The sequence below is a fragment of the Mauremys mutica genome, chromosome 12 (genome assembly GCF_020497125.1).
Source record: "Mauremys mutica isolate MM-2020 ecotype Southern chromosome 12, ASM2049712v1, whole genome shotgun sequence".
Lineage (NCBI taxonomy): Eukaryota > Metazoa > Chordata > Testudines > Geoemydidae > Mauremys > Mauremys mutica.
The window spans coordinates 3,561,392-3,694,935 of record NC_059083.1 but is presented as its reverse complement, the minus strand read 5'-3'; the positions used below and the strand labels follow the sequence as shown (position 1 = coordinate 3,694,935).

At 62.1% G+C, this 133,544-nt stretch overlaps 7 protein-coding genes, 2 non-coding genes and 1 pseudogene across 11 annotated transcripts in view; 3 read left to right on the top strand and 7 right to left on the bottom strand.

Annotated features, from left to right (window-relative positions):
• Window positions 1–313, bottom strand: part of LOC123345811 (collagen alpha-2(I) chain-like) — a 2,152-nt gene extending 1,839 nt beyond the window's left edge. The window contains exon 1 of the mRNA XM_044982867.1: window positions 101–313. Within this exon, the coding sequence (XP_044838802.1) occupies window positions 101–173 (73 nt within the window). The 5' untranslated portion in view covers window positions 174–313. The remainder of the gene's footprint in view (window positions 1–100) is intronic.
• A 15,692-nt stretch (window positions 314–16,005) lies between these two features.
• LOC123345439 lies at window positions 16,006–30,749 on the bottom strand. Of its 2 annotated transcripts, none has more exons than XM_044982317.1 (11): window positions 30,000–30,749; window positions 29,478–29,756; window positions 27,289–27,573; window positions 26,591–26,887; window positions 25,874–25,973; window positions 22,541–22,725; window positions 20,099–20,377; window positions 18,762–19,046; window positions 18,126–18,422; window positions 17,559–17,658; window positions 16,006–17,482 (listed from the first exon to the last, which is right to left on the bottom strand). In XM_044982317.1, exons 1-11 carry the CDS (start codon window positions 30,046–30,048, stop codon window positions 17,443–17,445), a joined length of 2,196 nt encoding a protein of 731 aa, XP_044838252.1. In that variant the 5' UTR covers window positions 30,049–30,749; the 3' UTR covers window positions 16,006–17,442. The 2 variants fall into 2 exon arrangements, with proteins under 2 accessions (XP_044838252.1, XP_044838253.1); XM_044982318.1 differs by having other exon boundaries at window positions 29,478–29,735; window positions 30,000–30,748.
• An 11,084-nt stretch (window positions 30,750–41,833) lies between these two features.
• Window positions 41,834–62,349, bottom strand: LOC123345441 (antigen-presenting glycoprotein CD1d-like). The gene is made up of 7 exons (XM_044982320.1): window positions 62,178–62,349; window positions 45,259–45,554; window positions 44,738–45,016; window positions 43,833–44,114; window positions 43,195–43,491; window positions 42,431–42,530; window positions 41,834–42,357 (listed from the first exon to the last, which is right to left on the bottom strand). The coding sequence occupies exons 2-7, from the start codon at window positions 45,305–45,307 to the stop codon at window positions 42,318–42,320; spliced, it is 1,047 nt and encodes a 348-aa protein (XP_044838255.1). The 5' UTR covers window positions 45,308–45,554; window positions 62,178–62,349; the 3' UTR covers window positions 41,834–42,317.
• A 9,647-nt stretch (window positions 62,350–71,996) lies between these two features.
• LOC123345810 lies at window positions 71,997–74,748 on the bottom strand (annotated as a pseudogene).
• Window positions 74,749–81,875: 7,127 nt separating this feature from the next.
• LOC123345440 (antigen-presenting glycoprotein CD1d-like) lies at window positions 81,876–84,885 on the bottom strand. The gene is made up of 6 exons (XM_044982319.1): window positions 84,746–84,885; window positions 84,237–84,515; window positions 83,338–83,619; window positions 82,702–82,998; window positions 82,314–82,413; window positions 81,876–82,233 (listed from the first exon to the last, which is right to left on the bottom strand). Exons 1-6 carry the CDS (start codon window positions 84,792–84,794, stop codon window positions 81,888–81,890), a joined length of 1,353 nt encoding a protein of 450 aa, XP_044838254.1. The 5' UTR covers window positions 84,795–84,885; the 3' UTR covers window positions 81,876–81,887.
• An 8,501-nt stretch (window positions 84,886–93,386) lies between these two features.
• On the bottom strand, window positions 93,387–97,162 carry LOC123346447 (antigen-presenting glycoprotein CD1d2-like). The gene is made up of 6 exons (XM_044983844.1): window positions 97,038–97,162; window positions 96,588–96,866; window positions 94,990–95,271; window positions 94,353–94,649; window positions 93,542–93,641; window positions 93,387–93,459 (listed from the first exon to the last, which is right to left on the bottom strand). Exons 1-6 carry the CDS (start codon window positions 97,159–97,161, stop codon window positions 93,420–93,422), a joined length of 1,122 nt encoding a protein of 373 aa, XP_044839779.1. The 5' UTR covers window position 97,162; the 3' UTR covers window positions 93,387–93,419.
• An 8,593-nt stretch (window positions 97,163–105,755) lies between these two features.
• Window positions 105,756–105,919, top strand: LOC123347110. Its single transcript, XR_006573063.1, has one exon. It is a non-coding gene; the product is annotated as a U1 spliceosomal RNA (small nuclear RNA).
• A 2,213-nt stretch (window positions 105,920–108,132) lies between these two features.
• LOC123347078 lies at window positions 108,133–108,296 on the top strand. The gene has a single exon (XR_006573034.1). It is a non-coding gene; the product is annotated as a U1 spliceosomal RNA (small nuclear RNA).
• Window positions 108,297–121,324: 13,028 nt separating this feature from the next.
• Window positions 121,325–126,659, bottom strand: LOC123346423 (DLA class II histocompatibility antigen, DR-1 beta chain-like). Its single transcript, XM_044983813.1, has 6 exons — window positions 126,501–126,659; window positions 125,667–125,936; window positions 124,580–124,861; window positions 122,564–122,674; window positions 122,077–122,100; window positions 121,325–121,709 (listed from the first exon to the last, which is right to left on the bottom strand). The coding sequence occupies exons 1-6, from the start codon at window positions 126,604–126,606 to the stop codon at window positions 121,696–121,698; spliced, it is 807 nt and encodes a 268-aa protein (XP_044839748.1). The 5' UTR covers window positions 126,607–126,659; the 3' UTR covers window positions 121,325–121,695.
• A 6,017-nt stretch (window positions 126,660–132,676) lies between these two features.
• The window catches only part of LOC123346431 (HLA class II histocompatibility antigen, DR alpha chain), a 4,659-nt gene continuing 3,791 nt past the window's right edge, over window positions 132,677–133,544 (top strand). For both annotated transcript variants that reach the window (XM_044983824.1, XM_044983825.1), the window contains exon 1: window positions 132,677–132,816. In XM_044983824.1, the coding sequence (XP_044839759.1) occupies window positions 132,735–132,816 (82 nt within the window). In that variant the 5' untranslated portion in view covers window positions 132,677–132,734. The remainder of the gene's footprint in view (window positions 132,817–133,544) is intronic.

The window sequence follows — 133,544 nt, the reverse complement described above, 5'->3', positions numbered from 1 at the left end:
CCCCTGACGGGCCCGTAAAGCCCCTTCTGTTACGGCCCAGGATTTAAAGGCCCCAGGAAGCCGGGGGGGAATTTCTGAGCCGGTTTAAGCGACTCCTCACCTGTGCGGGCGTCTCTCGGGGTCTCCTCAGCGCCCCGGGGCCCCGGGACCCCCGGCTCTGCCCCTCGCTCCATCCGGGAGAGCGTCCGGCCCAGGGATCAGAAATCCTGCTCGGGGGCCGGGACAGGCGAGATCAGGGCGTGCGACGCGGCAGGAGAATATCGGCTACAGGGAACGGCCCATGACTTGAACCCAGCCCCGGCCTGCTCCGGGGGGCAGGATACCGGGCGGGATGGGCCCCTGGGGCTGACTGGGGGGCAGGGAGGGGGCAGGATACCGGGCAGGATGGGCCCGTGGGGCTGACTGGGGGGCGGGGAGGGGGCAGGATGGGCCCGTGGGGCTGACTGGGGGGCAGGGAGGGGGCAGGATGGGCCCGTGGGGCTGACTGGGGGGCGGGGAGGGGGATACCACCCCAGGAGGTACCACAGTCCCTGGGGTCTCACTGTCCTACAGACACCCGGGGCGGGGGGGGGCTCTGGGAGGACCGGGGGGGCTGCGGGATGTTCGGATCTTAGTCACCCCCCTGCCCGGGGCTGCTCCTGCCCCATGGCTGGATGGGGGTCAGCGCCCCCCCCCCACTTCCTCCCGCTCCCCCCCCGCGGTCCTGCAGCGCCTGGCTCGGCCCCTCCCGCACTGCCCCCATCCCCCTCCTGCCCCGCACCGCCCCCCCCGCGGTCCCGCAGCGCCCCGCGGTCCCCTCCCGCACCTGCCGGCCCGGCGCAGCAGCTCCCTCCCCCGGCGGAGCTCGGCGCTGCCCGGCCCAGGGGCGGCTCCAGCCCAGCGCGGCCCCCGGGCTCCCCCCGCCCGGGCCGGGAGCAGCAGCGGGGCCGGGCGCGGACGCGGCAGCGGCGCTGACCCAGGAAGCCCAACCCCCGGGGGGGCGGGGCGGGGAGAGGCCCCGGGATGGGGGGGGACATGGACCCGCCCCCCGACCCGCCTCTGCCGGGCGGGGGGGGGCGCAGCCGCTCCGGGCAGGGCAGAAAATGCTGCTGCTGGGTTCAGAGCCGCCCCCCACGGGGGGAAATCATCTCCCCCCCCCACAATGGGCTCAGCTCCCCACAACCCCCCCAGGGACGGGCTCAGCCCCCTCCTCCCCCAGGGACGGGCTCAGGCTCTCGGCACACTCAGGCAGGGTCCCTGTCGGTCACACTCAGGGCAGCCCCCCCCCAGTGATGGGCTCAGGCTCTCGGCACACTCAGGCAGGGTCCCTGTCGGTCACACTCAGGGCAGCCCCCCCCCCCAGTGATGGGCTCAGGCTCTCGGCACACTCAGGCAGGGTCCCTGTCGGTCACACTCAGGGCAGGCCCCCCCCCCCCAGTGACGGGCTCAGGCTCTCGGCACACTCAGGCAGGGTCCCTGTCGGTCACACTCAGGGCAGCCCCCCCCCAGGGACGGGCTCAGGCTCTCGGCACACTCAGGCAGGGTCCCTGTCGGTCACACTCAGGGCAGCCCCCCCCAGTGACGGGCTCAGGCTCTCGGCACACTCAGGCAGGGTCCCTGTCGGTCACACTCAGGGCAGCCCCCCCCAGTGACGGGCTCAGGCTCTCGGCACACTCAGGCAGCTGAAGACAAGGCCACTGGGCACAGAGCGGGAGGTGCATGTGCGCACGCACACACCTATGCATGCGCACACATCCATGCACACACACATATCCATGCACACACACCTGTGCACACACGCCCATGCACACTCACACCTGTGCACGTACACACACACATCCATGCACACACCCACACCCGTGCACACGTACACACGTCCATGCACACGCACACACACTCACACGCACACACGTGCCGACCAGTGGGTCGCACAAGCAAAATGTGCAACCAGTGACCGATGTGGGACGTGGCTTTTGGCCAAGATGCCCCAGCCCTGGCCAGGCCCAGTCCTGCGAACCCCACCCCGGTGTTTTCTGTCCCCCAAGCCCCGTGGGCTGCGCGTCGCCGGCCCCTGGCCAGTCTGGGTCTCCGGGCCTGTCCTGGTGCACCAGGCGCCGCAGAGCACCGTCCCCTCCCGCTCGCGCCGCGCGGCAGGCCGAGTTCTGGCTGCCCCAGGGGAGTTGACGCCCACCTCTCCCTAGGGACCCCCGGGAAACCCACCGCTCTTTAAAATGTCCCATGGGTTCAAAGGGTCCCTTGAGCTCCCACCACTGCCCGGGGTTTCCATCCGCCAGGTCTAGTCCTCGGCAGCCTCGCAGACCAGCCCTCGGCGCGACAGAGACACCAGCCGGTAACCACAATGGACGCCGAGGGTTCACGACTGTTCGTCCAGGACTGGTCACCTGTGCCACCGGCCTGCGGCCCCTTCCCTCTGTCCAGGGGCTGCAGCCACCACTGTCACCGGGCCGGCCCCCTGCCCTCCCTCCCTCCCGCGGGCCGGCCCTGTGGGGCTGTCACTGCCCGGCCCCCTGCCCTCCCTCCCGCGGGCCGGCCCCCTGCCCTCCCTCCCCCGGGCCGGCCCAGTGGGGCTGTCACTGCCCGCCCCCCTGCCCTCCCTCCCGCGGGCCGGCCCAGTGGGGCTGTCACTGCCCGGCCCCCTGCCCTCCCTCCCGCGGGCCGGCCCAGTGGGGCTGTCATTGCCCAGCCCCCTTCCCTCCCTCCCTCCCGCGGGCCGGCCCAGTGGGGCTGTCACTGCCCGGCCCCCTGCCCTCCCTCCCGCGGGCCGGCCCCCTGCCCTCCCTCCCGCAGGCCGGCCCAGTGGGGCTGTCACTGCCCGGCCCCCTGCCCTCCCTCCCGCGGGCCGGCCCCCTGCCCTCCCTCCCTCCCGCGGGCCGGCCCAGTGGGGCTGTCACTGCCCAGCCCCCTGCCCTCCCTCCCGCGGGCCGGCCCCCTGCCCTCCCTCCCTCCTGAGGGCCGGCCGAGTGGGGCTGTCTCTGCCCAGCCCCCTGCCCTCCCTCCCCCGGCCCGGCCCCCGGCCCTCCCTCCCGCGGGCCGGCCCAGTGGGGCTGTCACTGCCCGGCCCCCTGCCCGCCCACCAGCGGGCCGGCCCCCTGCCCTCCCTCCCGCGGGCCGGCCCCGAGGGGCTGTCACTGCCCGGCCCCCTGCCCTCCCTCCCGCGGGCCGGCCCAGTGGGGCTGTCACTGCCCGGCCCCCTGCCCTCCCTCCCGCGGGCCGGCCCCCTGCCCTCCCTCCCGCGGGCCAGCCCCCTGCCCTCCCTCCCGCGGGCCGGCCCAGTGGGGCTGTCGTGACGGGGGGTCCCCCAGGGGGACTGCGCCCCCTGCTGCGGGGGCCCCCGCCTGCTCACTCGCTCGGGGCTGGAGGAAATAGGGGACCCTGAGGCGGGCAGGGCCCCTCGCCCAGCCCTGCCCTGCCCCCAGCAACGGGCTTTGGAAGAGCCCGACCCCTGCGGGATGAATTGGGGCGAAAAGCAGCTTCCGCTTTGGGGCAGAAGTGGGGAAAGGACGCTGAGCAATCGGGGACGTCCCCGCCCCATAGAACAGCCGCCCCCTACATGGGGGCTAAACTGTGACCGATAACACTCCTGTGTGACTGCCGCCCCGGCACCTGTGAGCAACCCTACAATAACAAACCCATGTGACCCCAGCCCTGGTGCACAGGAGGACTGAAGCGCATAGGAACGGCCACACCGGGTCAGAGCAAAGGTCCGTCCGGCCCAGCGTCCTGCCTGCCGACGGTGCCTGGTGCCAGGGGCCCCCGAGGGAATGAACAGAGCAGGGACTCATGCAGTGACCCATCCAGGGCCGTCCCTGGCTAGCCTGGGCCCTATGCGGCTCCCCACGGGGGAGGGGGGGAGGCCTCCGTGGGGGTGGGGGCTGGCTTGGGGGGGAGGGGGGAACCCACCCCCAGCGCTCATCGGCGGCGCGGCTCGGGCCAGGTCGCTGCACTTCCCGCCGCTGGTGAGCGCAGGCCCGGCCCTGCTGCAGTCCTTGGGCTGGGGCAGAGCAGGGGGGGTGCCTTGGGGAAGGGGTGGGGCAGGGGTGCCCCACGTTTCCTGGTGCCCTACGCAGCTGCATACTTTGTATACAGGTAAGGACGGCCCTGGATCCATCCCCTGTTGCCCAGTCCCAGCTTCTGACAGTCGGAGGCCAGGGACACCCGGAGCAGGGGGTTGCATCCCTGCCCCTCCCGGCTAATCGCCATTGATGGGCCCGGCCTCCAGGAACTCACCGGGTTCTTTTGAAAACCCTGCTATAGCCTTGGCGTCACGACATCCCCTGGCGAGGAGTCCCACAGCCCGACTGCGCTGTGTGGGGAAATACGGCCTTGTGTTCCTGTCCATTTCGTTGGGTGACCCCTTGTTCTTGTGTTAGGAGAACGAGTAAACAACAAACACGTCCTTATCTGCTTTCTCCACACCCGCCATGATTGTACAGACCTCGGTCAGATCCCCCCTTAGCCGTCTCCTTTCCAAGCTGAAAGGTCCCAGTCCTATGAATCTCTCCTCATACGGCAGCCGTTCCACACCCCTCATCATTCCTGTTCCCCTTTTCTGAACCTTTTCCAATCCCAACAGATCCTGTTTGAGATGGGGGCGACCACATCCGCACGCAGTTTCCAAGGTGTGGGCGTCCCATGGATTTATATAGAGGCCACATGTCTTATTATCTGTCCCTTTTGTCACAGTTCCCAACATCCTGGTCGCTTGTTTGGCTGGCGCTGCACATTGAGTGGATGTTCTCAGAGAACGGATACAACTTAGATAATGTTTTCACCCCTCATCTACAATGACCCCAAGATCTTTCTGGAATGGGAACAGCCAATTCAGACCCCATCGTTTTGTATGCATGGTACTGGGAGGATGTTTTCCCACGTGCATCGCTTTGCATTTATCAACACTGAATTTCATCTGCCAGTTTGCTGCCCAGTCACCCAGTTCTGTGAGATCCCTCTGTAGCTCTTCGCAGTCTGCTTTGGATTTAACTATCTTGAGTAGTTTTGTATCATCTGCAAATTTTGCCCCCCTCACTGTTTACCCCTTTTTTCAGATCATTTAGGAATATGTGGAACAGGACTGGGCCCAGTACAGACCCCTGGGGACACCACTATTTACCTCTCTCTGTTCTGAAAACTGACCATTTATTCCTACCCTGTGTTTCCTCTTGTAACCAGTTACCGATCCATGAGAGACCTTCCCTCTTATCCCATGACAGTTTACTTTGCTGAAGAGCCTTTGCTGAGGGACCTTGTCAAGGGCTTTCTGAAAGTCTAAGTCCACTATATCCACCACATCCCCCTTGTCCACATGCTTGTTGACCTCCACAAAGAATTCTAGTAGATTGGTGAGGCAGGATTTCCCTTTACAAACACAACAACTCGCGTTCATCTGGGTGTCTGATAATTCTGCTCTTCACTAGAGTTTCAGCCAGTTTGCCCGGCACTGAAGTTGTGTTTCCTGGCCTGCAACTGCCAGGATCATCTCTGGAGCCCTTTAAAAATTGGTGTCACAGTAGCTCTCCTCCAGTCACCTGGTACAGAAGCGGGTTTAAATGATAGGCTACATACCACACTTAGTAGTTCTGCAATTTCACATTTGAGTTCCTTCCGACCTCTTGGGTGATACCATCTGGTCCTGGTGAGTCACTTATTACTGTTTAGTTGATCAGTTTGTTCCAAACCCTCCTCTAAGGGGACCTCAATCTGGGACAGCTCCTCCGATCTGCCACCTAACAAGAACGGCTCAGGTGTGGGGATCTCCCTCACCTCTTCTGCAGTGAAGACCAGTGCAGAGACTTCAATCAGCTTTTCTGCAATGGCCTCGTCGTCCTTGAGTGCTCCTTTCACACCTCGACTGGCCATTGGCCCCATTGATCCTTTGCCTCGCCTCCTGCCTGTGATGTGCTTAACAAAACGTTTGAGTCTTTCGCCAGCTGTTCTGCACATTCTTTTTTGGCCTCCCTAATTGTATTTTCACACCTCACGTGCCAGAGTTTTTGCTCCTTTCTATTTTCCTCACCAGGATTTAACTTCCACAGTTTAAAGGGGCCTTTTTGCCTCTCGCTGCTTCCTTTACTTTGTCAGCCAGCCACGGTGGCTCTTTTTGGGCCTCTTCCCGTGGGTTTTGCTTTGGGACACACATTGAATTGGAGCCGCGAGGTTTCCATGCAGCTTGCAGGCACCTCGGTTTTGGGACTGCGCCTTTCGATTTCCGTGTAACGAGCTTCCTGGTTTCTGGGTAGTTCCCCTTTCTGCAATGACCCGCTCCGGGGGTGGCTGCTCCCCCCCCCCGCCCCGTGCAGAGCATGTATGTAGCAGGCCATATCCATAGACCTCAAAAGCAGGAACGTTTCATTATACTCGTATTACAGGTGGGGAAACTGAGGCACGGAGCCACCCCGACTTGCCCGAGATGACACAGTAAGTCAGCGGCAGAGCTGGGCCCAGAACCCAGGTTCTGCGCAGTCCCAGGTCTGTCCCCTGTCCACTGCATCCTGCTGCCGGCTTCCCCCTGGGTACAGCGTTGGGAGGAGGGAGGTGGGCTGCTGCTTTCCCCTCGGACTCTCCCCTGCAGCAATGGGGCTGTGGCCGGGTTATTGGGGGAGCAGGCCCTGGCTCTCTCCTCTGCCCCAAAGCGTTTGTAACCAGTTAATCTGGGGACGGGCGCTCCGTCCTCCAGCCTGACCCAAAGGCCAATGGGAGATTGGAGCCGTGTCTTGGTCACTCGGTAAAGCCGCAGGTGTCCTAACCTAACCACCGCGACTCCAGCAGGGAACCCAGGGCTGCACTTCCCGTCCCCCCGGCTGGGGCGATAGGGTCGCCCAGAGCCCTGCGCTCAGCTGGCTGCTGCGCTTTGGGCACCCCCAAATCTTGGTGCCCCAGGCGGCCGCCTAGTGCGTCTGGTGGTCACAGCGGCCCTGGGTGGGCCCTGCCCCCGATGTCGTGTAACTCGATGGCGGTCGCTATTCCTGAGCGGATCAGCGGGCGTCAGCTCCTGGACCAGATCCTGTTTGTGCTCCATCTGGCCCCCCACCTTGCTGCTCTCACGCCACTGAGGTGTGCCTGGGACTGAAACCTGGCGCAAGGGGGGGATCCCCCCTCTGCTCCTGCCCCGATTGGCCCGGGGCTGCGGGGAGCAGAGCCAGACAAACGCAGAAGTTTGATGAGACGTGTGGTCCAGAGCAGAACCGAGACCACGTGGGTGACCCCAGCCCCTCGTCCTGCGGCCCCAACCCCGGCCCAGCTCAGATCCCCGGCCAGGATGCAGCTGCCTCTGCTCCGCTCCTGGGCTTGGGGGGCCCTGGCTGGTAAGTGGGGACCCCCCACCTGGGCCTTTTCACTACTGGGGGCAGGGGTGTCATCGTAGGGTCAGAGTGGGGTGCAGGGGGAGATGGGTTCGGCAGGGAGAGACCTGATGCCAGGGATGAGGGGTGCTCAGGAGACTGGGACTGATTCATCGTGTTCCCCACCCTGCTCCATCCTCCCCCCCCCGCCCCCCAGCCTCCCCATCTCTCCCCACAGCGTCTCTCACCCTCCGGCTGCTCCGAACCACCATCTTCCACAACGCTGGCTCCGTGGACATGGCGGGGATGGCCCTGCTGGGCGACCTGGAGACCCACTCCCTGGCCTGCAGCACCTGCGAGATCCGCTTCCTGCAGCCCTGGGCCCGGCAGGGCCTGAGCCCGAAGCAGTGGCAGGACCTGGAGCTGCTGATCCATGGCTCCCTGGCCGACTCCATCCGTGTGATGAGCAGAGCGGGTAAGGATGCAGGCGAGGGCTGAGTATGGCGCGGGCTGAGGGGGTCGGCCCCCAAACCCAGCGGGGAGCTGAGAACTGACACGCTCACAGCAGCGTCTGAGTGGGTCCTGACGGGGTGACAGATATGATGCATGGATTGGCCATTCCCTGACCCCCAGCCAGCCGGTCTCCTGCCCTGGGGCGGGTGCCCCCTAAAGGGAAAGGCCTTTTCTCGCCCCACTCAGCTGGCCAGTCCCCCCCCCCCCTGGGGCCAGTGGCAGATTAGCCAATGGGCAAATGGGGCCCATGCCCAGGGGCTCCAGCCAACTGGGGGGCCCAGAAAAATGTGTCCCCCCCCCCACCCGGACCTGCTCCGCCTGCCTGCCCAGAGCTCCTGCCAGGAGCGGGGGCTTTCCTCGCTCTGCTCGCCTGGCGGTCCTGCCGGGAGCAGCTGGAGCGCCGGGGTGGGGGTGGAGCAGGGCCACCGCCCACGCCCTGACCCCGCTCCCTGGCAGGAGCATGGGGGGGCTGCAGGCAAAGGGGAGCCCCACAAAACCCTAATCCGCCCCTGTCGGGGGCCATGCAGACGAGGGGACTCACCCCTGCGGCGCCTCCTGCTGGTCGATCTCGGGAATTAGCTCAGTTGAGCTCTGGAGCGCCCTCTGCAGGCCGGTGATCCGCCTGTCCTCTGGGCCCCCCGTGTCCCTCCCTGGACCCGGTACCCCTTTAACTGGGGGTGCTGGCCCCTGGCAGTAACCCCTCAGTCTCAGGGTCTCCCCTCCCAGGGAACCCCCCCCCCGACTATCCCCACCTCACCTCAGTGTATGGCTACTGCCAGCCATCGTCTCGCCCCCGCGCCCTGGGGCAGGCTGCAGTGTCAGCACTGGCAAGGGGGGGTCGGACCTGCTGCCCTCTGCAGCCCCCAGGACCTGTTAGCCCAATGCCAGGCCGCAGCCTGGGGCTTTCCAGGCTGGAGCTCCCCAGCTCCCCAGGCCTGGCCTGGCCCGGCACCCTGCCCCAGCTCCCTGCAGCCAGGCCCGTCTCCCTCTACAGGCAGAGGGAGACCACAGAGCTCCTGGCTCCCAGCCTCTTTCTCCAGGCCGGCTGGGGCCTGATTGGGGCCTGGCCCAGCTGCAGCCACTTCCCGCTCCCAGCCACAACCTTCCCCCCGGGCTGGGTTAAGCCCTTCAGGGCAGGAGCAGGGTAACCCCCAGCTCTGGGGCCAGCCTGTAGCCGGCGCGCCCTGGAGGGGAAAGTCCCCGTGTCCCAGCCCCTCACCCGGGCCCTTGGCCCCGTGTCCCAGCCCCTCACCCGGGCCCTTGGCCCCGTGTCCCAGCAGAGGAGCGTGTAGGCTGCTCCCGGGGCCACCTGTCCTGAACGTTGAAAACCGACACTCTGCAAACCGCGAAACACCCCACACCAGCGCAGGAAACGCAGCGCTAAGATAGCGCCTCCCCCCCCGCCCAGCGCTGCCCCAGGGCATGGGCCAGACCCAGCTCCCCGCAGCTCAGCAGCTCAGCCCAGGGTCTGCGCTGGGTGTCTGGTGAGGGAGCACTAAGGTCCTTGGGGGAGACTCTCTCAGGAACCCCTTAACCACCTGTGACGAACTGGGCCTGTTCTTACTGGGGGCTGTGGGGGCTGAGTGGGGGGGGGGGTTAGCCTGGGAGGACGATCTGCGCTGGGGGATGGGAGACTGGCCAGAGGGAGGAGACCTGAGCAGGTAACGTGAGACCCCAGGAAGGGGTGAGAGGCCAGGTGACACCTCTGCCCGGGAAGCTGGACAAAGACTGGGGAGTGAGAGGCTGGGGCGAGTTTTTCAGCTTGGAAACTGCCTGGGAAATGGAGGGGAGCCCCGATGGGGCTCGGGCCTCTCAATGGGGCTATGGCCTCCCTGGGGCCCCAGATGGACCTAACTAAAGGGGGTCCCGTTCGCGGTACCTACAAGCTCTGTTTTAGACCCTGTTCCTGTCATCGAATAAACCTCTGTGTTACTGGCTGGCTGAGAGTCACGTCTGACTGCGCAGTGGGGGGGCAGGACCCTGTGGCTTCCCCAGGACCCCGCCTGGGCGACTTGCTGGGGGAAGCGCACGGAGGGGCAGAGGAGGCTGAATGCGCCAAGGAGAGACCCAGGAGGTGAAGCCGTGGCTGCTCCGAGGGAGAGGAGGCTCCCCAGAGTCCTGCCTGGCTTGGTGGGGAGCAGTTCCAGAGCATCGCCCGGGGACTCCATGACAACTGGTGGCAGCGGTGGGATCTACTGCACCCTGTGAATGGCGCTTCTTGCAGTAAGTGACTGGGGAGTAGTAAAACAAAGGGGGACTGACGGGGACCAGGTGGGCCGAAGATTCAGAGAGAGATGGTCTCAGGAGGCGATTAACCCCTGGGCGTGTGCCCAGTGAGAAGGACTTTGCAGTAACAGGGTCCCCCGGGGGGATCGCAGGAGCAGTCCCAGGGGCAGAGGAGTCTGCAGCTCGACCCTGGCAGAGAGGGGGTGACCTGAGCACGAGGGGTCTCCCTGGAACCGGTGGGAAGCTGAGAGCACAGGCCGGCGAGGGGCCAGCAGGAAGATGTTTGCTAAGCACCTTAAGAGAGACCTGGTGGAGCTGTGCAGGCAGAGGGGGCTGCGCATTGGGAGGCCCACCAAAGACCAGCTAATTGCCCAGCTGGAGGAGACGGATCGCTTGGGTGAATTGGGCCCTGTCCCAGAGGGAAGCCGCCCAGCGGATGCAGCGTGGGCCCCGGGGCCTGACATGGCTGGGAGGGGCCAGACTGCTGCCGAGGCCACCCTGAGACCCTGCCCACCTATACCTAGGGGAGGGGTTGGGGGAAGCCCAGCGACTACCGAGGGCTCAGCGGCCAGCAGGGGATCGTCCCGGCGGAGCTCCCTGTCCCTGGAGCGGATGCGGATGGAACATGACAGGGAGCTGAAACGGGAAGAGCTCGAGTTAAGGAGGCAAGAGCTGAAGGAGCGGGAGAACCAGCGTAAACACGAGGAGAACCAGCGCCAGCGTGAGCGGGAGGAGAAGGAGAAGCAGCGCAGACATGAGCTGGAACTGGCCCAGCTGAAAAGCAGGGAGGCCCCGGCTGCGGTGAGTGAGGGGGGACCCAAGCCTACAAAGAGCTTTGATAAGAGCTTCCTGGCCCGGCGTAAGGAGGGGGAGGACATAGACACCTTCCTGACGGCCTTTGAGAATGCCTGCGAGCTGCACCGTGTTGACCCTGCAGACAGGATCCCGTTTCTCACCCCCTTACTGGACTCCACCGCCGTGGAGGTGTACAGCCGAATGAGAGGGGCGGAGGCAGGGGACTACGAACTGTTCAAACAGGCCCTGCTCCGCGAGTTTGGGTGACTCCTCAGATGTACCGGAAAAGGTTCCGGAGTCAGCGTAAAACCCGTGAGGTCACATACCTACAACTGGTCAACCGGGCGCAGGGATATGCCCGCAAGTGGACAGCCGGGGCCCAAACTAAAGAGGACCTGCTTGACCTAGTCATACTGGAGCACCTGTATGAGCAGTGCCCGTCGGACCTGCGGCTGTGGTTGATGGACCAGAAGCCGGAGAACCCGCAGCATGCAGGCCAGCTGGCCGACCAATTTGTGGACAGTCGGGCAGGGGATAGCAGGGAGGAGTCTCGAAGGAGCAGGGCTGCCATGACGCGGAAAGAGAGTGACCTGGGGACCTCCCAAAGGGGAAGCATGGAGAACCCTGCTCGAGGGGACCCACGGGACATGGGCTGCTATCACTGTGGCCAACGAGGCCACATACGGGCCCAGTGCCCCAAGCTCAGGGACAGACTGAGCAGACCCAACCCACAGAGAGTTAACTGGGTCAAGACCCAGCCGGATGAGGGGCAACATTCCCAGGAAAGGGGGGCTGGCCGCGTACCACCTGTGAAGGAGGGAGGAGGGCCCCAGGCCAGCACCTCTGGGGGGCTGGATGCTCCAGGCTCTGGGTTTTGGGTTTACAGGGTGGGCACGGGGCTGCCCCTCCGGAGTGAGTGCCTTGTTCCCATGGAGGTAGACGGGAGGAAGGTCAATGGATATTGGGACACAGGTGCAGAGGTGATGCTGGCCCGGCCCGAGGTGGTGACCTCAGATCGGATGGTGCCCAACACCTACCTGACCCTGACGGGGGTGGGCGGGACCCCATTCAAGGTGCCTGTGGCGAGGGTACAGCTGAAGTGGGGGGCCAAGGAGGGCCCCAAGGACGTGGGGGTGCACCCCCATTTGCCCATGGAGGTGTTAATGGGGGGGACCTGGAGGACTGGCCAAGCAACTCCCAGGGTGCCCTGGTCATGACCTGTAGCCAGAGCCAGTGAGGGGCACGACGCCCTGACAACGGGGAAGGTACTCTGCCCGAGGCGCAGGACCCTGACCCGGTGGGGAGGGAACGCCCAGGGACAGGGCTCAGGGAGGCTGCGGCCTCAGACCCAGCCGGGGAGAGAGAGCAGGTCCCCATTCCTGCCCCAGCTGCTGAGTTCCAGGCCGAGTTGCAGAAAGATCCCTCCTTGCGGAGGCCAAGGGACCTGGCCAGCCTCAGTGCAGTACAGACCATGGGGGTAGGTGGCCGGAAAAGGTTCCAGTGGGAGAAGGGGTTCCTGTACCGAGAATGGGCTCCCCCAGGGAAGATGGAGTCAGGGGGGATCAGGAGGCAGCTGGTGGTACCCCAGGAGTATCGCCACCAGCTGCTGTGCCGGGCCCATGACATCCCCCCCTCAGGGCACCAGGGAGCCTGGCGTACCCAGCAGCGGCTGCTGCAGAACTATTACTGGCCGGGGGTCTTTGCCCATGTCCGGCAGCACTGCCGCTCCTGTGACCCCTGCCAGAGGGGGAGGAAGGCCCGGGACAAGGGGAAAATGGCTGTAGGACCCTTGCCCAGCACAGAGGAGCCTGTCCAGACGGTGGCCAAGGTCAAAGGGGGGCTCTGAACCAAGAGAGCCCGAATCCCAGCCCCCCAGACTGGAACGTGGGGAGAAGCCCCCAGCCCAGCTTGAACCCCAGGGGTACTGGGGTGGGGAAAGGGCCCGGGCCACATACGCCTTCCCACATGCAAATTGTGAGTGCGACCAAGCACCCCCGACCTAAAGGGGGGCGGGAAACTGGAAGGGCCTGGGGTAATTCTCACCAAGGAATGGGAGGGCTGTTGGGGCGTCCCTGGGAACGTGGGTGGGTTCGAACTTCCCCAGGTCACTGGCTGGAGTGACCCCGCTCAGTTCGGTCTCGAAGGGGGGAGAGGTGTGACGAACTGGGCCTGTTCTTACTGGGGGCTGTGAGTGCTGAGTGGGGGGGGTGGTGGCCTGGGAGGACGGGCTGCATTGGGGGAGGGGAGACTGGCCGGAAGGAGGAGACCTGAGCAGGTAACGTGAGACCCCAGGAAGGGGGGAGAGGCCAGGGGACCCCTCTGCCCGGGAAGCTGAACAAAGGCTGGCGGGAGGAGACGCTGGGGAGAGAGAGTTTCAGGAGCTGGCTGGTGTAATGGAGGGGAACCCAGATGGGGCTCTGACCCCCCAATGGGGCTGTGGTGCTCCTGGGACCCCAAGATGAACCTAACTGGGGAGGATCCTGTTGTCTGTGCCTGCAAAACCTGTCTGGGACTGTGTCCTGTCGGCTAATAAACCTTCTGCTTTCCTGGCTGGCTGAGAGTCCCGGTGAGTCGCAGGCAGCCGGGGGTGCAGGGCCCTGACCCCCCCACACTCCGTGACAAAAAGGAAGGTCTCTCTTGCCTCTTGTCCTGAAGGATCAAAGCCCCAGTTCTCTTGCTGAGCAGACTCCAGGGGCTGAGTGGCCGTGCTCTCTGTGCTAACGGCTACTGGCAAGTCTTGGCCGGGCCACGTTCACCAACACACCCACTAGCCTCCTCACTGGTTTTCAGATCCTCAACTGGGACCACTTCCAAGGCTGGACTCGGTCTTAAAGAGATACCGTCCATTTTCACTAGCAAGTTAGACTAAGTTCTGGGGTCCTTCCCACCCCAGCCTCTGCTTCCCCATGGGATCAGCCGTTACATTCCCTGAGAGACTAGGACAGAGCTGAGAGCTGACCTGCCCTCCCCTGCGTTCTCCAGAGATGAACGGCCCAGCTGTGCTGCTCCCCAGACTCAGCTGCCCCGTCTTTCCTCTGCACCTGAGACACCCCTGGTCACTCCCAGACTCAGCACGGAGACATTCCTGGTCCAACACCATTGTCTTCCTTCCCAACAAGCCGGCCGAGCACAGGGCCACCCAGAGCGGGGGGGGGGGGGGGGAGTGGGGCAATGTGCCCCGGGCCCCACAGGGGTCCCTGCGAGAATACAGGATTCTATAGTATTGCAACTTTTTTATGGAGGGAGCCCCAAAAATTGCTTTGCCCCAGGCCCCCTGGATCCTCTGGGCAGCCCTGGCCAAGCACAGCCCCTTGGTCATAGCGCTGCTCAACTTCCTTCACCGTTTTCATTCCATCGGAGACCTTCTCAGAGCTGCCCACACGGGATCTTTCACAAGGAAAGTCAGTGGATCCATTCACCACAGACAATTTCTGGCTGTTAGGAACTGAAACTTCCTTGATTAACTCACCTGCACACCCTTCAGTTGCAGCAGAGCCGCTTGCAGACTACCCTGAGGATTCTTCGAGCAACGGTTCACCCCCACAGAACTTCTGCCCTCACCCTCTTCACCCGGGGCTTGCTCTACAGGAATAGTTTTCTGAGCAACAACAGACTCTTTCAGGGTTTCACTTACATCCAGAATCACCTCTGGCCCAGCCACATGATTTTTACACTGTCTCCTTTCAGGCAAGGTCGTAGACTCACTAGATACAAGGTTAGAGGGACTCTTCTCTTTCCCTCTGCAACTTTCCTCCTTGTTGCAAGTTTGCACACTGTTAGTGGGTAATGCAACTGTTGGTGTCATTAGGCATAACTCTAGGTAACTAGGCCTGAATGAACCAAAGTTCCCCCATGCCCTTCCATGTTTAAACTTTAATCAACCTAACAGGCCTGCTTAGTTATCAGTTGCAACACTGCTTAAACCGGTACCAAAGGGTGATAATGAGGCCTGCATGGGGCAAGATAGCAAATCGAAGAAAATAAGACAAGATAACGGTTCAAAGAAGAGTTACTAACGAGCTAGACTGGTAGTCACGGAAAATGACTTAACTGCTTAATGTAATTACCGGCTTAGTGTAGCTGCTACAGGGAGGGGGGGGGGAAGGGCAGTGGGGGGGGGATAGAAGAGGCTTAGCTAAAGTTATGTATAAAAAGGGAAAAGCTGCTTGTAGCTGGGTGCTTGATTTGAGACGTGTCTGTCTCCTGGCATCGCTTTGAGATCTCAGATAAACTGTGTCTGCTTCTCCACCCTGGTGTGTTCATTGGCGCGACGCACACCGGGCAACGAACCGCTGTTGCTGTCCTCGGGCACTCTGTGCCGGCAACACAACCCAATCACCTTCCTGCTCTCCTTGTGCCCTGGCTAGGGTGTCACCCTGAGCAGACCGAGCTGCTACACCCTCTCCCAGCAACACAGAAGCAACAGGCAAAATACAAGCAGCAGAATTGTCTGGTCTCTGGGATTCTGCTAGGACACTAACTGGATGCAACCTAGTGTTATGCTGATAAAAATACACAGGATCTTTTCAGGGGACAAGGCAATATCCTACGTTCATTATGAGAGCATGAGCTGATCTATAACCAGTAGCTAATACACACACACACACACACACACACACACACACACACGGCCGGTGCAACCACTAGGCGAGCTGGGCAGTCCTAGGTGGTAAGTGGTCGGGGGCGCCTGGGGCCCCCCTCAGGCATAGGCAGCTGGGTAGGGCACCTGAAAATCTGGGGCACCACTGGGTCTTAGTGTCCACCCGCCTGCTTCTCCTATCCCTGTTCTGACCCTTCCTGCAGGCTCCTGGGAAGGGGATCTAGTCATTAAAAGAGAAAAAGCCTCCAGCCTGCCAGAGCTATTAGCACAACACTGGAACTGTTCCAGAGCCAGCCAAGGGGTAATGACGCCATGTCACAGGCATTTGCCAGCCCCCGGGGGGTATCTCCTGTCAGGGTCTGAATGTCCCGACACACCAGTCCTGCATGGCTGTAATACGGACTCAGAACGTGTCAGTCTGCAGGACCTTAGTTTAAAATCTGCTGTAAAATATTTCATTCATGAGTGGGTGAAGATTATAAAATCACCTCTCTAAAAAATCCTTGCATCGATTTTTAGATGCACAATCATCTGTAGCCTTAAATGCTGGGATCTTCAGACATACAGTTTTTAAAATAAATCCTTCAAAAGCCCTTCTCTAAAATACCCATTTTAATGACTATAGTAAAAACACTTCCTTCCAAAGTCTTCCTGTCCTTTCTGTCCATCCGGTTCTCCCTTCACCCCTCTCCCCCTCCCCACACTGAAGGAGGCCACAGCCCTTTGCTTCCAGATAGCTGGACAAAGTTTCCCTTTCTTTGCTTCTGACTATCCGATGAACTAGCAAAGTCCGCACCTTAGTAAGATATAAAACCCTTTGTGATGCCTACAATCTTTGCAAACATATTTTTTAAAGTTGGTGAAATTTCCTCACCCACAGTAAATTAGTGTCCCTTGCTCTGAAAGCAATGACCATTGCTATGAACACACTAAACCTCTGTGACTCATTAATTTCAAACCCTGTCGGTTTCAGTGAGTTACATATGTAGCAATCTGGACGGATTACTTTATGAAGGCGTAAGAGTACATTTCAAATATAAAATCAGCTTAGAAATACTGGTGAAGCAAATGTAACCTAGAGAAGAGCTGCATCCTGTATTGCAGAATACTGAATGCTGGGTTCAGCAGGACGCCTGCCTCGCCCTGACTACCAAGTGTTTGCAAACAGATGTCTGACAAACTTCAGGGCAGATCAAAAATCCTGTGACTGACATTTTTTATTCCCAAGTTTAGTGCTTTCAATTAGGTACCTTCTGCACGTCCATTCTGCGGGAGGGGAGGGGACAGGGGTCTCTGCGGGGAACGGTGACTCTCCCCCACCATGAGGTGAGCCGGGCGCCTTGTTCTTTCTGCCCTGTCCCTCCGCCCCCGCCAGGCTGCCGTGGGGCACAGGGGCACCAGTTTAATAATCCTGCCGAGGGCCCCGTAAATCCTAAGGACGGCCCTGGGGGCCCCAGCAAGCGGTCACCCTCTCCCTGGCCATAGCAAACTGGTTCAAGACAGACACTGCTCAGAGGAACAAACACACCAACACTGTTACAACCTGGACTCTCAAGAGGAGACCGTTTCTGCTGTTCTTCCCTTGCTCTTTTCACGTGGAGCTGGAGTCTGGCACTTTCTGTCGCATCCGGCGAACCCTCCTCAGCAGCCAGCAGCTCCATGCGCCCCTTACGAGCAGTCCCTCTCTTTCAGCAGCTTCTGTTTCCAGCTGGGCCAGGGCCTGCTTCTCTCTCAGTCCAGTTTCTGCCCCTTTTTGTTGCTGTTCTAGGCTGTCTCTCAGTTCCACTGCTTCTGCTGGTGCTTTCTGGCTCCTGGTCACTGATCTTCAACCAACAATTCCCATGTGGCTGCGTGGGGTTCTGAGCCAGAGCTTCACTGACCTGGCTCTGCGGATACTACGCCGCAGTGACGATGCAGCTCTGCTGGGACCCAACAGAGGGTTCCAGTCCAGGATAAATCGCTTACAGCAGGGCACAGGTCCATGTCCCCAGGAGAGGGGCCGATCCCCACGCCTGGGCCGGTGCCGCCCCCTCAGGGCCTGGATTCCTCTGGTCTAACGTCCTGGTAGCCCCTGGAAGGAGAGAGCAGAGGGGATGGGTTAGGGGGTGCAACGGCCCCACCCCCACCCCCGAGAGGGGAGGACTCACCTGCGTCTGCTCCGCCACAGCACCACGGCCACGGCGGCTACGGCCACAACCCCCAGGGTGATGCCCACGGCCAGGCCGGGGCCCCAGGGCCTGCTCTGCTCTGTAAAACAGGGGGGGCCGGGCTGGGACCGGGGACAGGAGTGTGGGCCCTGTTCCCTCTGCCTCCCCCCGACCCCCCTGCTCCCCACACTGCAACGCCCTGTCCTCAGCCCCCACCCTGATCCTGTTCCCCCAGCCTCCCCTGCAGTCCCTCGTGCCTCCCACCCCCGACCCACTGCCCTCAGCCCCCACCCTGATCCCTCTGCCTCCCCTGCAGGCCCACCCGTCTCCCCCCACCTTCCCACCCCCTCAGCTTCCCCCCACTCTAGTCCTGCCCCCCCATCCCAGTCCTGTCCCGTTCCCCTCAGCTCCTCCATCCTCCTGATCCATCGCCACCCCCCACCCACATCCTCTGCCTCCCTGCGCCCCAGTCCCGCTGCCTGGGCCCACCCCCGTCCCACTCAGGACGTGCAGGAAAAGCCCCCAGAGACCACGCCCGCCCCCCCACCCCCGGGGACGTGCACCTACCCCAGGGGATCAGCAGGCTCTGGCCCCCCAGGCTGCTGTGCTGCACCCGGCAGGCGTAGCTGTGCCCGGCGCCCGGCTCCACGCCCAGGGAGCTGCGCAGCTGGTAGGTCAGGTCCGCGTTGGGCAGGATCCCGCTGGAGTTCAGCCACCAGCCCGGCACCACCTCCTCCCCGTCCTGCAGCCAGGCCACGCGGACGGGCCGGGGGTAGAAACCGGTGACCCGGCAAACCAGCAGTACCGGTGTGGGGGTCCCGGCTGGGGGAGGCGCTCGGGCAAACACCACGGCGACCGGCCGCTCTGAGACAGGAGGAGAGAGACGGGGCCGGGGAGAGGGGACGATTCAGCCTGAGCCTCAGGGACTCACTAGCCAGGCCCAGCTCCGCTCCCCGGGGTCAGGCGTTGGCCCCGCTGTCCTGGCCAGACCCCAATTCTGCCCCCTGCATTACCAGTGGTGACTGAACCCCCTTCACTTCCTGTCCTAAATGGCGCTGCGGTGCGGCTGTGAAATCGCTACTGTGCTCCACCCCAGCTATAGCTGCATTTGTACACCAGGCAAGGGTCACTATACAAACAGTTCCCCTGCCCACCCCAGAGGTGGCTGCATCTCAGCGAGCGGGGAGTGGTGACCAGCCTCACCTTGCCTCTCCAGAGACTCTCTCCCGTGCTGGACAAAGCTCTTGATCTCATTGACACACGTTGTTCTCAGGAGAAACTGAAGAGCGCTGGCTGTGCCCTTATCCTGGTTGAGAAGATCCCGGGTGTAGCGCGCAGCCACGTTATCCCCCTGCCGAGCGACCCATTTCCCTGCATCTGCGTCAAAGCTGATGAAGTCGTCGCCGTTCACTCCGGCGTCATAGAATCCCCTGGAGGTGCCGTTGGGGTGCAGCTCGCAGCCGAGGGAGCCCTGGGTAACAAAGGGGTCTGGAACGGGAAGGGCAGGGGGACGAGGACGGGCGTCCGGAGGTCCCAGGAGGGGGCAGAAATAGAGAGACAGGGGAGTAAAGACATAACATCAGGTGCCATGAGGATGTTGGGCCACACGACGGCAGCGGGATCCTGGGGCGACCCTGGCTGGAGTTAAGGGTAAGTTGCAGTTTCTGTTTAAAGCTGATTTTTCATGTGCATAGTCAGATTGGTTTGAAAATCGCTGTGTTACATTGGTGCCTGAGGCAGAGTTTGTGCTGCAAATTTGGGGCCCCTTGGTCACGGGGTGTCATGGAGTGTGGGGGAGTCAGGGCCCTGCACCCCTCTTCCTGGGACTCACAGTGACTCTCAGCCAGCCAGTAAAACGGAAGGTTTATTGGACAATAGGGACGCAGGCTACAGCAGAGCGTGTAGGCACAACCAGGACCCCTCAATCGAGTCCTGCTGGGGGTTCAGGGAGCTTAGACCCCAGCTTGGGGCTCCCTGCGTTGCACCCCCCAGCCCAAACTGAAACTAAAAAAGTTCCTCCAGCTGCTTTCTCCCCCCTCCCCCAGCTCCTCATCCCTTTGTTCAGTCTCCAGGCAGAAGGTGTCACTTCTCCCCACCCCCGCCGGGCTCAGGTTACAGCTCAGGGAGCTTCCTTCCCATCCCCAGTGTAACCCCCCTGCAACATTCCCCGGTCAAATCCGCCCGCTCCCTGCTCCGGCACACGGGCTTGCTGAGATACAGACCCCCCACCCCCAAAGGAGCTGCTTTCCAAGGCTCAGGGTACATGTCAGGAAAGACCAGGAGCCTCAGCTCAGGGAGTGGGACACGGGGCCTTTCCCCCTAGGAAGTGCAGCTACAATCTGCCCCAGACCTGGCTGGAGACTGGGACACGGGTGTTTCCCCTCTGGGGGACGCTGACTCAGATTAGCCCAAGGGCCAGGGACTGGGTGTGTCGCCCCCAGTGACACACTCAGTGGCTGTGGTGAGTGTGTCAGTTCTCAGCACTCTGGGTTTGGGGGGATGGGGGGGAGAGGGATCCCCTCAGACCGCTCCATACTCACAGCCCATTCCCTGCTGCTGGGCTATTCTGGTCACAGTCCGGTTGAAGTTGAATAGGTAGCGATGGATCAGCAGCTCCAGGTCCTGCCACTGCTTCGGGGTCAGGCCCTGCCGGGCCCAGGGCTGCAGGAAGCGGATCTCGCAGGTGCTGCAGGCCATGGAGTGGGTCTCCAGGTCACCCAGCAGGGCCATCCCCCACATGTCCATGGAGCTGGCGTTGTGGAAGACGTCGATTTGGAGCAGCCAGAGGGTGACAGATGCTGTGGGGACAGGAGGGGAGGCTGGGACAGGGGGCAGGAAACAAGTGGAGGACAAAGTGGGTGGGGAGAGAGATTAATAAGTCTCTGTCCCGTAAACAATCCTGCACTACGGGGTCTCCCTGCTGATCCCTAACCTGCTGTGATGAAGTGGGGGATTTTCTTGTTTTCTGTGGGTTTCCAGTGGGTTACATGCACAGGGACTCAGTGTCCCCAGGTGTTACTGGTTTAACGAGGCGAGGGGAGAGGGAGTTTGTTGGGACACAGAACCAGAGAGGGAACTCGGGACCCCGGCCGATGGCCTGGAGGATGGAGACCCCAGTGACTGGTGACCTGGTGACCCGGAGACACATGTCAGGAGTCACAGCCGGTTCTGGACAGTGGGAGGACAATGGGCTGCGAAGGGAGGACCCTGGTGACCTGACCAGCCGGTTCCAGCCAGAGGACAGAAGAGGGGAGAGGAAGCCCCTGTTTACCTGGAGAGAAGACAATGGTGTGACGTTATGAGTGTGATATAATATTTCATTGGAAGATGACAGGGCCAGAAAGAGTTAATTAACTCACAGACTGACCTGACCCATGGGTGAACCTTGAGGACTGGTTAGGAAGATCTGTAAATGAACAGAGCTTTGAAATGTAAGTCTGCATTGTTAGAGGTAGAAGGGGAGATGTTTGCTCAGGTCTTGTGATGTAAGCAAACAAGTCTCCTCTATTGCTATAGTTTTAATTCAAAGATCAAAAAAGGAATATTAACATTTATAATGATACTTGAGGGAAATAGTGTTATTGTCTCTGTGTCTCTTTGAAGGTTGTGGTAACCTGTATCTGAACTGTTTAATGGATAAATTCCCCTGTGCTAATTGCCAGGATGTTTGGGAGAAGGAGTTATTCCTATTGTTTTCTCAGGCCGAAAGGCTGCTGGAAATGTATAAAAACCCTGGGACAGGATCCTACTTCATCTCAGATCTGCTCTGGGTTTCAAGAGGGGGAAACCTTAAGCCATAAGGATTGAGATCCCCAGTCACTGACCGGAGCTACCCTGAATATGGACACTGGACTATAACCTCTGGACTATTTCTAAAAGGACTTTTGGCAACTACAAGCTCATCTCTGCTGTGTCTGAACCTCAAGAATTGAATTCACGTCTCTCTGTATATGGATCTTTTAACCAACTCTCTCTCTCTTTCTTTTTTAATAAATTTTAGCTTAGTTACTAAGAATTGGCTGTAGCGTGTATTTTGGGTAAGATCTAAGTTATAATTGGACCTGGGTATGTAGCTGATCCTTTGGGATTGGAAGAACCTTTTCTTTTATATGATGAAGTAAGATCCTCAGGAATCATCAGCATATCTGACAGGTGTGTCTGGACGGAGGCCTGAGGCTGGGCACTTTAAGGGAACTGCGGGGTTTGGATTCTGAGTAACCAGTGAGGTGCTACAGAAGCTCTTTTATGCTGGTTGGTAAATCTAAGTATTGGAATCACCACCAGCGTTTGGGGTTTGTCTGCCCCGTTTGGTTTGCAGTTCACCCTGACTGAGTGACCTCAGCTGGCTCCCACGGGCAGCACTATCACAAATGGGCAGAGGGGGCTTGGGGCTGGGGATATCGGAGGCCCAGCTGGGAGCAGGGGGGCTCGGGGCTGGAGGGGGGGAGCAGGCAGAGCCCCCCTGGCTGCAGGGGGACTGGGATGTGCTGGGCTGAGGGAGGCCAGGCCAGGCCTGAGGCCCGGAGAGTTTCCTGTGCTGGGTTCAACTCTCAACAAAACCCTCCTGTGTTACGCTGGGGGAGAGTCGCTCCGGGCTAGAGAACAGGGTGAGGGGGGGATCGTCCCCTTCGGGGGTTAGGAGGCCCTGGGGGGCCCAGAGCGAGGGGACTCCCTGAGGGGCCCATGGTGAGAGACAGACGTGCTGAGGCTCAGGGAGAAGCGGCTCCAGGAGGTGGAGGGGCCTGACCCCAGGAGAGAGGGGCCCCCCGAGAAGGGCTGTCGCACTGAAAGGGGCCCCCCCCCACGGACCGCACGGGGCCACGAGTGGGCACCATCTGTGAGTCCGTGACACCTGCCTCCCCCGTCCTACTCCCCCAGCCAGGGTCACTAGCCCAGCCTGGTACTTCCCCACCCTGGCCCTAGGATTGCACCATCCCCACGCATCCCTGGGAGCAAAAAGTGCAGGGGGGGTCCCCACTTACCGGCCAGGGCCCCCCATGCCCAGGGGAGGAGCAGCAGAGCGAGCAGCATCCTGGCAGGGGAAGGGGGATCCGGGCTCTGGCGGGCGTCAGGGAAGTTCCTCTGCAGCCCACGCCCCTCACTGCCAACTTCGCTCTCTCTCTGTCTCTGCTCAGCTCTGTTCCCGCAGCTGCCAGTCGCGGGAACCCTGCGGGGGCCCCACAGGCTGGAATGCTGGTTCCCACCCCCACATCCCCCCCCAGCCCTGCCTCCCCCCTGCGTGGGACTGGGGCCTGCGCTCTCTGCTCGCCCCCTTCGCCCCGCAAATGGGACAAAGGCTCCTTTGGGAGGCCCAGGACAGGGCTTTACAAAAGGGACGGTCACAACGAACACGGGACATATGGTCCCCTAGTGCCCGGGCAGAGCCCCCTGCTGCCCCCTGCCCTGCTCCCTGCAGCCCAGCCCCCAGCGCCGCCCTGGGGCCATGGGGAGCCCTGACTGCCCGGGCAGAGCCCCCTGCTGCCCCCCGCCCCCCACAGCCCGGCCCCTAGCGCCGCCCTGGGGCCATGGGGAGCCCTGAGTGCCCGGGGGAGCCCCCTGCTGCCCCCCCCTGCAGCCCATCCCCTAGCGCCGCCCTGGGGCAATGGGGAGCCCTGACTGCCCGGGCAGAGCCCCCTGCGGCCCCCTCCCCGCAGCCCAGCCCCTAGCGCCGTCCTGGGGCCATGGGGAGCCCTGACTGCCCGGGCAGAGCCCCCTGCTGCCCCCCCCCGCAGCCCAGCCCCCAGCGCCGCCCTGGGGCCATGGGGAGCCCTGACTGCCCGGGCAGAGCCCCCTGCTGCCCCCCCCGCCCCCTGCAGCCCAGCCCCCAGCGCCGCCCTGGGGCCATGGGGAGTCCTGAGTGCCCGGGGGAGCCCCCTGCTGCCCCCGTGCAGCCCAGCCCCCAGCACCGCCCTGGGGCCATGGGGGCCCTGACTGCCTGGGCAGAGCCCCCTGCTGCCCCCCCACCCCCTGCAGCCCAGCCCCCAGTGCTGCCCTGGGGAGCCCTGACTGCCCGGGCAGAGCCTCCTGCTGCCCCCCCACCCCCTGCAGCCCAGCCCCTAGCGCCGCCCTGGGGCCATGGGGAGCCCTGACTGCCTGGGGGGAGCCCCCTGCTGCCCCCCCACAGCCCAGCCCCTAGCGCCCCCCTGGGGCAATGGGGAGCCCTGAGTGCCCGGGCAGAGCCCCCTGCTGCCCCCCCCCTGCAGCCCAGCCCCTAGCGCCGCCCGGGGGCCATGGGGAGCCCTGGCTGCCCGGGCAGAGCCCCCTGCTGCCCCCTGTGAAGAAGTGGGGATTTTCCCTTGTTATGTTGTATGTGAGTCTTACTGTTTTACATGAGAGCTGTGTGTGCCTCAGTTTCCCTGTGTGCTGCACCAATGTCTAGGTGGTGGGAATTAGGGTGTGTGACTTGGGGGGGCTGCTCCAGCTGCCTGCAGGGATGCTATGGCCGCCCCTTCGTAACCTGAGACCCAGGAGGGGGATGCGACCAGGGGACTGTTGGCCCCGAAACAAAGGCCGGAGGAGGAGTAACCTCCTTCCTGGGTCCCAAGGCCATAGACGCTGTCAGCCAGGGTGTGGGGTGGTGGACAGGCTCCCACTCCTGGCCCCAGCCTATATGTCTGCATGGAGCCTCCTGGGCTCAGGGTCCTCGGACCCCCAGTGGGAGTGGAAGGTGGGGGTCAGTGGGGAGACCTGCCTGGGGTGCTGAGACCCTGGGACAGAGAGAACTGTTGTCAGGCCCTGGGTGGTGCAGCTGCAGATGCTGAGGGGCTGGGTGACCTGGGTGAAGGTCCCCGGGGTGAAGCCCCTCGCCCTGCCCATGGCCCGGATCCCTGTGCAGCCCCAGGAGGGGTCGGGCTGGCTGGTCGTTGGGGTTCTCCAGGATATCGGCTGTGAAGTTATCAGGGAGTCCCCGGGCGCTGCTCTGGAGCTGCTCCCCACCGAGCCAGGCAGGACCCTGGGGAGCCTCCTCTCCCTCGGAGCAGCCTGTCTGCAGGGCAAGAAGCTCCCACAGCTTCACCTCCTGGGTCTCTCCTGGGAGCATTCAGCATCCTCAGCCCCTCCGTGCGCTTCCCACAGCGAGTCCCCCCGGCAGGGTCCTGGGGGGCCACAGGGTCCTGCCCCCCCACTGCGCAGTCAGACGTGACTCTCAGCCAGCCGGGACACAGAAGGTTTATTAGGCGACAGGAACACGGCGTAGGGCAGAACTCGTTAGCACAGAAATCAGAGATTTTCAGCCAAGTCCACCTTGCGGGGAGGGGAGCCCAGAGCCAGGGCTCTGCCCTGCCCCTGCGCCCCAAGCCAGCAGGACTGACTCGCTTCCCGCTGCCTGGCCCCTGCCCGGCCGCTGCTCCTCCTCCGGCCTTTGTTTCGGGGCCAACAGTCATCTGGTCGCATCCCCCTCCTGGGTCTCAGGTTACGAAGGGGCGGCCACAGCATCCCTGCAGGCAGCTGGAGCAGCCCCCCCAAGTCACACGCCCTTATTCCCACCACCTAGACATTGGTGCAATACACAGGGAAACTGAGGCACACACAGCTCTCATGTAAAACAGTAAGACTCACATACAACAGAACAAGGGGAAATCGCAACTACATCACACCCTCCCCAGCCAGGACTGTTGTTATCGCTGTTACCGCAGGGCCAAGGAGCCCGGTCGTGCCCAGGCCCCCTTGCGCTCGGTGCTGCACAGACGCGGAACAAAGAGACAGAACCTACCCCTGGAGCCCGGGTCCCTCACACCCAGCTCTGGGGGGGCCCTGCCCCCAGGAGCTCTCAGCCCAGCCCAGCCAGTGACTTGGAGCGGCCTCCCCAGCGCCCCGCGGGCCGTAGTGTGGTCAGGGCTCCCTGGGGGTAGCTGGGCCAATGTCCCACGGGAAACCCACTCGCTACCCGGGCACCCAGCTCAGCCTGGACACCCTGCCAGGGCCCCCCTGGCTCCCACACCCCCCCCCTTTGTGTACGTAGCTGGGCCTGACCCCTGCACCCAGGCCTGGCTCCTACAGCGCCTCCCTGAAGGGTTTATTGACCAGCACAGGCCAGCGATCCCACGGCGCCCCCAAGTGTCCAACGTGCCCCGAACGTCCCAGAGGGAGGAGAATCCCACCCCCCACCGCGGCCCCAATCTCCCAGGGCCCCGATCCAGTCCTGCCCTTGGGGCCCTCAGCACCGATCCAGCCCCAAGGTCCCATGTCCCCAGGGGAGGGGCCGATCCCCACGCCCGGGCCAGTGCTGCCCTCTGAGGCCTTGGACTCCCCTGATAGGAGCAGAGGGGATGGGTTAGGGGGTGTAACGGCCCCACCCCAGGGAGGGGAGGACTCACCTGCGTCTCCTCCACCACAGCACTACGGCCACGGCGGCTACGGCCACAACCCCCAGGGTGATGCCCACGGCCAGGCCGGGGCCCCAGGGCCTGCTCTGCTCTGTAAAACAGGGGGGGCCGGGCTGGGACCGGGGACAGGAGTGTGGGCCCTGCTCCCTCTGCCTCCCCCGCAGTCCCACCCCCGATCATCTCACCCGACCCACGGCCCTCAGCCCCCCACCCTGGTCCCTCTGCCTCCCCCGCAGTCCCACCCCCGATCATCTCACCCGACCCACGGCCCTCAGCCCCCCACCCTGGTCCCTCTGCCTCCCCCGCAGTCCCACCCCCATCATCTCACCCGACCCACTGCCCTCAGCCCCCCCATCCCAACCGTGTTCCCTCTGCCTCCCCCGCAGTCCCACCTGTGCTCCCCACCACAAACCCACTGCCCTCAGCCCCCCACCCTGGTCCCTCTGCCTCCCCTGCAGTCCCACCCGTCTCCCCCACCTTCCCACCCCTCAGCTTCCCCCCACTCTAGTCCGGCCCCCCCATCCCACTCTTGTCCCGTTCCCCTCAGCTCCTCCATCCTCCTGATCCATCGCCACCCCCCCCCCACCCCCTCTGCCTCCCTGCGCCCCAGTCCCGCTGCCTGGGCCCACCCCCGTCCCACTCAGGACGTGCAGGAAAAGCCCCCAGAGACCACGACTGCCCCCCCCACCCCCGGGGACGTGCACCTACCCCAGGGGATCAGCAGGCTCTGGCCCCCCAGGCTGCTGTGCTGCACCCGGCAGGCGTAGCTGTGCCCGGCGCCCGGCTCCACGCCCAGGGAGCTGCGCAGCTGGTAGGTCAGGTCCGCGTTGGGCAGGATCCCGCTGGAGTTCAGCCACCAGCCCGGCACCACCTCCTCCCCGTCCTGCAGCCAGGCCACGCGGACGGGCCGGGGGTAGAAACCGGTGACCCGGCAAACCAGCAGTACCGGCGCGGGGGGCCCGGCTGGGGGAGGCGCTCGGGCAAACACCACGGCGACCGGCCGCTCTGAGACAGGAGGAGAGAGACAGGGCGGGGGAGAGGGGACGATTCAGCCTGAGCCTCAGGGACTCACTAGCCAAGCCCAGCTCCGCTCCCCGGGGTCAGGCGTTGGCCCCGCTGTCCTGGCCAGACCCCAATTCTGCCCCCTGCATTACCAGTGGTGACGGATCCCCCTTCACTTCCTGTCCTAAACGGCGCTGCGGCTGTGAAATAGCTACTGTGCTGCACCCCAGCTATAGCTGCATTTGTACACCAGGCAAGGGGGCCCTGTTCAAACAGTCCCCCTGCCCCACCCCAGAGGTGGCTGCATATGAACACTGGGTGTGGGATTCCTGTATAAACAGCAAACACACCCTACCCCAGAGGTGGCTGCATCTCAGCGAGCGGGGAGTGGTGACCAGCCTCACCTTGCCTCTCCAGAGACTCTCTCCCGTACTGGACAAACGTATTGAGCTGATTGACACACGTTGTTCTCAGGAGAAACTGAAGTGTGATGGTTGCGCCCTTATTCTGGATGAGAAGGTCCCGGGTGTAGAGTGCACCCAGCTTGTCCCCCTGCCGAGCGACCCAGGTGCCTCCGTCCACGTCGAAGCTGATGAAGTTCTCCCCATTCACCGCGGCGTCATAGAATCCCCTGGAGGTGCCGTTGGGGTGCAGCTCGCAGCCGAGGGAGCCCTGGGTAACAAAGGGGTCTGGAACGGGAAGGGCAGGGGGACGAGGACGGGGTCCGGAGGCCCCAGGAGGGGGCAGAAATAGAGAGACGGGGGAGTAAAGACATGATGTCAGGTGCCAGGAGGATGTTGGGCCACACGACGGCAGCAGGATCCTGGGGCGGCCCTGGCTGGAGTTAAGGGTAAGCTGCGTAGGGCAGAGCTTGTTAGCACAGAAATCAGGGACTTTCAGCCAAGTCCAGCTTGAGGGGAGGGGAGCCCAGAGCCAGGGCTCTGCCCTCCCCTGCGCCCCAAGCCAGCCCAGACTGACTCGCTTCCAGCTGCCTGGGCCCTGCCCGGCCCGTTGCTCCTCCTCCGGCCTTTGTCCCACTTCCCAGGCCAAGAGTCCCCTGGTCGCATCCCCCTCCTGGGTCTCAGGTTACGAAGGGGCGGCCAGAGCATCCCTGCAGGCAGCTGGAGCAGCCCCCCCAAGTCACACGCCCTTATTCCCACCACCTAGACCAGGGGTCGGCAGCCTTCCAGCAGCAGGGAGCCGAGTCTCCATGTAGTCGCTCTAATTTTAAGGCTTCGCGTGCCAGTGATACATTTTAAGGTTCTTTAGAAGGTCTCTCTGTAAGTCTCTATGTTATATAACCAAACTGCTGATATATGTAAAGTAAACAAGGGTTTCCAAGTGTTTCAGAAGCGACAGAAGGCACAAGGTCAAACGCAGTGTGGTCTGAGATAAGCAATTTTAAGATGGGGGTGCTGAGCTGCACCCCCTCTTGCCTCGTGTGCAACCCTCACTGTCCCAGGCTGGGGGCAGCAGGCCACAGCAGGGAGGCTGCAGAGCACTGATCCAGGCCAGGAGCAGAGCCCAGGGTGGCCTGCAGGGACTCCAGGTCGGGGAGAAGGCTGAGCAAGGCTGGAGAGCCAGACCCCGGCTGCAGGAGGTCAGCGGCTGGAACCCCAGAGCAGCAGCTGGGGTGAGTGGAGCTGGCGGCGGGTAGGGCTGAGCAGGGACGGAGGCCTGGACCCTGTCTGGCAGGGGGCCTGCGCTGGAACTCCAACCGGAAGCAAGGGGAGTGGGGCTGTGGCAGGGACCCCGGCTGGCAAGGGGCCAGCAGCCTGAACCCCAGAGCAGGGACTGAGCGGTTCAGCCCGTCCCCGCTCTGGGGTTTCAGCCGCTGGCTCCTGCCAGCCGCAGTCTCAGCCCGCTGCCAGCCTGGGGTTCCTTCGCCCAGGCCAGCAGCGGGCGCTGAGTGGGACCGGCGGCAGAAACCCCAGAGCAGCCGCGGGCTGAGTGGCTCAGCCCGCCACCGCGTGCCATCAAAAATTGGCTCACGTGCCACCTTTGGCACGCGTGCTGTAGGTTGCCGACCCCTGACCTAGACATTGGTGCAATACACAGGGAAACTGAGGCACCCAGCATTCATGTGAGTCAAAACAGTAAGACTCACATAGAGACACACAACATAAGGGAAAATCCCCACTTCCTCACACTCTTTACAGCCGATTCTTCACAGGCATAGTCAGATTGGCTCGAAAATTGCTACATTATATCAGTGCCTGAGGCAGAATTTGTGGTGCAAATTTGGAGTCCTTTGGTCACAGACTTGCTGAGATACAGACCCTGCCCAAAGGAGCTGCTTTCCAAGGCTCAGGGTACATGTCAGGAAAGACCAGGAGCCTCGGCTCAGGGAGTGGGACACGGGGCCTTTCCCCCTAGGAAGTGCAGCTACAATCTGCCCCAGACCTGGCTGGAGAATGGGACACGGGTGTTTCCCCTCTGGGGGACGCCGGCTCCGATTAGCCCAAGGGGCAGGGACTGGGTGTCTTGCCCCCAGTGACACACTCAGTGGCTGTGGTGAGTGTGTCAGTTCTCAGCACTCTGGGTTTAGGGGGGTGGGGGGGAGAGGGATCCCCTCAGACCGCTCCATACTCACAGCCCTGTCCCTGCTGCTGGGCTATTCTGATCACAGTCCGGTTGAAGTTGAATAGGTAGCGATGGATCAGCAGCTCCAGGTCCTGCCACTGCTTCGGGGTCAGGCCCTGCCGGGCCCAGGGCTGCAGGAAGCGGATCTCGCAGGTGCTGCAGGCCAGGGAGTGGGTCTCCAGGTCGCCCAGCAGGGCCATCCCCGCCATGTCCGTGGAGCTGGCGTTGTGGAAGACGTCGATGTGGAGCACCCGGAGGGTGACAGACACTGGAGTGACAGGAGGGGAGGTTGGGGCAGGGGGCAGGAAACAGGTGGAGGAGAAAGCGGGTGGGGAGAGAGATTAATGAGTCTCTGTCCCGTAAACAATCCTGCACTACGGGGTCTCCCTGCTGATCCCTAAGCTGCCTCCCCCGTCTTACTCCCCCAGCCAGGGTCACTAGCCCAGCCTGATACATCCCCACCCTGGCCCTAGGATTGCACCATCCCCACGCATCCCTGGGAGCAAAAAGGGCAGAGGGGGTCCCCACTTACAGGCCAGGGCCCCCCATGCCCAGGGGAGGAGCAGCAGACGGAGCGGCATCCTGACAGGGGAAGGGGGATCCGAGTTCAAACAGGCTTCAGGGCTGCAAGACGAGGGGCCCAGGATCCCCACATGCTTTCAGTTCCTCCGCAGCTTTCAGTTCCTCTGGTGTCAAAGTGGGGATTGTCCCTTGTTATGTTGTATGTGAGTCTTACTGTTTTGCATGAATGCTGTGTGTGCCTCAGTTTCCCTGTGTGCTGCACCAATACCTCGGTGGTGGGAATAAGGGCGTGTGACTTGGGGGGGCTGCTCCAGCTGCCTGCAGGGATGCTCTGGCCGTAACCTGAGACCCAGGAGTGGGATGCAAACAGGGGACTCTTGGCCTGGGAAGTGGGACAAAGGCCGGAGGAGGAGTAACCTTCAGGGCAGGGGCCAGGCAGCAGTCTGGGCTGGCTTGGGGCGCAGGGGGAGGGCAGAGCCCTGGCTCTGGGCTCCCCTCTCCCCAAGCTGGACTTGGCTGAAAATCTGTGATTTCTGTGCTAACGAATTCTGCCCTACGCCGTGTTCCTGTCGCCTAATAAACCTTCTGTGACACTCGGCACCTTTCAGTTCCTCCGCAGCCCACATGCCTCTCCGCAGCCCTCTGCCTGCCCGTCTGCTCAGCTCTGTGCCCCGGCTGCCAGTCGCGGGAACCCGGCAGGGACTGCGCATGCTGCAACACCGAGGCAATGGCGGCCCTGACTGCCCGGGCAGAGCCCCCCGCTGCCCCCCCTGACCCCTGCAGCCCACCCCCAGCGCCGCCCTGGGGCAATGGCGGCCCTGACTGCCCGGGCAGAGCCCCCTGCTGCCCCCCCCTGCCCCCTGTAGCCCAGCCCCTAGCGCCGCCCTGGGGCCATGGGGAGCCCTGACTGCCCGGGCAGAGCCCCCTGCTGCCCAGCCCCCAGCGCCGCCCTGGGGCCATGGGGAGCCCTGACTGCCTGGGGGGAGCCCCCTGCTGCCCCCCCTGAAGCCCAGCCCCTAGCGCCGCCCTGGGGCCATGGGGAGCCCTGAGTGCCCGGGCAGAGCCCCCTGCTGCCCCTCCCCCTGCAGCCCAGCCCCCAGCGCCGCCCTGGGGCCACGGGGAGCCCTGACTGCCCGGGCAGAGCCCCCTGCTGCCCAGCCCCTAGCGCTGCCCTGGGGCCACGGGGAGCCCTGACTGCCCGGGCAGAGCCCCCTGCTGCCCCTCCCCCTGCAGCCCAGCCCCTAGCGCCGCCCTGGGGCCATGGGGCGCCCTGACTGCCCGGGCAGAGCCCCCTGCTGCCCCCCCCCCTGCAGCCCAGCCCCTAGCGCCGCCCTGGGGCCATGGGGAGCCCTGACTGCCCGGGCAGAGCCCCCTGCTGCCCCCCCCCTGCAGCCCAGCCCCTAGCGCCGCCCGGGGGCCATGGGGGCCCTGACTGCCCGGGCAGAGCCCCCTGCTGCCCAGCCCCCAGCGCCGCCCTGGGGCCATGGGGAGCCCTGACTGCCTGGGGGGAGCCCCCTGCTGCCCCCCCTGAAGCCCAGCCCCTAGCGCCGCCCTGGGGCCATGGGGAGCCCTGAGTGCCCGGGCAGAGCCCCCTGCTGCCCCTCCCCCTGCAGCCCAGCCCCCAGCGCCGCCCTGGGGCCACGGGGAGCCCTGACTGCCCGGGCAGAGCCCCCTGCTGCCCAGCCCCTAGCGCTGCCCTGGGGCCACGGGGAGCCCTGACTGCCCGGGCAGAGCCCCCTGCTGCCCCTCCCCCTGCAGCCCAGCCCCTAGCGCCGCCCTGGGGCCATGGGGAGCCCTGACTGCCCGGGCAGAGCCCCCTGCTGCCCCCCCCCCCTGCAGCCCAGCCCCTAGCGCCGCCCTGGGGCCATGGGGAGCCCTGACTGCCCGGGCCGCGCCCCCCGCTGCCCCCCCCCTGCAGCCCAGCCCCTAGCGCCGCCCTGGGGCCATGGGGGCCCTGACTGCCCGGGCAGAGCCCCCTGCTGCCCCCCCCCCTGCAGCCCAGCCCCTAGCGCCGCCCTGGGGCCATGGGGGCCCTGACTGCCCGGGCAGAGCCCCCCGCTGCCCCCCCCGCAGCCCAGCCCCCAGCGCCGCCCTGGGGCCATGGGGAGCCCTGACTGCCCGGGCAGAGCCCCCTGCTGCCCCCCCCCCGCAGCCCAGCCCCTAGCGCCGCCCTGGGGCCATGGGGAGCCCTGACTGCCCGGGCAGAGCCCCCCGCTGCCCCCCCCCGCAGCCCAGCCCCCAGCGCCGCCCTGGGGCCATGGGGAGCCCTGACTGCCCGGGCAGAGCCCCCTGCTGCCCCCCTGCAGCCCAGCCCCTAGCGCCGCCCTGGGGCCATGGGGGGCCCTGAGGGGCCCAGGGCTCGAACTCGAGGCCAGTGTCCTGTATCCTCCTTGTTTCCCGCCCAGGTCTGCTCCCTGGGCCACGCCCCCTCCATCAGGACAGCCAATGGGAGGCGAAACCATGTCTCAGCGTCACTAGTTGCCGGGCAGAGTCACCCGGGGCTACATGAGGGAACGAGGAAAAGAGGCGGGAAACAGGTGGGGCGGTGCCGCGAGGCGTCAACGGCCACTGGGAGCCCGACGGGGAGGAGCCAACTGTCACCTGAGGGGCTTGGGGAGGAGCCAACTGTCACCTGAGGGGGTTGGGGGAGGGGCTAATTGTCACCTGAGGGAGGGAGATGACCAAATGTCACCCTGCTTGGGCTGTGTTGACACACTTCCTTGTTATTGCAGGGTTGCTGGGGAGCGCTGGGCTGTGTACAGGCTGGGTTGTTATTGTAGGGTTGCTGGGGAGCGCTGGGCTGCGGACAGGCTGGGTTGTTATTGTAGGGTTGCTGGGGAGCGCTGGGCTGTGGACAGGCTGGGTTGTTATTGTAGGGTTGCTGGGGAGCGCTGGGCTGCGGACAGGCTGGGTTGTTATTGTAGGGTTGCTGGGGAGCGCTGGGCTGTGGACAGGCTGGGTTGTTATTGTAGGGTTGCTGGGGAGCGCTGGGCTGCGGACAGGCTGGGTTGTTATTGTAGGGTTGCTGGGGAGCGCTGGGCTGTGGACAGGCTGGGTTGTTATTGTAGGGTTGCTGGGGAGCGCTGGGCTGCGGACAGGCTGGGTTGTTATTGTAGGGTTGCTGGGGAGCGCTGGGGGTGTGGACAGGCTGGGTTGTTATTGTAGGGTTGCTGGGGAGCGCTGGGCTGTGGACAGGCTGGGTTGTTATTGTAGGGTTGCTGGGGAGCGCTGGGCTGGGTTGTTATTGTAGGGTTGCTGGGCAGGCTGGGCTGTGGACAGGCTGGGTTGTTATTGTAGGGTTGCTGGGAAGCGCTGGGCTGCGGACAGGCTGGGTTGTTATTGTAGGGTTGCTGGGGAGCACTGGGCTGTGGACAGGCTGGGTTGTTATTGTAGGGTTGCTGGGGAGCGCTGGGGGTGTGGACAGGCTGGGTTGTTATTGTAGGGTTGCTGGGGAGCGCTGGGCTGTGGACAGGCTGGGTTGTTATTGTAGGGTTGCTGGGGAGCGCTGGGCTGGGTTGTTATTGTAGGGTTGCTGGGCAGGCTGGGCTGTGGACAGGCTGGGTTGTTATTGTAGGGTTGCTGGGGAGTGCTGGGGGTGTGGACAGGCTGGGTTGTTATTGTAGGGTTGCTGGGGAGCGCTGGGCTGTGGACAGGCTGCGTTGTTATTGTAGGGTTGCTGGGGAGCGCTGGGCTGCGGACAGGCTGGGTTGTTATTGTAGGGTTGCTGGGGAGTGCTGGGGGTGTGGACAGGCTGGGTTGTTATTGTAGGGTTGCTGGGGAGCGCTGGGCTGTGGACAGGCTGCGTTGTTATTGTAGGGTTGCTGGGGAGCGCTGGGCTGCGGACAGGGTGGGTTGTTATTGTAGGGTTGCTGGGGAGCGCTGGGGTGTGGCCAGGCTGGGGTTTTATTGTTTGGTTGCTGGGGTGGGGTGGGGGTGTGGACAGGCTGGGTTGTTATTGTAGGGTTGCTGGGGAGCGCTGGGCTGTGGACAGGCTGGGTTGTTATTGTAGGGTTGCTGGGGAGCGCTGGGCTGGGTTGTTATTGTAGGGTTGCTGGGCAGGCTGGGCTGTGGACAGGCTGGGTTGTTATTGTAGGGTTGCTGGGGAGTGCTGGGGGTGTGGACAGGCTGGGTTGTTATTGTAGGGTTGCTGGGGAGCGCTGGGCTGTGGACAGGCTGCGTTGTTATTGTAGGGTTGCTGGGGAGCGCTGGGCTGCGGACAGGCTGGGTTGTTATTGTAGGGTTGCTGGGGAGCGCTGGGGGTGTGGACAGGCTGCGTTGTTATTGTAGGGTTGCTGGGGAGCGCTGGGCTGCGGACAGGCTGGGTTGTTATTGTAGGGTTGCTGGGGAGTGCTGGGGGTGTGGACAGGCTGGGTTGTTATTGTAGGGTTGCTGGGGAGCGCTGGGCTGTGGACAGTCTGGGTTGTTATTGTACGGTTGCTGGGGAGCGCTGGGCTGCGGACAGGCTGGGTTGTTATTGTAGGGTTGCTGGGGAGCGCTGGGCTGTGGACAGGCTGGGTTGTTATTGAAGGGTTGCTGGCCAGCGCTGGGCTGTGGACAGGCTGGGTTGTTATTGTAGGGTTGCTGGGGAGCGCTGGGCTGCGGACAGGCTGGGTTGTTATTGTAGGGTTGCTGGGGAGCGCTGGGGGTGTGGACAGGCTGGGTTGTTATTGTAGGGTTGCTGGGGAGCGCTGGGCTGCGGACAGGCTGGGTTGTTATTGTAGGGTTGCTGGGGAGCGCTGGACTGTGGACAGGCTGGGTTGTTATTGTAGGGTTGCTGGGGAGCGTTGGGCTGCGGACAGGCTGGGTTGTTATTGTAGGGTTGCTGGCCAGCGCTGGGCTGTGGACAGGCTGGGTTGTTATTGTAGGGTTGCTGGGGAGCGCTGGGCTGCGGACAGGCTGGGTTGTTATTGTAGGGTTGCTGGGGAGCGCTGGGGGTGTGGACAGGCTGGGTTGTTATTGTAGGGTTGCTGGGGAGCACTGGGCTGCGGACAGGCTGGGTTGTTATTGTAGGGTTGCTGGGGAGCGCTGGGCTGTGGACAGGCTGGGTTGTTATTGTAGGGTTGCTGGGGAGCGCTGGGCTGTGGACAGGCTGGGTTGTTATTGTAGGGTTGCTGGGGAGCGCTGGGGGTGTGGACAGGCTGGGTTGTTATTGTAGGGTTGCTGGGGAGCGCTGGGCTGTGTACAGGCTGGGTTGTTATTGTAGGGTTGCTGGGCAGGCTGGGCTGTGTACAGGCTGGGTTGTTATTGTAGGGTTGCTGGGGAGCGCTGGGCTGCGGACAGGCTGGGTTGTTATTGTAGGGTTGCTGGGGAGCGCTGGGCCGTGGACAGGCTGGGTTGTTATTGTAGGGTTGCTGGGCAGTGCTGGGCTGTGGACAGGCTGGGTTGTTATTGCAGGGTTGCTGGGGAGCGCTAGGCTGTGGACAGGCTGGGTGTTATTGCAGGGTTGCTGGGGAGCGCTGGGCCGTGGACAGGCTGGGTTGTTATTGTAGGGTTGCTTGGGAGCGCTGGGCTGTGGACAGGCTGGGTTGTTATTGTAGGGTTGCTGGCCAGCGCTGGGCTGTGGACAGGCTGGGTTGTTATTGTAGGGTTGCTGGGGAGCGCTGGGCTGCGGACAGGCTGGGTTGTTATTGTAGGGTTGCTGGGGAGCGCTGGGGGTGTGGACAGGCTGGGTTGTTATTGTAGGGTTGCTGGGGAGCGCTGGGCTGCGGACAGGCTGGGTTGTTATTGTAGGGTTGCTGGGGAGCGCTGGACTGTGGACAGGCTGGGTTGTTATTGTAGGGTTGCTGGGGAGCGCTGGGCTGCGGACAGGCTGGGTTGTTATTGTAGGGTTGCTGGCCAGCGCTGGGCTGTGGAGAGGCTGGGTTGTTATTGTAGGGTTGCTGGGGAGCGCTGGGCTGGTGACAGGCTGGGTTGTTATTGTAGGGTTGCTGGGGAGCGCTGGGGCTGCGGACAGGCTGGGTTGTTATTGTAGGGTTGCTGGGGAGCACTGGGCTGCGGACAGGCTGGGTTGTTATTGTAGGGTTGCTGGGCAGCGCTGGGCTGTGGACAGGCTGGGTTGTTATTGTAGGGTTGCTGGGGAGCGCTGGGCTGTGGACAGGCTGGGTTGTTATTGTAGGGTTGCTGGGGAGCGCTGGGGGTGTGGACAGGCTGGGTTGTTATTGTAGGGTTGCTGGGGAGCGCTGGGCTGTGTACAGGCTGGGTTGTTATTGTAGGGTTGCTGGGCAGGCTGGGCTGTGTACAGGCTGGGTTGTTATTGTAGGGTTGCTGGGGAGCGCTGGGCTGCGGACAGGCTGGGTTGTTATTGTAGGGTTGCTGGGGAGCACTGGGCTGTGGACAGGCTGGGTTGTTATTGCAGGGTTGCTGGGGAGCGCTGGGCTGTGGACAGGCTGGGTGTTATTGCAGGGTTGCTGGGGAGCGCTGGGCCGTGGACAGGCTGGGTTGTTATTGTAGGGCTGCTGGGGAGCGCTGGGGGTGTGGACAGGCTGGGTTGTTATTGTAGGGTTGCTGGGGAGCGCTGGGCTGTGGACAGGCTGGGTTGTTATTGTAGGGTTGCTAGCCAGCACTGGGGCTGTTAACAGGCTGGGTTGTTATTGTAGGGTTGCTGGCCAGCGCTGGGGCTGTTAACAGGCTGGGTTGTTATTGTAGGGTTGCTGGGCAGCGCTGGGGGTGTGGACAGGCTGGGTTGTTATTGTAGGGTTGCTGGCCAGCGCTGGGGCTGTGAACAGGCTGGGTTGTTATTGTAGGGTTGCTGGGGAGCGCTGGGCTGTGGACAGGCTGGGTTGTTATTGTAGGGTTGCTGGGGAGCGCTGGGCTGTGGACAGGCTGGGTTGTTATTGTTGGGTTGCTGGGGAGTGCTGGGCTGTGGACAGGCTGGGTGGTTATTGTAGGGTTGCTGGGGAGCGCTGGGCTGTGGACAGGCTGGGTTGTTATTGTAGGGTTGCTGGCCAGCACTGGGGCTGTTAACAGGCTGGGTTGTTATTGTAGGGTTGCTGGCCAGCGCTGGGGCTGTTAACAGGCTGGGTTGTTATTGCAGGGTTGCTGGGCAGCGCTGGGGCTGTGAACAGGCTGGGTTGTTATTGTAGGGTTGCTGGGGAGCGCTGGGCTGTGGACAGGCTGGGTTGTTATTGTAGGGTTGCTAGCCAGCACTGGGGCTGTTAACAGGCTGGGTTGTTATTGTAGGGTTGCTGGCCAGCGCTGGGGCTGTTAACAGGCTGGGTTGTTATTGTAGGGTTGCTGGGCAGCGCTGGGGGTGTGGACAGGCTGGGTTGTTATTGTAGGGTTGCTGGCCAGCGCTGGGGCTGTGAACAGGCTGGGTTGTTATTGTAGGGTTGCTGGGGAGCGCTGGGCTGTGGACAGGCTGGGTTGTTATTGTAGGGTTGCTGGGGAGCGCTGGGCTGTGGACAGGCTGGGTTGTTATTGTTGGGTTGCTGGGGAGTGCTGGGCTGTGGACAGGCTGGGTGGTTATTGTAGGGTTGCTGGGGAGCGCTGGGCTGTGGACAGGCTGGGTTGTTATTGTAGGGTTGCTGGCCAGCACTGGGGCTGTTAACAGGCTGGGTTGTTATTGTAGGGTTGCTGGCCAGCGCTGGGGCTGTTAACAGGCTGGGTTGTTATTGCAGGGTTGCTGGGCAGCGCTGGGGCTGTGAACAGGCTGGGTTGTTATTGTAGGGTTGCTGGGGAGCGCTGGGCCGTGGACAGGCTGGGTTGTTATTGTAGGGTTGCTGGCCAGCGCTGGGGCTGTGAACAGGCTGGGTTGTTATTGTAGGGTTGCTGGGGAGCGCTGGGCCGTGGACAGGCTGGGTTGTTATTGTAGGGTTGCTGGCCAGCGCTGGGGCTGTGAACAGTGTTGTGCTGACACAGGAAATGCTCCGGGGAGGGAGAGGTGTTCGGCTGAAGGACCGACCTGCCCTGGGGCTGATAGCTCAGCAGGCAGGTGGGGAACAGTCGGGGTCCCCTGGAGGCACAAGGAAAGCTGAGCCCTCCGGCCACGCTCCCAGGATGTGGGGCAGCCCGAGCAGAGAGCAGGGAGGTGTGGGGTGGGAGGTGGGGCAGGAGAATGACAGTAACGCTGTGCACCCACGGCTGGAGGGGACACCGGGGAGAGAGTGGGGGACAGGTGGGACCCCGAGTAAGGGGCACACAGGGTAACGCAGAGAGGAGGGTGTCCAGAACTTGTGGGGTCCCATCCCCCGATATACTCAGTGTCCGCCCAGCACAGAGCCCCCAGCGGCGTGTGGGTCCAACCCCCTTGTCACGGAGTGTGGGGGGGTCACGGCCCTGCACCCCCCACTTCCTGCGACTCACCGCGACTCTCAGGCAGCCGGGGACACAGAAGGTTTATTAGCCGACAGGACGCAGCCCCCAGCAGAGCTTTCAGGTACAGACAACAGGACCCCTCAGCCGGGTCCATCTTGGGGGGTGGGGAGCCCAGACCCCGGTGCTGGGCCTCCCCCCATCTCCCCAGCCAGCTCCAAACTGACTCACCCTCCAGCCCCTCCTCCGGCCTTTGTCCCTTTCCCGGCCCAGGAGGCACCTGGTCTCTTTGTCCCCAACCCCTTCCGTTGGCCCCTGGCCGGGGAGGGGCCCAGGCCAGCAGTGGCCAGGAGACAGAGTGTCGGTCAGTCCCTGTGCAGGCACCATCACACCTGCCCTCCAGGGCTCCACAACAATCCCACCCCCTGATCCCACCCCCTAGAGACGTACGAACTGCACAGGGGACACTGAGGCACCCACACCGTATTCAGAGCAAACCTTAAGAACATTCCCAGTCCATCACAGAGCCCCCTGGAGAGTAACAGCCCCACGTCCCGGTCCCCCATGGATGGTCCCCCTGAGCCCTGCCTGTGGCCTGATCTACACATAATGCTTATCCCAGCAGCGCTCTGTAGCTTAGGGGTCAGAGCTCTGGGGTCAGGCTGTGACCCCACACCCCAGCACAAAGCTGGGTCGCCAAGCCCCCCAGGTGCACACAGTCCTGCAGAACAGGGCATGTGTGAGCCGGGCGAGTGCCGTGCGGGGAGGTGCCGGCCCCACACTGGGGATAAACCCCTCCCGGCTGCCCTGGGCTGCCGGGGAGCCGCACCGCTCGGGCCCTGCCGTGCAGACACAGCCCGCGGCAGCAGGCGTCTGGATGGGAATTTGCCCTTCTCTTGACTCTGGGCTGCTGTGCACTCACCTCTGCACTAACTGGCCAGCCCCCACTCCCCTCCTACACTGGGGACAGAACCCAGGAGTCCTGGCTCCCAGCCCCCCTGCTCTAACCCACTGGACCCGAGCGCCCTCCCAGAGCTCAGGATAGAACCCAGGAGTCCTGAATAACACCCTGTCACGGACTCACAGATGGTGCCCACTCGTGGCCCCGTGCGGTCCGTGGGGGGGGCCCCTTTCAGTGCAACAGCCCTTCTCGGGGGGCCACTCTCTCCCGGGGTCAGGCCCCTCCACCTCCTGGAGCCGCTTCTCCCTGAGCCTCAGCATGTCTGTCTCTGCCGTGGGCCCCTCAGGGAGTCCCCTCGCTCTGGGCCCCCCGGGCCTCCTAACCCCCGAAGGGGACAATCCTCCCCTCACCTTGCTCTCTAGCCCGGAGCGACTCTCCCCCAGCGTAACACAGGAGGTTTATTGAGGGTTGAACCCAGCACAGGAAACTCTCAGGACCTCAGGCCTGGCCTCCCTCAGCCCAGCACATCCCAGTCCCCCTGCAGCCAGGGGGGCTCTGCCTGCTCCCCCCTCCAGCCCCGAGCCCCCCTGCTTCCCAGCTGGGCCTCCGATACCCCCGGCCCCAAGCCCCCTCTGTCCATTGGCTTCTCTCCAGGGAAACAGGGTCGTAAGCAGGAAGGCCTGGGTCTCCTCTCCTCTCAGCCCCCCCTCTGGCCCCTCTGGCTGGAGCCGGCTGGTCAGGTCACCGGGGTCCTCTCCCCGCAGCCCATTGACCTCCCACTGGCCAGAACCGGCTGCGACTCCTGAGCCGGGTCTCCGGGTCACCAGGTCACCAGTCGCTAAGGTCTCCATCCTCCAGGCCATCGCCGGGGTCCCGAGTCCCTCTCCGGTCCTGTGTCCCAACAAACTCCTGCTCCCCTCCCCTCGTTAAACCAGTAACACCCGGGACACTGAGTCCCACCCCCCTGCATGCAACCCCCTGGGAAACACAGAAAAACCAAGAAACCCCCCCACTTCGTCAGACACCGCCCCACCACTCGAACCCATTTCCCCTCCCCAGCCAGGACTGTTGTTATCGCTGTTACCGCAGGGCCGAGGAGCCCGGTCGTGCCCAGGACCCCCTTGCGCTCGGTGCTGCACAGACGCGGAACAAAGAGACAGAACCTACCCCTGGAGCCCGGGTCCCTCACACCCAGCTCTGGGGGGGGCCTGCCCCCAGGAGCTCTCAGCCCAGCCCAGCCAGTGACTTGGAGCAGCCTCCCCGGCGCCCCACGGGCCGTAGTGTGGTCAGGGCTCCCTGGGGGTAGCTGGGCCAATGTCCCACGGGAAACCCACTCGCTACCTGGGGACCCAGCTCAGCCTGGACACCCTGCCAGGGCCCCCCTGGCTCCCACGCCCCCTCCCACACCCACCCCTTTGTTGCCGGCACAGAGGGCCGAGGAGAGCAACAGGGGTTCGTTGCCCGGTGTGCGCCGCACTAATTAACACACCAGGGTGGAGGAGCAAACCAAGTTTATTTGAGCCCAAATAAGGTGCCAGGGAGACATCGCAATCTCTAATCCTGCACCCCGATCCAAGCCGTTTTCCTCTCTTTATACATAACTTCAGCTAAGCATTCCCATCACCCCCACACTCCTCCTCTCCCCCCACCTTTCATTCCTATGCAGCAAATACACTTTGCAATAGCAATTACATTAAGCAGTTAAGTCATACTTGGCAAAAACCACTTTAGCTCGTTAGTAACTCTTCTGTGAACAGTTCCCTTGTTTTACTTTCCTGGATCCGTTATTCTGCCCCCCTCCCCCCCCCCCAGCCAGGTGTAAGCAGCCTCATCAGTATCTCCTGGCAGTACCACGGCTGAGCTAGCTGTTGTACAATCCATTCTCGGTTACTGGCCTGCCAGGTTGATTAAAGTTCAAACATAACCATGGAAGCGCTTTGGTCAGACATGGAGTGACTTTAGTTCATTCAGGCCTAGTACAGAAGGCTTTATTGACACTTATGGCTTTCCACCCTCCTGAGTTACCTAGGGTTATGCCTAGTGTCATAAACAGTTAGTTAAGGGTTAAGGTTTTTGTCTACCTGTAAAGGGTTAACAAGCAGTACCTGTGGACACCTGACCAGAGGACCAATCAGAGACAAGATTTTTTCAAATCTCTGTGGAGGGAAGCCTTTGTCTGTGTTCTTTGTTAGTTCTCTTTTTGGATCTAAGAGAGACCAGTCATGTCTCCAAGTTCTCCTGGAGTAGTTTCTACTATGTAATAGTGAGTATTAATTAGAAAGGCGGGTTAGTCTTATAATTTGATTTCTATATTTGCAATTGTGGGTTTGCTAAAGGAAATTCTTTATTCCTGTTTGCTGTTACTTTGCTTTCACTGAGAAAGAAAGGGGGAGGGGGATGCTCTCCAGGTTTACAGGTTAGACTCTGTGTATTGTTCTATTTCGGTTACAGAGACAGTGACTTTCTTTTTATTCTTTAATAAATTCTTTTCTTTTCTATTAAGGACTTGGTGACTCTTTCCTTGGGTGGATTCTCAGGGAAAGGGGAGGGGGAGGCATCCCTCTGTAGTTGGATCCCGGTGTCTCTCCTAGGAAAAGGGAGGGGGGAGGAAGCAGGGGGAATGGTTTGTTTCTCCTGGGTGTAAGAACTCCATGGATTTGGGGCTCTTGGGATCCCCTAGGATTTTGGGGAAGGACTGTGTCTCAATCCACATTTCCTGATTGAGTGGTGGCAGCTTTACCAGATCTAAACTAGGATTTTAGTTTAGAGGGAAACCAGTGCAGGTCCCCACATTGGAACCCAACAGCTCCAAGTGGGGGCTGAGACCTGTGACACCAACACCTTTGTGTAGGTAGCTGGGCCTGATCCCTGCACGCAGGCCTGGCTCCTACAGCCCCGGGGGGGGGGGGCCCGCTGGGCAGCCCCTCCCTGAAGGGTGTATTGAACAGGACAGGACAGCGCCGGGGGCTCCTGGATCCCAGCGGTCCCACAGCGCCCCCAAGTGTCCAACGTGCCCCGAACGTCCCAGAGGGAGGAGAATCCCACCCCACACCCCGGCCCCAATCTCCCAGGGCCCCGATCCAGTCCTGCCCTCGGGGCCCTCGGCACCGATCCAGCCCTGAGTTCCATGTCCCCAGGGGAGGGGCTGGTCCCCACGCCTGGGCCGGTGCCGCCCCCTCAGGGCCTGGACTCCCCTGGTCTAACGTCCTGGTAGCCCCTGGAAGGAGAGAGCAGAGGGGATGGGTTAGGGGGTGCAGCAGCCCCCCCACCCCCGAGAGGGGAGGACTCACCTGCGTCTCCTCCGCCACAGCACCACGGCCACGGCGGCTACGGCCAGAACCCCCAGGGTGATGCCCACGGCCAGGCCGGGGCCCCAGGGCCTGCTCTGCTCTGTAACACAGGGGGTGCCGGGCTGGGACCGGGGACAGGAGTGTGGGCCCTGTTCCCTCTGCCTCCCCCCGTCCCCCCTGCTCCCCACACTGCAACGCCCTGTCCTCAGCCCCCACCCTGATCCTGTTCCCTCTGCCTCCCCCGTGTCCCCCCTGTGCCTCCCACCCCCGACCCACGGCCCTCAGCCCCCCCAGCCCTGCTCCCTCTGCCTCCCCTGGAGTCCCCACTGCTCCTCCCACGCTGACCCATGGCCCTCGGCCTCCCCAGCTCAGTTCCCTCAGCCCCCCCTTCTCCCCCCACCTTCCCACCCCCTCAGCTTCCCCCACTCTAGTTCTGACTCCCCATCCCAGTCTTGTCCTGTTCCCCTCAGCTCCTCCATCCTGCTCCCAATGTGCTTTCAGTTCCTCCGCAGCCCACACCCCCCTGCCAACTTCTCCCTTTGTCTGTCTCTGCTCAGCTCTGCGCCCGCAGCTGCCAGCCGGAGCCAATCCGGGCAGAGTGAGTTGGGGAGCTCCCCCTGATCCATCTCCACGGCCCTCACCCACCCCCTCTGCCTCCCTGCGCCCCAATCCCGCTGCCTGGGCCCACCCCCGTCCCACTCAGGACGTGCAGGAAAAGCCCCCAGAGACCACGACCGCCCCCACCCCCGGGGACGTGCACCTACCCCAGGGGATCAGCAGGCTCTGGCCCCCCAGGCTGCTGTGCTGCACCCGGCAGGCGTAGCTGTGCCCGGCGCCCGGCTCCACGCCCAGGGAGCTGCGCAGCTGGTAGGTCAGGTCCGCGTTGGGCAGGATCCCGCTGGAGTTCAGCCACCAGCCCGGCACCACCTCCTCCCCGTCCTGCAGCCAGGCCACGCGGACGGGCCGGGGGTAGAAACCGGTGACCCGGCAAACCAGCAGTACCGGCGCGGGGGGCCCGGCTGGGGGAGGCGCTCGGGCAAACACCACGGCGACCGGCCGCTCTGAGACAGGAGGAGAGAGACGGGGCGGGGGGGAGGGGACGATTCAGCCTGAGCCTCAGGGACTCACTAGCCAAGCCCAGCTCCGCTCCCCGGGGTCAGGCGTTGGCCCCGCTGTCCTGGCCAGACGCCAATTCTGTCCCCTGCAGTTACCAGTGGTGACGGATCCCCCTTCACTTCCTGTCCTAAACGGCGCTGCGGTGCGGCTGTGAAATAGCTACTGTGCTCCACCCCAGCTATAGCTGCATTTGTACACCAGGCAAGGGTCACTATACAAACAGTCCCCCTGCCCCACCCCAGAGGTGGCTGCATCTCAGCGAGCGGGGAGTGGTGACCAGCCTCACCTTGCCTCTCCAGAGACTCTTTCCCGTACTGGACAAAGCTCTTGATCTCATTGACACACGTTGTTCTCAGGAGAAACTGAAGCGTGATGGTTGCGCCCTTATTCTGGATGAGAAGGTCTCGGACGTAGAGAGCCAGCTTGTCCTGCGACCGAGCGACCCAGGTGCCTCCATCCACGTCCAAGCTGATGAAGTCGTCGCCGTTCAGTCCGACATCATAGAATCCCCTCGAGGTGCCGTTGGGGTGCAGCTCGCAGCCGAGGGAGCCCTGGGTAAGAATGGGGTCTGGAACAGGAAGGGCAGGGGGATGAGGACGGGCGTCCGGAGGTCCCGGGAGGGGGCAGAAACAGAGAGACGGGGGGAGTAAAGACATAACGTCAGGTGCCATGAGGATATTTGGCCACACGACGGCACCGGGATTGTGGGGCGGCCCTGGCTGGAGTTAAGGGTAAGTTGCTGTTTCTGTTTAAAGCTGATTTTTCTCAGGCATAGTCAGATTGGCTCAAAAATCGGTGTGTTACATCGGTGCCTGAGGCAGAGTTTGTGGTGCAAATTGGGGGTCTCTTGGTCACGGACTTGCTGAGATACAGACCCTGCCCAAATGAGCTGCTTTCCAAGGCTCAGGGTACGTGTCAGGAAAGACCAGGAGCCTCGGCTCAGGGAGTGGGACACGGGGCCTTTCCCCTCTAGGAAGTGCAGCTACAATCTGGCCCCAGAGCTGGCTGGGGAATGGGACACGGGTGTTTCCCCTCTGGGGGACGCCGGCTCCGATTAGCCCAAGGGCCAGGGACTGGGTGTCTTGCCCCCAGTGACACACTCCGTGGCTGTGGTGAGTGTGTCAGTGCTCAGCACTCTGGGTTTGGGGGGGTGGGGGGGAGAGGGATCCCCTCAGACCGCTCCATACTCACAGCCTATTCCCTGCTGCTGGGCTATTCTGGTCACAGTCCGATTGAAGTCGAACAGGTAATAATGGATCAGCAGCTCCAGGTCCTGCCACTCCTTCGGAGTCAGGCCCTGCCGGGCCCAGGACTGCAGGAAGCGGATCTCGCAGGTGCTGCAGGCCAGGGAGTGGGTCTCCAGGTCGCCCAGCAGGGCCATCCCCGCCATGTCCGTGGAGCTGGCGTTGTGGAAGACATCGATGTGGAGCACCCGGAGGGTGACAGACACTGGAGTGACAGGAGGGGAGGCTGGGACGGGGGCAGGGAACAAGTGGAGGAGAAAGCGGGTGGGGAGAGAGATTAATGAGTCTCTGTCCCGTAAACAATCCTGCACTACGGGGTCTCCCTGCTGATCCCTAAGCTGCCTCCCCCGTCCTACTCCCCCAGCCAGGGTCACTAGCCCAGCCTGGTACTTCCCCACCCTGGCTCTAGGATTGCACCATCCCCACGCATCCCTGGGAGCAAAAAGGGCAGGGGGGGTCCCCACTTACAGGCCAGGGCCCCCCATGCCCAGGGGAGGAGCAGCAGAGGGAGCAGCATCCTGGCAGGGGAAGGAGGATCCGGGCTCTGGCGGGCGTCAGGGCTGCAAGACGAGGGGCCCAGGATCCCCAGGTGCTTTCAGTTCCTCCGCAGCCCACGCGCCTCTCAGACCATCAACTTCTCTATTTCTCTGGACTTGCTCAGCTCCGCGCCCGCAGCTGCCAGCCCCGAGCCAATCAGGCAGGGTGAGCCGGGAGCGGGGGCAGCGCGGGAGAGGGAGCCCGGCAGCAGGGTCAGAAGAACACTCCTGAAGGACAAAAGTTTTATCGATAAAAAATGTCACTGTCAACAGCCTCATGCCGACAAAGCCGCTGCCGCTGGGGGGGGGAGGATGTTTTCTGCCAGCAGGAGATGTCTCCCCTGCCCACAAACACCAGCTACACTGCGCGCCCTTTACCGGCCACAGCCTGAGTGTGTGGGACGCCCCCTCCATCTCCTCCAGCCTGGGGTACCACTGCTCCCCACAAAGCCCCCCGTGCCGCCCTGGGGCATCGGGCCAGCCCTGACTGCCCGGGCAGAGCCCCCCGCTGCCCCTGCCCCCTGCAGCCCAGCCCCTAGCGCCGCCCTGGGGCCATGGGGAGCCCTGACTGCCCGGGCAGAGCCCCCCGCTGCCCCTGCCCCCTGCAGCCCAGCCCCTAGCGCCGCCCTGGGGCCATGGGGAGCCCTGACTGCCCGGGCAGAGCCCCCTGCTGCCCCCCCCCTGCAGCCCAGCCCCTAGCGCCGCCCTGGGGCCATGGGGAGCCCTGACTGCCCGGGCAGAGCCCCCTGCTGCCCCCCCCTGCAGCCCAGCCCCTAGCGCCGCCCTGGGGCCATGGGGAGCCCTGACTGCCCGGGCAGAGCCCCCTGCTGCCCCCCCCTGCAGCACAACTCCTAGCGCCGCCCTGGGGCCATGGGGAGCCCTGACTGCCCGGGCAGAGCCCCCTGCTACCCCCCCCCCCCGGCAGCCCAGCCCCTAGCGCCGCCCTGGGGCCATGGGGAGCCCTGAGTGCCTGGGCAGAGCCCCCTGCTGCCCCCCCACAGCCCAGCTCCTAGCGCCGCCCTGGGGCCATGGGGAGCCCTGACTGCCCGGGCAGAGCCCCCTGCTACCCCCCACCCCCTGCAGCCCAGCCCCTAGCGCCGCCCTGGGGCCATGGGGAGCCCTGACTGCCTGGGCAGAGCCCCCTGCTACCCCCCACCCCCTGCAGCCCAGCCCCTAGCGCCGCCCTGGGACCACGGGGAGCCCTGACTGCCCGGGCAGAGCCCCCTGCTCCCCCCTGCTGCCCCCCCCCCCGCAGCCCATCCCCCAGCGCCGCCCTGGGGCCATGGGGAGCCCTGACTGCCCAGGCAGAGCCCCCTGCTGCCCACCCCTGCAGCCCAGCCCCTAGCGCCGCCCTGGGGCCATGGGGGCCCTGACTGCCCGGGCAGAGCCCCCTGCTGCCCCCCCCTGCAGCCCAGCCTCTAGCGCCGCCCTAGGGCAATGCTGCCAGCCCTGACTCCTGGGCAGCACTGGACTGTGGACAGGCTGGGTTGTTATTGTAGGGTTGCTGGGGAGCGCTGGGCTGTGGACAGGCTGGGTTGTTATTGTAGGGTTGCTGGGCAGCACTGGACTGTGGACAGGCTGGGTTGTTATTGTAGGGTTGCTGGGCAGGCTGGGCCGTGGACAGGCTGGGTTGTTATTGTAGGGTTGCTGGGCAGCGCTGAGCTGTGGACAGGCTGGGTTGTTATTGTAGGGTTGCTGGGGAGCGCTGGGCTGTGGACAGGCTGGGTTGTTATTGTAGGGTTGCTGGGCAGCACTGGGCTGTGGACAGGCTGGGTTGTTATTGTAGGGTTGCTGGGCAGCACTGGACTGTGGACAGGCTGGGTTGTTATTGTAGGGTTGCTGGGGAGCGCTGGGCTGTGGACAGGCTGGGTTGTTATTGTAGGGTTGCTGGGGGGCACTGGACTGTGGACAGGCTGGGTTGTTATTGTAGGGTTGCTGGGCAGTGCTGGGCTGTGGACAGGCTGGGTTGTTATTGTAGGGTTGCTGGGCAGTGCTGGGCTGTGGACAGGCTGGGTTGTTATTGTAGAGTTGCTGGGCAGCGCTGCGGCTGTGGAGCGGCTGGGTTGTTATTGTAGGGTTGCTGGGCAGTGCTGGGCTGTCGACAGGCTGGGTTGTTATTGTAGAGTTGCTGGGCAGCGCTGGGGCTCTGGAGCGGCTGGGTTGTTATTGTAGGGTTGCTGGGGAGCGGTGGGCTGTGGACAGGCTGGGTTGTTATTGTAGGGTTGCTGGGGAGTGCTGGGCTGTGGACAGGCTGGGTTCTTATTGTAGGGTTGCTGAGGAGCGCCGGTCTGTGGACAGGCTGGGTTGTTATTGTAGGGTTGCTGGGCAGTGCTGGGCTGTGGACAGGCTGGGTTGTTATTGTAGGGTTGCTGGGCAGGCTGGGCCGTGGACAGGCTGGGTTGTTATTGTAGGGTTGCTGGCCAGCGCTGGGGCTGTTAACAGGCTGGGTTGTTATTGTAGGGTTGCTGGGGAGCGCTGGGACTGTGGACAGGCTGAGTTGTTATTGTAGGGTTGCTGGGAGCACTGGGGCCGTGGACAGGCTGGGTTGTTATTGTAGGGTTGCTGGGCAGTGCTGGGCTGTGGACAGGTTGGGTTGTTGTTGTAGGGTTCCTGGGGAGCACTGGGCTGTGGACAGGCTGGGTTGTTATTGTAGGGTTGCTGGGCAGCGCTGGGGCTGTGGAGCGGCTGGGTTGTTATTGTAGGGTTGCTGGGCAGCGCTGGGCTGTGGACAGGCTGGGTTGTTATTGTAGGGTTGCTGGGGAGCGGTGGGCTGTGGAGAGGCTGGGTTGTTATTGTAGGGTTGCTGAGGAGCGCCGGTCTGTGGACAGGCTGGGTTGTTATTGTAGGGTTGCTGGGCAGCGCTGGGCTGTGGACAGGCTGGGTTGTTATTGTAGGGTTGCTGGGCAGTGCTGGGCTGTGGACAGGCTGGGTTGTTATTGTAGGGTTGCTGGGGAGCGCTTGCTGTGGACAGGCTGGGTTGTTATTGTAGGGTTGCTGGGCAGTGCTGGGCTGTGGACAGGCTGGGTTGTTATTGTAGGGTTGCTGGGGAGCGGTGGGCTGTGGAGAGGCTGGGTTGTTATTGTAGGGTTGCTGAGGAGCGCCGGTCTGTGGACAGGCTGGGTTGTTATTGTAGGGTTGCTGGGCAGCGCTGGGCTGTGGACAGGCTGGGTTGTTATTGTAGGGTTGCTGAGGAGCGCTGGGCTGTGGACAGGCTGGGTTGTTATTTTAGGGTTGCTGGGCAGCGCTGGGCTGTGGACAGGCTGGGTTGTTATTGTAGGGTTGCTGGGCAGCGCTGGGCTGTGGACAGGCTGGGTTGTTATTGTAGGGTTGCTGAGCAGCGCTGGGCCGTGGACAGGCTGGGTTGTTATTGTAGGGTTGCTGCTTAGCACTGGGCTGTGGAGAGGCTGGGTTGTTATTGTAGGGTTGCTGGGCAGAGCTGGGGCTGTGAACAGGCTGGGTTGTTATTGTAGGGTTGCTGGGGAGCGCTGGGCTGTGGACAGGCTGGGTTGTTATTGTAGGGTTGCTGGGGAGCGCTGGGCTGTGGACAGGCTGGGTTGTTATTGTAGGGTAGCTGGGGAGTGCTGGGCTGTGGAGAGGCTGGGTTGTTACTGTAGGGTTGCTGGGGAGCGCTGGGCTGTGGAGAGGCTGGGTTGTTATTGTAGGGTAGCTGGGGAGCACTGGGGCTGTGGACAGGCTGGGTTGTTATTGTAGGGTTGCTGGGCAGAGCTGGGGCTGTGAATAGGCTGGGTTGTTATTGTAGGGTTGCTGGGGAGCGCTGGGCTGTGGACAGGCTGGGTTGTTATTGTAGGGTTGCTGGGGAGCGCTGGGCTGTCGACAGGCTGGGTTGTTATTGTAGAGTTGCTGGGCAGCGCTGGGGCCGTGGACAGGCTGGGTTGTTATTGTAGGGTTGCTGGGGAGCGCTGGGCTGTGGACAGGCTGGGTTGTTACTGTAGGGTTGCTGGGGGGCACTGAGGCTGTGGACAGGCTGGGTTGTTATTGTAGGGTTGCTGGGCAGTGCTGGGCTGTGGACAGGTTGGGTTGTTATTGTAGGGTTGCTGGGGAGCAATGGGGCTGTGGAGAGGCTGGGTTGTTATTGTAGGGTTGCTGAGGAGCGCCGGTCTGTGGACAGGCTGGGTTGTTATTGTAGGGTTGCTGGGCAGCGCTGGGCTGTGGACAGGCTGGGTTGTTATTGTAGGGTTGCTGAGCAGCGCTGGGCCGTGGACAGGCTGGGTTGTTATTGTAGGGTTGCTGCTTAGCACTGGGCTGTGGAGAGGCTGGGTTGTTATTGTAGGGTTGCTGGGCAGAGCTGGGGCTGTGAACAGGCTGGATTGTTGTTGTAGGGTTGCTGGGGAGCGCTGGGCTGTGGACAGGCTGGGTTGTTATTGTAGGGTTGCTGGGGAGCGCTGGGCTGTGGACAGGCTGGGTTGTTATTGTAGGGTAGCTGGGGAGTGCTGGGCTGTGGAGAGGCTGGGTTGTTACTGTAGGGTTGCTGGGGAGCGCTGGGCTGTGGAGAGGCTGGGTTGTTATTGTAGGGTAGCTGGGGAGCACTGGGGCTGTGGACAGGCTGGGTTGTTATTGTAGGGTTGCTGGGCAGAGCTGGGGCTGTGAATAGGCTGGGTTGTTATTGTAGGGTTGCTGGGGAGCGCTGGGCTGTGGACAGGCTGGGTTGTTATTGTAGGGTTGCTGGGGAGCGCTGGGCTGTCGACAGGCTGGGTTGTTATTGTAGAGTTGCTGGGCAGCGCTGGGGCCGTGGACAGGCTGGGTTGTTATTGTAGGGTTGCTGGGGAGCGCTGGGTTGTGGACAGGCTGGGTTGTTATTGTAGGGTTGCTGGGGGGCACTGAGGCTGTGGACAGGCTGGGTTGTTATTGTAGGGTTGCTGGGCAGTGCTGGGCTGTGGACAGGTTGGGTTGTTATTGTAGGGTTGCTGGGGAGCACTGGGGCTGTGGAGAGGCTGGGTTGTTATTGTAGGGTTGCTGAGGAGCGCCGGTCTGTGGACAGGCTGGGTTGTTATTGTAGGGTTGCTGGGGAGTGCTCGGCTGTGGACAGGTTGGGTTGTTATTGTAGGGTTCCTGGGGAGCACTGGGCTGTGGAGAGGCTGGGTTGTTATTGTAGGGTTGCTGGGCAGCGCTGGGGCTGTGGAGCGGCTGGGTTGTTATTGTAGGGTTGCTGGGCAGCGCTGGGCTGTGGACAGGCTGGGTTGTTATTGTAGGGTTGCTGGGGAGCGCTGGGCTGTGGACATGCTGGGTTGTTATTGCAGGGTTGCTGGGGAGGGCTGGGGCTGTGGAGCGGCTGGGTTGTTATTGTAGGGTTGCTGGGCAGCGCTGGGCTGTGGACAGGCTGGGTTGTTATTGTAGGGTTGCTGGGGAGCGCTGGGCTGTGTACATGCTGGGTTGTTATTGCAGGGTTGCTGGGGAGGGCTGGGCTGTGGACAGGCTGGGTTGTTATTGTAGGGTAGCTGGGGAGCACTGGGCTGTGGAGAGGCTGGGTTGTTATTGTAGGGTAGCTGGGGAGCGCTGGGCTGTGGAGAGGCTGGGTTGTTATTGTAGGGTTGCTGGGGAGCGCTGGGCCGTGGAGAGGCTGGGTTGTTATTGTAGGGTTGCTGGGGAGCGCTGGGCCGTGGACAGGCTGGGTTGTTATTGTAGGGTTGCTGGGCAGCACTGGGCTGTGGAGAGGCTGGGTTGTTATTGTAGGGTTGCTGGGCAGCGCTGGGGCTGTGGAGTGGCTGGGTTGTTATTGTAGGGTTGCTGGGCAGCGCTGGGCTGTGGAAAGGCTGGGTTGTTATTGTAGGGTTGCTGGGGGGCACTGAGGGTGTGGACAGGCTGGGTTGTTATTGTAGGGTTGCTGGGGAGTGCTGGGCTGTGGACAGGCTGGGTTGTTATTGTAGGGTTGCTGGGCAGGCTGGGCCGTGGACAGGCTGGGTTGTTATTGTAGGGTTGCTGGGCAGTGCTGGGTTGTCGACAGGCTGGGTTGTTATTGTAGAGTTGCTGGGCAGCGCTGGGGCCGTGGACAGGCTGGGTTGTTATTGTAGGGTTGCTGGGGAGCGCTGGGCTGTGGACAGGCTGGGTTGTTATTGTAGGGTTGCTGGGGGGCACTGAGGCTGTGGACAGGCTGGGTTGTTATTTTAGGGTTGCTGGGGAGCACTGGGGCTGTGGAGAGGCTGGGTTGTTATTGTAGGGTTGCTGAGGAGCGCCGGTCTGTGGACAGGCTGGGTTGTTATTGTAGGGTTGCTGGGCAGCGCTGGGCTGTGGACAGGCTGGGTTGTTATTTTAGGGTTGCTGGGGAGCGCTGGGCTGTGGACAGGCTGGGTTGTTATTGTAGGGTTGCTGGGCAGCGCTGGGCTGTGGACAGGCTGGGTTGTTATTGTAGGGTTGCTGGGCAGCGCTGGGCCGTGGACAGGCTGGGTTGTTATTGTAGGGTTTCTGCTTAGCACTGGGCTGTGGAGAGGCTGGGTTGTTATTGTAGGGTTGCTGGGCAGAGCTGGGGCTGTGAACAGGCTGGGTTGTTATTGTAGGGTTGCTGGGGAGCGCTGGGCTGTGGACAGGCTGGGTTGTTATTGTAGGGTTGCTGGGGAGCGCTGGGCTGTGGACAGGCTGGGTTGTTATTGTAGGGTAGCTGGGGAGTGCTGGGCTGTGGAGAGGCTGGGTTGTTATTGTAGGGTTGCTGGGGAGCGCTGGGCTGTGGAGAGGCTGGGTTGTTATTGTAGGGTAGCTGGGGAGCACTGGGGCTGTGGACAGGCTGGGTTGTTATTGTAGGGTTGCTGGGCAGAGCTGGGGCTGTGAATAGGCTGGGTTGTTGTTGTAGGGTTGCTGGGGAGCGCTGGGATGTGGACAGGCTGGGTTGTTATTGTAGGGTTGCTGGGGAGCGCTGGGCTGTCGACAGGCTGGGTTGTTATTGTAGAGTTGCTGGGCAGCGCTGGGGCCGTGGACAGGCTCGGTTGTTATTGTAGGGTTGCTGGGGAGCGCTGGGCTGTGGACAGGCTGGGTTGTTATTGTAGGGTTGCTGGGGGGCACTGAGGCTGTGGACAGGCTGGGTTGTTATTGTAGGGTTGCTGGGCAGTGCTGGGCTGTGGACAGGTTGGGTTGTTATTGTAGGGTTGCTGGGGAGCACTGGGGCTGTGGAGAGGCTGGGTTGTTATTGTAGGGTTGCTGAGGAGCGCCGGTCTGTGGACAGGCTGGGTTGTTATTGTAGGGTTGCTGGGGAGTGCTGGGCTGTGGACAGGTTGGGTTGTTATTGTAGGGTTCCTGGGGAGCACTGGGCTGTGGAGAGGCTGGGTTGTTATTGTAGGGTTGCTGGGCAGCGCTGGGGCTGTGGAGCGGCTGGGTTGTTATTGCAGGGTTGCTGGGGAGGGCTGGGCTGTGGACAGGCTGGGTTATTATTGTAGGGTAGCTGGGGAGCGCTGGGCTGTGGAGAGGCTGGGTTGTTATTGTAGGGTTGCTGGGGAGCGCTGGGCCGTGGACAGGCTGGGTTGTTATTGTAGGGTTGCTGGGCAGCGCTGGGCCATGGAGAGGCTGGGTTGTTATTGTAGGGTTGCTGGGCAGCGCTGGGGCTGTGGAGTGGCTGGGTTGTTATTGTAGGGTTGCTGGGCAGCGCTGGGCTGTGGACAGGCTGGGTTGTTATTGTAGGGTTGCTGGGGGGCACTGAGGGTGTGGACAGGCTGGGTTGTTATTGTAGGGTTGCTGGGGAGTGCTGGGCTGTGGACAGGTTGGGTTGTTATTGTAGGGTTCCTGGGGAGCACTGGGCTGTGGAGAGGCTGGGTTGTTATTGTAGGGTTGCTGGGCAGCGCTGGGCTGTGGAGCGGCTGGGTTGTTATTGTAGGGTTGCTGGGGAGCGCTGGGCTGTGGACAGGCTGGGTTGTTATTGTAGGGTTGCTGAGGAGCGCCGGTCTGTGGACAGGCTGGGTTGTTATTGTAGGGTTGCTGGGCAGCGCTGGGCTGTGGACAGGCTGGGTTGTTATTGTAGGGTTGCTGGGCAGTGCTGGGCTGTGGAGAGGCTGGTTTGTTATTATAGGGTTGCTGGGGAGCGCTGGGCTGTGGACAGGCTGGGTTGTTATTGTAGGGTTGCTGGGTAGCACTGGGCTGTGGACAGGCTGGGTTGTTATTGTAGGGTTGCTGGGGAGCGGTGGGCTGTGGAGAGGCTGGGTTGTTATTGTAGGGTTGCTGAGGAGCGCCGGTCTGTGGACAGGCTGGATTGTTATTGTAGGGTTGCTGGGCAGCGCTGGGCTGTGGACAGGCTGGGTTGTTATTGTAGGGTTGCTGGGCAGTGTTGGGCTGTGGACAGGCTGGGTTGTTATTGTAGGGTTGCTGAGGAGCGCCGGTCTGTGGACAGGCTGGGTTGTTATTGTAGGGTTGCTGGGGAGCGCTGGGCTGTGGACAGGCTGGGTTGTTATTGTAGGGTTGCTGGGCAGCACTGGGCTGTGGAGAGGCTGGGTTGTTATTGTAGGGTTGCTGGGCAGCGCTGGGGCTGTGGAGTGGCTGGGTTGTTATTGTAGGGTTGCTGGGCAGCGCTGGGCTGTGGACAGGCTGGGTTGTTGTTGTAGGGTTGCTGGGGGGCACTGAGGGTGTGGACAGGCTGGGTTGTTATTGTAGGGTTGCTGGGGAGTGCTGGGCTGTGGACAGGCTGGGTTGTTATTGTAGGGTTGCTGGGCAGGCTGGGCCGTGGACAGGCTGGGTTGTTATTGTAGGGTTGCTGGGCAGTGCTGGGTTGTCGACAGGCTGGGTTGTTATTGTAGAGTTGCTGGGCAGCGCTGGGGCCGTGGACAGGCTGGGTTGTTATTGTAGGGTTGCTGGGGAGCGCTGGGCTGTGGACAGGCTGGGTTGTTATTGTAGGGTTGCTGGGGAGCACTGGGGCTGTGGAGAGGCTGGGTTGTTATTGTAGGGTTGCTGAGGAGCGCCGGTCTGTGGACAGGCTGGGTTGTTATTGTAGGGTTGCTGGGCAGCGCTGGGCTGTGGACAGGCTTGGTTGTTATTTTAGGGTTGCTGGGGAGCGCTGGGCTGTGGACAGGCTGGGTTGTTATTGTAGGGTTGCTGGGGAGCGCTGGGCTGTGGACAGGCTGGGTTGTTATTGTAGGGTTGCTGGGGAGCGCTGGGCTGTCGACAGGCTGGGTTGTTATTGTAGAGTTGCTGGGCAGCGCTGGGGCCGTGGACAGGCTGGGTTGTTATTGTAGGGTTTCTGCTTAGCACTGGGCTGTGGAGAGGCTGGGTTGTTATTGTAGGGTTGCTGGGCAGAGCTGGGGCTGTGAACAGGCTGGGTTGTTATTGTAGGGTTGCTGGGGAGCGCTGGGCTGTGGACAGGCTGGGTTGTTATTGTAGGGTTGCTGGGGAGCGCTGGGCTGTGGACAGGCTGGGTTGTTATTGTAGGGTAGCTGGGGAGTGCTGGGCTGTGGAGAGGCTGGGTTGTTATTGTAGGGTTGCTGGGGAGCGCTGGGCTGTGGAGAGGCTGGGTTGTTATTGTAGGGTAGCTGGGGAGCACTGGGGCTGTGGACAGGCTGGGTTGTTATTGTAGGGTTGCTGGGCAGAGCTGGGGCTGTGAATAGGCTGGGTTGTTATTGTAGGGTTGCTGGGGAGCGCTGGGCTGTGGACAGGCTGGGTTGTTATTGTAGGGTTGCTGGGGAGCGCTGGGCTGTCGACAGTCTGGGTTGTTATTGTAGAGTTGCTGGGCAGCGCTGGGGCCGTGGACAGGCTCGGTTGTTATTGTAGGGTTGCTGGGGAGCGCTGGGCTGTGGACAGGCTGGGTTGTTATTGTAGGGTTGCTGGGGGGCACTGAGGCTGTGGACAGGCTGGGTTGTTATTGTAGGGTTGCTGGGCAGTGCTGGGCTGTGGACAGGTTGGGTTGTTATTGTAGGGTTGCTGGGGAGCACTGGGGCTGTGGAGAGGCTGGGTTGTTATTGTAGGGTTGCTGAGGAGCGCCGGTCTGTGGACAGGCTGGGTTGTTATTGTAGGGTTGCTGGGGAGTGCTGGGCTGTGGACAGGTTGGGTTGTTATTGTAGGGTTCCTGGGGAGCACTGGGCTGTGGAGAGGCTGGGTTGTTATTGTAGGGTTGCTGGGCAGCGCTGGGGCTGTGGAGCGGCTGGGTTGTTATTGTAGGGTTGCTGGGCAGCGCTGGGCTGTGGACAGGCTGGGTTGTTATTGTAGGGTTGCTGGGGAGCGCTGGGCTGTGGACATGCTGGGTTGTTATTGCAGGGTTGCTGGGGAGGGCTGGGCTGTGGACAGGCTGGGTTGTTATTGTAGGGTAGCTGGGGAGCGCTGGGCCGTGGAGAGGCTGGGTTGTTATTGTAGGGTTGCTGGGGAGCGCTGGGCCGTGGACAGGCTGGGTTGTTATTGTAGGGTTGCTGGGCAGCGCTGGTCCGTGGAGAGGCTGGGTTGTTATTGTAGGGTTGCTGGGCAGCGCTGGGGCTGTGGAGTGGCTGGGTTGTTATTGTAGGGTTGCTGGGCAGCGCTGGGCTGTGGACAGGCTGGGTTGTTATTGTAGGGTTGCTGGGGGGCACTGAGGGTGTGGACAGGCTGGGTTGTTATTGTAGGGTTGCTGGGGAGTGCTGGGCTGTGGACAGGTTGGGTTGTTATTGTAGGGTTGCTGGGGAGCACTGGGGCTGTGGAGAGGCTGGGTTGTTATCGTAGGGTTGCTGAGGAGCGCCGGTCTGTGGACAGGCTGGGTTGTTATTGTAGGGTTGCTGGGGAGTGCTGGGCTGTGGACAGGTTGGGTTGTTATTGTAGGGTTCCTGGGGAGCACTGGGCTGTGGAGAGGCTGGGTTGTTATTGTAGGGTTGCTGGGCAGCGCTGGGCTGTGGAGCGGCTGGGTTGTTATTGTAGGGTTGCTGGGGAGCGCTGGGCTGTGGACAGGCTGGGTTGTTATTGTAGGGTTGCTGAGGAGCGCCGGTCTGTGGACAGGCTGGGTTGTTATTGTAGGGTTGCTGGGCAGCGCTGGGCTGTGGACAGGCTGGGTTGTTATTGTAGGGTTGCTGGGCAGTGCTGGGCTGTGGAGAGGCTGGTTTGTTATTATAGGGTTGCTGGGGAGCGCTGGGCTGTGGACAGGCTGGGTTGTTATTGTAGGGTTGCTGGGTAGCACTGGGGCTGTGGACAGGCTGGGTTGTTATTGTAGGGTTGCTGGGGAGCGGTGGGCTGTGGACAGGCTGGGTTGTTATTGTAGGGTTGCTGAGGAGCGCCGGTCTGTGGACAGGCTGGGTTGTTATTGTAGGGTTGCTGGGCAGCGCTGGGCTGTGGACAGGCTGGGTTGTTATTGTAGGGTTGCTGGGCAGTGCTGGGCTGTGGAGAGGCTGGTTTGTTATTATAGGGTTGCTGGGGAGCGCTGGGCTGTGGACAGGCTGGGTTGTTATTGTAGGGTTGCTGGGTAGCACTGGGGCTGTGGACAGGCTGGGTTGTTATTGTAGGGTTGCTGGGGAGCGGTGGGCTGTGGAGAGGCTGGGTTGTTATTGTAGGGTTGCTGAGGAGCGCCGGTCTGTGGACAGGCTGGATTGTTATTGTAGGGTTGCTGGGCAGCGCTGGGCTGTGGACAGGCTGGGTTGTTATTGTAGGGTTGCTGGGCAGTGTTGGGCTATGGACAGGCTGGGTTGTTATTGTAGGGTTGCTGAGGAGCGCCGGTCTGTGGACAGGCTGGGTTGTTATTGTAGGGTTGCTGGGGAGCGCTGGGCTGTGGAGAGGCTGGGTTGTTATTGTAGGGTTGCTGAGGAGCGCCGGTCTGTGGACAGGCTGGGTTGTTATTGTAGGGTTGCTGATCAGCGCTGGGCTGTGGACAGGCTGGGTTGTTATTGTAGGGTTGCTGGGCAGCGCTGGGCTGTGGAGAGGCTGGGTTGTTATTGTAGGGTTGCTGAGGAGCGCCGGTCTGTGGACAGGCTGGGTTGTTATTGTAGGGTTGCTGGGCAGCACTGGGCTGTGGACAGGCTGGGTTGTTATTGTAGGGATGCTGGGGAGCGCTGGGCTGTGGACAGGCTGGGTTGTTATTGTAGGGTTGCTGGGGAGCACTGGGCTGTGGAGAGGCTGTGTTGTTATTGTAGGGTTGCTGAGGAGCGCCGGTCTGTGGACAGGCTGGGTTGTTATTGTAGGGTTGCTGGGCAGCGCTGGGCTGTGGACAGGCTGGGTTGTTATTGTAGGGTTGCTGGGCAGCGCTGGGCCGTGGACAGGCTGGGTTGTTATTGTAGGGTTGCTGGGCAGCGCTGGGCTGTGGACAGGCTGGGTTGTTATTGTAGGGTTGCTGGGCAGAGCTGGGGCTGTGAACAGGCTGGGTTGTTATTGTAGGGTTGCTGGGGAGCGCTGGGCTGTGGACAGGCTGGGTTGTTATTGTAGGGTAGCTGGGGAGCGCTGGGCTGTGGAGAGGCTGGGTTGTTATTGTAGGGTAGCTGGGGAGCACTGGGGCTGTGGACAGGCTGGGTTGTTATTGTAGGGTTGCTGGGCAGAGCTGGGGCTGTGAATAGGCTGGGTTGTTATTGTAGGGTTGCTGGGGAGCGCTGGGCTGTGGAGAGGCTGGGTTGTTATTGTAGGGTTGCTGGGCAGAGCTGGGGCTGTGGACAGGTGGGTTGTTACTGTAGGGTTGCTGGGCAGCGCTGGGCTGTGGACAGGCTGGGGTGTTATTGTAGGGTTGCTGGGCAGCGCTGGCGCTGTGGAGAGGCTGGTTTGTTATTGTAGGGTTGCTGGGCAGGGTGGGCTGTGGACATGCTGGGTTGTTATTGCAGGGTTGCTGGGCAGTGCTGGGCTGTGGAGAGGCTGGGTTGTTGTTGTAGTGTAGCTGGGGAGCCCTGGGCTGTGGAGAGGCTGGGTTGTTATTGTAGGGTTGCTGGGAGCAGTGGGGCCGTGGAGAGGCTGGGTTGTTATTGTAGGGTTGCTGGGGAGTGCTGGGCCGTGGACAGGCTGGGTTGTTATTGTAGGGTTGCTGGGGAGCGCTGGGCTGTGGAGAGGCTGGGTTGTTATTGTAGGGTTGCTGGGGAGCACTGGGCTGTGAACAGGCTGGGTTGTTATTGTAGGGTTGCTGGGGAGCGCTGGGCTGTGGACAGGCTGGGTTGTTATTGTAGGGTTCCTGGGGAGCACTGGGCTGTGGACAGGCTGGGTTGTTATTGTAGGGTTGCTGGGAGCACTGGGCTGTGGACAGGCTGGGTTGTTATTGTAGGGTTGCTGGGGAGCGCTGGGCCGTGGACAGGCTGGGTTGTTATTGTAGGGTTGCTGGGCAGGCTGGGTTGTTATTGTAGGGTTGCTGGGAGCAGTGGGGCCGTGGAGAGGCTGGGTTGTTATTGTAGGGTTGCTGGGCAGGCTGGGCCGTGGACAGGCTGGGTTGTTATTGTAGGGTTGCTGGGAGCACTGGGGCCGTGGAGAGGCTGGGTTGTTATTGTAGGGTTGCTGGGGAGCGCTGGGCTGTGGAGAGGCTGGGTTGTTATTGTAGGGTTGCTGGGGAGCGCTGGGCCGTGGACAGGCTGGGTTGTTATTGTAGGGTTGCTGGGAGCGCTGGCGCTGTGGGGAGGCTGGTTTGTTATTGTAGGGTTGCTGGGCAGGCTGGGTTGTTATTGTAGGGTTGCTGGGCAGGCTGGGCCGTGGACAGGCTGGGTTGTTATTGTAGGGTTGCTGGGGAGCGCTGGGCCGTGGACAGGCTGGGTTGTTATTGTAGGGTTGCTGGGCAGGCTGGGTTGTTATTGTAGGGTAGCTCCTCGTTGCTGGGCTGTGGACAGGCTGGGTTGTTATTGTAGGGTTGCTGGGGAGCGCTGGGCTGTGGAGCGGCTGGGTTGTTATTGTAGGGTTGCTGGGGAGCGCTGGGCTGTGGAGAGGCTGGGTTGTTATTGTAGGGTTGCTGGGCAGGGTGGGCTGTGGACATGCTGGGTTGTTATTGCAGGGTTGCTGGGCAGTGCTGGGCTGTGGAGAGGCTGGGTTGTTGTTGTAGGGTAGCTGGGGAGCGCTGGGCTGTGGAGAGGCTGGGTTGTTATTGTAGGGTTGCTGGGCAGGCTGGGTTGTTATTGTAGGGTTGCTGTGAGCAGTGGGGCCGTGGAGAGGCTGGGTTGTTATTGTAGGGTTGCTGGGGAGCGCTGGGCCGTGGACAGGCTGGCTTGTTATTGTAGGGTTGCTGGGGAGCGCTGGGCTGTGGAGAGGCTGGGTTGTTATTGTAGGGTAGCTCCTCGTTGCTGGGCCGTGGAGAGGCTGGGTTGTTATTGTAGGGTTGCTGGGCAGGCTGGGTTGTTATTGTAGGGTTGCTGGGAGCGCTGGGCTGTGGAGAGGCTGGGTTGTTATTGTAGGGTTGCTGGGGAGCGCTGGGCCGTGGACAGGCTGGGTTGTTATTGTAGGGTTGCTGGGGAGCGCTGGGCCGTGGACAGGTTGGGTTGTTATTGTAGGGTTGCTGGGCAGCGCTGGGCCGTGGAGAGGCTGGGTTGTTATTGTAGGGTTGCTGGGGAGCGCTGGGCTGTGGACAGGCTGGGTTGTTATTGTAGGGTTGCTGGGCAGCGCTGGGCTGTGGACAGGCTGGGTTGTTATTGTAGGGTTGCTGGGAGCGCTGGGCCGTGGAGAGGCTGGGTTGTTATTGTAGGGTAGCTCCTCGTTGCTGGGCTGTCTCACGCTGGTCTCATAAGAGTGACGTGCAGTGACACTCCCCAGTTGGTTGTGGGTGCAATCTGCCAGCTGGTGGGTGGGACTCCATGTGGGATGCGGCTTTTCTGGCGGCTGGGGGACCTCACTGTGCAGGGGGAGCCCCCTGCTTGGGTTTCCCCTCTTGGCCCAGGAGCAGACGCTGATTGAATCTCCCCCAAATTCACCCTCTTGGTCCAGCTCTTGTCTCAACCCATTGCTGGGGTCAGGGCAGGTCTGGGTGTTGGGCCCTGCCCCCTTCAGGGTCCCCTATTTCCTCCAACCCAGAGTAACGGAGCAGGTGACTGCTCCCCACAGCAGGGGGGCAGTCCCCTGGGGTGACCCCTGTGACGTCGCACTCCATATGTTTATGGAAATATGCTAATGAGCGTGAATATAACGTAATGGGAATATGCTTCATGCAAAACGTCTCTTGTGAGGGATCATTACACAGCTTTTAATCTCCTGCGTGTGCTCATCCTGTTTGTACGAATGTGCCACTCTTGGATCTGGGACTAGGAATATGAACTATTACTCTGAGGCCGATTGTAGTTATGCAAAGTGGGGGCCAGTAATGGTGGCTTGGAATCTTGATGGCTTCCAGTAACCAGGGCGATTGGTTGTAATTGGCTCTGTTTACTCGCAAACCTTCCTGGGTCTGTGCAGGCCGACCCTGAAAGAATGGAGATCATGTGACCATGTCACATGATACCGGAATCCATCTTAAACCTGGCGCTTTTCCATGGAGACGGAGGGGTGGGGACCCAGAGAGGGACAAGGATTCCCGCCGGGTGCCAAGGCTATAAAAGGGGGTGGAGCAGGACAAAGGGGGGCTGCCAGTCATGAGAAATCCCCCAGTTACCACCTGAGCTGGAGCTAAGGACCGTACCGGGGAAAGGACGGGAGGCTAGTCTGTGAAAGTATCAGAGGGGTAGCCATGATTGAACTACAGGGCTGGCTTTAGGAAGTGCGGGGCCCAATTCGAACAGTTTTGACGAGGCCCTGGCAGGGATGACTAAAAAAAAAACAAAACACACACACCCCCCTTTCATTTCTTCCATGTATTATTTACTTTCCACAACTATATACATAATAACAAAATTATATATTATATACATTACATCATATTATAAATATCAATATTTATTGTACACCTCAGCTATGTTTTTAAAACTTTATCTTCCTCGCTTTTTGTTTGACAAAATCTTTCAGTAAATTGCCTAACTCTAAGCTCTTCATTACTTCCCATTCAATTGACATGATTGCCAAATTGTTTAATCGGTCTTCCTGCATCGTTGATCGCAGATATGTTTTAATTAGATTTAGCTTCGAGAAACTCCTCTCTCCTGAGGCTACAGTTACTGGAATAGTCAGGAAGATTCGAATTGCTATAAATAAATTTGGGAATCCTGTTGAAGAAATATGCAAGAAATTGAAGGATTTTTAGGGGGTTTCTACAGTCAGATGAAATAATTGGCTTTAATGCTTCCAGTTCTTCACAAAGCATGTAGCCATTTATGTCAACTGATTTTACAGTTAAAACTTGTTCGTTTTCCTGCACTAATTTCACATCTGTCAATGCAAGTTCCAGATCTGCAGCAGCTTTTCGTATGGTGTCCTTGGGAAGATTTTTGAATTTGCATAAAAATCCAAATAAACTTTTATGCTTTTGTAACTGTTCAAACCTTGGTTCAAGTGACTGTAAAGCTTTGTCTAACACTTGATTGAAGCACTGCACTCTGTAAGCTCCTTTGGGTCAGAAAAAGGCTCATCTGCAGACTCGTACTAAAACTGTTTTTTTTGTTTGCGCAAACGTTTAGTCTGGAATACTGGAGTCACATCTAGATCTTTGGCAAGTTCATTGGCACCAGTTAACACTTCTTGAAAACCCTTCTCTCTGTACATTTTTAACCAGTTACAAAGCTTTTCAAATGAAGAAATTCCTGCAGAAATATCCATTGTATCACTCTGCAGCTCTTTGCTCACAAAATTCACTTGAAAAAGTAAATCATGCCAGAAAACTAGGAGATAAAAGTCTCAGCCTGCCCTGTTGCAGACCTTTTGCATTCTCCCCTCTTGATGTATTTGATTTCCTCCTCCAAACCTCCCTCTCTCTCACCTGGAGTTCACAGCACTAAGTACCAGCTCGGGGCTTTTTTCCTGGGTTACAGGATCCCGATACTTTAGTTTTGAAACAGACACAGGCAGGCACCGACTCACCCTCAAACACCAACACGACGAAAACCACAAAAACAACCCAATATTACAGACCTAGGGGGAATCGCAGGGTCAAACACTCACCGCTGGAAACCCCAGCAGCTGCTCAGGTGAGCGAGGTCCACTCCAGAGATTCCTGTCTCCCACCCGACCGGAAGCTCCCTTGGCGTCTCCTCCTGGTGAGTGCTGGGGGTGGGGGAGGGGAAGCACATGTGCCTTCTCCGCCCCACCCCCCCTCCTCATGACCTGCAAGTTCAGCCAGGGCTGCCTCTGCAGCATCTCTCGTTGCCTAGCAACAGCTGCTGCTTCCGGGGGACGCAGAGACGCTGCCGGTGCGGGGGCCCCCTCAGGCGCGGGGCCCAATTCGGGGGAATCGGGCAAATCGGCTTAAGGCCGGCCCTGTTGAACTAACCTCGTTATCTCTAGCTTGCTTCTTGCTTGCTTATATACACCTGCCCCTGGAAATTTCCACTACTTGCATCCGAAGAAGTGGGGATTCACCCACGAAAGCTCATGCTGCAAAACCTCTGTTAGTCTATAAGGTGCCACAGGATTCTTTGCTGCTTTTAGTCTGTGAAAGAAGCTTATTGGCACATCTCTGAGGGTGAGATTTACCTGCATTTAGTTTCTTAATGTATTGGGCTTAGACGGGTGTGTTTTTGCTTTATTTTACTTGGTGACTTACTTTGTTCTGTCTGTTATTACTAGGAGCCACTTAAATCCGAATTTTTATTCTTACTAAAATCACTTTTGTTTATTATTGAACCCAGAGTAAGTGATTAATACCTGGGGAAAACCGCTGTGCCTATCTCTCTATCAGTGTTATAGAGGGCGGACAATTCATGAGTTTACTCTGTGTAAATTTTATACAGAGTAAAATGGATTGATTTGGGGGTTTGGATCCCATTGGGAACTGGAGACAGGTAACCTGCTGAGTGGTTTTCAGTTCAAGCCTGCAGCTTGGGGACATGGTTCACATCCTGGGTGTGTGTTGCAGCAGGCTAGCGTGTCTGGCTCAACAAGGCAGGGTCCCGGAGTCCCAAGCTGGCAGGGAAAACAGGGTCTGAGGTAGTTTCAGCACATCGGGTGAGAGTCCCAAGGGGGTCTCTATGACTGATCCCATCACAACAGCCCCCGTCACGACAACCCCACCGAGCTGTGTGATGGAGGGAAGGAGGCCAGGCAGTCACAGCCACAGACAGACCACGTGCCGTCCCTGTATCTCCGCCGTGGGGCAGGCACAGCGGGTCCCTGCACGGCGAGACAGCAGGAGACACTGGGAGCCGCCCCCTGAGAGCGCAGCGAGGTGACTGCAATGGGTTTCACACCGTTTTGCCGGTGGTTGTTGTACGACGTGTGCTCTGCAATGCTGATGCTGGGGTGTCACAGAGTCCCCGGGCGCTGCTCTGGAACTGCTCCCCACCAAGCCAGGCAGGACTCTGGGGAGCCTCCTCTCCCTCGGAGCAGCCTGTCTGCAGGGCAAGAAGCTCCCACGGCTTCACCTCCTGGGTCTCTCCTGGGAGCATTCAGCATCCCCTGCCCCTCCGTGCGCTTCCCACAGCGAGTCCGCCCAGGCGGGGTCCCGGGGAAGCCACAGGGTCCTGCCCCCCCACTGCGCAGTCAGACGTGACTCTCAGCCAGCCAGTAACACAGAAGTTTATTAGATGACAGGAATAGGGGCTAACACAGAGCTTGTAGGTACAGAGAACCGGACCCCTCGGCCGGGTCCATCCTGGGGGGCAGGGAGCCAGACTCCCACGTCTGCCCTCACTCCTCGTCCCCAGCCAGCTCCAGACTGACACCCCCTCCAGCCCCTCCTCTGCTCAGCCCCTTTCCCGGGCCAGGGGGTCACCTGATCTCTTTGTCTCCTCCACCTTCAGCTGGCACCTTTGCAGAGGAGGGGCCCAGGCCATCAGTTGCTAGGAGACAGAGTGTCAGGCATTTAGGTGCACTGGCCCTTTGCTCTGCTAGATCCTTAAGAACTGCCTAGGGGAAACTGAGGCACCAACACAGGATTCAGAGAAAACATTATGAACATTCCTAGTTCGTCACATGGGGCTTGTCTGCTTTTGCAGCAGGGGGCTTTGTTATTTTGTTTTGTGTGGTTTAGGGTCGACATTGGAGCTTGGAGGCAGCACACAAATGACCCTCCTGTAACACACCAGCGTGTTCGGTCCCTGGCTATTAGTGACAATAAGACGACACAGGCTGGTTAGTTCTGCAGTATCACTTGTTAGCACCAGGGCCGTGCACATTCTGGTTTCTCACCATTTCCTCATGTGGTTTCATGTTTGCGCTGACAGTCTGGAATCTTGATGGCTCCCATTAACCAGGACAACTGACTGTGGGTGGCTCTGTTTGCAGACAGGCCTTCCTGTGAGTCAGGCTGGGAGGAATGGAGGCTTGGGGGGTCTCACAGGACATGTGACCATGTCACCTGGTACTAGAATCCATCTTTAACCTGGTGCTTTTCCATTGAGAAGGGGGGGTGGGGACCCAGAGAGGGACAAAGGATTCCAGCCTGGTGCCAAAGCTATATAAGGGGGTGGAACAGAATAAAGGGGGCTGCAGTCATGAGAAATCCCCTAGCTACCACCTGAGCTGGTGTGACGTTATTGATATAAATTGGGACCATATAGAACATGGGTTGCAACCAAGGTCCTGTAGTGGCACCAAATCTTAAATAAAGGGGGTCATCTAAGGTGTCTAAGACCAGATTATGGGTTGCTGGTTATAATTATGCTGTCTGTATGTCTGTATCATTTTTAGTTGAAGTTATAAATGTTGGCTCTATGCTGTCTGTATTTCAAGTTGATGCTGTGCTTCTGGGGGAAGCATCCCAGACGAGCTGGTGTTAGCTCTGTTAGCCTGTTTGATGGCCCATTAAGGACCATCAGCTACACAATTGACCCATGGAGAGAAGGCAGACACGCCTTGTGACTCAGCAAGGTATGCAGAGACTTGTCCATGTGACTGCAGACTCCATTTTGCTGGGATTTTCCACAGTGAGAACAAAGAGATTCTTACACCTGGAAAAGCCTATATAAGGCTGATGCTGCATCTCCATCTTGTCTTCAATCCTGCTTCTGACCTCTGGAGGGACTTTGCTACAAACTGAAGCTGTACACAAGGGACTGAATGACCCATCCCAGTGGGGGATGTATTCCAGAGACTCAATTTGAACCTGCAGTTTACTCCATCACTGCTACAAGCCTGAACTAAGAACTTTGCCATCACTGTATGTAATTGATTCCATTTAACCAATTCTACTTCTCATCTCTACCTTTTTCCCTTTGTAAATAAACCTTTAGATTTTAGATTCTAAAGGATTGGCAACAGCGTGATTTGTGGATAAGATCTGATGTGTATATTGACCTGGGTCTGGGGCTTGGTCCTTTGGGATCGAGAGAACCTTTTTCTTTTATTGGGGTGTTGGTTTTCATAACCATTCATCCCCAGGACGAGTGCACTGGTGGTGATGCTGGGAGACTGGAGTGTCTAAGGAAATTGCTTGTGTGACTTGTGGTTAGCCAGTGGGGTGAGACCAAAGTCCTTTTTGTCTGGCTGGTTTGGTTTGCCTTAGAGGTGGAAAAACCCCAGCCTAGGGCTGTGACTGCCCTGTTTGAGCAATTGGTCCTGATTTGGCACTCTCAGTTGGGTCCCGCCAGAATCGCTCCGTCACAGTGGCGTAGTCGGCAGGATCCACAGAACCAGGTCAATTAAGCTTTGGGTCAGAACCCCACGCTATCCAAATTTTAACTTTGGGATTGAGAGTTTGGTTGGTTAAAGGTCAGTGACCATGAGACAGAAAGCATCAGGAAAAGCAAGGAAACTGGAAGCCTTGAGAGACAGCCTGCAGTTTGATTATGAGCAAGAACTGGCAGAAATTCGAATGGAGAAAGAGTCTGATGAGAGAAAGAAAGAAGTTGCTAAGAGAGAAGAAAAAGCTCGTAAGGGACGTCTGGAGCTGCTGGCTGCTGAGGAGGAGACTTGCAAGGTGCAGCAGGAGACTCACAAGAGGCAACAAGAAACTGCTAGACTCCAACTCCAAGTCAAAAAAGCAATGGAAGAACAGCAGAGACTGTATCCTCTGGAAAATCCAGTTTGTAACAATGTTGGTATGTTGTATAACTCTGAGCAGTTGTCTGGGGGTAACCAAATGTACCCCAACAATGCCACCTTTTATGTCAATGCTGTTACTGTGGGTTCAGTAGAGGGTGGCCCCATACATTGTGCCAGTGCTATGGATGGGAATGGGAATGGAAAATTCATAGAGTGTGTAAAAGTCAATGGTAAAAGCTGTTTAGGGCAAATTATGGCTTCTAACATCACTCTTGTTAAAGCAGATCTGGTCAAAGAGGAAGATTATTTACCAAATCAGAGTGTGAATGTTGTGATCCTCTGTGAGTTTACTGTCCGTGTGCCTTTAGCCAGAATCCACCTTGAGTGGAATGGGGCTCAGCATGAAGTGATAGCTGGCGTCAGGAAGTTATTGCCTAAAGATCTTTTAATTGGGGAAAATGTTAAAGCTTTGTTCAGTCCAGGTAGCCAGTCACAGGAGAGGAATAATCTTAAACCTGTGTCTATTGTGGGCAATGATTTGCCTGAGGTGGGTTGCTCCAAAGGTTTGTCTGTGCAAAAAAGCAGTTTGTCTGGGAATGAAGTTTCTGAATGTCTGTCTGATGTCTCAGAAGTGAATCTAGAGTTAGATCAAGAGCAGAAAGATCTCATTGGTGAGGAAAATGTTTCTCAGGAGCAGAATAAAGTAAATGGTCAGGTTAAAGCCCTAACTGAGGAAGGAGAGGGTAAATTTGTAATGGGTAATGGATTGGTGGCTAGTGCAGCTTGTAGAAGTGAACCTGAAATGGGTAACTGTGATTTGCTAAAAGTAGCTCAGTGTAGTGAAAAAAGCTGCAGCTTATCCGTTGGGAGTGGCAATGTGCCTGGTAGGGAAAGTTTGGAGGAGCCTAGGCAGCCTTGTGAGCTGATGGCTTTGTCTAATCAGCAGTTTGGGAAGGGAGGGATAGTGGAAGATGAGTGTCCCTGTCCCTTACCTGTTTCCTGTGTGGAGAAATGTGACAGTGAAGGGAATGTGCCTGTCTCTGTCAGGGGTATTGACTTGCCTATGAAGGGAGCTACCTCGGTCTCCAAGCAGTTGTCTGTGAACAGCCCTGTGTGCTGGGACAAGGGAAGTGAAATCCCAAGCTGTGTGTCTGGTAAAGGAGAATGTGTCTCCGGCTCTTCTGTGTCTGTGGAGCAGACAGAAGGGGCCTTCCAGCCTGTGATGGTTGAGGGTGATTCAGTTGTCTCGGAGTTGGTTGTAAATACAGCTAAAGCCCAGGAAGGGAATGGTCCTGAGTTTGGGTCTGCTGGGGAGAATGGCACTGTGACTAGGTTGCATCCAGTTAGTGTCTTAGCAAAATCCCAGAGAACAGACAATTCTGGTGCTTGTGGTTTGCCAGTTGCTAATGTGTGGTTGGAAAAGGGTGCAGCAACTCTGTCTGATCAGGGTGATACCCTAGCCAGGGCACAAGGAGAGCATGAAGGTGATTTAATGGTGTTACCTACTGACAGTTTGACAACTTGTAGCAAGAAGGAAAAGATTCCTGAACTTGTTCATGGCCAAGGGAAGGAGACTGCTTCTGACCTGTTATCTAGAAAGTCTGTAGGTGTGCCTAAAAGGGGATTGTGTAGAAATCCGCCTGTGGGGCCTGAGGTGATTCTGAATGTAAGTGAGACCCAGCAAGAGTCTGTGGTTGCTCAGGGAAGTGTTCCTGTAGAGCAAGCCCTAGGTGGAAAGGGTGAGGGCAGAATTTCTGAGAGGGGTGAATTGCTGCTTAGAAAAGCTCCTAGGGAAAGGAAGCCTCATGGTAGCCTGTGCAAGCAGTTTACTGCAACTGAAGGGTGTAAAAGTGATTTAATCAAGGAGGTTTCTGTTCCTAACAGCCAGAAATTTTCTGTTGTGAATGGATCCACTGACTTTCCTTTTGAGAGATCCAGTGTGGGCAGCTTTGAAAAGGTCTCAGGTGGAGTAGAAGCTGTTAAGGAAGTTGAGCAGCCCTATAACCACCTGGCTGTGTGTGGCCAGCTTGTTGGGGAGACAATGGTGTTGGGACAGGAATGTCTCCATGCTGAATCTGTAAGTGAGCAGTCTGTGCTTCAGGATCTGAGGACAGATTCAGTTACTGGTGTTTCAAAGCAGAACAGTTTTATGGCTGAATGCTTAAGGAGGCGGGGGAGAGCAAGCCAGCTCTCACCCTCGGACTCTTTGGATTTGTGTGGTATCTCTGTAAGACAAAGTCCAGCCTTGGAATCCATAGCAGCTAAAGAGTTAAAAGCTAGTGTCTGTGTTGATGCGAATTACTTGGCTGGCAGGGAGAAGAAAGACTTGCTAATAGCTGTTAGCACAGAGGGCCCACCCCATCAGCCAGTGAATTCTGTTAAGCAAGAGAAGTCAGGGTTTAATCCTGCAGGACAAGGAGCAAAGAGAGAACTGAATTTTGCAAAGGGAAGCCACAGGTTAACCCTAAAATGCCCAAACTCCAATGGTATTGAGCCAAGGGTGTGGCATGACAAACATGTTTGTAGATGGACACTTGCAATCAATTTGTTGTTATTGCTAATGCTAAATTTTGTAACTAATGTGTTGCTATTGCCAAGAACTGTAACAATGTACAATGTGCCTAATCTTTTGGAAAATCCCTTGAACATGTTGAAAGGAATACATGAAAACACACTTTATGTTAAAGGGCCTTGCTATACTGATGTTTCACAGTTAATGCCTGTAAACAGCATTGGAACTTTTCACAGGGGAAAATACATTCCAGACCTGATGTGCTGTATGAAAGGGGAAACTGAGGCACACTACCATATTGCGTTCATGGCTAAATGCTAAGATTCCTGCACTATGAACAACATCAATATCTACATTGGTTTAATGTTAATTGGGTTCCAAACATTGGCCAAAGCTGGTATGGATAAAGTAGCTGTTTTCTTTAGCTCTTGGCAAGATCACATGAAACATACAGGAACCATGCTGCAAAAGCTAACCAAGTTATACCTTGAGTTTGTAAAGAGATCCATTCATGTTATTAAACATGACTTTGATAAACCATTTCTGTTATACACTGGTACGGCCTCTAGCCCAACACTAGCTGTAGTGAGACAGACCCAAGGAAAGGGGGCTCTTGGGATGCAGTCAGCGATGTTTTGTCATCCCTTCCTGCATCAATTTTGCGTTGGGGGTGTGACGTTATTGATATAAATGGGAACCATATAGAACATGGGTTGCAACCAAGGTCCTGTAGTGGCACCAAATCTTAAATAAAGGGGGTCATCTAAGGTGTCTAAAACCAGATTATGGGTTGCTGGTTATAATTACGCTGTCTGTATGTCTGTATCATTTTTAGTTGAAGTTATAAATGTTGGCTCTATGCTGTCTGTATTTCAAGTTGATGCTGTGCTTCTGGGGGAAGCATCCCAGACGAGCTGGTGTTAGCTCTGTTAGCCTGTTTGATGGCCCATTAAGGACCATCAGCTACACAATTGACCCATGGAGAGAAGGCAGACACGCCTTGTGACTCAGCAAAGTATACAGAGACTTGTCCATGTGACTGCAGACTCCATTTTGCTGGGATTTTCCACAGTGAGAACAAAGAGATTCTTACACCTGGAAAAGCCTATATAAGGCTGATGCTGCATCTCCATCTTGTCTTCAATCCTGCTTCTGACCTCTGGAGGGACTTTGCTACAAACTGAAGCTCTACACAAGGGACTGAATGACCCATCCCAGTGGGGGATGTATTCCAGAGACTTGATTTGAACCTGCAGTTTACTCCATCACTGCTGCAAGCCTGAACTAAGAACTTTGCCATCACTGTATGTAATTGATTCCATTTAACCAATTCTACCTCTCATCTCTACCTTTTTCCCTTTGTAAATAAACCTTTAGATTTTAGATTCTAAAGGATTGGCAACAGCGTGATTTGTGGGTGAGATCTGATGTGTATATTGACCTGGGTCTGGGGCTTGGTCCTTTGGGATCGAGGGAACCTTTTTCTTTTATTGGGGTGTTGGTTTTCATAACCATTCATCCCCAGGACGAGTGCACTGATGGTGATGCTGGGAGACTGGAGTGTCTGAGGAAATTGCTTGTGTGACTTGTGGTTAGCCAGTGGGGTGAGACCAAAGTCCTTTTTGTCTGGCTGGTTTGGTTTGCCTTAGAGGTGGAAAAACCCCAGCCTAGGGCTGTGACTGCCCAGTTTAAGCAATTGGTCCTGATTTGGCACTCTCAGTTGGGTCCCGCCAGAATCGCTCCGTCACAGCTGGAACAAGGGCTGTACCGCTTTATACAGGGTAAAACGGATTGATTTGGGGTTTGGACCCCATTGGGAGCTTGGCATCCGAGTGCTGGAGACAGGAGCACTTCTTAAGCTGTTTTCAGTTAAGCCTGCAGTGTTTAGGGGACGTGGTTCAGACCCTGGGTCTGGGTTTGCAGCAGGCAGGGCACTGAAGTCCCAGGCTGCCCAGGGAAACAGGCTCGGGGTAGTCTCAGCACATCGGTTGGCAGTTCCCAAGGAGTTTTCTGTGACCCAGCCCGTCACAGCACAATACACAATGACCAGCCGGGGTCTCCTAACCCTGCCTGCACAGAAACATGTTTCAGCTTCAAGTGACCTGCCTGTTCTAGACTTTAAGAACATCGTTTTTATGTATCAATACAGAACTCCTTAAATCTCATCCACACATACGTCTCCCAATGCTTATGGCCACCTGCGCATTGCTGGCTTTGTTAGAGTCCTCACGTGCCGCCCGTTACTGAATTATTACATGTCTGTCTGACCCAGGGGCCCTTGTGAAACTCCTGGGCACGCCTTGTGCCCTCTGCCAGTTGGCATCAGGAGGTTCCTGGGTCACCACCTTTTGGGGCTCTCAGACTCACTGGTTGGAGAGAAAGGAGCCGCTGGAAGAGTCACAAATGCTCAAAGGCCTCGTTCCTTTCGCTCCAGATCAGTCAAGCCAGTTCAGTTCCACTTCCATCAGACTGTTGGTGTGACCAGCTGTGCCTGCGCTGCCCGAGGGAAGGAGAAGCCAGAGCCCTCAGCTCTGTGTCAGGGGAGGGCTCACACACAGCGCCTGGGATGCGATCCCTTGTGTCTATTTATCCTGACTGGGCGGCAGGTTGATACATGTCAGTCCCTATTGTCCCCTTGCTCCCCGGGTCTCGCATGCATTGTCATCATCGCTTTATGAGGAGACGACGTCTACGGTTCCCGATAACCGGAGGAAATATTGTTCTCGTATTTCCTTGTGGGGGGGACATTGGCTAGAAAGTGTCCCTGTCTCAAGCTCTCCCCTGTCCCGCTGGCTGCGGTCGCTCTGCTCTGCGTTTGGACTTCCCTTTCTACTCTCCAGGCTGTGCCCCAAGGCTGAGGCCTTAGAGTCTGCCTAAGGTTTGCACATTTCACTGTGGTGACGGATCTGCTAGCGTGATGGTTCTGTGCAGGGAGCTGGGGCTGCCCCAGACAGGTTCCCGCAAGGGCAGCGAGAGTGACTGTGGGGCTGGGCAGGGGCCAGGCGACGGTTAACTCAGGGGAAGTGTGCTCCACATGCTCCTCGTTTGATTTGAGGGGCGACTTTTGTGCTTTTAGAAAGATTGTTCTAAGGGCGAGAGGCCCCAGGGAAAACGTGGGAAGTGGTTTGAGTGTGAAAGGGACACTGCTGCTCATGTCGACGCTCCTGGGAAAATCCTGACCCAGGCATCATGCAGTCGGCAGGCTGACCTGCAAGTTACTGCCCCGTCTTTCGCATGTTTAGGCAAAAAGGGAAGCAGCTCGGAGGGTAGCACATGTAAGTCTCAAAATTCAGGGTCAGGAGTTCATCGATTTCTGGTGCGTTTCTCAAGTGAGTTTGGTTTTGCAAAGGGGAAGTGGATTTGTTTCGTAACTAGAGGGGCAGAGAGTGATTTTCAGGCACTTCACACTGTCTCCAGCTCCCTGACGGTCCAGGCGTGTGTGGGACTAGCGAGGAGACCTGGAGGGGAGGCAGGAGGGCACGTCCGTAGCTCAGGCTCTGAATGATCTGACTCGGGTTTATGGGGAGCCAGGGGCTGGGATTAGCCCCACACGTCCTGGGCGTGGCCTGAGAGAGGGGCAGGAAGTTCCTGGGTCACTAGAAAACTGGATTTGAGCCTGAAGGGAAAATTAAAGCAAATTGTGGTGAATCAAAATTCGAGTGAAACCCTCCAGTGCCCCTGGGTCATGGCCCCACTGGGGACTCGTTTCCTGGGCCGCTGGCCCCATCCCGGAGCCGTTCACCTTTCTTAGTCCTCGGGCAGACGAGCAATCCCAGGACCATGCAGAGCAAACCCAGCACGGAGCCCCCGACCCCGCCACCATCTTGCCCCGGCAGAGTCAGCCCGTGCCTCTGTGCAAAGAAGAGCACAGCTGGTTTAGGCTGAGCTCGGCCTCTCCTTCCCCTTGCGTCTCTGCCCCGGGGTGGGGCAGGGCTCTGACCCAGGCCCATCCCCCGAGGGGTGCCCCACACCCAGAGGCTCTTACCCCAGTGCACGGCGAGGGGCCCCCGCAGGCTGATGTGCTCCACCTGGCAGGTGTAGACGTCCCCGCGCCGGGGGCTCATCTCCAGCACCACCAGGATCTGGAAGGTCCAGTCTCCGTTCTGGAGCAGCTCCGTGGACACCATCCCGGCCGTCTGCTCCTGCCCGTTCTTCAGCCACTGGATCTCGATCCCCCCAGGGTAAAACCCCGTCACCGAGCAAACCAGCAGGTGGGAGTGGGGCTCAGACCCCGATTTCGTGGGGGAAACTTTCACCTTGGGCCGAACTGGGAGAAGCAGGAGAGAGAGAGCTGGGAAAGGAGTGAGAGACAGAGCAGGACTCAGGGAGACCAAGTTCCAGCTCCAATTTTTACAATCTTCCTTCGGAGCATGAAGAGATCATCACAGAGCCGGGCGAAAGTACCATTGTTACCCTTTGGTATCCCGCATTGTCCCTGTCCGGGGGACCCCTACTGGGGCAGGTAGGGTGACGGGGGAAGCGCAAACCTAGCACCTGTCTTTATAGACGGGAGCAAAGGGGAGCTGGGGAATTGCAGACCAGTCCTCGTAACTTGGTACCTGGGAAGGATTCTCAAGCACTCGGTGTGTCAGCTCCTGGGGGTAAGAGAATGAGAAGGACGAGCCGGCTCGGATTTGTCAGGAACAACGCGTGTGAAACCAGCCCCGTTCCCTCCTTGGACGGGGTTCCTGGCTGGTGGGCAGGTGGGAGGCAGTAGATGTGACGGATCTTGATTTTAGTCAGGCTTTAGACCCAGTCCGGCGGGACGTTCCTTAGGCCAGCCAGGGAAATGGGGGGGGGGGGGGGGCTCGCTGGTAGATGACATGACAGCCAGGGGGGTGCACGGCTGTTGGAAAGTCCACACTCAGAAAGCAGTTTGCTGTCCCAGCGGGAGGGTGTGTGTAGCGGGGTCCCCCAGGGCCCAGCCCTGGCTCCAGTACTCGCCCAGAGCTTCGTTCACGGCTTGGCTAATGGAGTGGGAGCCCTAGGACATGAACTCCACGTAACCCACGGCCCTGCGGCTCCCCGGTCCCAGCGAGGGGCCGACAGAGGCTGACGGACGGGGCTGTGTTGGCTCAGGCAGTAGACGCTCCCGCTTGAGGCGCCAGAGACTGAGGATTCAATTCCCCTGGGAACCACCCACACAAGACATTGAGTTACGTCTCCCCCTCCATCGTCCGGTGGGCCTGGCTACAGCATGACCGGGGCTGGGCTCAGCTGTCCTGCTGCACCTCCCCAGAGGGGACGTCCCAGTGTCCACTCGCCTGGCGGCTCCTGGGTGCAATGAGCCAGGTGGGTTCTCAGCACCGTCACCAGCCGAGCCCCAGCTCAGATCACCCAGCCCGAGAACTTCTCTGCCCAGCTCCGAGCACCAGCCCCCGGACGCTGCTCATCACCCCGCGGGGACCCCCATGCAAGGGGCCAGGCAGCAGGGGGCTCAGCTGCCCCCTCCCCGAGTGTAGTGGGGGGGGAGGGGACACAGGGTCCCAGCAGCTGCCGCTGGGCCAGGGTCCGGCACGGACAGGGCAGGAGTGAAGGGAAGCAGGGGAGACGCCAGGCGGGTTGGGTTAATTTAACCCTTTGGGTGCTGTCTCTGCCTGATCCACTCGGCCCCTCGGGAGCCACCGGGCAGGCGAGGGGCACAGACCCCTGGGCAGAGGGGGGCCCAGCGGATGGTGCAAGGGCGCCGCCCAGTGGACAGTCCCGGGAATGAAGGTGCTGCCCCTGCCCGGGAAAGGCTGGCTCCTGCCCCAGGCGCAGAAGGGGATTCGTCCCTTTCAGACCCCTAGATCCCCAGGCCGGAAGGGACCATTGTGACCCTCTAGTCTGACCCTGTTCAGCGCAGGCCAGAGACCTGCCCCACGAGCCGATCTCGGAGAAAAACAGCCAGTCGTGAGTTAAACACCGTCCGGGTGGGGAATCCACCACAGCCCTGGGGAACTGGTTCCACTGGTTAGTTACCCTGTGAAACATTCACCCCTCATCTCCAGTCTGAATCGGTCTATCTTCAACTTCCAGCCTCTGGTTATGCCTTTGTCTGGCACATGGAGGAGAACCATTACCCAATTTCCGTTCCCCCATAGGTACTTAATGGCCTGTAGTCAAGCCATGCCTGGGGCACAACCCGGAATGTGGGACCTCCGTGCCCCCTTCGCTCTCCAGCCTGGACTGTCTCTCACAGAGCTGGGCCGGTGACAAGCAGCAAAGCCCTGAATGCTCCCGGAGCCACTCATGCACCATACGCAGAGAGGCACCAGCCTGGCAGCCCAGCACTGCCCCCTCTGACACGTCCTTCGACGTGCAACAGCGTTAATTCGTCCGCCACATCGACAAAGGGCAGTGACGGGGCAACCGACACCCCTTGTTAACCTGAGCTGAGACTCTCTGAGCTCTTCCCCCAAACCGCACTGGTTTAGGTAAAAGATAACACCGATTTGTTACCCCCAGAAAGCCAGATTGTAAGTGATTATACGCACAGATTGGGCTCAAAGTTGGTTACCTAAGAAATAAAGACAAACTTGCAGTCTAAAGTCTACAGACTCAGCAAGAGTCGAATCAAGCAGTTTCTCACCTAACTGGCTGTTTCAGGCCCTTTGCAGTTCTTAGTAAAAGGGGGAATTTCCTTCTCCACCTAGGACCAGTCTCCCCAGATGAAAGTTGTGACGGAGTCCCCGGGCGCTGCTCTGGAACTGCTCCCCACCAAGCCAGGCAGGACTCTGGGAGCCTCCTCTCCCTCGGAGCAGCCTGTCTGCAGGGCAAGAAGCTCCCACGGCTTCACCTCCTGGGTCTCTCCTGGGAGCATTCAGCATCCTCTGCCCCTCCGTGCGCTTCCCCCAGCGAGTCCGCCCAGGCGGGGTCCTGGGGGGCCACAGGGTCCTGCCCCCCCACTTCGCAGTCAGACGTGACTCTCAGGCAGCCGGGGACACAGAAGGTTTATTAGCCGACAGGACGCAGCCCCCAGCAGAGCTTTCAGGTACAGACAACAGGACCCCTCAGCCGGGTCCATCTTGGGGGGTGGGGAGCCCAGGCCCCGGTGCTGGGCCTCCCCCCATCTCCCCAGCCAGCTCCAAACTGACTCACCCTCCAGCCCCTCCTCCGGCCTTTGTCCCTTTCCCGGGCCAGGAGGCACCTGGTCTCTCTGTCCCCAACCCCTTCCGTTGGCCCCTTGCCGGGGAGGGGCCCAGGCCAGCAGTGGCCAGGAGACAGAGTGTCGGTCAGTCCCTGTGCAGACACCATCACACCTGCCCTCCAGGGCTCCACAACAATCCCACCCCCTGATCCCACCCCCTAGAGACTTACAAACTGCACAGGGGAGACTGAGGCACCCACACCGTATTCAGAGAAAACCTTGAGAACAGTCCCACTTTGTCACACAGTCTCTGTAGTTGAAAGTCTTTGTCTTCCAAATGCTCTTCCAGGTGTTGAGTTGGGGGCGGAGGAGCAGAGAGGCCACGTGGGGATGTCACTGTCCCCGTTGTACTGCCCTCCAGCTGCTAGACAGATCCTTGCTGTGTCACACTGGGGCGCCCCCACCCTGTAAGTGCCTCTGAGTCTGTCCTGGAATAAGCAGAAGTCCGGCGGCACCTTAAAGACTAACAGATTGATTTGGCCATCAGCTTTCGTGGGTAAAACCCACTTCTCCAGCTGCAGGGCGTGAAAACGACGGATGCAGGTGTAAATATACTGACACATGACGAGAAGGGAGTTACCAGTTGTGAAGGAGTAGGAAGCACAGACTGTCTGGGCGGGGGAGGGGAGAGCCAGAGGTTTAGGTGAAGATGCAGGAATTCAACTGTGAGCTGAGCTTGGCCTGGGGGAGGGAATGGGCAGACGAGTGCGGGCTGGAGAACAGAGGGGAGGCAGGGAGACCGAGCTCTGATCCCCAAGGGGGGCTGTGGGGCCCCCCAAGATGGACCTATCCGGGGGATCCGGGTATCTGTGCCTGCAAGACCTGTGTTGGACTGTGTTCCTGTCGTCTAAATAAACCTTCTGCTTTACTGGCTGGCTGAGAGTCCTGATGAATCTGCAGGGAGTGCGGGGGTGCAGGACCTGACTCCCCCACACTCCGTGACAACTGGTGGCAGCGGTGGGATCAGCGGCACCCCGTGGACGGCGCTTCCTGCAGTAAGTGACTGGGGAGCAGTAAAACGAAGGGGCGAGTCACCCCTGGGCGAGTGTGGCCAGAGAGCAGGACTTTGCAGTAACAGGGTCCCCCGGGGGATCACAGCGAGCGATCCCAGGGGCGGAGGAGTCTGCAGCTCGACCCTGGCAGAGAGGTGGTGAGCTCAAGGACTGGCACACTAGGGGTCCCCCTGGAACCCGTGGGGAGCGGCGAGCACCCCAGCCTGCGAGTGGCCAGCAGGAAGATGTATGCCACGCAGCGCAAGTGTGAGCTGGTGGAGCTGTGCAAGCAGAGGGGGCTGCACTGTGGGAAGCTCACCAAGGCCCAGCTGATTGCCCGGTTGGAGGAGGGAGATCGCAGGAATGAACCGGTCCCTGTCTCTGAGGGAAGCAGCCGGGCAGATGCAGCGCAGGCGCCAGTGTCTGTCCCCGCTGGGAGTGGTCAGCCGGCCGCTGAGGGCGTCCCGAGACCCCCCACCCCTAGGCCTAGAGGGAGGGGGAGGAGGAGCCCAGCTACGGAGGGCACCGTGACCCCCCCGGCCAGCAGGGGATCGTCCCGGCGACGCTCGGCCTCCGTGGAGCGCAGGCGGCTGGACTTGGAGAGAGAGATCAAACTGAAGGAGATGGAGATGGAGGACCGGCAGAAGCAACGGGAATACGATGAGAGGGAGAAGGAGAAGCAGCGCAGTCATGAGCTGGCCATGGCCCAGCTGAACAACAGGGAGGCCCCGGCTGCGGTGAGTGAGGGGGGGCCCAAGCCTACAAAGAGCTTCGGTAAGAGCTTCCTGGCCCCGCGTAAGGAGGGGGAGGACATAGACACCTTCCTGACGGCCTTTGAGAATGCCTGCGAGCTGCACCAGGTGGACCCTGCAGACAGGATCCGGTGCCTCACCCCCTTACTGGACTCCACCGCCGTGGAGGTGTACAGCCGAATGAGAGGGGAGGAGGCGCGGGACTACAACCTGTTCAAAGAGGCCCTGCTCCGCGAGTTTGGGCTGACCCCGGAGATGTACCGGAAGAGGTTCCGGGGTCAACGTAAGACCCGGGAGGTCACATACCTGCAACTGGTCAACCGGGCGCAGGGGTACGCCCGCAAGTGGACGGCTGGGGCCCAAACTAGAGAGGACCTGCTTGACCTAGTTGTACTGGAGCACCTGTATGCGCAGTGCCCATCCGACCTGAAGCAGTGGCTGATGGACCGGAAGCCGGAGAACCCGCAGCATGCAGGCCGGCTGGCCGACCAATACATGGACAGTCGGGCGGCGGATGGCAGGGAGGCGTCTCGAAGGAGCAGGTCTGCCTCAACGCAGAGAGAGAGTCACCATGGGACCTCCCGGAAGGAGCCGAGGGAGGGCCCCCACCAAAGGGAAGCATCTGGCGTCAGGTCCAGCCGTCCCACTCGAGGGGACCCACGAGACATGGGCTGCTATCAATGTGGCCAACCGGGCCACGTACGGGGCCAGTGCCCCAAGCTCCGGGACAAACTGAGCAGACCAACCCCACACTGGGTCAACTTGGTAGAGACCCAGCCGGATGAGGGGCAGCGTTCGCACGAAAGGGGGGTGGGCCGCGTACCCCCTGCGAAGGAGGGAGGGGGGCCCCGGGTGGACCCCTCCGAGGGGCTGGATGCTCCCAGCCCTGAGTTTGGGGTTTACAGGGTGGGCACGGGACTACCCCTCCGGAGCGAGTGCCTTGTTCCCCTGGAGGTAGACGGGAAGGAGGTCACTGGGTACTGGGATACGGGCGCAGAGGTGACGCTGGCCCGGCCGCAGGTGGTGGGCCCAGATCGGATGGTGCCCAACACCTACCTGAACCTGAGGGGTGTGATCGGGACCCCATTCAAGGTGCCTGTAGCGAGGGTGCACCTAAAGTGGGGGGACAAGGAGGGCCTCAAGGACGTGGGGGTGCACCCACATTTGCCCACGGAGGTGTTAATGGGGGGGGACCTCGAGGACTGGCCAAGTAACACCCAGGGTACCCTGTCCGTGAACCGTAGTCAGGGTCGACGCAGGGCTCTGCACCCTGACCCCGGGGAACGTACTCTGGCCGAGACACCGGACCCTGACCCGGTAGGGAGGGAACGCCCAGGGACAGGGCTCAGAGAGGCTGTGGCCCCAGACCCAGCCGGGGAGAGAGAGCAGATCCCCGTCCCTGCCCCAGCGGCTGAGTACCAGGCCGCGGTGCGGGAAGACCCCTCCTTGCGGAGGATAAGGGACCTGGCCAACCTCGGGGGGGACAGACCATGGGACGAGGTGGCCGGAAAAGGTTCCTGTGGGAGAAGGGGCTCCTGTACCGAGAATGGGCTCCCCCAGGGAAGATGGAGTCAGGAGGGATCAGGAGGCAGCTGGTGGCACCCCAGGAGTATCGCCGCCAGCTGCTGTGCCAGGCCCATGACATGTCCCCCTCAGGGCACCAGGGAGCCTGGCGTACCCAGCAGAGGCTGCTGCAGAACTATTACTGGCCTGGGGTCTTTGCCCATGTCCGGCAGCACTGCCGCTCCTGTGACGTCTGCCAGAGGGGGAGGAAGGCCCGGGACAGGGGGGAGATGGCTGTAAGGCCCGGGCCCCACCCCGAGGAGCCTGTCCGGAGGGGGGGCCAGGGTCAGGAGGGGGGCTCTGAACCGAGAGAGCCTGAATCACAGCCCCCAGACTGGAACGTGGGGGGAAGGCCCCAGGCCCGTGTGCACCCCAGGGGTACTGGGGTGGGGAGAGGGCGCGGGCGGCATAAGGTTGTAGGTGGGTCCGAACTTCCCCGGGTCACTGGCTGGAGTGACCCCGCTCAGTTCAGTCTCGGAGGGGGGAGAGGTGTGAAGGAGTAGGAAGCACAGACTGTCTGGGCGGGGGAGGGGAGAGCCAGAGGTTTAGGTGAAGATGCAGGAATTCAACTGTGAGCTGAGCTTGGCCTGGGGGAGGGAATGGGCAGACGAGTGCGGGCTGGAGAACAGAGGGGAGGCAGGGAGACCGAGCTCTGATCCCCAAGGGGGGCTGTGGGGCCCCCCAAGATGGACCTATCCGGGGGATCCGGGTATCTGTGCCTGCAAGACCTGTGTTGGACTGTGTTCCTGTCGTCTAAATAAACCTTCTGCTTTACTGGCTGGCTGAGAGTCCTGATGAATCTGCAGGGAGTGCGGGGGTGCAGGACCTGACTCCCCCACACTCCGTGACACCAGTGGAGAACCAGTGTTGATTGGATGGGGGTGGAGTGGGGGCAGGCGGGGCGGGGGTTTGGGAGGAGGGGTGCAGTGGAGGCACGGCCGGGGCAGAGGGGGGTGTCCCAGGCCCTGCACCCCACTAGGGGCGGCCCTCGGCACGGTGCTGAACTCTGGCAGCTCTGATCTGGGGGGGCCGTGTCCTGGAGCTGGTGCCAAAGAACTTCCAATTTTGACCCCAGTTTCTATAGAGACGCTTGCGTCCTGCTTAGCTGCACCTTAACCAGCCATTGTACTCAAGCCTCACAAAATGATCCTTTGACCAACCCTAACATATTGCAGAGCAATTCTCTGCCCAGCCAGACCCCTCCGCCGGAGCCGATTTAAACTGGCAGAATTAATTCCGCAGCAACAGGAACAATGACAGAGACCAGACAGGTAAACACTAGAGACGTGGAGACCGTACAGGAAAAACAGGAAAGAGGTAGAGATTTCACAATCACAACCGTTGGTAAGTGACTTCTGGCCAGACAGACGCCATCACACAACGTTTTCATTAACCAGCTTGAGATCTGTTTCCGTATCTGGTGATGATGGATCCTATTAGTACGGGAGCCTTCTTAACCCCCGATGTCTCTCCCTGTCTCTCTCGCTGTGCTAATGTGGCTGCAGAAAATGGCCTCAGACCTTACAGCTGGGGGCTGGGAGCCAGGACGCCTGGGTTCTATCCCTGGCACTGGGAGGGGAGTGGGGCCTAGTGCAGGGGTGGGCAAACTTTTTGGCCCGAGGGCCACAGCTGGGTATGGAAATTGTCTGGCGGGTGGGCCATGAATGCTCACGAAATCGGGGGTTAGGATGCGGGAGGGGTGAGGGCTCCAGCTGGGGGGGGGGTGGGTTCTGGGGTGGGGCCACAAATGAGGAGTTCAGGGTGCGGAAGGGGGCTCTGGGCTGGGGCAGGGGATTGGGGTGCAGGTGGGGAGGGGGTGGGCTCTGGGGTGCCAGAGGATGCGACTGAGGGGTTTGGAGAGAGGGAGGGGGATCAGGGCTGCAGCAGGGGGTTGGAGCATGGGGAGGGGATCAGGGGTGCAGGCTCCAGGCAGCGCTTACCTCAAGCAGCTCCCGGAAGCAGCGGCATGTCCTCTCTCCGGTTCCTACGCGGAGGCGCAGCCAGGAGGCTCTGCGTGCTGCCCCGTCCACAGGCACCGCCCCTGCAGCTCCCAATGGCCGCAGTTGCTGGCCAATGGGAGCTTCAGGAGCAGTGCTGGGGGCGGGGGCAGCGTGCGGAGCCCCCAGCTGGCCCTACACGTAGGAGCCGGAGGGAGGACATGCCGCCGCTTCTGGGAGCCGCGCGGGGCCACGGCACACACTCCCCGGCAGGAGCTCGAAGGCCGGATTAAAATGTCTGAAGAGCCACATGCGGCCCCGGGCCGTAGTTTGCCCACCCTGGTCTAGTGGGTTAGAGCAGGGGGGCTGGGAGCCAGGCTTCTTCGGCCACCAAACTGCCTGCCCCCCTCCCCTCCCCCCGGCGTGGGCCCTGCCTCCACACCAGGGGATGGGGGGCCAGGGGGATGAGAGCAGGGCCCCATTCTGTCTCAGGCCCTTTCCCACCCTTCCCGACCCCCCAGTTCGGCCCAAGGTGAAAGTTTCCCCCATGAAATTGGGGTCCCACCCCCACTTGCTGGTTTGCTCCGTGACGGGGTTTTACCCCGGGGGGGGATCGAGATCAAGTGGCTGAAGAACGGGCAGGAGCAGACGGCCGGGGTGGTGTCCACGGAGCTGCTCCAGAACGGAGACTGGACCTTCCAGATCCTGGTGGTGCTGGAGACGAGTCCCGCCCCTGACTAGACCCACTCCCCTCCCAGTGCCAGGGATAGAACCCAGGCGTCCTGGCTCCCACGCCCCCCCCTTTGTGTACGTAGCTGGGCCTGACCCCTGCACCCAGGCCTGGCTCCTACAGCCCCGGGGGGGCCCGCTGGGCAGCCCCTCCCTGAAGGGTGTATTGACCAGCACAGGCCAGCGCCGGCTCCCTGCGGCTCCTGGATCCCAGCGATCCCACGGCGCCCCCAAGTGTCCAACGTGCCCCGAACGTCCCAGAGGGAGGAGAATCCCACCCCCCACCCCGGGCCCCAATCTCCCAGGGCCCCGATCCAGTCCTGCCCTCGGGGCCCTCAGCTCTGGAGCCGGGCACAGACCCAGCCCTGAGTTCCATGTCCCCCGGAGAGGGGCCGATCCCCACGCCCGGGCCGGTGCCACCCTCTGAGGCTCTGGACTCCCCTGGTCTAAGGTCCTGGCAGCCCCTGGAAGGAGAGAGCAGAGGGGATGGATTAGGGGGTGCAATGGCCCCCCCCACCCCCACCCCAGAGAGGGGAGGACTCACCTGCGTCTCCTCCGCCACAGCACCACGGCCACGGCGGCTACAGCCAGAACCCCCAGGGTGATGCCCACGGCCAGGCCGGGGCCCCAGGGCCTGCTCTGCTCTGTAAAACAGGGGGGGCCGGGCTGGGACCGGGGACACTCTACAGAGCTCTCCCCACCCCGTCCCATTCGCACTCCCCTCAGCCCCCGCCCTGCTCCCGCATCCCAGTCCTGTCCCGTCCCCCTCAGCTCCTGCATCCTGCTCCCCCTGCTCCATGGCCCAACTCTCCCTTCTGCCTCCCTGCGCCCCAGTCCCGCTGCCTGGGCCCACCCCCGTCCCACTCAGGACGTGCAGGAAAAGCCCCCAGAGACCGCGACCGCCCCCCCCGCCCCCGGGGACGTGCACCTACCCCAGGGGATCAGCAGGCTCTGGCCCCCCAGGCTGCTGTGCTGCACCCGGCAGGCGTAGCTGTGCCCGGCGCCCGGCTCCACGCCCAGGTTGCTGCGCAGCTGGTAGGTCAGGTCCGCGTTGGGCAGGATCCCGCTGGAGTTCAGCCACCAGCCCGGCACCACCTCCTCCCCGTCCTGCAGCCAGGCCACGCGGACGGGCCGGGGGTAGAAACCGGTGACCCGGCAAACCAGCAGTACCGGCGCGGGGGGCCCGGCTGGGGGAGGCACTCGGGCAAACACCACGGCGACCGGCCGCTCTGAGACAGGAGGAGAGAGACGGGGCGGGGGAGAGGGGACGATTCAGCCTGAGCCTCAGGGACTCACTAGCCAAGCCCAGCTCCGCTCCCCGGGGTCAGGCGTTGGCCCCGCTGTCCTGGCCAGACCCCAATTCTGCCCCCTGCATTACCAGTGGTGACAGAACCCCCTTCACTTCCTGTCCTAAACGGCGCTGCGGTGCGGCTGTGAAATCGCTACTGTGCTCCACCCCAGCTATAGCTGCATTTGTACACCAGGCAAGGGTCGCTATACAAACAGCCTCCTGCCACACCCCAGAGGTGGCTGCATCTCAGCGAGCGGGGAGTGGTGACCAGCCTCACCTTGCCTCTCCAGAGACTCTCTCCCGTGCTGGACAAACGTATTGAGCAGATAGATGCAAGTTATTCTAAAAAAAAACTGGAGCCTGGTGGACGCGCTCTTATCCCAGTTGAGAAGGTCCCGGGCGTAGAGCGCCCGCTTGTCCCGCGACCGAGCGACCCAGGTGCCCGTGTCCACGTCGAAGCTCACGACGTCCTCGCCGTTCTCCGCGGCGTCATAGAATCCCCTCGAGGTGCCGTTGGGGTGCAGCTCGCAGCCGAGGGAGGCCTGGGTAACAAAGGGGTCTGGAACGGGAAGGGCAGGGGGACGAGGACGGGGTCCGGAGGTTACCGGGGGGCAGAAATAGAGACCGGGCAGTAAAGGTGCCTGACAGGTGCAATGAGGACGTTTGGCCACAAGATGGCGGCAGGATTGTGGGGCGGCCCCGGCTGGAGTTAAGGGTATGCTGCAATTTGTGTAAAATTGGTTGTTCGAAGGGCTCTGAGGCTCACGGGCATAGTCCGACTGGCTCGAAAATCGCTGTGTTACGTCGGGGCCTGAGGCAGAGCTTGTGGTGCAAATTGGGGGTCTCTTGGTCGCGGGGTTGCTGAGATACGGACCCCCCCAAATGAGCTGCTTTCCAAGGCGCAGGGTACGTGTCAGGAAAGACCAGGAGCCTCGGCTCAGGGAGTGGGACACGGGGCCTTTCCCCCTAGGAAGTGCAGCTACAATCTGCCCCAGACCTGGCTGGAGACTGGGACACGGGTGTTTCCCCTCTGGGGGACGCCGGCTCCGATTAGCCCAAGGGCCAGGGACTGGGTGTGTCGCCCCCAATGACACACTCAGTGGCTGTGGTGAGTGTGTCAGTGCTCAGCACCCCGGGTTTGGGGGCGGGGATCCCCTCAGACCGCTCCATACTCACAGCCCATTCCCTGCTGCTGGGCTATTCTGGTCACGGTGAGGAGGAAGTCGGCCAGGTAGCGATGGATCAGCAGCTCCAGGTCCTGCCACTGCTTCGGGGTCAGGCCCTGCCGGGCCCAGGGCTGCAGGAAGCGGATCTCGCAGGTGCCGCAGGCCAGGGAGTGGGTCTCCAGGTCGCCCAGCAGGGTCTTCCCCTGTATGTGCGCAGAGCTGGCGTCCTGGAACCGGGAGGTGAGGAGCACCCGGAGGGGGACGGTCCCTGGCGGGAGAGGGGGGGAGGCTGCCGGGCAGGAAGTAAGAGAAAACAAATGGAGAACAAAGCGGGTGGGGAGAGATTAACGAGTCTGCTGGGCTCCAGCGTCTCCCTGCTGACCCCTAACCTGCCCCCCTCCTCCTTCACCCCCGCAAGGGTCACTAGCCCCGTGTGGGGCTCCCCTCCCCCCGGCCCTGGCTTTACACCATCCCCACCCCACTCCAGCAGCAAAAAGGGCAGGGGGGGTCCCCACTTACCGGCCAGGGCCCCCCATGCCCAGGGGAGGAGCAGCAGAGGGAGCAGCATCCTGGCAGGGAAGGGGGATCCGGGCTCTGGCGGGCGTCAGGGCAGCGGGACGAGGGACCCAGAGTCGCTCATTTCTCTCGGCTCTGCCCCAGGGCACATGCGACTCTGCCAACTTCTCCCTGTCTGTGTCTGCGCAGACCTGTCCTGGCAGCTGCCAGCCCTGAGCCAATCAGGCAGGGTGAGCCGGGGAGCGGGGGCAGCGCGGGAGGGGGGTCCCGGCAGCCAGGTCAGAACCAGGCCCTGTCCCAGGGTCAGTGTGTGTGAGACCCCCCCCCCATCTCCTCCAGCCTGGGTACCGCTGCCCCCCTGCAGCCCAGACCCTAGCGCCGCCCTGGGGCCACGGGGAGCCCTGACTGCCCGGGCAGAGCCCCCTGCTGCCCCCCCCACCCCCCACAGCCCGGCCCCTAGCACCGCCCTGGGGCCACGGGGAGCCCTGACTGCCCGGGCAGAGCCCCCTGCTGCCCCCCCCTGCAGCCCAGCCCCTAGCGCCGCCCTGGGGCCATGGGGAGCCCTGACTGCCCGGGCAGAGCCCCCTGCTGCCCCCCCCTGCAGCCCAGCCCCTAGCGCCGCCCTGGGGCAAAGTCCTGCTCCTCACCCCGCTGAGGGCCCCCCCCATGCAGCAGCAGCAGCCCCAGCCCTTGCACCCCGAACTTGGAGAGGGGGGAGTTTGAGTGGGGGGAAGACAGTGCTGGGCTGTGGACAGGCTGGGTTGTTATTGTAGGGTTGCTGGGGAGTGCTGGGCTGTGGACAGGCTGGGTTGTTATTGTAGGGTTGCTGGGCAGCGCTGGGGGTGTGGACAGGCTGGGTTGTTATTGTAGGGTTGCTGGGGAGCGCTGGGCTGTGGACAGGCTGGGTTGTTATTGTAGGGTTGCTGGGGAGCGCTGGGCTGTGGAGAGGCTGGGTTGTTATTGTAGGGTTGCTGGGCAGCGCTGGGCTGTGGACAGGCTGGGTTGTTATTGTAGGGTTGCTGGGCAGCGCTGGGGGTGTGGACAGGCTGGGTTGTTATTGTAGGGTTGCTGGGGAGCGCTGGGCTGTGGACAGGCTGGGTTGTTATTGTAGGGTTGCTGGGGAGCGCTGGGCTGTGGAGAGGCTGGGTTGTTATTGTAGGGTTGCTGGGGAGCGCTGGGCTGTGGACAGGCTGGGTTGTTATTGTAGGGTTGCTGGGCAGGCTGGGCTGTGGACAGGCTGGGTTGTTATTGTAGGGTTGCTGGGCAGCGCTGGGCCGTGGACAGGCTGGGTTGTTATTGTAGGGTTGCTGGGCAGCGCTGGGCTGTGGACAGGCTGGGTTGTTATTATAGGGTTGCTGGGGAGCGCTGGGCCGTGGACAGGCTGGGTTGTTATTGTAGGGTTGCTGGGGAGCGCTGGGCCATGGACAGGCTGGGTTGTTATTGTAGGGTTGCTGGGGAGCGCTGGGGCTGTGGACAGGCTGGGTTGTTATTGTAGGGTTGCTGGGGAGCGCTGGGCTGTGGACAGGCTGGGTTGTTATTGTAGGGTTGCTGGGCAGAGCTGGGGCTGTGGACAGGCTGGGTTGTTATTGTAGGGTTGCTGGGGAGCGCTGGGGCTGTGTACAGGCTGGGTTGTTATTGTAGGGTTGCTGGGGAGCGCTGGGCCGTGGACAGGCTGGGTTGTTATTGTAGGGTTGCTGGGCAGGCTGGGCTGTGGACAGGCTGGGTTGTTATTGTAGGGTTGCTGGGCAGCGCTGGGCCGTGGACAGGCTGGGTTGTTATTGTAGGGTTGCTGGGGAGCACTGGGCTGTGGACAGGCTGGGTTGTTATTGTAGGGTTGCTGGGCAGGCTGGGCTGTGGACAGGCTGGGTTGTTATTGTAGGGTTGCTGGGGAGCGCTGGGGCTGTGGACAGGCTGGGTTGTTATTGTAGGGTTGCTGGGCAGCGCTGGGGCTGTGGACAGGCTGGGTTGTTATTGTAGGGTTGCTGGGGAGCGCTGGGCTGTGGACAGGCTGGGTTGTTATTGTAGGGTTGCTGGGCAGGCTGGGCTGTGGACAGGCTGGGTTGTTATTGTAGGGTTGCTGGGGAGCGCTGGGGCTGTGGACAGGCTGGGTTGTTATTGTAGGGTTGCTGGGCAGCGCTGGGGCTGTGGACAGGCTGGGTTGTTATTGTAGGGTTGCTGGGCAGCGCTGGGCCGTGGACAGGCTGGGTTGTTATTGTAGGGTTGCTGGGGAGCGCTGGGCTGTGGACAGGTTGGGTTGTTATTGTAGGGTTGCTGGGGAGCGCTGGGGCTGTGGACAGGCTGGGTTGTTATTGTAGGGTAGCTGGGGAGCGCTGGGGCTGTGGACAGGCTGGGTTGTTATTGTAGGGTTGCTGGGGAGCGCTGGGCTGTGGACAGGTTGGGTTGTTATTGTAGGGTTGCTGGGCAGCGCTGGGCTGTGGACAGGCTGGGTTGTTATTGTAGGGCTGCTGGGCAGCGCTGGGCTGTGGACAGGCTGGGTTGTTATTGTAGGGTTGCTGGGCAGCGCTGGGCTGTGGACAGGCTGGGTTGTTATTGTAGGGTTGCTGGGGAGCTCTGGACTGTGGACAGGCTGGGTTGTTATTGTAGGGTTGCTGGGGGAGTGCTGGGCTGTGAACAGGCTGGGTTGTTATTGTAGGGTAGCTCCTCGTTGGTGGGCTGTGGAGAGGGTGGGTTGTTATTGTAGGGTTGCTGGGGAGCGTTGGGGCTGCGCAGGGGCTGGGTTGTTATTGTAGGGTTGCTGGGGGGCACTGGGCTGTCTCACACTGGTCTCATGATAACAGAGACATGCAATGACTATGCCTGGTTGGTTACGGGTGCAAATTGAGGACCCCATATCAGGTGCGGCTGTTCTGGGGGCGGGGGGCCTCACTGTGCAGGGGGGGCCCCTGCTTGCTTTCCCCCACTTGGCCCCGGAGGAGACTTTGCTTTTCCAGAGAGAATCTCCCCCAAATTCATCCTCCGGGTGTTGGGCTCTTCCATAAACCCTGTTGCCAACTTAGCAACGTTCTCACTGGAGTTAGTGACTTTTCGGTTTCGCTAGCGAGGAATTAAGTGTCCAGGTGACACGGGACAGAGCCAGCGACTCTCCCTGCCAATTACAGGGGCAGAGAGCGGCCTCGCCCGTTTGTCTCGTCACGAAATCGTTCCCCAGCAGCTCAGGAGCGCTGATGAAACCCATTGCTCTGTGGCGCTGCATCCCCTCCGGCTGCTCGGGCAGGACGGCCGGGGCTGGGGCCGACTCCCGCTCCTGGGGGCCGGAGAAGGGGGGCTCAGCCTCGACTCCCGGGGTGGGGAGGGGGTGAAAAGCCAGAGCTAACGGCAGGAGAGGCTGGAAGAGGGGAGGCCACAGCTGCCCTCAGAGGGAAAGTTATGATCTTCCCCTTAGTAAAACCACCCGTGACCCCAGCAGGCGCCGCGCCCTGGTGAGGGTGAGGCAGGAAAACCTTTGTCAGCAGAGCTCTGAGCCCGTGGCCACTGGAATGTTACCGATCAAATCCCGCTCCCGGCCGGCCTGTCTAGTTGGGTGAGTCGTCGGGTCTCTGCTGGGCCACCCCCGGGACCGGCTCGTGCTCCCCTGCCGGGCCGAGGGCACTGCCAGCTGCTGAGCCCCAAGCAGCCGCCGTGCTGGGCGCCCCTCTGCGGCCAGATAGTCTGGGCAGCTCCATTGGCGTCTCTCAGCTGGTAGGGGCAAAGGGCAAAGGGTTTCTGGCTGGCCTGGCTACCTGAGGCAGGGCTGGGGTCCCCCCACGTCTCAGCCTGGCATTCGCTGCCCCTCCAGCCTCCCTTCGGGGCTCCGCTCCCGGGCGGCGCGGCCCACAGGCCCTTGGCCCCAGCGGGGGTGAGCTGCCCCAGGCAGAGGGAACCTGCTTCCCCCGGAGCAGATGCTGCCTTGAGAAAGGCTCAGCGGAAATCGCTCCGCGCTGCCCAGGAGAGGCCGTTTGGTCTCCCCAGCCATAGCAAAGGTTATTCTCTGTGCTGATCAAATCCCCCCAGCGGGTCACCCCTCCCCTAAATCCTCGGGCTCGGCTCCCAGCCAGCAGCCCCCCAGAGCGTCCCTGCGATCGCCAGGGCTTTGCTGCCAGCGCTGGCTCTGCACTCGCTGAAGTTCCCGTCGATTCTCGCCGTGGCCCGTGCGCCGCGCGCCTTGTCTGCCGGCGGGGGGGGGGGGGGGGGTTCAGCCGTTTGGGGAGGAAGGAGGTTGGGAGGGCGGGAAGGGATCAGCTGCGAGCTGCGCGTTTCTAGACACTCCAGTGACTGCCGGCCTGGTAGCAAACATCCCGAGCAGGGACCTTGGCTTCTGCATGAGATTCACTGCGGGGAAGCCGGAGCCCGGGACGAAACCCCGTGCAGGGCCTGGCCGGCATTGCTGCGGCTGTCGGGCTCAGCGGCCGGCGGCGACGCTCCGGTAATGCTCGGCTGAACGCGGCACATGTTGTTTAGTGACATTTTGATGCCGCTTTGAATGTCTAAATAGCGACATCCGGTGACGTTTCAGGCGTCTCTGGCGACTTGCTGCCATGTGGAGTTGGCAGCTCTCAGCACCAGCCCCGGGACAACGCCCGTCGCTCTGGGGATGGGCCCCCCCAGGCCAGGGGCCAGTCAGCACCGGGGCTGGGCAGCGTCACCAGTCGCCAGGCAGAGCCGGCCCCAGCCGGGCTCGGTTCCCTACTTCTCCCTCGCAGGGCCTGGGGTGGGGCTGCAGGACTCGCCATGGCCCCATTGCGGCCCCAGAGCAGCCGGGATGACGCTGGAGAGTGGCCAGCGCAGGGCAGCCGCCCCGTAGCAGGACCCAGCAAAGTGCCTGGGCTGCTCCGTCTGCCTGGCCTCCTGCCCCCAACCCCTTGCTGCCGGGGGGAGATGGGGAGGGGGGCGGGGGGGGGGTCTCTGTAGATTTAGTCCCAGTGAAAGGCTCAGGGCCGGCGTCTCAGGGAAAAGATCTGAGCTCCCCCTTCCCACGGGCCTGCCCCCTGCCCCCCAGGCACCCCCCAGAGCGGGGGTTCAGTCCCCATGGCCCTGCCCCCTGCCCCCAGGCACCCCCCAGAGCGGGGGCTCAGTCTCCATGGCCCTGAGCCCTGCCCCCCAGGCACCCCCCCAGAGCGGGGGCTCAGTCCCCATGGCCCTGCCCCCTGCCCCCCAGGCACCCCCCAGAGCGGGGGCTCAGTCCCCATGGCCCTGCCCCCTGCCCCCCAGGCACCCCCCAGAGCGGGGGCTCAGTCCCCATGGCCCTGCCCCCTGCCCCCCAGGCACCCCCCACAGCGGGGGCTCAGTCCCCTTGGCCCTGAGCCCTGCCCCCCAGGCCCCCCCCAGAGCGGGGGCTCAGTCCCCATGGCCCTGAGCCCTGCCCCCCAGGCACCCCATGGCCCTGAGCCCTGCCCCCAGGCCCCCCCAGAGCGGGGGCTCAGTCTCCCTGGCCCTGCCCCCTGCCCCCCAGGCACCCCCCAGAGCGGGGGCTCAGTCTCCGTGGCCCTGAGCCCTGCCCCCCAGGCACCCCCCAGAGCGGGGGTTCAGTCTCCGTGGCCCTGAGCCCTGCCCCCCAGGCCCCCCACCAGAGCGGGGGCTCAGTCTCCGTGGCCCTGAGCCCTGCCCCCCAGGCCCCCCACCAGAGCGGGGGTTCAGTCTCCGTGGCCCTGAGCCCTGCCCCCCAGGCACCCCCCAGAGCGGGGGCTCAGTCTCCGTGGCCCTGAGCCCTGCCCCCCAGGCACCCCCCAGAGTGGGGGCTCAGTCTCCATGGGTCAGGCACAGCTCGGCCTCCCAGCTGCTCCCACCATCGATCTCCCCAAGGGGCTTCTCTGCCCCCCAGTCTCTGAGCCCCTCCCCCTCTCTGCTGCCTTCACCCCCCACCCCGTGGGGCAGGGCCGGGCCAGTGTCCCCGCGGCCCAGCTGGGGGGGGAGGCCCACAGGAGTCAGTGGCTGGCCCAGGGTCACACACAGTCTGTGGCAGGGCCGGGAATGACCCCTGGGATCCCGGCTCATACGCCAGCCCCTGAGCTCCCGGGTTATCTCCGCTCTGGACCCCTCTGTGGCCCCTGGACCCCTTGGCCCAGCCTTGGCCCTGGGTCTGGGAGGGCCCCTGTGGAGTGTCACCCCCCCCCCCGCCCCGGGTCCCCCGGCCTCCTTGGGACAAACCTCGGCCCCACTAGCCCCCCGGCCTCACACTGCGAGTCCCCCCGGGCTGGGCACCCCCGAGAGACGTGTACCCCAAAGGGGGCGATGCCCCCCCACGCACGGGCAGGGACTCAGGCCGCCTGTCACAGCGGGCGGGTTTGTGGGGTGGCTGGCACAGGCCAGCACAGAGAAATGGGGTACAGCACAGTTCCTTTGGGGGTGTCCCCCCCAGCCAAGCCGTGTGGACCCCTTGGCTCCTGCTCTGGGCCTCTGTCCCCTGCCCCCCTTTGGCTCTAGTTCCCGGTGAGCTCCCCCCACCCGGCCCCTCCTCAGTCCGGGCTCGTGGCCAGGGGAAGGGGGCGCAGCACCCGGCTGAGAGGCAGGAGGGCCACGCGCTCTGGGTCATTGGGCCTCTGCAAAGAATAAACAGCCTCCCCCCGCCTAGTCAATGCAGCATATGGGGAAACTGAGGCACACACAGTGTTCATCCGAACTATTACAGACAATTCCCACTCCGTCCCCCGAAGAGCCGATCGGAGCTGGCAGCCCTAGGAGAGCGATGTCCCTGGGGGGCTCCTTCAGGGCACCAGACCCACTTAGTGTGTCACTCTCTGACTAGTGTCACCACCTCCTGGAACCGAACCTCGGCGCCGCCAGCCCCCTGCTTCACGCCGGGGGCTCCCTGCAGCGAGCCCACCTGGGTGGGATGTTTTGCTTATAAGAAGCACACGGGATCTTTTCAGGGGAAAAGGCAACATGCCGCGTTTATTGGAAATAGAACAATTACCATCTGCATCCAATCACACACGCACGGTCCCGCCAGTCGATGTTACAGTGACCAGTCCAGAGGCCGGGTCAGTCTAGTGCCCAGCTGGGTTGATTGTGGGTAGGGAGGAGCCGGGTCCCGTCGGTCGAGACACGATGCTCCGGGGAAGTCTTGGCAGGATGAACCCAACGTTTCATGGCAAGGCCCCCTGATTATATAGTGATTTTCCTTCACTGGGACCAACGAGTTCTGCACCGTGGTGCTGAATTGTCCTTTGACAAGTGCTTGTTTTCTTAAATTGTTCTTCTCATCCTCTATCCACTTATCCTCTAACACGCCCGTTCCTCAGTCACACGCAACACAGGATCACTTTGCACAGAGCGTTGGGACAGGAACATCCAATCGCAATGCAGGAGAAAACACTCATCACAGTCTTTTACTGCTTTCAAAATGCTAAACCCAGAACAAGGTGGTGACTCTAGAGGTCTGTCCCGGCCTTGAAATCAGCTTCAGACACAGATCTGGGCTGATGCCTCTCTACCAATGGCCCCTTAGGCCCATTCCTTCCTGCGTTCAGAACGGGTGGCTGGCAGGGTGTGGGGAAATCCTACCCCAGTACATGTCATACCTGCTACGTTATGATTCTTTATCCTTCATTCTCAATCATACAAAGTACAGCCGGAAAATCCTCCTGCTGCAGGGACACGGCGAGAGTTGGGCCTGCAAAGGGCGCGCTGCCCTGCCAATGACACCTGCAGGGACTCCGGCAGCGAGGGGCAGCGGGGGGGTTTGCTAGCTGGCTGCACCGCCGCGTACGCAGCCCTCGGTTAGCGCACAGAGCAGAGTTTCAGCCTGGGCAGCCCAGAGCCCTCTGACCCCTCCTTTTCCCAGCTCAGGAGAGAGCCCCAACTTCCAGCCCCCCACACTTCACTCACACCCCCCCGACCTGGCCCCTCCTCCGCCCTTTGTTCCCGCGCTGGGCACACCCGGCTGGCTTCCTGCGGAGGGGTCGGCCACCCACGGGCGGTAGTTGCTGGGTACCAAAGGTCCTTCCCGGGCTCTCCATGGGCATGAGGCCCAGGCCCCACAGCTGGCAATGTCACCTCTGGGTCCCCGCAGAGTGCCCGGCCTGTCCCAGCCAGCTGGTTAACCTGGCAGCACGTGGGGTAACGGAGCCACACACCGTATTCGTTCAACTCCCCGTTCTGTGACAGCTCCCAAAAGTCCCGCACGCCCCGAACGTGCCAGAGGAAGGAAAATCCCAACCCCCCAGCCCGGCCCCGATCTCTCTGCACTCCAGACCGGATCAGCCCTCGGGGCCCTCAGCTCTGGAGCCGGGCGCAGATGCGTTACCAAGGCCCATGTCCCCAGGCAGGGGCGGCTCTAGAAATCAGGCTGCCCCAAGCAGCGCGGTGCGCTGCGCCGCCCTTCCCCGGTCCCGCGGCGGGTCCCCTCTTCCCGCGGCTCCGGTTGAGCTCCCGCAGGCATGACTGCAGCGGGTGCCGTGGTCCCGCGGCTCCGGTTGACCTGCCGCAGTCATGCCTGCGGGAGCTCAACCGGAGCCGCTGCGGGAAGAGGGGACCCGCCGCAGTCATGCCTGCGGCAGGTCCGCTCGTCCCAGGCTCCGGTGGACCTCCCGCAGGCATGCCTGCGGCAGGTCCACCGGAGCCAAATGCCGCCCCCCCGGGAAAGGGCCGCCCCACGCGCCTGCTTGGCGCGCTGGGGTCTAGAGCCGCCCCTGTCCCCAGGGGAGAGGCCGGTCCCCACGCCCGGTCCGGTGCCGCCCCCTCAGGGCCTGGACTCCTCTGGTCTAACGTCCTGGCAGCCCCTGGAAGGAGAGAGCAGAGGGGATGGGTTAGGGGGTGCAACGGCCCCACCCCCACACGCCCCCCAGAGAGGGGAGGACTCACCTGCGTCTGCTCCGCCACAGCACCACGGCCACGGCGGCTACGGCCACAACCCCCAGGGTGATGCCCACGGCCAGGCCGGGACCCCAGGGCCTGCTCTGCTCTGTAAAACAGGGGGGGCCGGGCTGGGACCGGGGACAGGAGTGTGGGCCCTGCTCCCTCTGCCTCCCCCGCAGTCCCACCCCCGATCATCTCACCCGACCCACTGCCCCCAGCCCTCAGCACCCCGACCGTGTTCCCTCAGCCTCCCCCGCAGTCCCACCCCCATCATCTCACCCGACCCACTGCCCTCAGCCCCCCCATCCTGACCCTGTTCTCTCAGCCTCCCCCGCAGCGCCCTTTGCTGCCCCCACCCCTGACCCACGGGGATTGGACACAGGAATATGGACCCTGTTCCCCCAGCCTCCCCCGCAGTCCCATCTGCTCCCCCCACGGTCCCACCCCCTCAGCCTCCTTCTGCTCCAGTGCTGCTCCCCTCTGTCCGATCCCCTCCAGACCCCTGCGCCTCCCCCCAACCACCCCAAGCCCTCCCCAGCCCTGCCCCCTCGGCTCCACCCAGCCCACTCCACACAGAGCTCTCCCCCCACCCCATCCGTGCTCCCCTCAGCCCCCCCCCCGCTCCCTCCATCCCAGTCCTGTCACGTCCCCCCTCAGCTCCTCCGTCCTGCTCCCCCAGCTCCATGGCCCAACTCTCCCCTTCTGCCTCCCTGCGCCCCAGTCCCGCTGCCTGGGCCCACCCCCGTCCCACTCAGGACGTGCAGGAAAAGCCCCCAGAGACCGCGACTGCCCCCCCTCCCCGGGGACGTGCACCTACCCCAGGGGATCAGCAGGCTCTGGCCCCCCAGGCTGCTGTGCTGCACCCGGCAGGCGTAGCTGTGCCCGGCGCCCGGCTCCACACCCAGGGAGCTGCGCAGCTGGTAGGTCAGGTCCGCGTTGGGCAGGATCCCGCTGGAGTTCAGCCACCCGCCCGGCACCACCTCCTCCCCGTCCTGCAGCCAGGCCACGCGGACGGGCCGGGGGTAGAAACCGGTGACCCGGCAAACCAGCAGTACCGGCGCGGGGGGCCCGGCTGGGGGAGGCGCTCGGGCAAACACCACGGCGACCGGCCGCTCTGAGACAGGAGGAGAGAGACGGGGCAGGGGAGAGGGGACGATTCAGCCTGAGCCTCAGGGACTCACTCGCCAAGCCCAGCTCCGCTCCCCGGGGTCAGGCGTTGGCCCCGCTGTCCTGGCCAGACCCCAATTCTGTCCCCTGCATTACCAGTGGTGACAGAACCCCCTTCACTTCCTGTCCTAAACGGCGCTGCGGTGCGGCTGTGAAATCGCTACTGTGCTCCACCCCAGCTATAGCTGCATTTGTACACCAGGCAAGGGTCACTATACAAACAGTCCGCCTGCCCCACCCCAGAGGTGGCTGCATCTCAGCGAGCGGGGAGTGGTGACCAGCCTCACCTTGCCTCTCCAGAGACTCTCTCCCGTGCTGGGCGAAGGTATCGATCCCATAGACACACATTGTTCTCTGGAGGAACGGGAACAGGGTGGACATGCTCTTATCCCGGCTGATAAGATCCTGGATGTAGCTCCCCAGCCTGTCCCCCTGCCGAGTGACCCATTTGCCTGTGTCCATGTCGAAGCTGATGAAGTCCTGGCCGTCCACCGCAGCGTCACAGAGGCGCCTCGAGGTGCCGTTGGGCTGCCGCTCGCAGCTGAAGGAGACCTGGGTGACAAAGGGGTCTGGGACAGGAAGGGCAGGGGGATGAGGACGGCGTCCGGAGGTCACCGTGGTGGGGGGCATAGATAGACAGACGGGGGGGGGGGGCAGGGTTACGACATAATGTCAAGTGATAGGAGGACGTTCGGCACCAGGTGGCGGCGGGATTGTGGGGCGGCCCTGGCTGGGGTTCTGGGTACGTTGTTGTTTCTGTTTAAAGCTGATTTTTCAGAGGGCTCTAAGGTCAGCGTGGATAGACAGACTGGCTTGAAAATCGCTGGGAGACATCGGGGCCTGAGGCACCTGGTGAGCTCCAGCCCCTGCCCAAATGATCTGCCTTTGAAATGTTTTATTTAGATGCCCTAGAGAAAACTCTGGCCCTGAGCCTCACTAAACGCCCATCCCGGGGCTCCCCTGGCTCAGCTCTGCACCGCTGGCAAGGACAGGATTGGCTTCTCACCACGACGTCACACAAGTCCCCGGGCCTTGGCTCTGTGTGGGGGGCAGGACGCCGGGCGGTGGCACCTCTGCCCACGGACAGTTCACACCTCTGCGAGCCAGCAGCACCTCAGGGCGTGACACGCCGAGTCCCACACTCGCTCAGCGGGAGAGGCTGCAGCCTCGGAGCCCCGGGAGCACCCGTCCGAGCCCTGTCACCGAGGGTCCCTGCGGCTGGGAGCTGGGATCGCAGGGCCGGCTGTCACTCTGTCGCGAAACGCACCTGCCCGGGCAGATTGCCCCGAAACTAGCTCTGCCCCAGCAAGGGGCAGGGGAGACTTTGTGGTGCAAATTTGGGGGCAGGTGGTTAAGGGGTTTCTGAGAGAGTCTCCCCCAAGGACCTTAGTGCTCCCGCACCAGACACCCAGCGCAGACCCTGGGCTGAGCCGCTGAGCCGCGGGGAGCTGGGTCTGGCCCGTGCCCTGGGGCAGCGCTGGGGGGGGGGGCACTATCTTAGCGCTGCGTTTCCTGCGCTGGTGTGGGGTGTTTCGCGGTTTGCAGAGTGTCGGGTTTCAACGTTCGAGGACAGGTGGCCCCGGGAGCAGCCTACACGCTCCTCTGCTGGGACACGGGGCCAAGGGCCCGGGTGAGGGGCTGGGACACGGGGCCTTTCCCCTCCAGGGCGCGCAGGCTACAGGCTGGCCCCAGAGCTGGGGGACGGGCTCCGTGGGGCAGAGAATGGGACATGGGGAATGTCGGCTTCCGTCCCCCTAAGGGGCAGGCACTGACTGTTCTGCCCTCCCGCCACCCCGCCAGGACACGCTCAGGCTGTGGGGAGTGTGTCCGTTCTCAGCCCTCTGGCGGGGAGTGGGAGGGACCCCCCAGACCCCTCCGTACTCACAGCCCCCTCCTCCATCCTGAACCACTTTGTTCACCAGACGGAAGAAGTCGGCCAGGTAGCGATGGATCAGCAGCTCCAGGTCCTGCCACTGCTTCGGGGTCAGGCCCTGCCGGGCCCAGGGCTGCAGGAAGTGGATCTCGCAGGTGCTGCAGGCCATGGAGTGGGTCTCCAGGTCGCCCAGCAGGGCCATCCCCCACATGTCCGTGGAGCTGGCGTTGTGGAAGACGGTGGTTTTAAGCACCCGGAAGGTGAGAGATGCTGGGGGGAGATGAGGGGAGGCTGGGGGGAGGCGTCAGGAAACAAGTGGAGAACAAGAGAGAGATTAATGAGTCTCCCGGGCTCCAGGATCTCCCCCCTCCTCCTTCACCCCCAGGAAGGGTCACTAGCCCAGCGTGGTGCCGATCCACATCGGCCCCAGTAGGAAATAAGGGCAGGGGGGTCCCCACTTACCGGCCAGGGCCCCCCATGCCCAGGGGAGGAGCAGCAGAGGGAGCAGCAGCCTGGCAGGGGAAGGGGGATCCGGGCTGTGGCAGGCGTCAGGGCAGCGGGACGAGGGACCCGGGGTCGCCCACATGCTCGTTCCTACCCAGTGCACACGCGACTCTGCCCACTTCTCCCTCTGTCTGTCTCTGCTCAGCTCCACGCCCGCAGCTGCCAGCCCCGAGCCAATCAGGCAGGGTGAGCCGGGGAAGCGCGGGAGGGGGGTCCCGGCAGCCAGGTCAGAACCCGGCCCTGTCCCAGGGTCAGTGTGTGTGAGACCCCCCCCCATCTCCTCCAGCCTGGGGTACTACTGCCCCCCTGCAGCCCGGCCCCTAGCGCCGCCCTGGGGCCACGGGGAGCCCTGACTGCCCGGGCAGAGCCCCCTGCTGCCCCCCCGCAGCCCAGCCCCCAGCGCCGCCCTGGGGCCATGGGGAGCCCTGACTGCCCGGGCAGAGCCCCCTGCTGCCCCCCCGCAGCCCAGCCCCCAGCGCCGCCCTGGGGCCATGGGGAGCCCTGACTGCCCGGGGGAGCCCCCTGCTGCCCCCCCATGCAGCCCAGCCCCTAGCGCCGCCCTGGGGCCATGGGGAGCCCTGACTGCCCGGGCAGAGCCCCCTGCTGCCCCCCCCCGCCCCATAGCCCAGCCCCTAGCGCCGCCCTGGGGCCATGGGGAGCCCTGACTGCCCAGGCAGAGCCCCCTGCTGCCCCCACCCCCCGCAGCCCAGCCCCTAGCGCCGCCCTGGGGCCACGGGGAGCCCTGACTGCCCGGGCAGAGCCCCCTGCTGCCCCCCCCGCAGCCCAGCCCCTAGCGCCGCCCTGGGGCAATGGGGAGCCCTGACGGCCCGGGGACAGCGCCCCACCCCCACGTCGGGCCAGATTCGTACATAGCCAGACTAGGCAGGTACCCAGGACTCAAATCTGGGGCGGGACCCAAAACGGTTGAGCCAGCGCCCGGGAGGGAAGGAGGCTGGGCAGCCGCAGACAGACCCACGCGTCCTGCTGGAGGAAGCCACGTGCCGTCCCTGTATCTCCGCCGTGGGGCAGGCACAGCGGGTCCCTGCACGGCGAGACAGCAGGAGACACTGGGAGCCGCCCCCTGAGAGCGCAGCGAGGTGACGGCAATGGGTTTCACACCGGTTTGCCGGCGGTGGTTGCACCACGTGTGCTCTGCAATGCTGATGCTGGGGCTTGTCTGCTTTTGCAGCAGGGGGCTTTGTTGTTTTGTCTTGTGTGGTTTAGGGTCGACATTGGAGCTCGGAGGCAGCACGCAAATGACCCTCCTGTAACACACCAGCGTGTTCGGTCCCTGGCTATTAGTGACAATAAGACGACACGGGCTGGCTAGTTCTGCAGTATCACTTGTTAGCACCAGGGCCGTGCACATTCTGGTTTCTCACCATTTCCGCACGTGGTTTCATGTTTGCGCTGACAGTTAACCGCCAGCCAGGCAAGCTAATACCTTCGCCCCTGTTGCAGAGAGAAGGAAAGGGGGAGGTGTCGTGACCTGCCAGAGGTCCCAGGTGTCCTGCTCCAGGCTGGCGTGGTGGCTGCACCACCGTCCCGGGCAGCCCCTGCACTGGAGGCTCTGATGCCCCTGCTCTGCAAGGGGAACCCTTCTGCCAGGTGGAGTCGGCAGCAAGACGAGCAGGCTCCACGTCTCGGGGTTCCCCTTAACAATCCAGCCCAGAACTGGCACCAGCCCCACCCAGATGGTGTGACGTTATTGATATAAATTGGGACCATATAGAACAAGGGTTGCAACCAAGGTCCTGTAGTGGCACCAAATCTTAAGTAAAGGGGGTCATATAAGGTGTCTAAGACCAGGTTCTGGGTTGCTGGTTATGATGATGCTGTCTGTATGTCTGTGTATCATTTTGTAGTTGAAGTTATAAGTATTGGCTCTGTACTGTCTGTATTTTGTATTATGCTCTGCTTCTGGGAAATATCCCAGACAAGCTGGTGTTAGCCCTGCCTAGCTGGCTTGATGGCCCATTAAGGACCATCAGCTACGCAATTGACCCATGGAGAGAAGGCAGACACGCCTTGTGACTCAGCAAAGTATACAGAGACTTGTCCATGTGACTGCAGACTCCATTTTGCTGTAATTTTCCACAGTGAGGACAAAGAGATTCTTACACCTGGAAAAGTCTATATAAGGCTAATGCCTCATCTCCATTTTGGTCTTCAATCCTGCTTCTGATCTCTGGAGGGACTTTGCTACAAACTGAAGCTCTACACAAGGGACTGAATGACCCATCCCAGCGGGGGATGTATTCCACAGACTTGATTTGAACCTGCAATTTACTCCATCACTGCTGCAAGCCTGAACTAAGACCTTTGCCATCACTGTATGTAATTGATTCCATTTAACCAATTCTACCTCTCATCTCTACCTTTTTCCCTTTGTAAATAAACCTTTAGATTTTAGATTCTAAAGGATTGGCAACAGCGTGATTTGTGGGTAAGATCTGATGTGTATATTGACCTGGGTCTGGGGCTTGGTCCTTTGGGATCGAGAGAACCTTTTCCTTTTATTGGGGTGTTGGTTTTCCTAACCATTTATCCCCAGGACGAGTGTACTGGTGGTGATACTGGGAGACTGGAGTGTCTGAGGAAATTGCTTGTGTGACTTGTGGTTAGCCAGTGGGGTGAGACCGAAGTCCTCTTTGTCTGGCTGGTTTGGTTTGCCTTAGAGGTGGAAAAACCCCAGCCTAGGGCTGTGACTGCCCTGTTTGAGCAATTGGTCCTGATTTAGCACCTCAGTTGGGTCCCGCCAGAACCGCACCGTCACAGATGGGAACGTTCTGAGGGAACAGGGGGTTGGGGGTTGGTTTTGGTGGGAAAAACTGGTTCAGTCTGGTTTGAGCCAGGGAAATCCAGTGTCTTTAACAGGAAACAAGTCTGCTTCCAAAGATGGAGTCCGAGGGGCGCAGATGATGTGCTCCATATTGGATTTCATTAAAGCCAGTGACGTACATAACCTTTGCCTTAGACACCCTATGAAAACAGCGAATTAAACACATTTAAACAGGCCCAACGCAGGGAGCAGGGGGGTTACACTGGGGATGGGAAGGAAGCTCCCTGAGCTGTAACCTGAGCCAGGAGGGGGTGGGGAGAAGTGACACCTTCTGCCCGGGGGACTGAACGAAGGGAGGAGGAGCTGGGGGGAGGGGGGAGAGAGCGGCTGGAGGAGGTTTTAGATTCAGTTTGGGCTGGGGGGTGCAACGCAGGGAACCCCAAGCTGGGGTCTAAGCTCCCTGAACCCCCAGAAGGACCAGATTGAGGGGTCCTGGTTGTACCTACACGCTCTGCTGTAGCCTGCGTTCCTGTCGGCTAATAAACCTCCTGTGTTCCTGGCTGGCTGAGAGCCGCGGTGAGTCCCAGGAAGGGGGGTGCAGGGCCCTGGCTCCCCCACACTCCGTGACACCCAGAAGCGCCTCTACAGCAACACTTAGTGTAACGACGTCGCTCAGGAGCGTGGATTAGTCCCACGTCATTTCGAGTGTCGAGTTGGTCTCAGACAGAATCCCCCCCCCCCCACTGGATAGAGGCTCCGCTCCCACCCTCTTTCCCATCCCATAGGGATTTGGCACCCCCACCGCCTGCTTAGCGAGTGCAGTGCCAGGTCTGCTCAGCAGAGATCTGCTGCCCTTTATCCATACCATATGGATAACCACATTGCAGGACCCCTGCAGTCAGATGTAATTGGTTTTATTAAAGCTAGTGCTATAATTATCTCATACACAGGTTAAGGGAAGAGTGTGGGTACATCTGGGTGTGGTGCTTAAATTAGCCAAATGTACAAAGTTTGCTTTAAAAGTCATAAAACACATAATCTGCAATATCCCAATTAAGGTTCATGCATTTACACATCAGCACCTGACTCTTAGGGTACATCTCTCCTAAGACGTTTTGCTAAGAGTGGCTTGTGGACAGGAAAGGCAGCAGGGCGCGTAGCTTGTCCGTTGGTAACGGAGAATTTAGGGCAGGGTGTCCCCCTGGGCAGGAGTTCAGTCACTTTCACCAGCCAGACCTGACCACCTTGGCAAGGCGGCTCTGCCTGCTGGATACCGGGGCAGGTGTGTTACTGCACATACGGGCCGGCCCCGAGGTCTAGATGCCAGGGGGGAGCTCGTTCAGACCCGGCTCACACAACCTGCGCGGAAGCAAACTGTGCCCACAGGCAGGACTCTGTCTAGAGTGTTTTACTCCTCGGACGGGGGGATCGGTGAGCGGGTGGCTGAGGTTGGCAGTGACCTGCGTGACCGGCCCCTCCCAGCCACTCACCTGCTACAGAGGGAGCAGGAGAAGCCGATGGGGCTGAGCGAGGAACAAGGGCTCCCTAAACCTGAGTAAAGTGGCTCCCCCGTGTCTGCTCCCCTGTTTTGTCTAAGGAGCCTGTGTTGTACCCAGCCCGCAGCACCGCTCCTGGGAACCTGCCGGCATCTAGGGCCTGTTCTGGGGAGCCCCGTCCCCCAGGCTGCTGGGCTGCATTTTGACCTGCAAGTTATTACACGTGTTTTCCTGCTTTAGCTCAAAGGGAAGCCGCTTGGAGAGCAGCATAAGTAAGTGTCAGAATTCAGGGTCAGGAGTTCATCCATTTCGGGTGCGTTTCTCAAGGGAGTTTCTCTCCATATTCTGAAAGGGGAAGTGGATTTGTTTCACAAGTAGAGGGGCAGTGAGTGATTTTCAGGCACTTCACTCTGTGTCTGCAGCTCCCTGAGGGTCCAGGCGTGTGTGGGACTAGCGAGGAGACCTGGAGGGGAGGCAGGAGGACACGTCTGTAGCTCAGGCTCTGAATGATCTGACTCGGGTCTATGGGGGGGAGCCAGGGGCTGGGGTTAGTCCCACACATCCTGGGCGTGGCCTGAGAGAGGGGCAGGAAGTTCCTCCGTCGCTGGAACTTCCTTCGTGCCAGAAGGGGAAGCTAAAGTCAGTTGTGGTGAATCAAAATTCGAGTGAAACCCTCCAGTGCCCCTGGGTCATGGCCCCACTGGGGATCGTTTCCTGGGCCGCTGGCCCCATCCCGGAGCTATTCACCTTTCTTAGTCCTCGGGCAGGTGAGGAGTCCGGGCGCCGGGACGATCAGCTCCAGCACGAAGGCCCCGACCCCCGTCAGCCTCTTGCTCCTGGCGGAGTCGGACTGCACCACTGTGAAAACAGGAGCACGGGCGGTTTGGGCTGAGCCCGGCCTCTCTTTGCCTTTGTAATCATGTCCCTGCTCTCTGCCCCAGGGGCTCTGACCCAGGCCCATCCCCTGCAGGCTCCACGCCCAGAGGCTCTTACCCCAGTGCACGGCGAGGGGCCCCCGCAGGCTGATGTGCTCCACCTGGCAGGTGTAGACGTCCCCGCGCCGGGGGCTCATCTCCAGCATCACCAGGATCTGGAAGGTCCAGTCTCCGTTCTGGAGCAGCTCCGTGGACACCACCCCGGCCCCACGTCCCTCCCCGGCCGCCCGCGTCCCCCGCCGCCCGGCTCCGGCCCTGCATCTCCGCGTGCCCCGCCGCCCGGCTCCGGCCCCACGTCCCCCGCCACCCGGCTCCGGCCCCACGTCTCTGCGTGCCCCGCCGCCCGGCTCCAGCCCCGCGTGCCCCGCCGCCCGGCCCCACGTCCCCGTGTACCCCGCCGCCCGGCCCCGCGTCCCCCGCCGCCCGGCTCCGTTGCCCGCCTCCGGACCCACATCTCCGTGTGCCCCGCCGCCCGGCTCCAGCCCCGCGTCTCCGCGTGCCCCGCCGCCCGGCTCCGGCCCCACGTCCCCCGCCACCCGGCTCCGGCCCCACGTCTCTGCGTGCCCTGCCGCCCGGCTCCAGCCCCGCGTGCCCCGCCGCCCGGCCCCACGTCCCCGTGTACCCCGCCGCCCGGCCCCGCGTCCCTGCCTCCCCGCATCCCCCGCCGCCCGGCTCCGCTGCCCGCCTCCGGACCCGCATCTCCGTGTGCCCCGCCGCCCGGCTCCAGCCCCGCGTGCCCCGCTGCCCAGCCCCGCGTCCCCCGCCGCCCGGCCCCGCCGCCCGGCTCTGGCCCCGCGTGCCCCATCCCCGCGTCCCCCGCCGCCCGGCTCTGGCCGTGGCCCCGCGTCCCCCGCCGCCCGGCTCCGGCCCCGCATACCCCACCGCCCGGCTGCATCTCCCGCCGCCCGGCCCCGCGTGCCCCGCCGCCCGGCCCCGGCCCCGCGTCCCTTCCCAGCCGCCCTACTCCGGCCGGCCAGCTACCTGGCTCCGGCCCTCCGGCTCCCGCCACATCCTCCGGCTCCGCAGCATGACTCCTGCCCCGGCCCCGCATCCCCGGGCTCCCGGCTCCAGCCTCGGCTGGACTGTAGCGCCGTCAGCCACATCCTGGCAGCGCAGTAAGGGGGCAGGGAGGGGGTGTTGGAGAGAGGGCAGGGGAGTTCGGGGTGGGGGTGGATAGGAGTTGGGGGGGTCAGAGGGCAGGGAACAGGGGGATTGAATAGGGGCAAGGGTCCTGGTGGGGCAGTTAGAAAGGAGCAGGGGTTGGATGGGGCGGAGGGGGGCAGTCAGGGGCAGGGGTTCCAGGGGGTGTCAGGGGACAGAGAGAAGGGGGGGTGGATGGGGCAGGGGTCCCTGGGGTGGGGGGGGAGGTGTCAAGGAACGCGGGGGGTTGGATGGGGCAGGAGTCGGAGGGGTCATGATCCCTCCTGGGGTGAGGAGGGAACCGGTTGTTATGATTTTGGCAGCTCATCACTGGGTAAAACCCCGTCACCGAGCAAACCAGCAGGTGGGGGTGGGGCTGGGACCCCGATTTCGTGGGGGAAACTTTCACCTTGGGCTGAACTGGAAGGGATGGGGGAGAGAGAGCTGGAAAGGGGGTGAGAGATGGCAGAGGGACTCAGAGAACAGGTTCCAGCTCCAATTCTTACAGTCTTCCTTGGAAGAGGCTGTCCCAGTGTGGGGGTCTCTGCTCACCTGGGGGCTCCGTGCAATAAGCCAGGTGGGTTCTCAGCACCGTCAGTGTCACCAGCAGAGCCCCAGCCCCCGGGACCCAGCCAGCCCCCAGGGCTGCTCCACAGGGAAGGGGACAGGGAGACTCACCCAGCCCGAGAACTTCTCTGCCCAGCTCCGAGCACCAGCCCCCGGACGCTGCTCATCACCCCGGGGGGACCCCCAGGCAAGGGGCCAGGCAGCAGGGGGCTCAGCTGCCCCCTCCCCGAGTGTAGTGGGGAGGGGAGGGTGTGACGAAGTGGGACTGTTCTCACTGGGGTGCTGGGTGCGGCTCTTAAGTACCTAGCAAAGCAAAAGGCCAGCGCAGCCCAATGCCTGACACTCTGTCTCCTAGCAACTGATGGCCTGGGCACCTCCCTGCAGAGGTGCCAGGAGAAGGTGTTGGAGACAAAGGGGTCAGGTGACCCCCTGGCCCGGGAGAGAAGCGGAGGAGCAGGAGCGGGTGGGGCCGACTGGAGCTGGCTGGAGGAAAGAACGGCAGCGCAGACCGGGCTCTGATTCCCCAATGGGGGCTCCGGGGACCCCCAAGATGGACCTAACCGGGGGGATCCGGTTATCTGTGCCTGCAAGACCCTGTCCTGGGCTGTGTTCCTGTCGGCTAAATAAACCTTCTGCTTTCCTGGCTGGCTGAGAGTCCTGGGGAATCGCAGGGAGCCGGGGGTGAAGGGCCTGACTCCCCCACACTCCGTGACAACTGGTGGGTGTAGTGGGGGGGGAGGGGACACAGGGTCCCAGCAGCCGCCGCTGGGCCAGGGTCCAGCACGGACAGGGCAGGAGTGAAGGGAAGCAGGGGAGACACCAGGCGGGTTGGGTTAATTTAACCCTTTGGGTGCTGTCTCTGCCTGATCCACTCGGCCCCTCGGGAGCCACCGGGCAGGCGAGGGGCCCAGACCCCTGGACAGAGGGGGGCCCAGCGGATGGTGCAAGGGCGCCGCCCAGTGGACAGTCCCGGGAATGAAGGTGCTGCCCCTGCCCGAGAAAGGCTGGCTCCTGCCCCAGGCGCAGAAGGGGCTTCGTCCCTTTCAGACCCCTAGATCCGCAGGCCGGAAGGACCCTGTTCAGATCTGGGGCAGCCCCGGCTGGGCTGGGGGCCGATGGAGGCTGGAAGCCTGAAGTCTGCCCTCCCCCCGTCAGCCACCAGCACAGCCCCCGCAGCACCCACGGGGGGAGTAGCCGCTGGGCCAGAGGGGCCTGTGCACAATTGGGAGGCCCCCCAAAAAGGGTGCCCGGGCCCCGACCCTGCTCCCCGCAGGCGGAAGGGGTGGGGAGGAACCTCTGGCAGCACCACGGGCTCAGCAGCGCTGGACCCCGGGGGAGCCGCACACGGGCGTGGGGGGGCCTTTAAATTGTGCCCCCCCCCCCACTATCAGCCGGCGGCTCTACAAGGGCTCCCGCGCCCCCGCCAGCTGCAGCCGCCCGCAGGCGGGACCTGGCGGGGGCTCGCGGCGCGGAACAGCTGGGGCTGGCCAGGGCAGGGGCGGGGCCGCGTGAGCACGTATGCAGATCTCCCCGCGAGCGGAGCATTGTGGGAACGGGAGCAGGCTGCCGAGCAGGGCCCCTGTTGACCGTGCGGGGCTCGGCGGCGAGAAGGGTCCGAGCCCCGGGGCCTGTCGGGGCAGCTGACGGCGGGCGGGGCCGGTGTGGGCGGGGCCGGCGGTCGGTCCGAGTCGGGCCCCACCGTGTGTTGAGAGCATGTGGCGAGCGAGGGCGGGCGGCGGGCGGGCGGCAGGAACTCATACTTACCTGGCAGGGGAGATACCATGATCACGAAGGTGGTTTTCCCAGGGTGAGGCTCATCCATTGCACTGCGGGTGTGCTGACCCCTGCGATTTCCCCAAATGCGGGAAACTCGACTGCATAATTTGTGGTAGTGGGGGACTGCGTTCGCGCTCTCCCCTGGCGCGGCTGGTGCAAAGACAGAACGAACATAGAAGCTGTAGATGGCTCATGTAACTGTCTGATTGTTTTTGAAAGCTTTTTTTTTTACTGCTTCTTTTAATGTATTTTCCTATTTTGATTTGGGACGGTTTAGACGCTTGCTCTCAATTTCTCCTAAGCTTAAATCATCTTTGTACGCCTGTTTTCTTCTGTGCCTGTTGTCGTTGTTTTCAAACTGGGGGCTGGGATCTCTTGGGGGATGCGAGCTGTCAGTCTCCACCCCAAACTCTGCTTTGTACCCAGTGTTTATAACGGTGTTAAATATACAAAAGAGTGTTTTTCGTTTCTAAGGGGGGGGGTCGCACTGAGACGTTTGCTGTTTGAAAGGGGTCACCAGTACAAAGTCTGAGACCCCCCCCCCTGCTTGTACCGCTCCCTGCCCCTTGGCTGTAATAGGGGGCTGCGTACAGTGAAGCACAGACAAAGCTCGGAAGGCGGGAGGTGGTGTGTGTGGTGCTCTCTCATCTGCTCTGGTGCCTGGTGGGGGGGCTGCAGCTGATCTGTGCCTTTGCAAGTGGTTCTGGGTCCCCGACCTTGCCCCCCAGTCTGCACTATGGGGACTGACCCGTGGCCTCACTCGCCCCAAGGAGCCCCCGCTGCTCCTCTGCCCCCTTCCCTGCCCATCCATCCCCCTTGGGCTCTCGCCCCTCTGGCAGAGCAACAGCCCCTCCAAACCCCGTCTCACCTGGCACCTGGCAGCTCTGCTCCAGGAGGCAGGTTCCCGGCCTGCCCCGTGCTGCCCGTTCTCTCTCGGGGCACGGTGGCGCTACGGAGACTGGGCCGGCAGAACCCTGTGGCGGAGGAGGCCTGTCTGTCCCTCTGTCACTTGACCCCACCGCCTCCCCGAACACTATGCTGGGGGTGAGGCCGGGTAGCCGTGTCACCCAGGAGCGGGTTTATCTTTTTCACAGCCCGGCCGGAGAGAGCAATGTAGACGTGACGGTTCAGCAGGCACCAAGCCTCCGGGCTGGTCTGCTGGGGAACTGACATCAGCACAGCTCCGTCTGTCAGGGGTGCGGAGGGGAGAATTCTTCCATCGACCTAGCTCCCGCCTTTCGGGGAGGTGCATGGCCCACGCCACGGGACAAGCCCGGCGAGCATCTAGACTGGAGCACCGGGTTTCGGCACCATCTGCCCTCCGCAGGGGCTGCTTCCCTTGAAGAGCGCCGGCCTGCGGGCCCCTGGCCGCCTTCGCAAATGTAGGGAAGGAACTGGAGGGAGAGGGCGACGGGTGGATTGCGGGGGAGGAAAACGGGCCGAATCCAGGGCAGAGCAGGGGGCGGTGCCGGGTGGGGGGGCTGCCCCCCGGGGGAAAACCGCTCTGCTCCGTTACATGTTTCACAACGTTATCGCTGAACACGGATTTTTTAAGTTACTCTAGGGAAATGTTTTCTTTCCAAACAGACTCCAGCCCCAGCAATGGTGCAAATATGCTCTCCTGGCGCCCGGCTCCCATTACCCCAGTACCCAAGCAGCTGCCTGATCTGCAGGGGAGTTCTCCTCCCAGACTCCTGCCAGGTAGGGAAGCGCCACCTGCCCCATGTCCAAGAGGGGGAAACTGAGGCCGAGAGAGACCGAGGCAGGGGCCGGATGCTTTCTGCCCCCTTGGTCTGTCCTGCTCCTGGGTCGCTCCTGCTTCCCCGTGTCCTTTGTGCCCCTGATCTGCTCGGGCCACCGAGCCCGGTTTGGAACCTTGGCTGGGCTGGGCTGGGCCAGGGGGCGATGGAGGCTGGAAGCCACGTTGGTGCCCCCCGAGTTCCGGCCCCGGCACAGGCAGCCCCAGCAGCTGCTTGAGCTCCGGGCAGCTTGGAGGGGCCCTTGTGCTCCGCGCTGCAGGCCGCAGCCGCCCGGGTAGAGCAGAGCAGGCCCCGGCCCGGAGCTCGCGGCGCGGAACAGCTGGGGCTGCCCAGGGCAGGGGCGGGGCCGCGTGAGCACGTATGCAGATCTGCCCGCGAGCGGAGCATTGTGGGAACGGGAGCAGGCTGCCGAGCAGGGCCCCAATTGACCGTGCGGGGCTCGGCGGCGAGAAGGGTCCGAGCTCGGGGCCTGTCGGGGCAGCTGGCGGCGGGCGGGACCGGTGTGGGCGGGGCCGGCGGTCGGTCCGAGTCGGGCCCCACCGTGTGTTGAGAGCATGTGGCGAGCGAGGGCGGGCGGCGGGCGGGCGGCAGGAACTCATACTTACCTGGCAGGGGAGATACCATGATCACGAAGGTGGTTTTCCCAGGGTGAGGCTCATCCATTGCACTGCGGGTGTGCTGACCCCTGCGATTTCCCCAAATGCGGGAAACTCGACTGCATAATTTGTGGTAGTGGGGGACTGCGTTCGCTCTCTCCCCTGGCCTCGCTGTGCAAAGATAGAACGAACATAGAAGCTGTAGATGGCTCATGTAACTGTCTGATTGTTTTTGAAAGCTTTTTTTTTTACTGCTTCTTTTAATGTATTTTTCTTTTTTGATTTGGGACGGTTTAGACGCTTGCTCTCAACTTCTCCTAAGCTTAAATCATCTTTGTACGCCTGTTTTCTTCTGTGCCTGTTGTCGTTGTTTTCAAACTGGGGGCTGGGATCTCTTGGGGGATGCGAGCTGTCAGTCTCCACCCCAAACTCTGCTTTGTACCCAGTGTTTATAACGGTGTTAAATATACAAAAAAAAGTGTTTTTCGTTTCTAAGGGGGGGGGGGGGGGGGGTCGCACTGAGACGTTTGCTGTTTGAAAGGGGTCACCAGTACAAAGTCTGAGACCCCCCTGCTTGTACCGCTCCCTGCCCCTTGGCTGTAATAGGGGGCTGCATACAGTGAAGCACAGACAAAGCTCGGAAGGCAGGAGGTGGTGTGTGTGGTGCTCTCTCATCTGCTCTGGTGCCTGGGGGGGCGGGGGGGGGGGGGCTGCAGCTGATCGGTTCCTTTGCAAGTGGTTCTGGGTCCCCTACCTTGCCCCCCAGTCTGCACTATGGGGACTGACCCGTGGCCTCACTCGCCCCAAGGAGCCCCAGCTGCTCCTCTGCCCCCTTCCCTGCCCATCCATCCCTCTTGGGCTCTCGCCCCTCTGGCAGAGAAACAGCCCCTCCAAACCCCGTCTCACCTGGCAGCTCTGCTCCAGGAGGGCGGTTCCCGTCTGCCCTGTGCTGCCCGTTCTCTCTCGGGGCACGGTGGTACTACGGAGACTGGGCCGGCAGAACCTGTGGCGCAGGAGGTTTGTCTGTCTGTCTGTCGCTTTACCCCACCGCCTCCCCGAACACTACGTTGCGGGTGAGGCCGGGTAGCCGTGTCGCCCAGGAGCGGGTTTATCTTTTTCACACCCCGGCCGGAGGGAGCAATGTAGACGTGACAGTTCAGCAGGCACCAAGCCTCCGGGCTGGTCTCCTGGGGAACTGACATCAGCACAGCTCCGTCTGTCAGGGGTGCAGAGGGGAGAATTCTTCCATCGACCTAGCTCCCGCCTTTGGGGGAGGTGCATGTCCCACGCCGACGGGACAAGCCCAGCGAGCGTCTAGACTGGAGCACCGGGTTTCGGCGCCATCTGCCCTCCGCAGGGGCTGCTTCCCTTGAAGAGCGCCGGCCTGCGGGCCCCTGGCCGCCTTCGCAAATGTAGGGAAGGAACTGGAGGGAGAGGGTGACGGGTGGATTGCGAGGGAGGAAAAAGGGCCGGATCCAGGGCAGAGCAGGCGGTGGTTCCGGGTGGGGGGCTGCCCCCCCCCCCCCCCGGGGAAAAACCGCTCTGCTCCGTTACATGTTTCACAACGTTATCGCTGAACATGGATTTTTAAAATTACTCTAGGGAAATGTTTTCTTTCCAACCAGACTCCATCCCCAGCAATGGTGCAAATATGGTCTCCTGGCGCCCCGCTCCCATTACCCCAGTACCCGAGCAGCTGCCTAATCTGCAGGGGAGTTCTCCTCCCAGACTCGTGCCAGGACGGGAAGCGCCACCAGCCCCATTTCCAAGAGGGGGAAACTGAGGCCTAGAGAGACCGAGGCAGGGGCCGGATGCTTTTGCTTAAGGATGTTCTCGCCCCCCTGGTCTGGCCTGCTCCTGGGTCGCTCCTGCTTCCCCATGTCCTTTGTGCCCCTGCTCTGCTCGGGCCGCCGAGCCCGGTTCGGAACCGCGGCTGGGCTGGGCTGGGCTGGGCTGGGCCAGGGGGTGATGGAGGCTGGAAGCCACATTGGTGCCCCCCGAGTTCTGGCCCCGGCACAGGCAGCCCCAGCAGCTGCTTGAGCTCCTGGCAGCTTGGAGGGGCCCTTGTGCTCCGCGCTGCAGGCCGCAGCCGCCCGGGGAGAGCAGAGCAGGCCCCGGCCTGGTGCTTGCGGCGCGGAACTTTAGGGGGAGATGCACGTGGCGGCCACCCCCCGCACTCCCCGCTCGGGGCAAGGCCTGGGGAGCCCCTGCCTGGGGGGCACTCAGTGGGGATCAGAGTCTGTGCTCTGTGGTGAAGGGCGCCAGAGGCAGGGAGAGAGATGGACAGAGCTGGAGACAGACGGATGGACAGAGCGGAGGACAAATCCTGTTAACATCTCCCCAGGGCTCAGATTCCCCTCCCCCCCACCCCCGGCTGTTTGCAAGGGATCGTTGCTCTGGGTGTATTTTAAAAGCCTTCACCAATCTCCCCCGTGGGAGAAGCCGAGGAGCGAAGAGACGGACGCTGGTTGGATTATTTTATTTTAAATTAATTCTATTATTTAAGGTGTGGAGACACACAGGGGTCTGGGCCCTGTCGCGGGGTTTGAATCCCACACGAGCCCAGCGCCCCGGCGACGCTGCCCGTCCTGCAGCTGGGGGGGGGGGGGGATCCAATTGATTTTCTCAGGGCCGCCAGACACACGTTTCATGGGGCGACTGTCTTGGCTTTTCGGGGTCTGACAGGCAGCGGGCGCCCCCGGTGCTGAGCCGGCGGCCGGTGGAATGTTTGTAAGTAATGTTGGAACTTGTGTTGTAATAGATCAGCTAGAATTTTGCTGCTTTTGGGGGTTGTTATTTTTGGTGTCCTGCCCCCTTGGCTCCCCCCAGCCTCGTTCACCACCACCCGGTGCGTCATGCAGCCAGTTACACGGGGGTGGGGGGTGAGTGCTTTGCACCCGTTTTGTGCCAGCGAATCCGGTGCGGAGCTGGAACGCTGAGGCCGGTTCTGGTCCCGCGGGGCCGAGCGATTAGCCCCAAAGGGCTGCTGGGCCGGGCGGGGGCTGGAGCTGACCTAGAGGAGGCCGGAGGAGCTCAGCTGCCAGGGGCTCCCATCGCTCTGTAGCCAAGGGGGGTAAATGCCTGGTGGGGGGACGAGCTGCCGCAGTTATAGGCCAAGGCCCGAGAACTGAGGGAGGGGACCTGGCCAGGAGCAGGCTGTGGCCGGCACGTAGCCCGTTTCCAGCCCCCAGCGGCGGGAGGGGCTGGCGCAGCCGCCCGCTGGCGCAGAGACGTTCCTGAGTGTGGAGATGGAGCCAGACACGTCTGTGGCCGGGACGCTCCCGTCGGGGGCCTGGCGCAGGGATCCCAGAGACCCCGTCCCGCCCAGTGACAGGGACACGTGAAAATGGCCACGTGAGGGTGAATCGGGCCCAGCTACTCAGCGGGGTAAATCAGCAACGCCCCCCACGACGGCAATGCTGGTTTGCACCCGGGCAGGAGCTGCCCCAGAGGGATCCACCCTCAGCCTGGCGTCCAGCAGGGGCCCTGGTGCTGCATCCAGGGCCGGAATAACCTTTTGTGGGCCCAGCACCAAACCTATTTGTGGGCCCCCTTGGGAGCAATGGAGCATGGGCCGGGGATGGGGGGAGGGTCAGTCCCCAGAGCAAGGGGCCGGCCAGTGGCAATGGGGCAGGGCAGGGGTGGCCTCGCTACACCCAGCCCAGCGCAAGGGCACTAGTTACAAACCAGCAGTTGCAAGGCACACAGGGGCCTGCCCGGCCCTGTGCTGCCAGCCTGCCCCTTCCCCTTGGGGGTGGGCTATGCTGTGCCACACAGCCCCCCACCCCCTGCCCAACACCCCCCAACTCCCTATGGCCAGAGCCCCCGCAGACCCACTATGGCCAGAGCCTCCCCAACCCTGTCACAAATGCACAGCGCCCTGCGCCCACTGCCCTGCCACAACTGCCCAGCACCCCCCACAGAACCCCCGCTCCCTAGTGCCCCAACACACACCTCCTCCCCGCCCCCTCACAGCCCAGCAGCACCCCCCCCCCCCCCCGGCCCTCCAGAGACCCACTCCCACAAGCCCTGCCTCCTGGCCACACCAGCCCTGCTGGGAGGTGACTATCTGCCGGGCAGAGCCGGCAGCGCAGCCAGGGCTGGTTCCAGGGCGGGGAATCGCTCCGGCCCCTTGGGAGCGGCACAATCAGCCAGGCCAGGGCCTGCCCGGCCGGGGTCCCTGAAGACCCACTTCCCAAGCTCCCCCGCACACACACCTGGCCGAGACTGGCCAGGCTCCTGCACCATCCCAGGCGGCTCCGCTCTGGGGAGACAGGTGGGGCCCCACAGGTGGTGGGAAGCAGAGACTGCCCAGAGCCGGAGGTGCCCTGGGGTGCGGCCAGGGGGCAGAGAGACGCAGGGGGGTGGGACGACAAGGCAGAGAGGAGCTCTCAGCTGGCCGGCAGGCAGGCCGAGAGGAGCAAGTGGTGGGCGGGGGGGCAGGGAGCCAGCAAGCTGGCGGGGTCTCGGGGTGCAGTGCAAGCGGAGCAGGCCGGGGCTCCTTCTGAGCATGGGCCTGGCTCCATGGCGCCATAGTAAACCTGGCACTGGCTGCGTCAGACGGGTGCGAGGCCCAGGCAGGGCCCGCCGGGGATGTCAGAGCCAGGCAGCAGGATCCTGGTAATCCTCTGGGGGGCGCAGGTATGTGCAGGCTGGGGGGGGTGGGGGCGCAGCTGCCTGGAGGGGTGGGGGGAGAGTCAGCCTAGGGTCCCCCCTAGGGAATATACACACACACACAGGGGCGGCTCTATGTATTTTGCTGCCCAAGCATGGCAGTCAGGCAGCCTTCGGCCGCACGCCTGCGGGAGATCCACTGGTAACAAGCCTTCGGCGCCCCCACCACCGAATTGCCGCCGAAGCCGCAGGACCGGCACCTCCCGCTGGCCCTCACAGCAAGCGGCAGGCCAGGCCAGGCACGCGCTGGTGCCTGGAGAGACCGACAGACAGACAGACGCTCACTCTCTCTCTCTGGTGTGCTCAGGCCCCAGGTTGTGGGGGACACGCCCGGCCGTGTCCCTGTCCCGGCACTGGGAGGAGCTGGACCGAGGTCCCAGGGGCTGAGAACGGCGGGGGAGGGGGATGCAGGCAGGTCACTCAGGGGCTAGAGGCCCTGATCCTGCAAACGTGCCGAATGACGAGCTGGTGAGCGACCGCCTGGAGTTTGTGAGCTGCCGCGTGTGCTGACGTGCTCTGCTGGTTTGGGGTCAAACTGAGCCCCCTCCATGCTACGTTTCCCCCCCCACGCCCCAGCAAGGGCCCCCCAGCTGGGCCCCGGCTGCCCCATCGCTGTGGGGCTTGGTGCTCTCCAGCTCTCCAGTGCCACCCCTTCCCCAGGGGTGGGCGGGGGGCGCAGGGGCTCCCGGGAGGAGAGGGGCCGACCGGCCGAGGAGCTGGGCTCAGAGGGGGCCAGGCAGGCGCCCAGCGCTGGTTGCGGTAGCAGCCCGGGGAGGGGCGTTTTTAAGGGGTATGAAATGTGACTGTTGATGGTCTCTGTGTTGGGGAGCTATGGGCCTGGGGCCAGGGGATCCCTGGAATCACATGAGCCAGGGCTCTGGGGGGTGCAGTCCCGGGCCTCTGAAATGTCCCCCGGGTTCTGCTCAGCCAGCCTGGCCTCCTGGTAACTCGGCCCTGGGGATTTCAGCCGGGATCCCTGCATCCGGCCTCGCGCGGAGCTTGTCCTGACTGGCTGTACGTCCCGGCTATGCCCCAAGCTGGGCCCCCCAGACCGGCTGTGACTCGGCATCGCACCATCGGTCACTGCGGAGTGACCCCCGGCTGGGGACCCGGCCCTCCATAGCCAGGCCCTACAGCCGCCTGGCACTGCCCTGGGCCCCGGCCTGCCCCCTGCTCAGCCTGGCCCCACCAGAGCTCCCCACCCCCCCCCCATGGGCCCAGGGGACCCTGCCCTCTGTGACAGGTGTGGAGGTGGGGGAGCAGGGCTGTGTTTCCACCTGGGGCCTCCCTATGTGTCTCCTCCCTGGGGTGAGGGTCTGTTCCCTGGCAAATGCCCAGCTATAAAGACAAGACCTTGTGATGGTGACAGCCCTCACTGGATGTGTGTGAGCTGGGTGGGCAGGGGGGAGAGCGCCTGACCCCCCCCGCCCCAGGGGGAGCAGCTGGTTTTTGCAGACCCCCCCCCTGGATTCACCCCATGGCTGCTCACCCCCGTCCTGCTCTCTGGAGCCCCGTGGGGAGGCTGTCGGCTCTGGGACAGGATTCGCTATGGGTCTGGGACGGGCTGGGACGGGGCAGGGGGGTCCCTGCAGGGAGCAGCATTTGCTGACGCCGTGGGGCCAGGGAGCGACCTGTGTCTGTCTCTGAGAGCGTCACCAGGGGGCTCCGTTCACACCCGCTCCATATAGCGGGGGGGGGGGGGGGAATCCAGTGGGAGGAGTGCAGGATGGCCTGGATTGCTTGGGAAGTGCCTCACTCATGAGGGAGGGGAACGTGTCCTACAGACCCCCCCACACCCTCCATACACAGCCACAGAACCGGCCCGCAGGGAAGCCGGCCACACAGGGTCCCGCTTGGGCAGGGGTGTCTGTATCCGTGACCCGCAGCCTGTCCCTCGGGCTGCACCCTGAGCCTGAGCACCCCCAAACCCCCATCCTCAGCCAGGACCCTTCATTCTGCACCAGCCCCACTCCTCTGACTGAGCACGCCAGACAGGCAGTCCCCATCCTTGTCTCTAGCATGTGGGGGGGGGCTGGGAGCCAGGGCTCCTGGGTTCTCTCCCCAGCACTGGGAGGGGAGTGGGGTCTGCTGGGTCAGAGCAGGGGGGGCTGGGAGCCAGGACTCCTGGGTTCTCTCCTGCACTCTGGGAAGGGAGTGGGGGCTGGTGGGTTCAGAGTGACCAGATGTCCCACCTTTCTAGGGACAGTTCCGATTTTTGGATCTTTTTCTTATATAGGCTCCTATTACCCCCCCACCCCCTGTCCTGATTTTTCACACTTGCTGTCTGGTCACTCTAGGTGGGTTAGCAAGGGAGGGCTGGGAGCCAGGACTCCTGGGTTCTCTCCCAGCTCTGTGGTTTTTGACAAGTTCTTCTTCGAGTGATTGCTCCTATGCATTCCAGTTAGGTGTGTGCGCGCCGTGTGCACATTCGTCGGAAGATTTTTATCCTAGCAACGTTCGGTGGCTCGGCTGGGTCGCCCCCTGGAGTGGCGCCGCTATAGCGCCAGATATATACCCCAGCCGACCCATCCGCCCCTCAGTTCCTTCTTACCGCCCGTGTCGGTCGTTGGAACAGTGGAGCGCGGCTTAGCTGACCTCCACTTCCCTAGCTACTCGTAGTTCTCTCGTTAATTCTTGTATATAGTTGTAGTTAACTTTATTCGTTTGTAGTATAGTTACTGTATATAGTTCACAGGGGTTCGGGGATTATCTCCTTCCCCGCACCCGGTGCCGGGTATTATGCCCTGTTCACAGGGTTTCAAACCGTGCTCGGCCGGCCAACAAGCCGATGCCGAAAAGAGATCCTCTTCTAAGTGCCTTGAGGAATCTCACCTAACAGATAAGTGCCGCATTTGTAAGGCCTTTAATCCTAGAACAAATGGGAGCGGGACTTTCGTCTCAAGCAGCTCCTGAGGGAGGCAGCTCTTACTCCTCCGCTCTCGGCACCGAGCGCTGGTCAGTCTTCAAGGAGCGCTCCCTCGGCACCAGATCGCCGGTACCGCCAAGGCCTCTCAGCACTGGCCGTCGCCGGCACCGACCTCCGCTCGGCACGGATCCCTCTCCTGGAGGATGAAGAGGCACAAGACTCCTGCTGTGTCCGAGCCGCCTGCTCCACAGCCCGAGCGCTATACTAAGTCGGACCGCCCGGCACCGATACCTGCTGTGGCACCAACAATATCGGCACTGTCAACTCCGGCCACGCAAGAGCCATCGAGTCCGGTGCCGGAAAGCTCCCCAGTGCGAGCCGTGGTTGAGCTCACTATTAAGCTGCGTCAGAGCCGCCTGCTTCGCAGCCCGAGCGCTATACTAAGTCGGACCGCCCGGCGCCGATACCTGCCGCGGCATCAACAATATCGGCACCGTTGACTCCGGCCACGCAAGAGCCGTCAAGTCCGGTGCCTGAAAGCTCCCCGACGTGAGCTGTGGTTGAGCTCACTATTCCCTCCACGCCGGAGACATTTCCACGTCGAGGGAGTTGATTGCAATGACAGCGCCTGCGCTGCCTCAACCCCCGGCACCACCGGTGCAGGTTATATAGTCAATCGGCAAGCCTGCCTTGCTCAGACCACCCTGCGTCGGCACCGCAGAGCGGCACCGTTCACAATCGCGGTCCCACAGATGTTCTTGGTCCGTCGCCAATCCAGGTCCCAATGCCGCTCACAGTTCCGGCACCGTTCTCCATTTCGGTACCGGTCGTACTCGCGGCACCAATCAGCGTCCCGTTCGCCGGCCCGGTACATTCGGTGCCGATCCAGCTCCCGGCCACTCCCAATGTCGAGCCTCGAGATCCCGGTCGACCTCCCGACACCGCTCCGGTCACAGGTCCCGTTCTCGCTCCTGGTACCGGTATGCCTCCTGGTACCAATCCCCGGTGCTGCGTCGAGCGACGTCAGCTAGAGAGGGAGACTCTGCCCAGGGGTTTTTTAGCTCCTCTATCTCCATCCAGACATGCACCAGTGTCGTCCTGCGCAGGCAGTTCATACGCGCAGGACTGTGATTCGGATGTGCACACCAGAGTCTTCCAGGTTCCCCAGGCCCAAGACCCTGACCCCCATCAGTGGTCACCCTGTACATCTTGGGCGTGCCATCAGGCCAAAGGCCTACCTGTGATCCCATCTCACTCTGTTCCATCAGAGCACTGGGTGCCAGAGGCGACAGCTAGCTGCCCCCCTCCGAACGGTACGGAGGAAGCCCCACATCCCACCGGAACAGGAGGTCATCCAGGAGCGCGAGCCCACACAGGACCTGCTTGTCCCTGACCTTTCTTCTTCCTCCTCCCCAGATGAGGCGGTGGCAGGAGCGTACTCCTCGGGCCCTCCTCTAATCGACTTGGGGGCCCATCAGGACCTCCTGAGACGGGTGGCACTCAATATGAACCTCCAAGTGAGGGAAGTCTCAGAGATACGGGATCCGGTCGTAGACATTCTGTTGGCTGACGCCCCCACTAGAGTGGCCCTACCGTTCATTCCGTCGATCAAGGCCAATGCGGATTCCATCTGGCAGTCTCAAGCTACTATCCCGCCCGCGGGCACGGGAGTCGAACACATGTACATGGTATCCTCCAGGGGCTACAGGTACCTATATGTACATCTTCTCCCTTGTCGTCCAGTCCGTCAATGAGACGGAAGGCCATGGCCAGCAGGCACCAGCCCCTAAATCCAAGGAGGCTAGGCGAATGGACTTACTGGGCCGTAAGATGTACTCGGCTGGGGCCCTGCAACTTCACGTAGCAAGCCAGCAAGCCCTGCTTAGCCGCTACTATGGGCGGCGGTGGGCAAATTCACGGAGTCGGTTTCTCAGAACTCCCATCGAGAGTTTGATGCCCTCCTGGAAAAAGGGAAGAAGCTGGCTAGAGCTTCCCTCCAGGCCTCGTTGGATGTAGCTGACTCCGCAGCCACGACTCTGACCTCAGGTGTTGCCACGAGGCGCATTTCATGGCTCCAGTTATCAGGCCTTCCCTCGCAGCTGCTGCACACTATACAGGACTTGCCCTTCAATGGCAAAGGCCTGTTCTCTGAAAAAAAAAAAAAAAGACCTTTGGCTGCAAAGCCTAAAGGACAGCAAGGTCACTATGCGCTCCCTCTCGGCATGCACACGCCAGTGACTCAGCGCCAACCTTTCACCGCTCTTACCCTGCGCCTAGACAAAGACAGGACTTTGCCAGCAGACATCGCTGAGGCAGTCGTAGGCGTCAGTCAGGACCCCAAAGCAATTCCTCTTGCAAGAGGGGCAGACGCTCCTCACCATCGGAGCTATAGAGGAGGTACCAAAGGACGAAAGGGTCAAAGGGTTCTACTCCCACTATTTCCTAATCCCCAAGGCGAAGGGAGGTCTCAGACCTATCCTAGACCTGCGGGAACTCTACAAGTTCATGATACACCTGAAGTTCCGCATGGTATCCATGGGGACTGTCATCCCATCCTTGGATCCCGGAGACTGGTATGCCGCCCTCGATATGAAGGGCGCGTATTTTCACATTGCCATTTATCCTCTACACAGAAGGTACCTCCGGTTTGTGACCAACCGTCATCATTTCAATTTTATGGTCCTCCCGGTTGGCCTCTATACAGACCCAAGTGTATTCAAAGGGCATGGCTGTAGTCGCCGCCTCGGAATAGCCGGCAAGAAGGAACTGAGGAGCGGACGGGCCGGCTGGGGTATATAACCGGGGCCATAGCGGCGCCACTCCAGGGGGCGCCAGCCGGCCCGCCGGAGTTGCTAGGGTAAAAATGTTCCGGAGAGCCGTGCACGCGCGGCGCGCACACCTGACTGGAATGGATAGGAGCAACACATCTCGAAGAACCACAGTTGCTACAGGTGAGTAACCGTCTTTTCCTTGCTCTCAGTGTCCCCCCCTGTACCGTGGGGTGAGGACACCGACCGGGGCTGCATTTCACTCGCAGTTTATTCCTCTCCAGTGCAGGGGTGGGGCAGGACCAGGCCCCGGGTGCCAGCCAGGCTGCAGACCCAGGGGGTTTCGGGTGGAAAGTCCCTGGCACCGAAATGACGCCCACCTGTGGGAGCTGGTGTCTCACTGACGCACAAACAGGCAGAGACGCTGGGCCGGGGTTAGCGCCTCTGGGGCTCGGCCAGTGGCAGCGCGGCGCCGACCCGGCATCACCGGGCGCTGGGCAGAGTTGGGCCGGGAGGGCCGGGGAGCAGAGTGTGCTGGATGTGGCTGGGGCCCGGGGCTGGGTGGGGGGCTCAGAACCATCCCTGGGGGGGGAGTGAAACCAGGTGAGGGGAAGCAGGCGTCAGTCTGTCCCTCTGTCCACCCACAAGCGGACGGGGTGTGAAACGACGTGGAGCGTTAACCCTTTCTGGGTCGCGGGGCCGGAGAAACGTCTCCATGGGGCTGTGGGCAATTGCACGGGGACTTTCACGCTGACACCGGATTGACGGCCCTGGACTGCAAAGGCCCCATGTCCTGGCCCCGGCCCCTAAGCCAGCCAGTCCCCTGCCCTGAGGCTGGATCCGAGCCCCCAGCCCCCAAAGGGCAGAGGCCCTGTGCCGGAGCAGGGAGCGGGCGGATTTGACCTGGGAATGTTGCAGGGGGGTTACACTGGGGATGGGAGCAGGGAGCAGGGGGGTTACACTGGGGGTGGGAGCAGGGAGCAGGGGGGTTACACTGGGGATGGGAAGGAAGCTCCCTGAGCTGTAACCTGAGCCAGGAGGTGGGTGGGGAGAAGTGACACCTTCTGTGGGGGGGGGGACTGAACAAAGGGATGAGGAGCTGGGGGGAGGGGGGAGAGAGCTGCTGGAGGAATTTTTTTAGTTTCAGTTTGGGCTGGGGGTGCAACGCAGGGAGCCCCAAGCTGGGGTCTAAGCTTCCTGAACCCCCAGAAGGACTCGATTGAGGGGTCCTGGTTGTGCCTACACGCTCTGCTGTAGCCTGCGTCCCTATTGTCCAATAAACCTTCTGTGTTACTGGCTGGCTGAGAGTCACTGTGAGTCCCAGGAAGAGGGGTGCAGGGCCCTGGCTCCCTGACACTCTGTGACAGGCCCCGTGTCCCATCCCCGACCCCCTGAGCCAGCCAGTCCCTCCCCCCACCCCGGCCCTTCAGCGCAGCCCCATCCACTTGTCCCCCAGACGGAGCCTGCGCAGGGAAAGCCGAGAGGGCTGCGCTCAGGGGCTGGAGTCAGCAGGGCCTTTACTCAGAGCTGGGCTGGAGCCCAGGAGTCCTGACGCCGTGGGGCTGCCGTAGCTCCATGATAGTTAAGTTGTGACACAGACTGTGGTTAGCACAGCGGCAGGGCGGTGAATAGCTGGTGGGGCAGGAGCAGGGCCGGGATGGTCCGTGTGGGGAGCTGGAGAGGAGACTCCGCGGCAGGGGGGGCCCTTGGCCAGCAGTAGGAGCAGCAGGCCAGGCTCTGAGTCCCCTCGTCCTGTGTCCCCTCCCGCAGGAACAGCCCATGGGAGCAGCTGACAGGGACGTCCCCACCCCATGGCCTCATCTCCCCGCTCTCGTGGATGCTCCCCCACCAGGATCCCGGAGCTCATTGCACCTAATAGCACTGGGGTCAATTCCCCCGCAGAAATGCAGCCACCTCTGGGGTGGGGCCTGGCAGCTGGGGAACAGCACATGGCACTTTGGGACAGGAAGTGATGGAGACACCAGTACCCAAGGGGCCAGGCTGGGGTGAGGGGGAATGTGAGTCCCAGAGGTTGTGGGGTCCCCCACAGCTGGGATCTGTGATGGGGTTCTGTTGTCACTGATGAGTGTCTGGCCCCCTGGGGGGACGGGGCTGTGACTCCCTGGGGGGTTTGGACCCCTGGATAACAACTGCCCTGCCCCATCCGTGAGCTGCTCCCCTGCCCCATAGCCCAGCTCACTGACAGCCCGGCCCTGTCGCTGACCCCCAGGCTGGGGTGTCTGTGCTGCTGGGCTGCAGCCTGGGCTCACCGGGGGGACGGGAGCATCTCCCCCTCTGCAGCTGCCTCTCCCCTGGGAAAGGGGCTTGGGGCTCCCGCTCCCCACGGGCTCCTCCCTGCTGCCCCCACCCTGGGGAAGGAACCGGTCTGCACTGGGACTGGGAACCCCCAGCCCCCCCCCAGGAGTCACCCCCACCCCCAGAGCCCCCCGCTGGGGTCAGGGGCGGCTCTAGGCATTTTGTTGCCCAAGCACAGCAGGCAGGCTGCCTTTGGCGGGGAGGTCCCCAGTCCGCGGATTCGGCGGCAGCCTGCGGGAGGTCCGCCGAAGCCGCAGGACCAGCAGACCCTCCGCAGGCATGCCCTGAAAGCAACCTGCCTGCTGCCCTCGTGGCGACCGGCAGAGCGCCCCCCGTGGCTTGCTGCCCCGGGCACGCGCTTGGCGTGCTGGTGCCTGGAGCCGCCCCTGTCTGGGGTCCTGCCCCCCACCTCCCGTCAGATCTGGCCCGGCCCAGGCCCCTGCCCAGCACAACCCTGATCCCTCCAGCCGCTAAATGGCCCCACGCTTCCCCCAGCCAGAGCCCAGAGGGCCCAGTTGCCCCAGCCCTGTCCCGGCCCCGGGGGAGCAGCGAACACGGAGCCGGTGGGGGGGGGCTGGGATGATTTATTAGGGTGCAGCAGTTCTAACAGCGCCGGCCTCAGTCCGGCTTCCCCCCAGGCTGCGGAGCAGCGTCCCCCAAAGCTTCCCCGAGGGCCGCGGGGTCAGCGAGAGGGAACGTGGGGCTGGGCTGGGGCAGGGAAAGGGTTAACACAGGAGGGGTCACCCCGGGGCCCTGCGGGGACTGAGGGGCAGGGACGGGTCCCCAGGCGGGGGCAGCGCGGGCTGGAGCCGGGCAGAGCGCGGGGAGCAGACAGGGACAGGAAGGGACCGGCCCCAGGTTCTGCATTCTCCAGGCTGGGCGAGGGGCTGGGACAGACGGACGGAAACTCCTGCCGGCCGGGGGATCCGACGCCCAGGATCTAACTCAGGAGCCCTGCAGGGAGAGGGGAGAGAAATCAGCCCCTGGCCGTGGGGCTGGCGGGACGGACGGGGGATTTTCTCTGCCAGGCCCCAGGGTGCCCCAGTGACTCTGCCCGGCAGCCGCAGGGCTGGGTGATGCTCGGCAGGACCCAGGACCCTCTGCCCCCGGGAGCAGCTCGGGGATCTGCCTGAACGGGGACCGAGGGAGCCGCAGCCTCCTCCTCCGCGGGGCCAGCGCCCCATTGCCCAGCTGCCCCGGGGCTGAGCCGGGCGGGTGTCACGGGCCGAGGGGCAGAAGCAGCCGCCCCACGGGCGCCCCAGGCAGCCTGTGCTCAGTGTGGGGGGAGGCGGGTGTAACGGGGGAGGGGGATTGAAATTACCTGCAGGTTGGGGAACGGGGCGCCCTGAAAAACAGAGAGAAACATGGTCAGAGCCCTGGGCAGGGGGAGCCGATTCCTGGGGGTCAGAGCTCCAGCCCCTGCCCCACGGCGTGGAACGCCCCCCACTAGGAACCCAGCCCCCCTCCGGCCCCCAGACCTGGGGTTCCTCCCCCCCCCCGTTATTACTGTAAATCCCTGACCCAGGATCCCTGCCCGGGGGAGGGGACGGAAACGCCCCGGGGCCCCGCACTGAGATCTCCCCACGGCCCCTGCTCTGCCCCTGCCCTAGGAGGGGGGAGGGTCTGACCCAGCCCCGGGCCCCAGGAGAGGAGAAGCCGGGAGGCCCCTGCCAGACTCTGAGCAGCCCCTGCTGGGGGGGGGGGGGGCGGGGAGCCTGCAGCCAGGCCCGGATTCCCCTGAGCCCCCCCCCAGCCCCACCTCCCCCCAGAGACACCCTGGTGCCCCGCCCCCGCCCGGAGCCGTTCACCTTTCTTATTCTTCAGGTAGATGAGGAGTCCGGGCACCAGGAAGATCAGCCCCAGCACGAAGCCCCCGACCCCCGTCAGCATCTTGCTCCTGGCGGAGTCAGACTGCGCCTCTGAAACAGGGACATGGAACGGGCCGGGTCAGAGCCAGGGGCCTCCGGGCCGGGCTCCCGTCCGCGCCAGTGACCGGCGCCGGCCGGGGCAGAGCCAGGGGCCTCCGGGCCGGGCTCCCATCTGCCCAGTGACCGGCGCCGGCCGGGTCAGAGCCAGGGGCCCCCGGGCCGGGCTCCCATCTGCCCAGTGACCGGCGCCGGCTGAGGCAGAGCCAGGGGCCTCCGGGCCGGGCTCCCGTCCGCGCCAGTGACCGGCATCAGCTGGGGCAGAGCCAGGGGCCTCCGGGCCGGGCTCCCGTCCGCGCCAGTGACCGGCGTCAGCCGGGTCAGAGCCAGGGGCCTCCGGGCTGGGCTCCCGTCTGCAGTGACCAGCGCCGGCCGGGTCAGAGCCAGGGGCCTCCGGGCCGGGCTCCCGTCTGCAGTGACCAGCGCCGGCCGGGTCAGAGCCAGGGGCCTCCGGGCCGGGCTCCCGTCTGTGCCAGTGACCGGCACCGGCCGGGGCAGAGCCAGGGGCCTCCGGGCCGGGCTCCCGTCCGCGCCAGTGACCAGCGCCGGCCGGGGCAGAGCCAGGGGCCTCCGGGCCGGGCTCCCGTCTGCGCCAGTGACCAGCGCCGGCCGGGGCAGAGCCAGGTGCCTCCGGGCCAGGCTCCCGTCTGCACCAGTGACCAGTGCCGGCCGGGTCAGAGCCAGGGGCCTCCGGGCCGGGCTCCCGTCCGCGCCAGTGACCGGCACCGGCCGGGTCAGAGCCAGGGGCCTCCGGGCCGGGTCAGAGCCAGGGGCCTCCGGGCCGGGCTCCCGTCCGCACCAGTGACCAGCGCCGGCCGGGGCAGAGCCAGGGGCCTCCGGGCCGGGCTCCCGTCTGTGCCAGTGACCGGCACCGGCCGGGGCAGAGCCAGGGGCCTCCGGGCCAGGCTCCCGTCCACGCCAGTGACCAGTGCCGGCCGGGGCAGAGCCAGGGGCCGGGGCCTGCAGGAGCAGCTTTGGGACAATCTGCCCCACCTCAGGGCTCCTCCTGCCCTGTGATCTCAGAGCTCTGCTCAGGCCCTGCAGCGGGAGGTTTCAGATCCCTGCCCATTGTCAGCATGAACCAGTCTAGCGCTGGGTTGTCTTGTGAGCCTCAGAAGTGGCCAATCCCTTTGTGTCTTGCTCTGTTCTTGGGCTCAGTGACACCCTGTGGCAGTGAGTTCCACAGGCTAATTACACAGTGTGTGGGAAACGTCCTTCCTTTTACCAGGTGTGAATTTGCCCCTTTCCATTCCACTGAGTGTCCCCTTGTCCCATTGCTGTGAGACAGGGAGAACAGATGCTCCCGATCTCCCTTCTCCAGACCAGTCGTTATTATGGAGACTTTTCTCCTCTCCCTGCCCCGTCACTCCCCCACTCAGGTTGTGTCTCCATGGCGTTTTGCAGCCCGTGGACGTGATCTCCCAGCCCAGGTTAATGTATCATTTGCGTTAGCAGAGCTTGCGTGAGCATGTTAAAATCGGAGTAAGTAGCACTTTGAAGTTGCACCTTGGGCTGGGATCCAAGGGGCGGCTGATCCCCCCACGTGTCCCTGGAGATGAGATTCCCCTTCACTTCCTGTCCCAAGCGGCAGGGCAGTGCTGCTGTGGGGCTGTTAAACAGCAGCCGTGCCCCACCCCAGAGGGGGCTGCATTGCAGTTGGGGTGGGGGGCCCTGTGTTGGCTGGAGGCTCAGGCTGGGAAGTGCTGGGGGCTGGCGGGGGCTGTAGAAACGTCCACTCAGTCTCACTCCCCAGGGCCCAGTGCTGCTGTGAGGGGGGGGCAGGCTTGGGGGGGGTCACATCCCGGCTCTCTGCCCCCAGGGGTGGGGCTCTGCCCCAGGCCCATCCCCCGAGGGGTGCCCCTGTGGGCTCAGGGCTGCCCCACACCCAGAGGCTCTTACCCCAGTGCACGGTGAGGGGCCCCCGCAGGCTGATGTGCTCCACCTGGCAGGTGTAGACGTCCCCGCGCCGGGGGCTCATCTCCAGCATCACCAGGATCTGGAAGGTCCAGTCTCCGTTCTGGAGCAGCTCCGTGGACACCACCCCGGCCGTCTGCTCCTGCCCGTTCTTCAGCCACTGGATCTCGATCCCCCCGGGGTAAAACCCCGTCACCGAGCAAACCAGCAGGTGGGAGTGGGGCTGGGACCCCAATTTCGTGGGGGAAACTTTCACCTTGGGCCGAACTGGGGGGAGAGAGCGAGAGGGGGGCTGGGAAAGGGGCTGGAGACAGACGGGGGCTCTGAGAGAACAGGTGCCCCCCTCCCCCAGGGCAGGCCCCAGCCCCCCTGTGCTCCCCCTTGTGGGCTGGTTCTCTCTTGCTCCCCATTGCCCTGGGACGGCTCCAGCAGAAAGGGCCTGGGGGGAGTCGTGTCCTGTTACCCCCCTGGGGACAGAGCCAGGGGCTGTCTGATCCCTGGGGCCCAGGCAGACGGGGTCTCAGCCCAGGGACCAGGGGCTGCCCCCACCCCCCAGCCAGGGGACCCCGAGAGATTGGGTTGGGGGAGGGGAAAGTTCTGCCCTGTCGCCCGGTCCCCCCAGCCCAGGAAGGGGGTAGGAGTCGCAGCAGCCCCCTGCCCCGGGGCAGAGTTGAGGGTTGGGAAGCTGGGGCTGGGCCTTGGGGGCCTGAACCCCTTCAGAACAGAGGGGCTGGGAATGGGGCAAGGGGCAGTGACACACACCCAGACCGGTACGGGGCTGTGCTCTCTGCAGACAGGGGGTGCCCAGGCAGACCCAGGCAGGAGGGGTGGAGACACCCCCCATTACCCCACCCCAGCCAGCGCCTGGGCCCCTTCCCCACCTGCTGCTGAGTGACCCCGCCCCTGACCCCGCCGCCTGCTGCTCTCTTTGCCCCCCAGCGCAAGAGGAGCAGGGCTCTGCTCCCCATTCCTCGTCCCTGGCACAGCTCGGGAACATGGAGATAACGGTGGGGGGGCAGGAGGGCGGAGTGTCCGACCCCCCCGGCCCCGCCCCCGGCCGCATCCCACTCACCTCTCCTGTCCACGGTGAAAGGTTTGTCCACCCTGTAGTTGTGCCGGCAGAACCGGTCCACCCCACTCCGCCTGTAATCCATCTCGGCCGGGTCCTTGTTCCAGTGCTCGGCCCAGCGCCGCCCCACCTCCGTCTCCCCCACCCACACCCCCACGTCGCTGTCGAACTGCACGAACTGCTGCTGGTTGTAGATGCAGTGGCCCAGGTACCGGACCCGCTCGGTGCCGTTGGTGAACTGACACTCAGCCTTGAACTGGAACAGGAACCGCTCTGCAGGGGAGGAGATGGGGATGGAGACGGGCTCAGATCAGAGACCCCCCGCCTGCCCCTCCCCGTGCTGCCCCCAGGGCTCGGAGCCCAGCCGGGACTGGGGGGAGCAGTCAGAGCCCCCGAGACAGGGCCGGCTCCAGACCCCAGCGCGCCAAGCGCGCTCGTGGGGTGGCATTTTGCCGGGGGACGGCAGGTGGCTCCGGTGGACCTCCCGCTGCCATGCCTGCGGATGCTCTACCGGAGCCACGGGACCGACCCCAAGCACTGCCAAATTCCTAGAGCCGCCCCTGCCCCGAGAGCCCCCCACCAACCCTCCCGGACCCAGTGCAGCCCAGCAGGCGAGCAGGGGCATGTTGGGGGAGGGGAGTGACAGTAACACGGAGCCCAGCCTGGAGGGCGGGGGGGACACAGGACAGAGAAAGGGGGCATGGGAGACACTGAGCAGGGGTGACACCGGCACAGGCAGGACGGGGCTCCCCGGGGCGCTGGGGTCTGACCCCCCCCCCGGATACACCCAGCGCTGCCCAGGACGGGGCTCCCCGGGGCGCTGGGGTCTCTACTCACTTGGGGGCTCCGTGCAATGAGCCAGGTGAGTTCTCAGCACTGTCAGTGTCACCAGCAGAGCCCCAGCCCAGCGGCTCCCGGCCCCCAGGATCCGACCCGCCCCCATCGCTGCTCAGGAGGGAGAGACCTGGAAACTCGTCAGGACCCCCCAGACTGAGACCTTCTCTGCCCAGCTCCGAGCACCAGCCCCGGGACGCTGCCCACGGCCCCGGGGATTGGGCACCCCCAGTCCAGGGGCCAGGCAGCATCGGTGCTTGGCAGCATCACCAGTCGCTAGGCAGAGCCGGCACCAGCAGGGCTCGGTTCCCTACTTCGCCCTCACAGGCAGGGCCGGCTCCAGACCCCAGCGCACCAAGCGTGTGCTTGGGGTGGCGTCCCGCGGGAGGGCGGCAGGCGGCTCTAGTGAACCTCCCGCAGACGTGCCCGCGGAGGGGCCGCTGGTCCCATGGCTCTGGTGGACCTCCCGCGGGTGTGCCTGCAGGAGGTCCACCGGAGCCGCGGGACCAGCGGACCCTCTGCAGGCACGTCTGCAGAAGGTCCACTGCAGCCACGGGACCGGCGACCGGCAGAGCGCCCCCCATGGCGTGCCGCCGTGCTTGGGGCAGCGAAATTACTAGAGCCGCCCCTGCCTGCAGGGGGCAGAGCAGGGCCTGGGGTCGGGCTGCAGGACCCGCCCGGCGCCTGCCATGGCCCCGGGGCAGCTGGAGAGCGGGGCCGGCCCAGGGACCAGCCCCCCCCAGAGCAGGGCCCCCAGCAATGGACCTGGGACCCTCCGTCCCCTTCCCCGGTGCCTCGACCCTCTGCTGCCGGCTGGGGCAGGCCGGGTGTGTGGGACATCCCTGGGGTTTATGTGTGTAAATTTAGTCCCAGGGGAAGGTTCAGGGCTGGTCCCACAGGCCGAAGTTTTGAGCCCCACCCCCTCCACAGGCCTGAGCCCTGCCCCCCAGGCACCCCCCCAGAGCGGGGGCTCAGTCTCTCTGGGTCAGGCACAGCTCGGCCTCCCAGCTGCTCCCACCATCGATCTCCCTCAGGGGCTTCTCTGCCCCCCAGTCTCTGAGTCCCTCCCCCTCTCTGCTGCCTTCACCCCCCACCCCATGGGGCAGGGCCGGGCCATTGTCCCCACGGCCCAGCTGAGGGGGGGAGGCCCAGATAAGTCAGTGACTGGCCCAGGGTCACACACAGTCTGTGGCAGGGCCGGGAATTGACCCCAGGGCTCCTGGGTCCCAGGCCAGCGCCTGAACGGCCACACTGGGTCAGACCAAGGGTCCATCCAGCCCAGTCTCCTGTCTGCCGACAGTGGCCAGTGCCAGGTGCCCCAGAGGGAATGAACAGAACAGGGAATCATCCAGTGACTTGACCAGCTGGTTCCAGCCAGAGGGGCCAGAGGATGGAAGAGCGGCGAGGAAGCCCCAATGACCCAGTTTACGACCCTGTTTCCCTGGAGAGAAGACAATGGACAGAGGGGCCTTGGGGCCGGGGATATCGGAGGCCCAGCTGGGAAGTAGGGGGGCTCTGGGCTGGAGAGGGGGAGCAGGCAGAGCCCCCCTGGCTGCAGGGGGACTGGGATGTGCTGGGCTGAGGGAGCCAGGCCTGAGGCCCGGAGAGTTTCCTGTGCTGGGTTCAACCCTCAATAAACCTCCTGTGTTACGCTGGGGGAGAGTCACTCCTGGCCGGGGGACATCATCTCCTTCGGGGGTTAGGAGGCCCTGGGGGGCCCAGAGCGAGGGGACTCCCTGAGGGGGCCCACAGCAAAAGACAGACGTGCTGAGGCTCAGTGAGGTGCGGCTCCAGGAGGTGGAGGGGCCTGACCCCGAGAGAGAGAGTGGCCCCCCGAGAAGGGCTGTCGCACTGAAAGGGGCACCCCCCACGGACCGCACGGGGCCACGAGTGGGCACCATCTGTGAGTCCATGACAATAACAACTTCTGGCAAGGAGTTCCATAGGTTGACTGTGCATTGTGTGAAGAAATACTTCCTTTTGTTTTAAACCTGCTGCCTATGCATTTCATTTGGTGGCCCCTAGTTCTTGTATTATGAGAAGGAGTAAATAACACTTAGTTATTCACTTTCTCAACACCAGTCATGATTTTATACCCCTCTATCATATCCCCTTTTAACGGAGTCCCCGGGCGCTGCTCTGGAACTGCTCCCCACCAAACCAGGCAGGACTCTGGGGAGCCTCCTCTCCCTCAGAGCAGCCTGTCTGCAGGGCAAGAAGCTCCCACGGCTTCACCTCCTGGGTCTCTCCTTGGAGCATTCAGCATCCTCTGCCCCTCCGTGCGCTTCCCACAGCGAGTCCGCCCCAGTGGGGTCCTGGGGAAGCCACAGGATCCTGCCCCCCGACTTTGCCATCAGACGTGACTCTCAGCCAGCCAGTAACACAGATGTTTATTCGATGACAGGAACAGGGTCTAAAACAGAGCTTGTAGGTACAGAGAACCGGACCCCTCGGCCGGGTCCATTCTGGGGGGCAGTGAGCCAAACCCCCACATCTGCACTTCACTCCTGTCACGGAGTGTAGGGGGGTCAGGTCCTGCACCCCCGGACTCCCTGCCGATTCATCAGGACTCTCAGCCAGCCAGTAAAGCAGAAGGTTTATTTAGATGACAGGAACACAGTCCAACACAGGTTTTGCAGGCACAGATAACAGGATCCCCCCGGTTAGGTCCATTTTGGGGGCCTTACAGCCCCCCCCCCCTCGGGGATCAGAGCCCTTTCTCCCTGCTCCCTTGTTTCCCCAGCCAACTCCCGTCTGCCTCACCCCCTCCGGCCCCTCCTCTCTCCTCCGCTTCTTTCCCGGGCCAGGAGGTCACCTGACCCCTTTGTCTCCTACACCTTTAACCAGCACCTCTGCAGGGAGGGGCCCGGCCATCAGTTGCTAGGCGACAGAGCGTCAGGCATTTGTGCTGCTGGAACTTAGGATTTGTACCCAGCCCCAGTAAGACCAGTCCCACTTCGTCACACCTCTCCCCCCTTCGAGACCGAACTGAGCGGGGTCACTCCAGCCAGTGACCTGGGGAAGTTCGAACCCACCTACATTCCCACAGAGGCCCCAGGGTCCCCCCCGTTCTGGGGGGAGAGTCACCCCAGGTCATTCCAGTTTCCTGCCCCCCTGTAGGTCGGGGGAACTCGAGGGCACTTGCAGGTTGCAGGGGGGAAGCCTTATGCCGCCCGCGCCCTTTCCCCACCCCAATACCCCTGGGGGGCACGCGGGGCTGGAGCCTTTCCCCCCCATTCCAATCTGGGGGGCTGTGATTCGGGCTCTCTCGGTGCAGAGCCCCCCTTTTGACCCTGGCCCCCCTCTGGACAGGCTCCTCGGGCCGGGGCAAGGGCCTTATAGCCATCTTCCCCCTGTCCCGGGCCTCCCTCCCCCTCTGGCAGAAGTCACAGGAGCGGCCTGCATGCTGCGGATTCTCCGGTTTCTGGTCCATCAACCACAGCCTCAGGTCCGACGGGCACTGCTCATACAGGTGCTCCAGTACGAATAGGTCAAGCAGGTCCTCTCTAGTTTGGGCCCCAGCTGTCCACTTGCGGGCATATCCCTGCGCCCGGTTGACCAGTTGTAGGTATGTGACCTCCCGGGTCTTACGTTGACTCCCGAACCTCTTCCGGTACATCTCCGGGGTCAGCCCAAACTCGCGGAGCAGGGCCTCTTTGAACAGGTTGTAGTCCCCCACCTCCGCCCCTCTCATTCGGCTGTATACCTCCACGGCGGTGGAGTCCAGTAAGGGGGTGAGAAACTGGATCCTGTCTGCAGGGTCAACCTGGTGCAGCTCGTAGGCATTCTCAAAGGCCGTCAGGAAGGTGTCTATGTCCTCCCCCTCCTTACGCCGGGCCAGCAAGCTCTTATCAAAGCTCTTTGTAGGCTTCGGCCCCCCTCCACTCACCGCAGCCGGGGCCTTACTGTTGCTCAGCTGGGCCATGGACAGCTCATGTCTGCGCTGCTGCTCCTTGTCCCTTTCCTCATATTCGCGTTGCTTCTCCTTCTCTCTTTCCTCGTATTCGCGTTGCTTCTCCTTCTCCCTTTCCTCGTATTCGCGTTGCTTCTGCTTCTCCTCTCGCTCCTGTCTCAGTTCTTGCCTCCTTAACTCGAGTGCCTCCCTGTCATATTCCAGCCGCCTCCGCTCCAGGGACAGGGATCTCCGCCGGGACGATCCCCTGCTGGCCACTGAGCCCTCAGTAGTCGCTGGGCTCCCCCTCCCCCTATGCCTAGGGGTGGGGGGTCTCGGGGAGCCCTCAGCGGCCGGCTGACCACTCCCAGCGGGGACAGACACTGGTGCCTGCGCTGCATCGGCCTGGCTGCTTCCCGCAGAGACAGGGACCGGTTCATTGACGCGGTCTCTCTCCTCCAGCCGGGCAATCAGCTGGGCCTTGGTGAGCTTCCCACTGCGCAGTCCTCTCCGCTTGCACAGCTCCACCAGGTCGCACTTGCGCCGCGTGGCATACATCTTCCTGCTGGCCACTCGCAGGCCGGGGTGCTCGCCGCTCCCCACGGGTTCCAGGGGGACCCCTAGTGTGCCAGTCCTTGAGGTCACCCCCTCTCTGCCAGGGTCGAGCTGCAGCCTCCTCCGCCCCTGGGATTGCTCGCTGCGATCCCCCGGGGGACCCTGTTACTGCAAAGTCCTGCTCTCTGGCCACACTCTCCCAGGGGTGAATCGCCCCTTCGCTTTACTGCTCCCCAGTCACTTACTGCAGGAAGCGCCGTCCACGGGGTGCAGTCTATCCCACCACTGCCACCAGTTGTCACGGAGTGTAGGGGGGTCAGGTCCTGCACCCCCGGACTCCCTGCTGATTCATCAGGACTCTCAGCCAGCCAGTAAAGCAGAAGTTTTATTTAGACGACAGGAACACAGTCCAACACAGGTTTTGCAGGCACAAATAACAGGATCCCCCCTGTTAGGTCCATTTTGGGGGCCTTACAGCCCCCCTCGGGGATCAGAGCCCTTTCTCCCTGCTCCCTTGTTTCCCCAGCCAACTCCCGTCTGCCCAACCCCCTCCGGCCCCTCCTCTCTCCTCCGCTTCCTTCCCGGGCCAGGAGGTCACCTGACCCCTTTGTCTCCTACACCTTTAACCAGCACCTCTGCAGGGAGGGGCCCGGTCATCAGTTGCTAGGAGACAGAGTGTCAGGCATTTGTGCTGCTGGAACTTAGGATCTGTACCAGCCTCCAGCAAGACCAGTCCCACTTCGTCACAACTCCTCATCCCCAGTCAGCTCCAGACTGACCCCCCTCCCGCCTCTCCTCCTCTGCTCAGCTCCTTTCCCGGGCCAGGAGGTCACCTGACCTCTTTGTTCACCTTTAGCTATTCCCTTGCAGGGGGGAAGGGCCCCGGCCATTTGTTGCCAGGGTGATTTATGCACACTGGCCTTTATCCCACCACCTAGAGACTTAAGAAATGCATTGGGGAAACTGAGGCACCTACACAGTATTCAGAGGAAACATTAAGAACAGTCCCACTTCGTCACACCCCCCCTTAGTCGTCTCTTTTCCAAGCTGAAAAGTCCCATTCTTATTAACCTCTCCTCACACTGCAGCTGTTCCACACCCCTCATCATTTCTGTTGCCCTTTTCTGAGCCTTTTCCAATCCCAATACATCTTGTTTGAGATGGGGCGAGCACATCTGCGCGTGAACACCGAGTGTGTTAGCCAGAGCGGGAGAGTTGGTGCTGCAGGGGCAGGGGACACAGACCAACGCGCACACATAGGGCCCAGAACAGACCCCATCCCAGTCCCCCATGGATGGTCCCCCTGAACCCTGTCTGTGACCTGGTCTACACTTGATGCTTATCCCAGCAGAGCTCTGGGGGTCAGGGATGTGACACCCCCCCCCCCCGGCCCCAGTGAAGAGCTGGGTCGCCAAGCCCCCCACGTGCACACCGTCCTTCTGCAGAACAGGGCATGTTGTGTGAGCCGGGCGAGTGCCGTGCAGGGAGGTGCTGGCCCCACACTGGGGATAAACCCCTCCCGGCAGCGCTGCATCCACACTGGGGCTGTGCAGCTCTGGGAGCCGGCGCCTGGCCAGGAATTTCTCCATCTCCTCTCAGAGGGGCTCGGCGCTGCTGCTCTGCCCGGTAACAGCCTGGTCGGCGCAGGGATTTCTGCCATTGGGTGCAGGCCCCTGGGCCGGGCTCCCCTGGCCAATGCTGGGCGCTGTCCCCCCCCGGGGTGTGACATGTGCCCCCCCGGCCCCCTAGTGCTGCCGGCCCCGTGCCCAGCCCAGTGCCCGGGAGAGGAGATGGGCGCAGGACGGGGCGTCCCCATGGCCCAGCTGGCCCTGCTCACCCTGCTGGCCCTGCCGGGCACTGGGGCGGTGAGAGGTACGGGCGGGGCAGGGGCTGGGACACCTGGTGTGATGGAGTAGGGGCTGTCGGAGATAGGTGAGAGACAGGTATGCAACCTGTAACATGAGTAGGCAGGGGGGAGGGGAGGCCGACCCCCCTGCCCGGGAAGCTAGACAAAGGAAAGGAGTTGAGTCGGGAGGGTGGGGTCAGTTGGGCAGTTTTCGGTTTGGGATCTGGGTGGTGGGTTTTCAGGGGATCCTAGGCTGGAATCCAGACACCCTGAACCCCCAGAAAGGCCAGAGTGAGGGGTCCTGGCTCTGAACACGAGCTCTGCTGTATCCTGTGTTCCTGGTTTCCCATAAACCTTCTGTTTTACTGGCTGGCTGAGAGTCACTGTGAGTCCCAGGAAGAGGGGTGCAGGGCCTGACTCCCCCACACTCCGTGACACCTGGTTCCAGGGCAGGGGAGGGGGATGGCTTTACCCCCCAGATCACCCCCACCAGGGAAGGGCATGGGGAGCCAGATTGAGGTGGGGGCTACAGGGAGGAGGGTCTCGCCTCACACAGGGAAGGCTGCTGCGGGGGCAACAGGGTGATCGTGGGGAAGTCGCTGTGATTTGGTTGCAGCACAGCCCTGCCCGTAGGAGTGCAGCCCCCTTCCCCACAGGGACTCGGGGGCTGATCCCCCCCAGGGAGGGGCACCATGCACAGAACTATCCTGCAGTTACAACCTCTAACTTTCCCCTGTACCACTCTGGGCTGGGG

Coding starts and splice junctions, on each gene's coding strand:
- LOC123345439 (XM_044982317.1), bottom strand. CDS start 30,048: ATGCCGCTCCGTCTGCTGCTCCTCCCCTGGGCATGGGGGGCCCTGGCC. Junction 20,378..22,540: donor GGCATGGGGGGCCCTGGCCG/GTAAGTGGGGAC, acceptor CCCCTGTCCCAG/CCTCCCCTCCTGTCCCCACA. Junction 17,483..17,558: donor CTGTGGCGGAGCAGACGCAG/GTGAGTCCTCCC, acceptor CTCTCCTTCCAG/GGGCTACCAGGACGTTAGAC.
- LOC123345441 (XM_044982320.1), bottom strand. CDS start 45,307: ATGCTGCTCCCTCTGCTGCTCCTCCCCTGGGCATGGGGGGCCCTGGCC. Junction 44,115..44,737: donor CCAGCAGCAGGGAATAGGCT/GTGAGTATGGAG, acceptor TTCCTGTTCCAG/ACCCCATTCTTACCCAGGGC. Junction 43,492..43,832: donor AGAGTCTCTGGAGAGGCAAG/GTGAGGCTGGTC, acceptor CTCCTGTCTCAG/AGCGGCCGGTCGCCGTGGTG.
- LOC123345440 (XM_044982319.1), bottom strand. CDS start 84,794: ATGCTGCTCCCTCTGCTGCTCCTCCCCTGGGCATGGGGGGCCCTGGCC. Junction 83,620..84,236: donor CCAGCAGCAGGGAATGGGCT/GTGAGTATGGAG, acceptor TTCCCGTTCCAG/ACCCCTTTGTTACCCAGGCC. Junction 82,999..83,337: donor AGAGTCTCTGGAGAGGCAAG/GTGAGGCTGGTC, acceptor CTCCTGTCTCAG/AGCGGCCGGTCGCCGTGGTG.
- LOC123346447 (XM_044983844.1), bottom strand. CDS start 97,161: ATGTGGGCGACCCCGGGTCCCTCGTCCCGCTGCCCTGACGCCTGCCAC. Junction 94,650..94,989: donor AGAGTCTCTGGAGAGGCAAG/GTGAGGCTGGTC, acceptor CTCCTGTCTCAG/AGCGGCCGGTCGCCGTGGTG. Junction 93,642..94,352: donor GAGCCTGCTGATCCCCTGGG/GTAGGTGCACGT, acceptor CCTGTTTTACAG/AGCAGAGCAGGCCCTGGGGT.
- LOC123346423 (XM_044983813.1), bottom strand. CDS start 126,606: ATGGGGGCGGGTCGGATCCTGGGGGCCGGGAGCCGCTGGGCTGGGGCT. Junction 125,937..126,500: donor TCATTGCACGGAGCCCCCAA/GTGAGTAGAGAC, acceptor CCTCCCCTGCAG/AGCGGTTCCTGTTCCAGTTC. Junction 122,675..124,579: donor GCCCCTCACCGTGCACTGGG/GTAAGAGCCTCT, acceptor TCCCTGTTTCAG/AGGCGCAGTCTGACTCCGCC.